At 36.5% G+C, this 123,126-nt stretch overlaps 1 protein-coding gene across 2 annotated transcripts; it reads left to right on the top strand.

The window, feature by feature from the left end:
* Window positions 1-31,774: 31,774 nt before the first annotated feature.
* On the top strand, window positions 31,775-121,593 carry FILIP1 (filamin A interacting protein 1). 2 transcript variants are annotated; one of them, XM_079146511.1, is made up of 6 exons: window positions 31,775-32,056; window positions 69,727-69,900; window positions 75,748-75,926; window positions 103,096-105,904; window positions 108,732-108,955; window positions 120,485-121,593. In XM_079146511.1, the coding sequence occupies exons 1-5, from the start codon at window positions 31,781-31,783 to the stop codon at window positions 108,936-108,938; spliced, it is 3,645 nt and encodes a 1,214-aa protein (XP_079002637.1). In that variant the 5' UTR covers window positions 31,775-31,780; the 3' UTR covers window positions 108,939-108,955; window positions 120,485-121,593. The 2 variants fall into 2 exon arrangements, with proteins under 2 accessions (XP_079002637.1, XP_079002638.1); XM_079146512.1 differs by having other exon boundaries at window positions 108,732-108,789.
* The last annotated feature ends 1,533 nt before the right edge of the window (window positions 121,594-123,126 follow it).

Below are 123,126 nucleotides of genomic sequence, written 5' to 3' on the forward strand. Positions count from 1 at the left end.
CACAAGTTGATTACTTTTTTTTTTTAATTGTCCTGCAACATGTCTTTTCCTGTCACCCAACTTGTTTTCACTATCCGAACATGGAATGAGAAGTACACTGGCATTTGGACTTCTATTACTTCTAAAGTGGCAAAAAATGATTACATTACTTTTATCATCTAACTCTTGACTTCATGAAGAATTCTATGATGATTTTGTGACAGTTTAGTAAGCCCATTGATGAATAATAGATATATCAACTCAGTATACAGAAATATGTGCACTTTAACCTAGAGTAAGGGTTTATAACAGCTTATCATGTTTCTTTGAAATTTCAGATTCCAGTTGACTACCTTGAGTGAATCATGAACACTCATGGCTTTAGGGTTTAAGTTAGCTATATTGTAAGAGTAAATGTCTCAAATTTTTTGCATTGACGGTGGGCATGGTGGTGCATGCCTGTAATCCTGGTCACTTGGGAGGCTGAGGTAGGAGGATAGCAAGTTCTAGGTCAGCCTCAATAACTTGGTTAGACCTGTATCAAAATAAAAAATAAAAAAGTCTGGGGATGTAGCACAGGGGTAAAGTTCAATTCCCAATACCAAACAAACAAACAAAAAATAATAAAGAATTTTTGCCACAGCTGTTAAAGAAGCATCATTATTTTTCAAATTAAATAACTTCACTTTGTGTCCAGCCATGTTACTGAAGCATTTATTTTTATTTATTTAATTTTTGGTGCTGGGGATTGAACCCAGGGCCTCTCACATGCTAAGCACACACTCTACTGCTGAGCTACACTCCCTGTCCCCTGCATTTATTTTAGAGGAATTTATTTGCTCTCTCAATTATATAATAGAAGCACATATATGTTTTATTTTAAAAGAATTGAGAACAGAAAGGACAAACATTTATCTTTGTGAATAGGAGTTCTGCTCTATCAGTAGAGACAGTTTGAGTGATATGTTGAGAATTCTTTGAACGTACTCAGTACTTGGACTCAGCAGCAAGAGGATGCCACAACTAATTAGTGATCTAGGAACAGAGTGTGACAAAACTCATACTGTGTGCTACAATCCAGGTTAGTGTCGATTTAATTAATTTGAAAGTTCAGATATAAACAGAGATTTTGAAGTTATTTACTATGTGACATGTTGTCTTTACAGAAAAATTACAAAGACTTTTTCTCTTCTGTATATGGAAGGTGTCACACTATTTGGAGAGAATGGCTCCCTGTAAAAATAGTTCAATAAAACAATTATTTTAATCTTTTCATTTGACAAATGCTCTTGAAGTATTCTGAGGAAACTCCCTTTGTTCCATATTGATACCTGGTTTGATTTCTTAAGAACTCAAGTCTTTAAATAATAGGAAAAGAAGCCTGATCTGCATTTGTGACTTTTTGGTATATTTAGGTTTTAAAATACAGTTTGTCTTTAAGATAAGATTTAGTATACCTAACCTCATCTGTGTAATTAGCTGAGGGCATACTATAAAAATTTGGATAGACAACTAGCCACCATATTTCATAATGTCCTATAAATATTTAAAAGCATCTCAGCTTGGAAAGAAATCTTATGTCTATAAACACAGTAATGGAGAGTGCTGAACCCCTTTCCTCTTTAAATGGCAATTGGAATCTCAGGGTTCTCCCCACTACCCACCTCCTAGTTTCCTTAGGTGAATTTGACCTCATTCAAAGTTCTTCTGAGATTTGATAAACGATTCCTGGCTCAAGTTAGCAAATATGGATAGCTACAGTTTTCACTGAAAATGCTTTCTACCAATTAAAAACAAAAGAAAAAGAAAATAAATGTATTTTATAACTGACTTTGAGGAATTAATCTTTATTGCTAGTGTTTATTGAGAGAACAAAATTTTTTTTGTTTTTTTAAAAATGTTTTTAGTCATTTTTTCTCTTTCCTTTCAGCTACAATAGCTAAATTTGTGTATAAGCTCTTAATTGCCTCTATTTTTATTGGTATATTATAATTATATAAAAGTTGGTATGTTAAAATTATAAATAATAGTTGGTATATTATAATTATAAATAATAGTGAAATTTGTTGTTATTTATTCATTCATGCACATGATCTAAACAACATAATTTGCTGAATATTGTTCCCCAGTATTTTCCTTCCCCCTCCCGTCCTCTCTCCTTCTGATTCCTTTCCTCTGCTACACACCCCCCACCCCCAACCCCTGCCACATTTTCTTTTTTTCTCCCATTTGCAGCTTCCACATAGGAAAGAAAACATATGACCCTTTACTTTTTGAGTTTGGCTTATTTTGCTTAACATAATGCTCTCAAGTTCCATCTGTTTTCCTGCAAATGACATAATTTAATTCTTCTTTATGGCTGAATGAAAGTTCATTGCATATATATATATATATCATTCATTGCATATATATATATCTTTCTATCTTCTTGTGTCTTCAATTTCTTTCTTCAGTGTTATACAATTTTCATTGTAGAGATCTTTCACTTCCCTGGTTAGATTTATTCCTATGCATTTTATTTTACTTTGAGGCTATTGTGAATGAGATTGTTTTACTGATTCCTTTTTCAGTAAATTCATTAATGGTGCACAGGAAAGCTATTGACTTTTCTGTTATTTTGCTGAAATTGTTTACTAGCTCTGGCAGTCTTCTGGTGGGGTTTTTCAGACCTTCTAGATTTTGGATTTTCTCATCTAAAAACAGTAATAATTTGACTTTTTTTCTTTCCTTATTTTTATACCCTTTATTTCCTTCTCTTTTCTAATTGTTTTGGCTAGAATATTAAATAAAACAGTGAGAGTGGACATCTCTGTCTTGTTCTGGATTTTGGAGGAAATGCTTTCAGTTTTTGCCCATTTACTATGATGTTGGCTTTGAGTTTGTCCATATATAGCCTTTATGATGTTAATGTAAATTCCTTCTATTCCTGATTTCTTCAGCGTTTTTATCATGAAGGTGTGCTAGACTTTGTCAAAGACTTCTCTGCATCTATTTAGATTATTGTGTGATTTTTGTCCTTAATTGTATTTACATGGTAAATTTATTGATTTGTGTTTAGTAAACTGTATAAATTCTTCATAGCACTCAAATTTATAGATTTGTTCATACCAACTTTGTGCTTTAATGATTTCTATTTTTGGTTTTGACTAATACCTCCTCTAAATAATATGATACTTTTTTGGAGGCAAGTTGTCTCCTCCCTGAGGTTTAGTGACTTCATTGAACATGACACCAATCTTAACCATGGAAATGAACATTGAATATTAAAAAACCAAAAGGGAAGGTCTTTTAAATGACTGGGAAGACTCTTGGCATCATATTTTTGGAAGCAACTGGCTCAATTAGCCTAACCAGGAAATGTGTCACATAGGGCATGAAGAATCTGACTCCCCCAATTACTGAACTGATAGAACATTGTGTGCTGGTTTACATTGCTGGGGAACATCATCCTTGGCTCAAATGCAATGAAAGATTCATCATCTTCCCGGGTGACACTGGGGCAAAGCAAAGCAAGGTTTAGTCTCCTCTTATTGCCAGAGAGAGATTGATGGTTATGGGAAGAAACTATGCAAAAGTTGGCAGTTCTACTTCCTTTGAGCTTTCAGGTTTGTCCAAGTGAAAGTCAAGGGGTGTGAACCCAGGTAAACTAAATGTTGACCACTAAAGGAGCCACCATGAATTTGAAACCACCTAGGTGCATAACACATTCACAGGGAGCATGCCATTGTATATAGCCACAGTCTCTGTGAATGATTGTGAAATATAAGTTAGCTCATTTTTTTGAATTAAACATGCAAGAGGGAGATTTTACTAAGATCTGTACTGGTTACATTCACAGAATTTAATTAATAAGAAGCACAGTTATGACACTGTAGAGAATTTGGACTTTGCCTCATTTATTATAAAATTTTATCATATTTTATAATGATTGTGGCTTCAGATACTACCTCTCCATGGTGGTTAGCAGAATACATGCCTTTGACTGTGAAAACAATTTGAATAGTGAAGAGAAGAAAAGGATTTATTCTCATAGGAATCTATGAGAATTTAATAGTTTTAGAAAGTGAAAATTTTGTGATTTTTGAAAATTAGGGGGCTGGGGATATAGCCAGTTGGTAGAGTGCTTGCCTTGCAAGCACAAGGCCCTGAGTTCAACCCCCAGCACCACAAAAAAAAAAAAAAAAAAGAAAATTAGGTAATTGTAAATAAAAAATCTCATTTTTATCTATATAATCTCATGTCTGCATAACTAGAAATTATATCTCAAGGTAGTTCATTGCCTGTTCACCCTCTCCATTTTACAATAAATATTCTATGAACATTAGGAAAGTTTCAAATTTGGAGTATTTGGCAAAATAATGATCTCATGAAATTGTTAAGATCCGATAGTTTGTTGTTGTTAGTAAATATCAGATATAAATAGATAAACCATCCCAAAGGAATAAACGAAGAAAACATAATGTATTGAAAAGATATGTAAAAAATACATGTTGACTAGTTGTAGTGGTAATGAGAACAGTCATCACTTTGCAGAATGAAATCTGCAAATATATATGGCATAGGAACTAAGCAGGACCATTTATTCAATATGTAACAGATACTTGTTGCCTGCCATGTGCTAGCCACTGTATTGGGTGCTGGGAGTAAAAAACATGATTCCTGCTTTCAGGAAGCTCACACATAGGCAAATACACATGGTAGTCACCATAGTTATATTTGAGCAGTGTCCAGTGAGAATAAAGAAGGAAGCAGCTAAATTTTCCTAAGGAAACTAGAATAGAGAAAAAAATGCTTCAGACTTAAAGGAAGAGTGGGATGAATAGTAAGGGGAGGAGAGGGAGGCAGAGGTCTAGAAGAAAGTGTGGTGTGTCCAGGGAACAGAGATTAGTTGGACAGGGTTGGAATGCAGGGCTTTTTAAGGGGAAGGGTGGAAAGAGAGTGTGAGACATGACAAGGACAGTAGAGTTATTTCAGTATCAGCAAATGACTTAAGAACCTTGAGCAGAAGATGAACACAAAAACGTGTGTTAAAAAATATTGTTCTGAGAGCCTGAATAATAACAGTTGGAAGGTCTACATTTGGGGTGATTACTGCAGAGTTGGGAGAAGTGGGGGCACAGGTAGGGATTTATGATGGAATCAAAATCAGAGGAACATGCGTTAGGCTAGCCAGATTCTGCTTAATCAGTTGCAAGTTCTGAAGTGATAGAAGTGATATTTACACCTTTACAGGTGAAAAAAAAAAAAAAAACAACTCAATAAAACAAATTCTAAGAAGATGGTAAATTATTTAAATTTTCTGAAATGTCGTTGCTAAAAGTATTGTTGGGTTATAACTTACAAACTTTTTTCTCTAACAAATACACAAAGTAACAGTATGTGCAAGTCAAATTTAACTTAAAAACACATCTCTTAAAGTGTGGCAAATCTATGCCAGTTGTATGTTGGAGCAAGTCCATTTAAGCTCCTTTATTAATAAAGCAATCTAATATATGAAGTGTGGCTGAGGAAATGAGCCTAGTAAGTAACAAGCAATAGTTTCTAGAGCAGCTCAAAATGGTTGGGACGGATGACAAAAACTCTCATAGCATTTTGTGTGGTCTCATTTGTTCACATATGAATGAGCTCTCTATTAAATTGGTTATTTACAGTAAATAAGAATAAACCTATGTGTTATGGTTTGGATATGATGTGTCCCCCAAAAGTTTGTGTAGATACAGGAATATTCAGAGGTAAAATGGTTAGATTATGAGACTAACCTAATCAGTCCATCCTAGTTTCAATGGATCGACTGGGTACTAACTGTAGGTGGATGGGGTGTGGTGTGCTCTGAAAGGGTTGTTTTTCCGTGTGGCTCCTTCCTCCCTCTCTGCCATGAACTGAACAGTTTTCTTCCTCTGGCCCTTTCTCCCATGATGTGCTGCCTCAACTTGGGCCCAGACCAATGAAACCAGCATTTCTGGACTGAGACCTCTTAAACTGGGAAACCCAAATAAACTTTTTCTCCTCTAAGTTGTTCTTGTTGGGTATTTTGGTCACAGCAATGAAAAGCCTAACTAAAACACTGTGGTAGACTATGTACCTAGCAAGTGCAATAAGTAAGATCAAAGTTTTCACAAATCAAGTGTTGATAGCCAGTTCAGCCAGAAGTGGAGAATACGAGAACCAGGGTCACTCAAAGAACACCATTTTTAATTGACTGTATATCAGTTAGAAATCCTAGCCTGTTTGGTTTCAACGGAGCAAAATGTATTGAAAATTAGTGGTAAATAGCTGATTTTTAAATAGGACCAGTGTTGCCTTTGGCAGAGAAGAATCTATATGCTAACTTTGACTTCGATTGAATTGAGTCATTATGTTGACCATTATTTGCCTTTACTTTTACCTCTACTATTAAGCATTTTCTACATGCTAGGCACTGTGCTAAGCAGTACCATTCATTATTTCATCCAGCCTCATAAAGCTCAAGTGTTAATGAGATGCCTAAGCAGTCAGGCAAAGAGTACACCACCAGGAGTCCATGCCTTCCCCAGAGGATGGAGATGCAATTCAGTTTCTGCCTTTTGTTGCCACATGGGAATGTAGGCCCAGTATTTTAATCCTATAATTTTTCAAGAGAAATAAAAAATCAGGATTTGAATGTAGAATTTCCCAATTTTCAAAACACACTGGACAAGAAAGATAAGATCACAGGCTGAAGGTAGTCAATGGGTAACCAGTTTGTAAACGCTAATCAAGTGCAAACCCATTATTTTACAAGTGAGAGGTGGGGTGAGCTGTTCAAGGGCATATATACGGTCAGTAGTATAGTCAGGAATCAAGACGCTTTTCTTTCTTCTGAGTGTTTTGGCTTAATAATTTTGTAAAGCATTTTAAGCAAGTAATATATTAGGAGAATAAAATTTCTAAATCTATAGGTTAACTTTTCATTTTTCTTCAACAGGCATTTCAAAAGCAGAATAAAATCTAACTAAGATTTTTCATATTCTTTATGTTTCATTTGATTTAGAAATTAGATAAATAATTTAAGAAATAATTTCTGCCCCAAATGAAGAAAATTTCCAATTTCATTCCAAGATTTTTCAATGTGGCCCATAGTTACAGTTTTTCTGATTGATTTCTAACTTTTTTTTCTTCTTTGTTTCCTCTCTAATGATAAAAAGAATTCTGAGGTCCATTATTCATTAACAGGAATAGTAGGGAGCCGAGGAGGGGATGTGCCACTGTTATCACTGGCTAGGGACTCTGTATGTGTGCAGACATAAATCTATGAGGGAGTGTTTTGAGAAGGAAAGAAAGGGAAATGAATTTGGATAAAGGAGGAAGGTTTACTCATCACACCAGCTTCTCAAAGAAGTCAATAGAAAGGCTAGAGTGACAAATCGATGGAGGGTTTTCCAAATGGGTCTCACACACACACACACACACACACACACACACACACACACACACACAGACTCATGGAGTCATGTGATTTTTCACCACTTGGAAACATTCTTACGTTCCTTTTCTTTTATAAGTGGTCTCAGAATTTCCTGTTGCCGATTTTAATAGTACAAACATGGTTACTTGTCTTCAGGAAACCCATCCAGAGTGAAAATTCTCTTCACTTAGAACTTCTTGTTCATTTCCGGCTCTATCATAGGCCTGGCAGTAAACCTAGATGATTTGTTTTGCTATGAAGGCTGGGGAAACATGGAATCCTGAATGGGGTCAAGCATTTTAAAAGATGAGTTCATATCTTGGTGCACATTTGCTTTTCATTTTCATATTTGTCACAATGTATTTTAAAAACTTTTATAATTGTAAAATAATTTTAGATTTACAAAAAGTGACCAGAAGTATCCACATTGTATTCAAAGTGAATTTCTTTAAAAATGCCAGAAATTATTTCCCTATATTTTTATATCATCTAATCAATTCAGTTGTTAAGTTTTTACAAAGTCCTAACTCAAAAGATAATGACTTTTATGTTGGCAGGAAAAGCAGACCATGATAGAAATAACATATAGTCACATAAATGCATATATTTTTCTATCAATTCAGTTGAAGTAGGATATGAATAGTACATTGAATTTATTAGGTTCTCAAGAAATATTTTTAACTGGTTTATTAACTATAATAGCAAAGATTTGCTGATACAACATCCTTTTTATTTTTATTTTTTTAAGTTTAAAACAAAGAATGCAATTTATTGTATTTTTGTGTATTAACAAAATGGTACAATCATTGCAACTATGAAATTTTAGAATGTTTTTATCACTGCTCTAAACTGCTTCCTTTTTTAAAAAAATTATTTATTTTGATTCATTGTAAACAAATGGGGTAAAACTTATTTCTCTGGTTGTACATGAAGTAGAGTCATACAATTTGTGTAATCATACATGTACACAGGATAATGATGTTTGTCTCAATCTGTTATTTTTCCCTTCCCCCCACCTCTCCCATCCCTCTTTCCTCTATACAGCCCATCCTTCCTCCATTCTTGCCTCCCTCCCACCCCTCATTATGTATCATCATCTGCTTATCAGAGATATCATTTGGCCTTTGATTTTTTGAGATTGGCATATCTCACTTAGCATGATATTCTCCAACTTCATCCATTTGCCTGTGCATGCCATAATTTTATTCTTCTTTATGACTAATACTCCATTGTGTATATATACCACAGTTTCTTTATGCATTCATCAATTGAAAGGTATCTAGGTTGGTTCCACAATCTAGATATTGTGAATTGAGCAGCTATGAACATTGATGTGGCTGCATCACTGTGGTATGCTAATTTTAAGTCCTTTGAGTATAGGCCAAGGAGTGGGATAGCTGGGTCAAATGGTGGTTCCATTCCAAGTTTTCTAAGGAATCTGCACATTGCTTTCTAGAGTGGCTGCACTAATTTGCATCCTGTACAACCTCCTTTTTAAAATTGAGAGTTATTTCTTATTAACGGCCTAATTTGAATTTCAGCATTAGGAAGAACTTACCTTGAGCTAAGTTCAAAAGGTCAGCCCCTATAATGAAGGATTTTACTTTGATACAAGTCCCCAATGATCTTTTCTGTGTAAAAGTCCTTCAATGTCAATGGACTTTTACAGTTGTTCTCTAGGACATCATACTTGAAGGCTAGTGCTGTGCCTAAATATTTTCAACATCTTCTTAGTATCCTATTATAAATTGATCAGCCATTTATTTACTTAAATCCTTTCAAACCTGAACTGCTTAATTCATGCCAGCAGGGTGAATATATTCCACAGATCTACAGTGTTAATACCAGTGTATTTTTTGTTGTCCTGTATCTGCCCTCATTCATACTGCCCTCATTCATTGTAACTATTGTTCTGTTTAAGGGACAGAGTACATGGTTCACACATTCTGTGACCACATTTGCTTACTACTGATTTATCTCTTTCTAGAGCTTTTCATGGCTCAGATTTCCTCCTCTCAGCAGTCTGGGTGAGGGGCACTGTCATCAGGCAGGACCTCTGTGTTAACATGCTGAGGGTGAGAAGTCAGAGATCTGGAGACATTCATTAGAGGTTATTTAGGGAGAATGTAATTTTGGCCTCTTGTGTTGGTCAATAGACTGTTTATAACCCCTGACTCCAGCAGAGTTTATTCTTTCCCACTGAAGTAATTCAAAATATATCTAGTTTCCTGTTAACCTTTTAGTCATCTTTTGTCTTCCTAATTTCTCTGTGATTTCTGGGAAACCTTATAAATTCTTCATCCTCTCAATGAATTGCCCAGAACTTCTACTAGTTGCATTCTATTAGGGGCCTTATGATTCTGAGGACTTTTGAGAGATGAGACATTTTTTGTATTCTTCATTTTATTTGAGTCAGAAAGGAACACCTTTTCCAGGAGATCAAGTACAATATGATGATGTCCATTGCATTTTCCCATACCCTGTCTTTAAATTTTTTTTTAGCCTAATTTGAGTACGAAAGATAAAATGCTCATGCATTATGTATAAGTCCTGTGCTACTTGCTGCCAGGGTTACAAAAGTGAAATAGGTAGTTTTTTCCCTACAACAGTTTAAGATCTTGTGGGATGAAAGAGTTGGTAAGAATAGCAAAGCTGTAATACAGACAAAAATGAGTATAATTTCTGTTTCCATTTTAATGCTTTACTTGGGCTAAATTTATCTTAAGCTTTCTAATCAAAGCCCTGTAGAAAAAAGGAGGGTAAAAGAGAAAAGCAAAATCCCCAAGCTGAATATGCTCATCAGTTACTGTTGAAGAGACTATTTTCAAAGGATGAAGTCCAGATGTTGAATTTATACCATAGCTCAGTGAATAACAAAAACATGGTACTGAATCATTTATAGATTCACTATATATAAGCTATGATGAAACACTGACCCTCTTTGACTAATATTTCCTGCCCCAGAGGATCCACTAGAAGGGATACAACTAGTGGAAAGAAGCATATTCTGGAATTCATGACCCAAAACCGGTTGTCTTTCAACTGTTACTGTGCAACACTAATAGAATGTAGCACAGATAATGCAGGAATGGTTATGATACAAAATGGTGAAGACAGCCATGATACACAGGGGTTCTTCTCTAAAATCTTGAATTTAAAAAATTTAATTCACAGAACCTTATAGCTTACCCCTATGGAAAAGACAACAACTGGTGGTTTTCCACCTTAGATATAAAAAATTGAAGCAAAAATATCAAGCATTTAATTTCTTTGAAATGCCCATTTGGCAGTTAAACTCTTTGGAATGCCCAGTTAGTCTCTTGGCCAACATTACTGATGACTAATTCTTGGTCTTGACAACAGTTCTTCCCAAGTCCAAATACGTTCTCCACCAATCAAGTAGAACCCTGACCAATGAGACAGCTCTGCTTGTTCCATTAGAGATGCATTAAAAGTCTTCAAGGTCAGCGTTTGTTTGTATATATCTTTGACATCATCTCTTTGGACTGTACTCGAAACAGTTACCTCATAGCGAGCAGGGAGAGATCCCTGACTGTATCAACACATCAGTAACTGTTACCAAAATACCGCAGACCCAGGCTCTCCCATGAGATGTCTCTGGCCAAGAGGATTGCTGAAATGAGGAGTGTGAGGAAGATGAGAAAGCCAACATCCTTATGAACTAAGCTTTATTTCTAATAAAAGAAAAGAAAACAAGAACAAAACACTGACCTCAGTTCAAAATCTAACTTGTTTTTATTACAGAGGCCATTTGTTTTAATTTTGTCCATACACATGTATTTTCTCCCTAGCTTATTGTCACGTACTTTAAAAAGACAAATTATTTCCTTAATTTTTTTTTCTCATTCTCCATGCTTTTTCTGTGCTTTGAACCAAGATAATGCTTAGAAACAACCAGAGGACTGTGGACTGAGACTTGTCTGACCGAAGTGTCCTTTATCCTTATCCAGGGACAGATGGAGGGTTAAATGAAAGAAGCAGCCAGCAAAGCCAGGTTTATCTGGTATCTGTCTTTCCAAGTACTGGCTTCATAATATTTCACTTAGGAATGTAGGGAAGTTTCTTTGATCTGATTTTGTCTTCATAGAAAAGTAAAGGGAGTTGAGGCTGCAGGAGCCACTTGGACCTCTCTCAGTGATGTGCTGCCGCCAACTGGGAACTATCACAGAAGCTGATTGTGTTCATCTTAACTATCTCTGTGTTTTGTGGTGTTTGGGAACTTGAAACCGGCTGGTATTTATACCATGGAAATCTGCAAATGCTACCAATCATGGCTTTTCTTTTCTTTTCTTTTTCTGGAGAGCTGGCTTACTAGCACATCATTGCCCCCTTTGTCTTTTCAAACCTATATCCAAAGGATTTCTGCCAGTGTCCATTAAAATATCTTCAACTTCTGACATTGTCAGCACAAGGTGAAAACCCAAAATGAGTTAGGAGGACTAATTTCCTCCATCTGTGTCAGCATCAAAAGATAGCTTGGGCGCAGGGCTTACCTGTTCTATAATAACCATGAACAACTGTTAAAGCTCCACCAAATAAAAATTCATATTTGACAAAAGTGTGCTTTCTAAACAGTGCAGCTTCAAGATAAACTATGGTCTTTTGTTACTACTGCCTATTCCTACTAGCTCACCTCTTCCTAGAAGAACTTCAGGGCCCACCCTTGCTTCCAACTGTGAGACATCCAAAGTGGGAGCTTTTGGCAGCAGTGAATGCTGCAACTCTTGTGTCTTCTGTGAGCTTCAAAGCTCTGGCTCCACATTGCCTTGAGTATATGGGAAGTTGGGGAGCGCCAAGGGTTAAATCCTAGAGGCTTCTGAACCTTCCTGAGATTCTCCTCTTTGGTGCCTTTGATAACATCTCAGCAGTTTCAGTTAAAGAACAAAAGACAAGGAAATGTAAGAATGTTTCTTGGTAGATGTCAGGTCAGCACTTAGGAGCATAGTTACTCATTTTTCCTCCTTTAAGATTTCTAAAAATAGCTGAGTGAGGGTCTTGAGAAGAGCCTGCAGGGCCCCAGTAATGGGTAGAAGCAGAGTTTGAGAAGCATTTTACTTCCAGTTCACTATGTTCTAGGGATCTTGATTTTAAGTTCTCATGCCATGAAACAGAGGCACAAAAATGTGGGATCTGGTTTCAATCAGACCGACTTTATTCACGACACCCCAACAATAATTTATCCATTCATTCATATTACACGATTTAAAAGAAATAAAGAATCTCCAATGACTTAAATCTTCCTAAATCTTCCTTTGAATAAAAGCAAACAAAATTTTAGGGTTCCCTAAATTGCTGATATATGTCTGATATCATTTTGTTCTTTGAAAAAGTGAATAGAACACAGAGCACTTTTTCAAGTTTTAATAGATCACATTAAAAAATTGCTCTCTTTGGGTTTAGGTTGTTGCTCAGTGATAAGAGTGCTTGTCTAGTATGCATAAGACAATAGGTTTGATCCCTAGCATTATAAAAGCAATCAATAATTTAAAAAAAATTCTCCCTCTTTGAGCCACGGTCGAGAAAACCCATACTTCCTTACACAGGGAAGGTGTTCCATAGCATTTTTGTGGAGTTGGATTTGTGATAAGAATACAAACTTGTTTTTAATAATGAATTAAAGTGAAAGTTGACCTGGAAATAACTCATTCAGTCAATCAGCTAGCATAAGCAAAAGATCTTACGAGGTTTTGCAGTTCCCTCCATAATTCACCTCCTCAGATGGAACTATTTTGCTGGACTGGGAAGACCATGATGAAACAAATCACCTGTACTTTTTTTCTTTACTGAATACCTAGTACTTTGAAATCACTCAATAAGCATAGGTTGCATGAAAATAATAAAGCAGATCTTGGACATAATTACATCAATTCTGTCTTTAAACTTACTTTTGAGCAAATAATTAATTAAGTTTTGGTAGTGAGGATCTAACCCAGGGACACATTACTGCTGAGCTACCTTCCAGTCCTTTTTATTTATTTGTTTATTTTGGTATCAGGAATTAGACCAAGGGGCACTCAACCACTGAGCCACATCCCTAGCCCCCCTTATTTTCTGTTTTGAGGCAGGGTCTTGGTAAGTTGCTTAGGGTCTCAGTAAGTTACTAAAGCTGACCTCGAACCTGCGTTCTTCTTTCCTCAGCCTCCCAAGTTGTTGAGGATACAGGTCTGTTCCACTGTGCCAGGCTTGAGTAATAAATTTTAAAATGACAAAGAAAGGTTTATTCTAAAATTTCCTTTTCAGTGATACGTGGAGTATCATCATATGTGGAGTATGACATTTATAAATATACAGGTAACAAAACTAACAGAAACAGGGGGACTGTTTTAGTAAAACCTAAACTGTCAAACACAATGTATAATTCGTTTATCTTCCATGTGAAATCTGTAAAGAAACAGAAAACCCCTAACTGTAGTTTTGACTAGGACTTTGGCTCAAGCAAAATCTTGCTATTTATAATACTTAGAAGGAAAACTCTATTTTCACACAATTCACCTGTATCAATATCTCTATCACAAGACAACGTGATGTAAAAAGTATTCCACTTGTGTCCTGAGGTTTTGATTTGTTTTGGTGTTTATGTTTCTTCTTACACTCCTATCAGACATGGGGGTACATCTCCTGAATACACAGATGTAGAGAAGATGGGTGTTTAAGCCGGCTACCTTAGTTGGCCTAGGATTCCCAAACTGCAGGCTAATTCTCTGCCTAGGACAGCTGGCTCTGTTCATGTGGGGAAAGCCCTTTGTTTGCAGGCTGAGCCACACCCCACTGGTTTGTCAGCTGCCTTGTAAATCTTTGTCCTTGGCCACAAGTGTCATCAGATGAGAGAATATGGATAACTGAAGGCAAACACTTCAGAACTCCGAGAAAAGCAATTCTCAATTTATGTCCTGTGGCTGGTGAGTCATGCTAGTACACTAAGGACAGAGGTGGACAGAAACCAAGGGGAAGATGGGAAAGGGACACCCTCCCTGGTGACAAATTTGGAAAATGCTCACTTTGGGCATTTTTGTTGGCTTGAATGGCAGCTGATAAAAATAAAATGTCAACAAAATAAGAAGGTAGTATTGAATTACTGGGAAAGTATTTTTTCTCATGGCTACATGAGAAACAGACTTTACTATTTATGTACATCTTAAGTTTTAGACATTAAAAAATTATAGGAATGTAGCCAAAATTAAAAATAACCTGTGTTTTGTACTTTCTTGATGTGTAACTATAGAACATTCCTTGACCTTCCTTTGCCCTCACTCCCAGTATTTAGTTACCCTGGCTACCACTAAAACTCACTTTTTTTTTCTGATATGAAAGGATAACAGTGCCACATGAAGGACAAACCGAAGACTGAGAATGTAGACTCAGAATGTAGTCTTCCATGGTGCAAGTTGTCTAAGTTAACCCACTGCGTTTTTGATACACGTACTTAATAATTTGCTGCACTGGTCCTCCATTTTGAACTTTTCCATAGGTCTTCCTGAGGTCACCAGACAGCTGTGTGACTTTGTTTATGCTCTTTCCTGGAAGAAACTTACTCCTCTAGGGGTCAGCTGGAGTACCACCTCTGGCACCTTTGTTCTAATCTACAGTAGTTTATTTTCACATATTTCTAATTTTTTTATCATCTGAGGAGTTATTGAGAATCAAGTCTAGTTAATTCTCAGATATGAGACTGCTATTAAAGCATACCCCAAGCTTATTTTATTCTAAAAATGATTTTAAATGCCTCTTTGGTAGATAAATTATTACATGAGAAGTCATTGAGGTGTGAGAGTTTCTACTGTATTTATTTATAAAAAATTTACTTGTAATATTTTAATTATGATTTTATTATGTATTTTCCCTTCTTTTTGGATATAATTTCTAGTATTCCCAAAATATTGTGAGATTAGCATAACACTTATCATTTGTAAACAAATATATACATATATTGGGATAAATGATTACATATTTTATTGATGGATTGAACTAGCAAAAATATTAACAACCACTGACTTGGACCATTCCAGAGGGAAACAATTTTTTTTAAATTCTATTATGTGTTTTGTGCCCACTGCTGTGCTTATTATAGTGGTAACACATAAATAATTTGTGGAATGAAACATAACCCATAATTTTCAGAGAAAGCCTGGGGTTTAATAGTAAAAGAGCAGTGTAATAAATACTGCCTTCTCTTTATTTCTATTTAAACTATTCTAGAATGGCCTTTCACTTTTCTCCCTTGGCCCCACGGAGTGTCCACTTGGCCCTCCATACACTGTCGTGCTCCTGAACTGGTTTGAAGATCTACTGAGGCCTCTGCCATTTCTGGTTCCAACACTGTAAAGAAGTCCCCCAAACCCTCTCCCTTGTCTCCTGAGTTGACAGTTCTCAAAGCAAGGCCCCTGCTCCTTACCCAGCCTTTCCTCGTTCCCTTTGCATTTACACCCATATTATTTATTGTTCTGTTTATGCCCTCTGCAGGCCTCACCTTGGAGGCATGCCTTTGGAGGCATTCTGAGGGACATATTCCCTTCTATGTGCGATATTCCTTCTTCTCCTCTTGGTAAGTGACAATGTCCTTAGTTGGATCTTGTGGACAGACTATCGCTTCTTCTTTTTGGACAATTCCTTTCCAGGAAATTTCTTTGACCAACCTGCTCACAGTCAGCCTTCTGCCTCTCCCACTTGTTGGGAGATGTGCCACGTGGGCTGCGCTGGGATGGCGCCTGGTGGCCAGCCGGAGGTTGTTTTGATCACATCCGCAGAGTGGAGGTTGATTAACATAAGCACACCCAGGTGATTTATCATTGGCCGTATTCAATTAAGTCCACGCACCCAACGCACACAGGTGTTCCCTAGCGCTCCTGCTCCTGCCTGCTCATTTTGACCTTTGCTGTGATAGGGCAGCTGGCTCCTCGCCTGATCTCAACTGGCTTGGCCCCACCCTCCGCCTCCTGGAGGGAATATAAGCGGGCAGTAGGCGGAGGGCAATTAGCAGCAGGAAGAAGCAGCAGCAGCTAGCAGAGAGAAGAAGCAGCACTAAGCAGAAGCAGCAGAGAGAAGCAGCAGCTAGCCCTCAGATAGATAGGACCTAGTTCACAGGATGCAGGACGCAACTCTAAGAAGAAATAGATCTCTGCTAAGTGTATAAGCCTCTCTTTCTCTAAAACTTTCTCTTTAAGCAAAGCATCTCTTCTCAAAGTCTCTCTTCCTCTAAGCAAAGTCAATCTTTCTCTCAAAGTCCCTTTTCCTCTATAAATTAGTGAATATAGGAAAAGTAGTTTATTTCCAGTCCACCTGCGATAAATACCTGTGCAATTGTTGCCGTGGGCGGCGACACCCACTTCCTGTGCATTTCTGTTTGCCATCCAGGCTTGTCCAGACTGTATCCAAACTCAGATGGTTACAGAGGAAGGGTGGGTAATGAACAGGCGAGGCTGGAAGAGCAGTTGCATATTAAATCCTTAGGAACTAAACATCTCTCCTTTTTTTCTTGGAACACAAAACTCTCTTGGGTGCAGTTTTTGCTTTTTCTCTTAGGTACAGAGAAGAACATCTTTACTATAAGAAAAACAGCACAAATATAGTAACAAATACATGGAAGTTCAGTTGTGGTCTCAGTGCTCAAGAGGCTGTGGAGTGGTAAGGACTGTGCTGCACCAGCTGGTAAGCTGCATCTTAACGTGTGAGTCACTAGTCCACTCCTGCTAAATGATACTGCCCAGGAGTATAGGCCCAGTGGTACCAGATCTTCTGATTTTCTCAATAAGATCTGAAAATTTAGATTGTGAAATCTGATTTTTAAAAGTCTCATTGAACACACGTGTACACATACACACTCGTGCACACACACACACACACACACACCATCTGCCAAGAGATTTTGGCTTGTAGGGCATCATTTGGAGCTCATAAATCTAAGCCTTCAAACAGGGACCCTGCTGGAAAGTGAATTAATAATGTAGCACGTAATCAGTTTATGTAAATAGTTAGAGTTAATATTATTTTTATCTAGCCCAAATGTTTCTAGTTCAGTTGTGGGAAGGACAGAGAGTTGCTGGTTAAAATAGGTAGATATTCTAGGGCCTCTAGGGCTCTAGGGCAATTTTCTAGACCTAACTTAGTCCTACCTTGTCCTAGAATGTTGTTCTTGTGATCCCAGGACAACAGCATCAGAATCACCTGGGAACTTGCTAGGAGTGCAGTTTCTCAGGCCCAACTCCAGCTCCACATCCTCTGGGGGCGCTGGGGAGATTCCGTGTTAGCAAGCTCACTGGGTGATTCTGGTGCACAGTGAAGTTGCAGCAGCTCTGCCCTAGGCTTTTCAGAAGGGGCTTTTCTTCCCACAATGTGCTTCTGGAGCCCTGGGAGGTGGGTGTTTTAACCTTGGTCCTCATACTCCCCTACTCTCAACTCCAGGTTTTAGGACCAAGATGTGTCTTAATATGTGGACCCAGTGTGGTTCTCCAAGAAAGGAATAGTGGAGTAAGACTCAAAAGTGGAAGTTGGCACCTAACAGAGAAAAGTGCATCAGGCAACTAAGCACCTCGAAAGAGGAAGAAAAAAACATGTTTCTGTATTTCTTCTTGTCCTCCCTCCCCCAGAGCTTGTTTTATGTTGGAGAAAAGGCCGGCAGTACCACCTTTGTCTTAGTCTCAACCCTGCCTATTAAACATGGCTACTTCTGCTATAATTTCAAAAATTCTCTAGATTTAATAAACGCTTCAAGGAATATAGTTAGGGTAGTGACACTGCTATGTGATTTAAATTTAACCAACTTGATTTCTTAACTCCATCCTGAGGTTCTGGAAGGGAGGCATGTTCAAAGGGTAGGTTGGGGTCCTTTTGGGGGTTTGGTGCACACTTCAGGGAAGCAGTGGCTGGGAAGACCCTTTTTATTTATATAATTTTAGTGAAAGGCATAAAAGATGAGCATGGATGGGAAAACAGAGGTGCCTGAAAGAGGAAGGTGAGGAGGACAGAGAAAGCATTGAAGAGCTTTGGGGCAGAGGATCCCTGCACCGTGCCCTCTTTTTAAAAGCCCTTCCTCCACCTCTGCTGGGAGACACTGTACAGCAGCTTCATTGCTGGAAAATCCCTGAGCTCTGGTTGCCTCCAGCCCCATATAAGTCTTATTTCTTGCTTTTCTTTTTCAAAGCCAGAGCAGGAAGAATAGTGATGAGATTTAAAGGAAAACTTTACATACATGACCTGAATGTCCTCTGGCACTTTCTGGTTAATGCAACTGTGGCCAGTATTGTATTTCAAAGTCAAGACACCTCATAAAACTCATGGGCACAGTTCTAGTACTTGATTTCTTTATGGCTGAATTCAACTGTGCTCTAAATTTTACTTAGTCTTCTCTACTCTGCCCTTCTATCCCTGACTGAGGTAGAGAACTTAACCTGAATATTTCTTGATAAATTCAGTATTATCTGGTATCATTCAATATGCATTATTTAGTCCTAGACCAAATCAGAATTCCATTTTAATATTTCCCTCCCTAAGCTCTCCTCCTCCACAATTTGGGGTATCACACAAACACTGCATGGGTGGTGAAGGGTGGAAGAGAAGCTTGTTCACGTGATTAGCCTGGTAGAAGGTGAAGAGTATGCCCATTATCTGGTTTGGTTTAACTTCTATGCTGCTGTCAGAACTGACTACATAATTAAGAGGACCCTGTGCAAAATGAAAATGTGGTGCTCCTTGTTCAAAAATAATGACAAAGTGCAAGACAGCAATAGCAGAGCTCTAAACCAAGCATTGGGCCCTGTGTCCCTGCTTGTGTCACAAACCTATGAAGCCCATTCTGGCAGTGTTCGGTGTTGCCTGGATCCTGGTGACAGTCATGCCCACATCCCTTTTTGGTGAATTGCTCCTGCCTCTCCTACTCTTTCAGAATCCCACCATAACTCAAGCTGATACCACAGATTCCCTCGAGGGAAGCTGCATCTTTCATTTCAACCCTAATTTGGGTGGTCCACCGTGAAGCCCCTGCCTTGATGACTCACGGACTAGCATGCTGGCTGCCTCTCTGAGCTACCTCCCACCCTTGCTGGACATTTGGCCAGATCTGTATCTTCTCCATACACTTAGTGCACCTTAGTCTCCATCACTTCCTATCTAGAGGCATATGCTTCTAGATCTCTCTGGTCTGTCTACATACTCCAAGGCACTAACTAAAGTCTGAGAATCTTACCCTTGGGTTTTAGCTATAAAATAATGTCAGGTTTAAAATCTTTCAAACTTTGTGGAAATTCTTTTCCCTTTGTGTTTGTTCCTCCCTCAACTTGATCTAAAAGAAGAGAATGAATGGATAGACAGCACACTACACTCTTTTCCCTTGCCCTTTTCTTCTATTTTCAAATTACTGTAAACTGGGAGACACTATGGGGAGGGACAGAAGCCATTTTCATTTCTCCTCATTTAAATGTGTGTATCAATTATATTTATCACACAGCCTAGATCAGGGTTGACAGACTAAAGGCTATAGGAAAAAAATCTGGCCATACCTATTTGCTTATGTATCATCTGTGGATGCTTTTGTGCTGTGGTAGCAGAGTTGAGTAGATGCAACAGAAACTGTGTCCTGCAAAACCTAAAGTATTTAATATCTGCCCCTTCACAGAAAATGTTTGCTAACCCCTGTGCTAGAGCTCACAGTTGAAAGCAAAGGGGTTTTGTCTCTGGTACTAACTATCTGGGGGTATTGAGAGATAAAGATGACCTCATTATCTTTCTCTCTTAATATTAGTATTTTCATATACATATGGAAAGTAGAACAAGCTTTATGTTTTCACCTACACACAGTGCACAGTGTATCTTTGCGTCTCTGTCCCTATTTTATAGATGAGGAAATTTTGGGTTGGAGAGGTGACTTATACAGGATCACATAGGTGTGGGGTTAAGGATGCTGCCCTCTAGATTCTGCAGGGTTAACGGCAAACATCTCCAGAAGGATTCAGAAATAGAACACAAATGCTATGGATGTTGATGTATGAGGTGGTGGGACTCCCTAAGGTCTACAGTGGGGTGGATGGAATGCTGAGGAAGGGTGGAGAAGAGTGGTGGTAAGTAGCCATTATGTCTTTGAAAAAATCATTCCAAAAGGTGGTGATTATTTTCTTACATACTTCCTGCCCACACACGGAGTCTGAAAGTTTTGCACTGGGGTACAGCATTTTAGATTTAAATTCTTAGTGCACCTTAATTAATTTATCATAAAGTTCTCCAACTTAATTACGCCTGCCAGTTTTTGCATTCACAGTCTCCACAATCTCTAAATCTGTGGAGATTGGTTGATTGACACAGAAACCACAGACTTAAAAAAAAAAAAATTAGTACATATTAATCATACAGAGTAGTGGTATCATTGTGGCATAATCGTACATTCACATAACATAATTTGATCAATTTCACTTCGAAATGCCTCCCTTTACCCTCATTTCTTCTCTCCCTCTGATTCCCTTCTTCTATCCTCATGGTCTTCCTTCTCCTTTTGTGATGTCCATTTTTTCTTTGTAACATCCACATATGAGAGAAAACATTTCATATTTGTCTCTGAGTCTTATTTTGCTTAACATTACGGTCTCTGGTTCCATATATTTTCTTGCCAAATGACATAACTTCATTCTTCGTTATGGCTGAATAAAACTTCATTTTGTATATGTACCACTTTTTCTTTATTCGTTTATCTGTTGACAGACATCTGGACTGGTTCCATAACTTGACTATTGCAAATTGTGCTGTGATAAACATGGGTATGTATATATCTCTAAAGTATACTGACTTAAATTCCTTCAGATAAATACTGAGGAGTGGTAAAGCTGGATCACATGATAGTGTTTTTAGTTTTTTAGTTTTTTGAGAAACCTCTATACTGATTTCCACAATGTCTAAATCAATTTACATTCCCACCAACAGTGGATAAGAGTTCCTTTCCCCCCACATCCTCACCAGCATTTATTGCTGTTTGTATTTTTGAGGATAACTGTTCTGACTGGGGTGAGATGAAATCTCAATGTGATCTTGATTTACATTTCCCTGATAGCTACAGATGTTGAACATTTTTTTTCATATAGTTGTTAGCCACTTGTACTTCTTTTGAGAAGTGCCTGTTTAGTTCATCTGCCCATTTATTGAATGAAAAAACCAGTCTCTCCATATAGTATTAGAGTGATAAACATCTTTAAACCTCAGATATCTTCGACAATCAAGTGGTTTCAGGTGCATCCACAGTATGTATTTTAATAGGTTTATACTCCCCTTTCCTTGGTTTATAAAGTAATTCTGTTTTCAGTTGAGGTTCCCTATTCTTTGCTCTAATCTAAACCAAGAGCTACTCAGAGACAATTAGAAAGAGACAAGAGTCAGGAAGAGTTCAAAACACACACTCTGACGCTACACATTACAACTGACTTATTCTTTTATGTAAGAAATGACCTAGGGATTTGACAGGAAAGGCATTTACAGGTCACCTGAGCACAGTTGACATGTGGCAAGCACTTAGAATACATGAAATCATCGTCAGCACACAGATGGGGTGAGCTGTGCAGGATTTCATTTTTCTCCCTTGTCAGCATGAACTAGTGTTATCACCCATATCCTGGCAGGTCTTTCTCTTGTGGAAGCTAACATTGACCACTAATTGGGATTTGCTACATGTTTCTTAAAAATGCAATAAAAGTATTTTAGAATATTTTCTATATAAAAACAAACTTTTTTTCTAATAGGAAATTTTCACAGTTGGCTTAATAGAATAATTAGCTAATCCCCAAACTGGAAATTTTTTTTAATTGGACTAATTTTAAAACAGTTCCAATCATATTCAGTTGTCATTACAATTGTTCTGTTTCTGGAGTCTCAGTCACTTTTTCAATTCCAAAAGTCAAAAGTCAAGGCTGCGAGGTGAAAGTTATCTCTCATTCCTTTGCAAATCTCATGTACTGCATAGTATCAAGGCAGTCTGAGGAGATTGGAGGGAGAAGAGGATGTGACCTTAAAAGAATAAGGTATCGCACAAGTAAAAATTAGAGGGAAAAAAAAGTTTACTGGGATAGTAGGATTTTCTACTGGTTCTTGTTGTTGGAGGGTGTATGGGTATATATGTCCTGTAACCACACTTGCTTCAGCCCCATGAAAGGGTAGCTGTGAATTCATTTGTATTGCAGTACTCCTGATCTGGTGATAAAAACTTCCATTCATACTTTGCCTTGCACGTGGAGAATCAGGCAGCCCTGTTCTAGTTCATGATTTCTCAGGTACTGACCCTATTATTTGTGCACATGACTCCATCTCTGTAAGCTTCACTTTCCTTATCTTTATATGAAGAATAATGATAGTATCTGCTTTACTGTGTAGACATCAGTATTTCATGAGATGATAATATATGTCAGGTACTTAACCCATTGCTCAGTGTACAGTAAGCTTTTTAGTAAATGTCAGCTATTATTATTGCTTAATTTGAAAACAAAGGTAATTTTTAAGAATAATTCAACAAATGAGATTACCGAGATAAAGCCTAATGTGCTTGCCCTCTGGCCACAGATAGGCTTGTTTTGTTAGTGACAGGGAAATGACTGATCCTTATCCAATTCTGATTCTGGGACTTTTTAGGAGTAATGAATACAGGAAGACATTCTATTTCTGGCTCCACAGGGGACTGGCAATTTTCTAGATGTTTGGCAACTTTAATTAAATTAAATAGTAACATTCCCTTTGCTTCAGAGTTAAGTAGTAATGTGCTGTAGTATTAAAAATTATAGTCATCAAGTAGGTAAAATTTACCAGAAAGCTAAAGAGTTATCAGAATCAGTTAAATCTGAGGGTCTTACTCTTTTTACATAGTCTATGATTATTGATTATATACTGTGTATAATGGAACAGTGACATCAGAATTACAATAATAAAATATAATAAACATATTTAGAAATGTATTTGATTAGTGAGTTCCTAAGCAAGACCCTGTCTCAAAATAAAAACTAAAATATATAGCTGGGGATATAGTGGTAAAGTGCAACTGGATTCAATCTCTAGTACCAAAAATAAGAACAAAAAAAAAAGTATTTGAGGTTCAAGAATGAATTATCAATGTAGAAAATGCAAGATAAATGTCATTATTACCACATACAGCACTGTGTTACAAAATAGTAAATGCCCTTCTTTTTTATATAATCAACAGTAGCATTGTTTCTGTGAAGGAAGCAACAAACAAGTAAACAGAAAAACAAAACCCAGTGTAATAGATATTGGTAATGAACATTAAGAGATAAAATGTGATACAGAGGCTGCAGGGGCACAACTCCCTACTGCAGGTATGTGCACAGGAAATAAGAAGTCTCATAAAGAGACTCAGGTCGTAGTCCCAACTGTTCCATTGACTGCTATGGGACTCGGAACCTCAGTTTCCTCAGAGGTGAAGGTGTTTATACACTAAATGCTTTAGGGTTCCTATGAAAAGTAACTTATATTCTAGATGGATCCATTCAAGAACCATCCCAGAGAGTATATAATTAAGTGCCAAATGGGTGGTACAAATTAATTGTGCTACAGGAATTTAGCTGAGGAAGAATTTGGCAAGAGTTGTGGTGGGGGAGGATACTGACGATGGTTCTATAGGGACCACATGTCAGGTGCAGTGACAACGATGTGGTATAAGAAGCTCCATCTTCAAGTTGGAAGAACCTGGTTTGAATCCTGCTGCAAACTTTCAGGCTCTGTGATCTGGGGCACCTTGGTTACCCCATTGCCCAGTGGAGCTGAGACCTCCTTAGCTTGAGGGTGGTTAGGAAAATTAGAACTATTTGCATCATTTTGATTTCATGCACTGCCAGCACTTAGGTGTCCAAGTTAGTATTCACACATCTATCCACTTCCTCTTCTCTAAAACTGTGTCAACATCTCTCATCTGTTGTCATTTACATTCCTATTTTCTCTGTCTTCTTTTGTTTCTTTATTGTTATTTTAGTGTTTCAGGAGAGAGTGGAAATAAATGCAAGTATTTAATATACAATATTTATGCCAAGCTGCATTTGTTACTTTAATAGAACTTTTATTTTTTTTTAGCATGAGGAATTTCTCCAAATATTACTAATTGCTTTAGACATTTATTAACAAGCAATGTACCTAAATCTTTCCTGATTCTAGCTATATTTTCATTTATATTTTATTGGAAGCCATAAATTCTATAAGCCTATATTCCAATATGCAAACTATTATAAATCCAAATAATCAAATATTTTCTATTATTGGTATTTTGATGATACGAAAAGTCTTATACTTCCTTTGAAGATTATGTTTGGGGCAGTAACGATCATATAAGGAAGTGTGAAAGTGCAAACTAATAAGTACGAGGAATAAATGAGTGCATTAAATTGCTGAGGAAGGAGAACTGGCACCTGCTGGAAGAGTCAGAGGAGACATAGGGAGTACAGGGACGAAATGGGTTATTTTATAAAAGAAATTTATGAGCATAGATATAAAAATAAAATACAGTAGACATAATTTGTAGTTAGTGACTAGACAAGAATGGCAAGTGTATGGGAAGTACTGGGAGAGAAGACTGGGAATACAATTTTTCTCAAAATGGAGGATATTAGGGTATGGCTAGTGCAATGGAAAGCAAAGGGCTAATCAGTCTGGTGACTTTTATCAAAATGGCTGAGTGGTCTCCCTACTTCTCGTTCAACATTTAAGGCAAAAATTTTCTTTTCTCGCGGTACTGGGGATCAGACCCAGGGCCTTGGGCTTTCAAGGCAAGCACTCTACCAACTGAGCTATATCCCCAACCCCTTGTTCAATATTTAAAACTCAAATTTGACTCTTTTTCAGACTCATGTATACTCATTATTTCAACATACTTTTATTTCAGGTGTGATTTTTTTTTTTTTTTTAATTTCAGGGCAGTTCTGTTTTAGTCAGCTTTTTCACTGTTGTGATCAAATAACCTGACAAGAACAATTAGAGGAGGTAAAGTTTATTTGGAGCTCATGTTTTCAGAGGTCTCAATCCATAAACAACTGGCTCCATTCTTTGGGTCCCAAGGTGAGATAGAACACCATGAAGGAAGAGTGTGGCAGAGGAAAGCAGCTCACATGATGATCAGAGAGCAGAGGGAGATGTCACTCACCATATACAAAATATGTACCCCAAAGGCACACCACGCAATGACCCACCTTCTCCAGTCATACCCTACCTGCCTTCAGTTACCACTCAGTTAATCCCATTGATTGGATTAAGGCTCTCATAACCCAATTGTTTCAACTCTAATCCTTCCTGCATTGTCTCACACATGAGCTTTTGGGGGACACCTCACATCCAAATCATAACAATTTCCCTATCATATTTTCTTGTTACTTTTTTTGTCTTTTTTTATGGAACTTTTCTTGGTCTGCTGATATCATCCTTGAAGGATATTAAACAGAACTTCATAAAATATTTTCACCAGAGTTTTAGGCTGGGGTAGAATAATATTTTTCTTTTTTTGCCACAGTTATAATATTTTCTTTGGCTTTTTAAAATTACAACATGACTGCAGTGACTCCAAGAGAATTCTCTTTCCTGAATTCTAAAATTTTGTAAGATTATTTAAATGAATTTTCAATTTGTTTTGGATACATCTGCCTTAGTATAATAAAAGTATTTTAAACAAAAACCTGGTTATTTTGAGGATTTAATGAATGTAGATAATGAAAAGTGAAAAATCATTTAATATGACTTGTTACATAATTAGAATGAAGAGAACTAAAGAAAATTATAAAAATTTCCAAGATTTAAAAGGCAAACCTGGGAATGTTTTTGAACAGTACATGCTGTTAGAATGAATGATAATCTAAAGAGAAGCATTTGAACATTTCATGAGTTCGGATATCTATGATCAGATTTAACAAGGAAATAAGATACACACAAGAAGTAATCTGGCATTGATGAAGAATAAACTAGTTGATTTGATTTGTCTTTTGCATGTTAAAATTCATGGATGACATAAAACTAGAACAGATGTTTTCTTTTGCCTTTAGTTTTGGATGCTTTGGGTATTGTCATTTGTACTTAAAAGAAAGAATGCAGACAATTCAGTGGTAATGTCCTGGAAACCCCACTTGACACAGGCCTTTTGCCAGGTCACACTGTAAAATATAGTAAAATATAGGGATTTTTTGTAATTGTGTGCTTTCTTCTTTACTACACATTATACTTTTTCCTTATAATTCTATAAAGTAATTTTTTAAATAGAAGAAGTTAAATGTGTGTGGGGGGGTATGATCTTATTCTATGTATCAGGTGGGTTCTTGAAACTATGTACAAGAATATAAAACCAGGAAGAGGGAGGGGTTTGTTACTTGGGAAAGCATAGGAAATATGTCAAAACCTAATTTATGCAGAAAAAGGTATTTGTGGTGGCGGAGAGGAGAATATTTTGACCAATGTTGAGTCATAACAAGACAAACCAGATACGGGCAAGGGCAGGAGTGAGTGTTCAAGGGGGAAGTTCAAGGTTAAGATTTGTAGGAACAAAGGAAGCGTGGAAACTAGAGTGGACATGAAATTGCTGTAAACTTTTTCCTTTGCTTTTTACTTATTCAAATGCTCTAGTATTACTTGTTAATTCAACATAAATTAATAAATTAATCCAAGACTTTATATTTTTTGATTCTTGTCACATTACTTACCTGACAGTATGCTCACAGTGTCCAGTGTGTGGGAGGAAAGGGGAATGAAAAGGAGAGATGGCCATAGATGAAAAGAGGAATTTCAGAATAACATTTGATCTTCCCTTTCTTCCCAATCCAGTCAGCAAATCCCATGCAGAGCATTGCTGACTGATTACTAAGAAAGAGAGAGTCAATATATTTCATGAACTATGCTAACATAATTTGCTTATGTAAGAAGAGTCTGTGTCCCAAAAAACATCCATTTAAAAAAGTTACAAAACCTGATACTTGTTATACCTTTTTCTTGAGGAGAACTTTCTTCAAAGGATATAACCTGGGATGAAGCAAAGGTATTCTTGGTTTCTTCTAGAAAGTTTGTTATCTTCATGTCTGAAACTTGAAATCATGCATTTCACTATTAGGAAGCCTATGGACTTCAGATGCCTGTCCCGCACCTGCCTGCTAACCCTGTAAGCACAATAGACAGGATTTTGCCAATTCTAATTAAATGTTTATTGCTCATCTTTGGGGTTTTTAACACAATAAGTTTGTAATGGTCCCTGTTCAGACCTTGCATCCTGTTTTCATAACCTGTACCCTTAATAATTGGCCAGGTTGATTGTGAGGAAGTTTTTTGAATGACTCATCATTTTACAATTCTGTAGTAGGTTAATGTTTTTAGGAAATGTTCTTTTTGCTTAGTGACCTAATTGCAATTGCTATAGGAATTGTGCTGGCATGTCTATGGATATATGCAAAGATTTCTCAAATTCTTTAGTGTGGGAGCGAGAAAACATTATCTCCATGAGTATTTGTACATTTTTCTTGAGCCTCTTATTTACTGGGTTTCCTCCCCACTTCCAGTTTGCATGTATTGGAGAATTTAGAGGAAAGCCATACAGTGAGTACATTTTTTTGAGTCAGGTGTGAGTTCAAATCCTAGCTTTTCTCTTACTGGGAGTAGCTTGGTGATCCAGGAAAAGATACATAATCTCTCTAAACCTCAATGGCCTCACCTGTAAACCTGAGAATAATAGCCACTTCCTGGAGTTATATCAAAAGATATGCTTCAGACATTGTATAACACTTAAGAAACAGTGAGAACTATTAAAAGTAAGAGTCTGAATCTCACTAAATGTGATACATGGAAGTCCATTATTATCTGGATATTTTGCTCCTGCAAAATAGAATAAAGTGGTGTAAAGTGGATATAATTGATAGCAGACATAAGTAGGCTATTGAGAAATTGTGTTTTTTTTCTCTCGGAGATGCTAATTTTCTCCTAAAACATTCTCGACTAGTGTGTTATCAATAAGTGCTCTTGCAAGTCAGATATAGGACAGGGGCTGGTTACTGACTTTGTCATGGAAATAAAAACAGAAGACCCTGTTTGGTTTACTAAGAAAGGACTAAAATCGATGTGCCCATATCAAAGGAAAAGTAATTAATATGAAATTTCAGTGGCAAAGAAGAAAAATATTTGCTAAGACAGACTTAACATCATGGGTCTACCACATGAGGTTTTCCATCAGCCAAAGTAAATTAATCTGGAAGGGAACAGGGAACTCAAGCTTTTAACTTGATTAGTGATATGTAATAATTAGATAATTCTAAAATGTGTGGGTTTTTTTCTGTAAAAGCCATTAATATTATACTATAATAAAATTTATTTTACAACATTAACTTCAGACTGAAATTTTTAGAAGAAAACTAAATACAAAAAAATTGATACTAAGTAGATTTCATTTTCTGAATGTTTGCAAATATAATTGTGATTAGTAAATACCTGTAACAGACAATTATGCATTTGTTCTTTCTTAGGCATGTCTTAATATTATGAGGCCTATAAAAGAGGATTCAGGAGGATGAGGCTCAAATACACAATATAGTCACATACAAATACTGAGTATGACTAAGGCTGTAATTAAGTTAAAAACATTATCACCTCACTTCCTGTGCTTTGGAAACTCTTGTCTGGGATTTCTATTAACTCTTGACCTAAATTGAAGTTGTCAAATTAATGTTTGATTCATCATCTCAAAGAGCCTGAAGATCTTATAGAGAAAATTACTTTGGATAAAAAGAATTCACGTGTGTTGTAGGGAATCATAATTTAGTTTGGAAAGCCCATGTGTCTGAATTGTGATGTGGAACAGGTCATGAGTTAATTTTGAAACTCTGTTCATCACCTCATTTTTTCTTATCTTACCCTCCCCCTCCTCCCCCTTCTCCCCTCCTCTCCCACTTCCTCCTTCTTCTTCTGGCTTAAGTTAGCCCACTCTGCCCAGAAACAAGTTGTGATGAAATACAGTAGGTCTGCTCCACAGTGCTTTGGCTCCCATTATGTTCTTTGTTCACCAGGAAAGCACAAAAGTGACTCTAAAATTGAGAACCAATTCTGAGTGAACCAGAAAACTAGATGCCAGTGTTAAGGACCATTTCTTCAGATTATATTATTTAAAGTTAGGGTGCTGTAGAAAGGTCACACACGCATAGAGGGTCCTTTTATTATTAGAGTTCAATTAAAAAAAAAGGAACATGAATATAGATTTCAAGATTCATTGAATGAACTGAAAATTCTCTATCTGAAAGGAAACATGGCTATGTTATAAACCTAATTTTTTTTTTAATTCCTTAAGTATGACAGAGTTCATAAGGGAATTTACTTTCAGATAACAAAGTCCTGCATTTTATCTGGAATGAATAATAAAAATCTTGTTTAGCTGTTCATGGAAAAGTCTAGTTATACTGTGAGTCTTAAATAAGCGCATGTGTTAAATTACTGTATGTAAGCGCTTAGGGAAATTTTGTAGCACGGCCCCAGGATGTTAGAACACTCTTCAGGGCACTTGGAGTTCTAGACTTTGAGCTCAGTGTATTTGTTTGTAACACATCTGTTGGTTAGGTTCTTTTGCCCAGAGACTGACAGAGAATCTGTAAAGCAAATGTGTTCCCCAAAGAACTAGTTAGAATCTAAGTGGTGGCTTTATCTTTTATTTTACCACATACAAAAAATTGCCTAAAATTTTTATTTTAATTGAGATTGATCAGTTTTCTCCCAATTCTTCATTCTTTTTTTTTTTAATTTTTTTTATTTTTTTATTGTAAACAAATAGGATACATGTTGTTTCTCTGTTTGTACATGGCATAAAGGCATACCATTTGTGTAATCATAAATTTACATAGAGCAATGTTGTTTGATTCATTCTGTTATTTTTTTCCCTTCCCCCCACCCCTCCCACCCCTCTTTACCCTCTATACAGTAGTTCCTTCCTCCATACTTGCCCCCCTCCCTAACCCTAACTCTAACCCTTCCCTCCCCCCCATTATGTGTCAACCTCCACTTATTAGCGATATCATTCGTCCTTTGGCTTTTTGAGATTGGCTTATCTCACTTAGCATGATATTCTCCAATTTCATCCATTTGCCTGCAAATGTCATAATTTTATCATTCTTTATGGCTGAGTAATATTCCATAGTATATATATACCACAGTTTCTTTATCCACTCATCAATTGAAGGGCATCTAGGTTGGTTCCACAGTCTGGCTATTGTGAATTGAGCAGCTATGAACATTGATGTGGCTGTATTTCTGTAGTATGCTGATTTTAAGTCCTTTGGGTATAGGCCAAGGAGTGGGATAGCTGGGTCAAATGGTGGTTCCATTCCAAGTTTTCTAAGGAATCTCCACACTGCTTTCCATAGTGGCTGCACTAATTTGCAGCAATTCTTCATTCTTTTATTGCTGTAAATGCCTGACATAAAGAAACAATTTTGAAAAAGAAACTATGGAAATACAGAATTCCGTAATCACTAAATACGACCCCACCCTCCTCCTCCTCCTCCTCCTCACTTTGCCCTTCCCTTTTCTCTCTGTTTCAAGCTCCCTTCACCCTGTGGAGGTTTTTCTGCACTTTGTGATGTTCAACTGGTTTCTGGCAAGGTTTGAGGTTTGAATTTTCTGATCAGCTTTTTGTTTTAGATTCACAGAATTATGCAAAGATGACAGGGGCTTCCCCATGTAGCCCACACCCTGTCTCTTCTGTAGTTACCGTCTTACATTAGGCTGGTACATTTGCTACAGTTAGTGAGCCAATAATGATACATGACTTTTGACTAAAATTCATGCTTTATTTATTTTTCCTCAGTTTTTCTTAATGTCTTTTTTCTGTTCCAGGAGTCTATCCAAGATCCTCTGCTACATTTATTTGTCATGTCTCCTTAGGCCCTTTTTGGCTGTAACAGTTTTTTCAGATTTTCCTTGTTTTTGATAACCTCCATAGTTTTAGGGATTACTGATTAGGAATTTATAGAACTGGAATCTGTCTGATATTTTTCTCCTTAATAGACTAGAGCCTGATGTTTCATGTAGGAAAAATCACAAAGGTAAATTGCCATTCTCATCACTTTGTATCAAGGACATATATCATATATGCGATATATATACATATGCTTTGGCTCAGTTGAAGTTGATCATGATCATGATCATTTGGTTCAAGGTGTTTGTCAGGTTAGAGTCACGTTTTCACTTTTTCCTGAAGACCAAGCATTTTTCTGAAGGTTGTAATAACATATTCATTGAAGTGATAAGGAAGCTGTGACTGATCTGTTTGTTTTTCGTCATTGGTGAGGTTGTAAAGCTGCCATAAGTTTCTAAAAGTATTTTGACAAAAATATTTTTGGTGGTGATAAAAAACAGCTTATCTTTTTTTATGTGTTGTAGGTGGGGATGAGATCCCGAAACCAAGGTGGTGAAAGTTCATCTAACGGGCACATCTCCTGCCCTAAGTCTTCCATCATCAGTAATGCTGATGATAAGAGTCTCTCAGAAGATGCAAAAAAGAAGAACAAATCAAATAGGAAGGAGGATGATGTCATGGCTTCAGGAACTGTCAAACGACACCTAAAACCATCTGGAGAAAGTGAACGAAAGCCTAAGAAGTCTCTGGAGTTATCCAAAGAAGATCTCATCCAGCTACTCAGCATAATGGAAGGGGAGTTGCAGGTAGAGCCAAACTTAGATAACTATTGTTTTTAGTTTCTAAGATATAAGAGAGTATCAGTCTATCCTCCTCACTGGACTCTGAGCTTCCTGGGAAAGGAGATATATCTTCTTTCATTTCTAAATCTCAGTGCTTGGCACAAGTTTCTACTGAATAACCATTTGTTCAGTGAATGATAAATGCAAAGGTTCTGATTCCAACTTCAAACTTCTCTAGAAGCAAAACATTTGATGATTTTGATAAACAATTAATACAGATTTTGTCTCTTAGTAGGTGATTGATTAGATTATCTAATTTAGGCATTGTGGTTGAAAATGTAGAAAAGTCATGATTATTAGAAGGGAGTGTTAAGATCAATGATTACTTTTGCTTTTTTCTAGGAGGTTAGGTAAAAGAGAGATAGAAGAAGGACTGGGGGAGAGAAGGAAGGTTTTGTTGAAACCAGCATTGCTGCCTAGTCTTTTCTCGTGTTTTTTTTTTTTTTTTTTTTTTTTTTTTTTTTTGTAACTTTTAGCCTCATTTTTCTACAATGTCATTGGGATCAAAATGTATGACAACAAGCAGGGCATTGCATTATGAAGAACCTAATAGTTTCCCAAGCATTTTCAAGTTTGTTATCTGATTTGATTGCAGTAAAATGTGGGTATCATTATCTAGATCTTATAATTAAAGAAACTGAGGTCTGGAGCTGAGATCTGGTTTGTCCAGACCTCATCTCAGGCCTCCGAATTCTTGGCCTAGTGATCTTTCCACTGCCCACACCCACCAACCTTAATCTAGTTGTCATGAGCCAGGGCCCTCCTATTAAGTCTTCTGTTTTTAGGAATTCAGTCAGCAGTTCAGATTCTTTTGTTTCTGAAGTCTAGACAATTGCATTCTGGCAGTAAGGGAACAATTTTTTTTTTTTTTTAAGAACAGGATGACTGTCCTTTTTGTTTTTGTTAGGTTTTAGCTTACATGAGCCTCTAAGGGAATACTAACAATTGCATGAAATGAAACCCTTGACTTTAAGGGTATTGTTAGCATCAGAGAAGTAATTCACGACCTACCTTAAAGAGTGGGCCACTGTTCCTGTTCTCATCTGTGTGCACATACAGATAAGGGAACCCCTAGGGTAAAGAGAAATCTAAAACATACAAAACTCAAGCTTGCAAAAACAAACACGATTGAGTTTACCATTTATAGGCTGAGGAAATCACATTTGCATTTCACAGCAAAAGATGAAAATTTCCAGAGTGCCACCATTTCTAAAAATAACTCTGCCATTCCCAGAAATGTGGTTAGTGTTTTGCTTATTAACATTTATTGTGTAAAGAGGCAGAATTACTCCCTTCTTTTCACCGGCCCCCAAATGACAGCTATTGACTTGAGTACAAGAGAAAGGTATAACTGTTGCCTTAGAAACCTTCACAAAGCAACACTGGCTGCTGTTTTCAGTCATGCTGGCTCTTGTGCCAATGGCTCTGGCAGACTGTTTCCTGGAGAACTACTATGTCATGGTGGACTCCATAAGGTATTTAAAATTCATGTGGTTTTTAGATGGTGCTAGGTATACAAAATATAAACCAATACAGCAAGGAAATTAGCCAGAAGGCTCCAAAGAAATGTATTTTGCTTTTCATTCATCTTTATAATTATTCATGATCCCTCCCTCACATTAGTGATGTATTCTTGAATGGCTAGAAATAAGTTAAAAGTGTACAATATCATTTGTGGTGGAGGTGGTGAAGGGAAAGAAAAATAAAGGACATGTAATTCTAAGGAATTCCATGATGGATTCATTTGCAAAGCAAATAATCTGTCACACAGAGACATATGCATTTGTAAATGCAGATTTTGCAAATTCTTGATTTGTTTAAATATTTGTTATATTAAGAACTGTAGATATAGGTTTTTTAGTAGATGCTTTTCCTCTGTTAGCATTGTCACTGGCGAGGGTGTTGTAGCTAAGAGTGGGAGGCAGTTCACATCAGCAGATGTGAGTGGGCAGGTGAAAATGTGGCTGCTATGTGCTAGATTTGCCAGACAAGAGATTAAAAAAAAAAAAAAAATCTATCCGAAGGGCAGTTGCTGAAAAGTTAAGCAGGAATATGCTTTGTGAGTTAAGTTCCCTCTAGCACAGGCCTGTGGCTTGACGTGTGGAATATTTAGTGAGTCATCTCACAAATCTCCAATGGCCATCTACTGTTCTTTATTGAGTGACTGTAGGTGACTCAAATGCCCTTATTCTGCCAGTGATGTTCCAACATTCTATAAAATACTGGGACATTTAGGCACCTTCAAGGGGATTTATCTATTCCATCTCCTTTATTTTACAAATAGGTTGTGTGATTGACCCAAGGTGGCATAGCAATCTTGTTACGGTTGCTCTGGATCCAAATTCCCTGTCTCACTGTGTAATGTCTTTCTCATTTTACCACTTTCACACTGGGGATGTTCAAGTGTGGTTGGATTTCAGGACCTTTATATTTATTCTTGGTTTCCAGAGTTTCCTTCATGTGGACTCATAAACTCATAAACCAAAGCCATTTCATGAAAAGACAAAACTTTGTAGGTAAGAGAAATTGAAGAAGATTTCTTATGTATCAGGGAAATGTGATGGGATCAGAGTCTTATAGTTGGTGTGACCCAGATAGTAAGAAAAATGGGGGAATGCAGGGATGTCATATGGTCATGCATGCTGGGCGCTACTCTATGGGTAATGTTAGCTGAAATTGTATAACAATGCAGCATTAGAGAGACCACAGCTACAGGTCAGTGGAGGAAAGGTGATGCAAAGAAGAAAGGACTTATAGTATTGAGAAGATAATACCAATATCAAGTCTGCCTGTAGGAGTTTTGCCTTGGAAATAACTTGGGGGAAAAGGTAGAGGATCCTTCAGGCTTTTTGTGCCATTTTTCTTCTTCTTAGACTCCCTTTTGATCTCTCTCATTCTCTCCAAATTCATATCCACCATTTTGGACACTGTAGACAATTTTGTGTTTGAGGGAACACTAGTGTCCTGAGACTGTTGAAACATGTTGAGGGATCTACAGCCTTTTGCTGAATCAATGTTATATGCACCATAATTTTTGTTGTAGGCACTGGCTCTTTGCAAAATTTTCTAGTTTGATATTTTGTTTGCCAACCCAAATATCCCATGAATGCTTAAAAAGTGCACTTTTAATGGACATATATTAGAAGCAGAACTGCCCTTATCAGGGATTTTTTTGCATTTTAAAGAGTCTTGTCTAGAACTAGTGCCATTATGAATCTTGTTTTGGAGAGGGACACCTTCTAAACTTTTCTTGCCACACCTTAGCAGATGTAGACTTTATTCCTACACAAGGACTAGCCAGTGTTGCCCTACATTGAAGTAGCTGGGATGGTTCTGATTATTATACTTCTGTCATTGGCTGCTTCCAATAACAAATACTTTCTAATAAATTGGGACATTTTTACTTTCTGGGTGAAAAACTGGTTACATATTTCCCAGGCTAAACTGAAAGTAATGAAATCATACACCCAGACCATCACTTGGGCACCATGATTAATTTCTACTTGTATGTGTCCAAAAATAGCACTTTAAAAGCTCCAGTCAACTTGGCTGTACTAAAAACAACAAAACTTCAAAAGAAATGGTACTCACATCAAAAAACCATAACACAGAAATGTTGGCAAAAGTATATTCCTGTAAAGTGATCCAAGAGCAATTCACAAATTAATTCTTTTTCTTGATACAAAAAAATGAGCAGTCACTTTATATGGCAAATTCTCTTGATGTATTCTTGAACCCATCTTAGGAAAAAAAAATCCTCAAATTAGGTTCTATCATTTCTCCCTTTGTTGTTATAGTTAGTTCATTTCCACCTGCACGTAAGAAGACACAGAAAACTAGACAACACAACTAGATAAAGCACCACCATTCCATTTGACTTGAGTGTTCTCCAGGCTAAATCAGAGACAGAGTGACTGACAGGTCAAGGAATCTGTCTTCATCTTGGATGACTGGGAGAATACATTGATTTCACAGATAACTTATGAAATAGATTATATGCCTAAGGATTGTTAGAAATGTCCTCTATTCTATCCTTTTGGGATTCCTTGTCATTTTCTTTAATACCATTCATTAGTTTCTCTCTACTTCTCTACCACCTACTATAGGTAAGCCTTCTATCTATACTTCTTTCTGAAAGAATTCATCCATTTTTAGAGCTTTATTTAATTGCTGATTAATTAATTCAAAAATTTTCTCATAATATTTTTAAAACATGATCATTTTGCAAGAGGTCTGAGGAATGTAAATACAAACAATAATAATACTTGTAGCTAAAATTCCTATTATGTGTCAAGTGTTTTTAGGCATTAGGTATTATAGTATTCATGAAAAGGAGCTCATGACCTGGTGGGATTGATAAGAATGTGCAGAAATGAGTATTCTTCAGGGTAATTTTAACACAAATTATGGGAATACAAAAGCAGGATGGATTATGGAAGTGATGAGTTTCACTAAAGAATTGAACCTTGAAGAATGGGTAGATTTTGGATGGGATCTAGATAAGCCTAGGGATCAACATGAATAGAATCACAGAGTGATTGGGAAAGCGCAGGCATGTTCATGAGTACCAAGTTGGGCTTCAGTGGAGAGGGACTTGGTGCAGGCAATACTACTCCCCCAACGTGGAGACTCAATGTAAGAGGTCCAGCAGAAAACCTGCCAGAAGGTGTCCACATGACATGGGAGTAGAGTGATGTAGAAATCAGGGAAGTCAAGATTACCAAAAAAAGAAAGTTTCTGTCAGTCAAATCAGCAGAAAGGTGCAGATGGATAAGACCTAGGGTTGTCTTTGAGTTTGTGAACCTGAAGTCAGTAAATTTGAGTACATTTTTAGTGGGTTGAGAAGGAAAGTTAAAGAATCAGAGTAACATGTCCTGTTGAAATCTAGTTTAGAAAAAAATTTGGCAGGTAAATTTAAGTTTTCTTTTTTCCTTTTTTAAATGCAGTCAGAGAAACCTAATTTCCTCTTTAGTCGAGCAGTAAGTTATTGTCTTGCACAAAGCAGGCCCTTAGTATACATTTGCAGACCATTTGATTCGAAATCACATGTTGCTTTCTTCTACTTTGGGGCTTTATTCAAAAGGCTAAAGTGTGATTTGAATGCCAAGGCCCCCCAGACTATGTGGTAAAATTCAAAAGATTTGATGTTGACCTTTTAGTGCTGACTTTGGGCCTTCACTTATTCCCTGTGTGTGATGGCGGTGTTTCCTGCCTTGTGAGGTTGTAGTGAGTGCCGAACTTAGTTAGTACATATGAAGTTATATTTTGAGAGGATTGTGTGAGAAAGTCAGAGAAAGATAGGTAGTAGCTAGAGGGAAATTCCAGTTGAAGGAGGGTTTTCAATGAGGGAAAAGAATTCCCTGTATTTATGGGTTAAGAGGGTACAGGATCAGAGAGCAGCAATGTCAAGGATGTAAGTCAGACAAAGGATTTTTTTATGATGGAATCTTGGAAGAGACAGGAAAGGAATATATATAAGGGCTGACAAGGCCCTTCACCTTCTGTGAGAGGGAAAAAGAAAAGATGGATAGAGAGCAAGCTAACACTTGTATCTGAGGGGTGAGCAGTTGAGGGATCACCCCTAAAGACTCAGCTTTCATCAAGCAAAAGACAAAGCTGTGTATTCCTAGAAGTAAGGAGACGTGGACCAGTCAGGGATTGTGAGAATGACCACACGTGCTGAATCGTTACTGAGGAGAATGTTAGGGGAAGATTATTATGGACAAATATGAGCCCTACATGGAGTTCAGAATTCTGCAGGGAGTGTGACTGCATTTGCAGTGGTATCAGCCTGTTTAGAAGCCTAAGAGTAAAGAGAAGACATATTTTATGGCACTGGATCTGGGGTTGCTATTGTCCAAGTGTCTGCAGTAAAATAACAGAGGTACAGGAAAGCTGAATGTGTGGGTGAGACATTGCCCAGCAAGGAGGACATTGGGAGGATGACAGGCCAATGGGAGGGCGAGCAAAAGAGGGCTGGAAAGACTAGAAGTTGGGCAATTTTTTTTTATTGTAAACAAATGGGATATATGTTGTTTCTCTGTACATGGAGTAAAGGCATACCATTTGTGTAATCATAAATTTACATAGGGTAATGTTGTTTGATTCATTCTGTTATTTTTTCCCTTCCCCCCACCCCTCCCATCCCTCTTTTCTCTCTATACAGTCCTTCCTTCCTCCATTCTTGGCCCCCTCCCTAACCCTAACCCTAACTCTAACCCTAACACTAACCCCTCCCTCCCCCCATTATGTGTCATCATCCGCTTATCAGAGAGATCATTCGGCCTTTGGTTTTTTGAGATTGGCTTATCTCACTTAGCATGATATTCTCCAATTTCATCCATTTGCCTGCAAATGCCATAATTTTATTATTCTTTATGGCTGAGTAATATTCCATTGCATATATATGCTGCAATTTCATTATCCACTCATCAATTGAAGGACATCTAGGTTGGTTCCACAATCTGGCTATGGTGAATTGAGCAGCAATGAACATTGATGTGGCTGTATCTCTGTAGTATGCTGATTTTAAGTCCTTTGGGTATAGGCTGAGGAGTGGGATAGCTGGGTCAAATGGTGGTTCCATTCCAAGCTTTCTGAGGAATCTCCACACTGCTTTCCAGAGTGGCTGCACTAATTTGCAGCCCCACCAGCAATGTATGACTGTACCTTTCTCCCCACATCCTCGCCAATACCTGTTGTTGCTTGTATTCTTGATAATCGCCATTCTAATTGGGGTGAGATGGAATCTTAGGGTAGTTTTGATTTGCATTTTTCTTATTACTAGAGATGTGGAACATTTTTTCATATGTTTTTTGATTGCTTGTAGGTCTTCTTCTGTGAAGTGTCTGTTCATTTCCTTAGCCCATTTGTTGACTGGGTTATTTGTATTCTTGGTGTAGAGTTTTTTGAGTTCTTTATAGATTCTGGAGATTAGTGTTCTATCTGAAGTATGATTGGCAAAGATTTTCTCCTACTCTGTAGGCTCTTTCTTCGCATTGCTGATAGTTTCCTTTGCTGAGAGAAAGCTTTTTAGTTTGAATCTATCCCAGTTGTTGATTCTTACTTTTATTTCTTGTGCTATGGGAGTCCTGTTGAGGAAGTCTGGTCCTAAGCCGACATGTTGAAGATCTGGCCCTACTTTTTCTTTTATAATCTGCAGGGTCTCTGGTCTGATTCTGAGAAACTTAATCCATTTTGAGTTGAGTTTCATGCACGGTGAGAGATATGGGTTTAGTTTCATTCTGAAAATGGATTTCCAATTCTCCCAGCACCATTTGTTGAAGAGGCTATCTTTTCTCCATTGCATATTTTTGGCACCTTTGTCTAGTATGAGAAAATTGTATTTATTTGGGTTTCTGTCCGTGTCCCCTATTCTGTACCATTGATCTACCTGTCTATTTTGGTACCAATACCATGCCATTTTTGTTACTATTGCTTTGTAGTATAGTTGAAGTTCTGGTATTGCGATACCCCCAGCTTCATTTTTCCTGTGAAGGATTGCTTTAGCTATTCTGGGTTTCTTATTCTTCCAGATGAATTTCATGATTGCTTGCTCTATTTCTGTAAGGTACATCATTGGGATTTTAATTGGAATTGCATTGAATCTGTATAGCACTTTTGGTAGTATGGCCATTTTGACAATATTAATTCTGCCTATCCAAGAATATGGGAGATCTTTCCATCTTCTAAGGTTTTCTTTAATTTCTTTCTTTAGTGTTCTGTAGTTCTCATTGTAGAGGTCTTTCACCTCTTTTGTGAGATTGATTCCCAAGTATTTTATTTTTTTCGAGGCTATTGTGAATGGGGTAGTTTTCCTAATCTTTCTTTCCAAAGATTCATCACTTATATATAAAAATGCATTAGATTTATGAGCATTGATCTTATATCCTGCTACTTTATTTAATTCACTTATGAGTTCTAAAAGTTTTTAGTTTTTAATTTAATGTAATTCGATTGAATTGAATTGAATTTTTTTCAGTACTGAGGATTGAACCTAAGTGTACTTAACCACTGAACTACACCCCCAGCCCTTTTTATTTTTTATTTTGAGACAGGGTCTCACTAAATTACTGAGGCTGGTCTCAAACTTGCAATCTTCCTGCCTTAGCCTCCTGAGTCACGGGTTTATAGGTCTGTACCACTGCACCCAACTCTAGTGTCCCTTTAAATGATCATTCCTATCCAATTAGGCAGTCTATGCTCTTTGCCAACCCTGACACACGCACTCACACATGCAAACCCAAACACTACCACCATTCCAGTGGCAATTTTGATTATATTTCTTTCACCTTAAGACTATTTACAAGAAAGAAATCAGGGTTCTCTGGGGGAATTTAGGACATCTATTTATGCTTATCTTATCCCATGCTTTTTTTCTAGTACCAGTCAGTACTCAGACAACAGGGGCTTACTTCCTCTGTGAAATCTTTTCTAAGTGTTGCTTCCCAATACTTACCATTCTTCTGTCCTGAAATTCTACATTATTTTATTTTAAGTGTGAACCATAGCATCCCATACATACATATTCCCTAAGTGTCTTATATATTGTTGCCCAAAACAATTTCTTGAGAAAAGGGGCTTCATCCTCTGCTTCTTTCATACCTTCTTTGCTCTTAAAAGAAGGATAGTCTATTGGTAACCAATGATTAATCTCAGAATGTTCCAGTATTTTTATGCCCTATGAAACATTCACAAACTTAATTTTTTAACATGCATGTCAGCTTTTGCACTGTTGTCACCCAAGTACCCAACAAGAACAACCAAGAGGAGCACTTAGGGGTTCATGATTTCAGAGGTCTCAGTCCATAGATGGCTAATTGTATTGCTCTGAGCCCAACGTGGGGGAAGGGTCCAAAGAGGAAAGCTGCTCAGTGGGGTCAGAAAACAGAGAGAAGGCAGGGAGGAAGGGTTCACAGGGAAGACGTACCCTTCCAGGGCATGCTCCAGAGACTCGCCTCATCCAGCCACATCCCCTCTACCTATAGTTACCACCCAGTGAGTCCATTCAAGCTAGGATGGACTCTTTAGGTTACAGCTCTCATAATCTAATTATTTTACCTCTGAATATTCCTGCATAAACAGAAGCTTTGGGGGGATCTCTCATATCCAAGCCAAAGCATATGCAAAAATACTTTGAATTATAGAAAGTATAAGCATCATACTATATATAATGTTATTACTGAATTAATAATCATGGTCACAAATATTCACAATGATATTCCTACTAAAATAATATGATTCTACTTTTTTGTCATCTTTAAAAAAGAGGCATTATAATTCCACTGAAAAGAATGATAACCAGTTCAGATGGAATTACCCAGTGCAACCAAGCACTATGGGCTTATCCTCCTGGGTTACCATTTACCATTTTGTCTTTGGAGATGGCTTTTCTTTTCCTAAATGAATTCCCTTTGTCACATTGTAATGCCTTCCCTGGAATCCCTGTGCTTCTGAAAAGTAGGCTTTCAGTTAACCCTCTCTGACTTTTTAAATTGATGGCTCACCTGCACTTAATAAACTTCATCTTTAGAATTGCAGGCTGAGGTCACCCTGAGCAAGCCTGCCCAGTGAAACCTCACACCATTAAAATTGTCAGCGTGCTGAGAATGGTAAGTCTTTGCTAAGTTTAGGAGGCAGCAAAGAGAGAGGTTGCTTTCTGATTAAAATCAGTACCAGATCTGATTCTTTGTTGAATACAATGTTTCAGAATCTAATGTGTCTAGTAGCATTGACTGTATTTGGACAAAGATCTTTGGTGCCTGATTATCATTGTTTCAAGCAGAATACTTTTAGTGCTCCTAAAAGAATCATAAAGTCTGCTTCTCTGCAGTGAGGATAATGTATTCATTGACTGTATAGGATAGAACTTTGGTTTTTATTGAAAAATGTTAAAAAATACATAATCATAAAGAAAATCTCCCATAAAATAAATGTTTTTATTATTTTATGGGACTCTGGATTGGGGAAACGCTATATAGGGGTAATATGTGGAAGATGAAGATTCCTCCCTTCATGACTATAATAGCCTACAGTTTTTCTCAGTGAAAATGACCTTAGTTACTTCAGTAAACAAAACCATATCTAAATATTCCAAATTATAGATGTAAATATTTCCCATTTATTGGTGTATATGCGTTTGTTACATGGAAACTTTTTCAAGTAAAATTAAAGTTTATACAAATTAGTGCTATAAGAAATCTGTGTTAAATGGAGTAGGATTTAGAGAAAAAAAATATCTGTGATTCCAGAATGACTTCCAGGGGAGATGTCAGATAGGACATCTACATTGCCAGATTTGAAGTTCTGGGGTAAGCTCTGGATCCATACTGTTCAATGGAACTTTCTCTGAAGAAAAAAAGTGTTCTATATTTGCTCTGATCTATAGCATAGTCACTAGCCACAAATGGTTTGTGAACACTTGAAATGTGGCTAATTAGATTGAGGAATTGAATTTTGAATTTTATGGAATGCTAATTAATTTAAATCTAAATAGCTACATAAACCTGGTGGCTACCTTATTGAGCAGTGAGAACACAGAGAAGAAAACATAGCAACACCTTAAGAGACCCAGATTGAAGCCAAGGGATAGATCCTTAGAGAATATCTGTGGTTAAGGATGTGGAGAGAGAACGGAAGGAACTGGCTAGAGAGGAAAAGAAGATGTGCTTGAAGATAAAGGAAGAAGATCAGGGACATGATATGTCAATGATGCAAGAGAGCAGAGAATTTCAGGAAGGAGAACTTTATAGTTCTCAATGGTGTGCCAGGGATAGGGGAGCAAATGGGAAACAGGCTATTTTCTGAGCTGGCATTTAGGGGTGGTTTCAAAGGAGTTGTGAGGTTAATACCAGACTGTTGGGGTCTAGATGTGCTTAGGCAAACTTCACTGTGGAGAAGATAATGGATGGAAAACAGGGCAGGGTTGTAACTGAGGGATATTAGGGGCAGGGAGAGGCTTTGTTTTGTTTTTAAAGAGAGCACTGAAAGATTTATAGATGTTAAATACAATACAAACTTCTCTCATAATCCCTAGTCCTACCCTTGCTCTCTTTGTCCCCCAGAGACACTCTAATCTTCTAATTTACTTAGGAGATTGAATCTTACCAACTTCTTTCCATTCCCCAAACCTCCATTCATTGCCTTCCCTCCCCCTTCCCTAAGAGTGAAGCATCCTACCACCTTCTTAGGTTAATTTCAGGTCTCTTTCCCCCTCTCTCCCATCCCTGACTCTCTCTCCTGTGCCTGCGAGCTCTTTCATGGTCTTTATCACTTGCATGTTTAGCCTGGACATTTTCCATATAAAGGAAGCTAGATTAACCAAAGCTCCTGTGGTTCTGTAGACATTGAATTATTGTAAGCAGGTCTCTGTCTTCTAGGGGATCTGGACATGGACTATTTAGGTTCCCTTTATCTAATCTTCTGACTAGAGGCTTACTATTCTTTTCTCCCTCCACCCTATTCAGGTCTCCTTATCCTCACTTAGAAACATTCTTCTCCCTCTTTTTCTATACTGCTTGACTATTCTAACAAGACTTCTACTTCTTCATTTCTACTGTAAATTGAAAACTCCTTAAGGATATACTATCTATACAGCACTCAATAGGTGCTTTTTGAAAACTACTTTGACGTTCCAAGTGATTAATATACTGTTTTTTTTAAAGTGGATTGCTATTTTATTTTCTTCTAAAAGTATTGCATATTAAATCTAGAAATTTGACTTTGGCAGAACTTCCAGCTTCGGTTTTTCTGTTTTCTTGGATGGTCAATAATAATGGCAGAGCTGTTTTCTCAATCAGACACCATATAGGATCCTGCCCTGAAAACATTGTTATCAGAGTCTCCTGATTACTGAATGGAAATAATAGAATGTTTGGAATTTCCTTTAAAATGGTCCAACTATTCCTCTCTCCAAAAGTATATAAGGGGTATATATCATACTATTCTGTATACTTTGTGGTATATTTTAAACATTCCATAATACAAGGTTCAAAAACAAATAAATGATGCATAAAATAGCAAAGAAAAATAATAATGCCTTATAAAAATCTTCACTTTGTTAGGTACATTTTTGTGGTTTATACTGTTATTTAATACTAAAACTTTTTGTAGTTGTTTTTAAGAATAACATAGAGGTTAAGGATGTAGCTCAGTGGTAGAGTATGTGTTTAGCATGCACAGGTCCTAAGTTTGACCCCCAGCACCACCACAATAATAGTGATAGTGATAATCATAATAAATAAGATGCAGACCAAGATATCTAGACCATGGTGAACTTAAATTGGTGGTACCAAAATTATTGCGATGTTACTGTAGTGGCACTACTTATAACATTTAGTACCTTGACATCGTGTACAAATATCTGGGTCAGTCTTTGACCCATTTTATATTCTCTTCTCTCTTACTAAAAGTCCCAGAAACACACTTGAAAATCAGTGGGTAAAGGTGGTAGATACAAGATGATCCTTTCTTCAGGACTTCCTGTCTCTTAACCTTCCTTTTTTCCACCCCCTTGATCCTCAAGAGACATCTGCTGGTGCAGTGGTGATGGAGGTTTTGTTCTAAACCTCACATGACCTGTGGCAGGTTTGCAAGGTATAGTTGCAAGTGCAGACAATATTTTTCTTGGCAAAGCTTACTGACCCAACTGAGATTTAAAATTTGATTTCAGGAGCATCAACCAAATATCAGCCTGAAAACAATGAAAGGCTCAGAGACCCATCATATGACTTTCAAGAGAGAAATATTTTTCATCCAAACTGTCTTGCTGGTGGGATTGCAAATTAGTGCAGCCACTCTGGAAAGCAGTGTGGAGATTCCTTCGAAAACTTGGAATGGAACCATCATTTGACCCAGCTATCCCACTCCCTGGCCTATACCCAAGGACTTAAAATCAGCATACTACAGCAACGCAGCCACATCAATGTTCATAGCTGCTCAATTCACAATAACTAGATTGTGAAACCAACCTAGATGCCTTTCAATTGATGAATGCATAAAGAAACTGTGGTATATATATACACAATGGAGTATTACTCAGCCATAAAGAAGAATAAAATTATGGTATGTGCAGGCAAATGGATGAAGTTAGAGAATATCATGCCAAGTGAGATAAGCCAATCTCAAAAAACCAAAGGCCGAGTGACCTCTCTGATAAGCAGATGATGATACATAATGGGGGGTGGGAGGGAGGCAAGAATGGAGGAAGGATGGATTGTATAGAGGAAAAAGAGGGGTGGGAGGGGTGGGGGGAAGGAAAAGTAACAGAATGAGACAAGCATCATTACCCTATGTACATGTATGATTACACAAATGGTATGACTCTACTTTATGTACAACCGGAGAAACAAGTTGTACTCCATTTGTTTACAATGAATCAAAATAAATAAATTATTAAAAATAAATAAATAAAAGGGAAGAAAGTCATTGATGAAAATTGTTGAGGTCATTTCACTGTGATGTTAGCACATAGTCAAAAGGAAGGACATAAACTCTGATTAAAGAAGACTACTGTAGTTCTGCAGATGTTGCTCAGTGTTACAGTGCTTGCCCAGCGTGTGTGGAGCCCTGGATGCAAATGCAGTACAGAAAAAAGAATAATAATATTTCTATCTGTGAATCCAGTCTGGTGCATCAACAATGTATGTTTGTGTTGGCAGAAAAAGACTTCTCTCAACCTTTCCAAGCAACAGCCATTAATCTGTAGGAATAATACTTGATGTTAAACACTTCCTGATCCAGGGCCTAAAAGGAAACATGAAACAATGTGCAAAAATTTTAGCAGCCGCTCTGCTTTTCCCCTGCCTTTAACAAATAGAAATACTGAAAGCATATTTGTAAGTCCTGGGGTTTGTGGGGATTAGTTAATTTATGAGGGAATTCAGTGATAAACCAGGGTTTGTGTGCTCCTTCCTGAGTGAATGTAGGAAACAGTCTCATGTACTCCAAGCCATACCTGCATCAATTAAAGTGAGTAACCCTTGAACAGTGGTGTCTACTCTTTTTGAACCTTGAATGGTCTGCCCTTAGATGGCATGGCATAGTCCATGCCATCATGGATTAGTGGGGAAAAAAAAAATCTATATAGGTGTTTCGTGTGTGTGTGATACCTGTGTTTGTCTACATAGAGAATCAATGAACTGCTCTCATCTGAAAGCACATACACATATTTAACTGGCAAGCCCTTAAACTGGAAAATATGTAAGACGGACTGTATTTTTAAATAATCAAGATGTGCATTTTTTCTTTCATGGAAGATATGTTCTTGTCCTTTAGTTTACAGAGGACAAGCATTTGAATGCAGATGAAATTGACTTTGGATACAAAGTGTGAGCACTGAGTATTTATTTAAAGATGATTGTGATGCAATATGACAGCCCAAAGTGCCAGCTGTGCTGACCACAGGGTGCCTGGTTAAAGACTTCTCTTGAAAAGAAATTTACATATCCCAACAAGGACACAATTTGGGAGACCACCAAAAACCAAACCCAGGAAGTTCTGTGCATGGTACTTCCTTTCTTTTTCTCCAGGGTTGTAATTGCCTGAGTGGGGAGGGACATAGGCTTCCCTTTCATTACTTGTGAGATAAGGCACAGGTGGTTGTAAGATCTCATCCCTCCTGAGTGTCATCATCTCCTCATTGCAGTGGTCTTCACAGACATCACAGCAAAGAGGGGATCAACAACCTGATCATGCAGATTGATGATCTATCATCATGTGACGTTGATTCAACTGACGAGAGGATGATTGTTAGGCAGTTACAGAATGCAGGGGAAGAATAAGCCACAGAGTCCCTGACCTCAGATAGCTGCAGGAACCTGATCTCCACCACCACAGGCATCCTTGCCTCCCTTCACAGTTTATTTCAATCGCCTCTTAACTGGCCTGCTCTTCCTGCAGTCTTGTTACCCTTCAGTTAACTTTCCACATCACAGCAAGGCAGACTTTTAAAATACAAAATCAATTGAGTCTTTCTGCTGCCTAAAACACTCAGAGACTCCCTAAAGCCTGAAAGGCTTTTATGAACTCACCTCACCCCACTCCAGCCTCATCTTTCATTGCAGCCCCCTAATCTGTGGTCCTGCTATGCTGACGGGCCTGCAGTTCCTGTCTTAAATAATATTTGGAGAATTTTTCTTTTTGGAAATTATTCTCTTCCATTATGTACTATGCAAATGATTTTGAGGACGGGAGGAGGCACCAAAGTTCCACATGTTCAAGGTTGGCTGATGAGAGCAGTACATTGATTCTCTTCATTGATTTTTGTCTTGCTTTATTTTTAATGTAGTCTCCACAGAGTGAAGGTCATTAGGCAAAGAACGCAGTTCTCCATGCAAACATCTACAGTTAGGCTAGCGCTTAAGAGCTTATTCCATTATTTATGGTAACTTGCTCACATGTTTTTTCAAGAACTCATGAGAGAGGACTTTTGTTCTGTCCAGGTATTCAGAGATTTTATCTTTTGGTAAAGTTCCATTCCTGTATCTCTTCCAAGGTGGAGTCTTATTGTAATCACATGCTCAGGAATGATGTGATTATAAAACAAGCATCTGGATGGAACCATATTCTGACACAGTAGAAAACCTGAGTCCAAAATCAAGTAAAACATGAAAATATAATTCTGGGAGTAAAGTTTATTTAATATTTTTAACATTAAAAATTAATTAAATGAAAAATTTAATGTTAAAAATATTACATATGGGGACTGGGTTTGTATCTCAGTGGTAGGGTGCTAGCCTAGCATGTGTGAGGCACTGGGTTCAATTCTCAGTACCACATATATGTGAATAAATAAAGATTCATTGACAACTAAAAAAATTAAAAAAAATATTACATGTGGTTGAAAAGTCAGAAGAGGGTGAATGGATTTAAGAAGGTACATATTCCTTTTGGTTTTTACACAAATGGGAGCATATTATATATACTGTTCTGGAATGACCTTTTTCAGTTATCAAGTATGCCTTAGGAATCTTTCCCTATTAACACATATGGAAATTTTACGTATATTTAAAATCGTATTTATTAGTGCAATATAGTTACACATAATCGTGGGGTTTATTTTAACATAGTCACACATGCATGGAATATATTTGCTTCATTTCAGCACACATCCCCTCTTCTCTCCCCCTGTTCCCATTCCTCTACTCTACTGGTCTTCCTTCTATTTATTTATTTATTTATTTTTTATTTGGTGTTTTGTAGATATATATACAGGTGGAATTCACTGCAGTATATCCTTATATATACATTCTTTTGTCAATTTCAGTCTGCAGTTCCTCCCTTTTCCTGTCCCTCCTCCTTCCCCATTAATTCCCCTTCTTCTACTCCACTGCTCTCTCTTTCTTCACGGGATCACCTCCCCACATCCCACCTCTATTTTTTTTTTTTTTTTCTTACTTTGTTCTGGCTTCTGCATATGAAAGAAAACATTCAACCCTTGCCTTTCTGAGTATGGCTTGTGGAAAATTTATATTCTTTTTAGCAGTAGAGTATATAATAGGTGTGCAATGCAATTTCCTGCTAAAAGACATTTAACTTTTACCCAGATTTTTGCTATCATTTTTAATGCTGAATGAATATATTATACATGTATCTTATAAAACATGTAAGAGGGTTTCTCTTGGTTAAATCCTCAGAATTAGAATTGATGATTTAAAGGTATGTAAATTTACAACAGAGTTGGCTAAGTTGCAAATAATAAGTCTATTATCTCACACTCTTGCAGACATACTACATAATCAATTGTTTTACTAGTTTGATGATCTAATTCCATTGTCAGTCTGGTAGATAAAATGGGTATCTCCTTGTAGTTTTTTTATTTTTAATTTTTTTTTTAGTTGTTGATGGACCTTTATTTATATGCGGTGCTGAGAATCGAACCCAGTACCTCACACATGCTAGAAACATGCTCCATCACTGAACCACAACTCCAGCCCACTCCCCTTGTAGTTTTAATTTTGACTTCTATTATGACTGAGTTTGAGCATCTTTTCAAACAGTTTTAGAGATTTTGTATTTCACATTTTTTGACTAGTCTGTTCTTATCTTTTGTTCTTTTTTTCTATTGGATTGAAGGTCTTTTTTCAAGTAATAAGTATTTTTTTGCATAGTAATTGGTTCTTTGTGATATGAGCTGTAAGTCAAATATGTTTTTCTGAGTATTTTTATTCTGGCTTTGCTTTCAAAATTGTTTGTTATGCAGAATTTATAAATTGCTATTGTTAGTCAGATGTTGGTCTTTTCTTTATGGCTTCTGATGTGTGTCAAAATTAAGAAGAAAGCCCTTCCCCCACTCTATTATAAAAGATTTCTTTCAAATTTTCTTCCAGTACTTCTCCCCACATCCATTTAATCCATCTGGTTTTCATCTTGTTTTTTTACTTTTTTGTAGATGGCTAGCTCAGTCTGGTTAAATAACTTCTGTAGCTAAGACCCAGGTATCATTTATTGTTTGTGTGAATGTGTGTGTGTTGTGTACTATTATTATTAAAGTTTCAGGTGATTCCAAAGTGCTGCCAAATTTGAATCACAGCTTTAGATCAAGGAAGTGAAGGGAACATTCTCAGAAGAGTTTGTGAACTTAGGAGAGTTTGCCTATAGTTGGATATGAGTTTTAGAGAGCACAGTGGGAAAGTTTCATGAGATGGGTGAGGTATAGGAATAGAAAAGATGATGGCAGAGTTAAGTACAGATTTGAGTTTGGAGATGGTGGTAGGGAGGAGTTTTCTTTGGTTTTTACTGGTAGTGCCAAAAGTACAGTTGCAATATCAGAAGCACATGATCATTTCCTTCATTTGTGGTTTTAGTGAATCCTTGGGAGGTATAGGTCAGAAAAGTCATGCCAGATACCCCAGAAAGAGATGTTTCAAATGGTTTTCTATGATTAAGTAATTTTTGGACCTTCATAATTGATACCCATGAATATGACACCTTGCATGAGACAGCCACCAGCATATGAGCTAGAACACATGTGCCCATATTGTTGCAGCCCCATGGTGTCTGCAACACTAGCTCTAGGGGATCCAGCATGTGTGGAGAGTGGCATTCACACTACATTCTTGTCAGCCTTGAAGATCACGGAGAATTTAGAAAGAAATCTAGGGATATTCCCATAATATTTTTTAACAAGGGTGGCCACTGTTGAGTGTGAAATGATGAGTTCAGTGCTGAGAAATCTGACAACACTGGTTGACTGACCTCATCCACCTGCCTCTTCCATTTAGTCATCTCCACCACACTCTCATCTGACCATTCATTTGCGCATGACAAAGCACCACGATGACAGCTCAGATAAGGTTCCTGACCACAAATGCTCAGCAGAGGTCATTGCCTATCAATTGTCTGAAACAATGAAGTTTGGCAGCTTAGAAACTATAAATAAGCAGCAGGAGTTTGAAATAAATTAGGGGGACCTGAATCACTTCATCAACTTTATCAGAATCAAGAATGTTCCATCCCTAAAAGTTTCCAGCTATTAATATAAATGTTGGCCAGTGGTTCTTGGTTATTAATAAAGAAAGAAAGAAAGAAAGATGCATTTTAAGTATTATATAAGCTAGTACAGCAGAGAATATTTCAACACCAGACTTAATGTCATACTGCCAAATAAAGCTTAAATTTAGCCTATTATGAAAAACACATATCCTAAGGGTCTACAGTAATGAGACAACTGATACTTATCATGCTTAAGCAGAGCACTCCCCACTTTGATGATTGATTATTGGACGTAATTGACAAGCTTATAACAAAATCAAGTTTTTCCAACATCTTCCCTTAGGAAGACTATCAAACCTATCAATCAAGTCTTAGTCAACTGTAGGAACTACATTTAGGAAGAGAGCAGGCTGTAAGTAATAGTTTACATATGTGAGCATCTGAGAATTAAGATAAATATCGAATCAAATCTTTTGAGTTCATCAAGCACATTCCTATTACTAATGAATGAATAATGTATTTAAATACAGTCAAATTTTAGTGACATGTCTATTACTATGTTTAGGATATCAATTTTTATAGTCATAAACTGCCATTGACATGCATGCCAGCATTTCTTCAAGTGTACTTGGTAGCATTCAAATAACTAGTAAAATGTCGACTTTGAAAAAAAATGCTCATTTCACATTTAAAAAATTAGTTAATTAGCATATGACTTAATTTCTATTCGAGATCACTGCAGTGTATTTAGTAGTGATTTAGTGTAACGGAGTCAGATTGTCTACGTTTGTATTCTGACATCACCACTCATCCACTTATCAGTTTTGGGGCTTTGGGAAAATTTATGAAATTCTTAGTACCAGCCTCAGATACCTCATTTATGAGTGATAATAGTAATAGTATATCTGATAAGGTTACTATAAGGTTTAAATGAGATAACATTTGCAAAGCACTTTGTACATTTCCTGGCATATAGTAAATGCTCAATAATATTAGGGAGAGACATATACAGATGCTAGAATAAAATAAAGGCAAGGGGGAGGGAAAGAATAAGATAATAAAAAGAACCAATCAAATATAAAATGAGAGTTGAGTGAAAGGAAGTCAAGTAGAATAGAGGAAGGAGAATGGAGAGGGGAGGGAGAACGGGAGGGAAAAGGGAGGGATCTTGAACTGAAATCGATTTCCATGCATGTATAGTTTGTTGGGATGAACCCAACTATGGTGTATATAGAGCTCTACTAAAAAAAAATATTAGGGAGAGAGAACATGTGCGTTGCTACATATTTATATATCTACAGAAAAAAACCATCCACTTCAAATTATGAATAGAATTAGTCCTGGAGAGTAAACTTGGGAGGATATGGCATACACCTCTCACTTTTTCTCTAACCACTTCTATAATATTGACTTTTAAAATAACAAACACTTACTGTATCATAATTTTATATCTTTTTAAAACTTTTGATGGTGTATCTAAAGAGATAATTTATCACACTAAATTAATCCAGAGAAAGCATAATTCAAATTCATTTGTACAGAATTAAGACTATAGAGGAGACCATAAATAACAACTTATTTTGTGGGGGCAATATTAAATGCATAATCAAACCTATGGTCTCAGTTACTCATTTGAGTTGAATAGGACTTTGTTATTTCCACCAGAATTGAGAAAGCAAAGAGACTCGCTGGTTCTCACCTATTACGAACCTGGTGATAGCAGAGCCCGAAATCCAACTCAAGAGCCCTGATTCCATCAGACCCCTTCCACTAATCTATTTCATCTACAGTTTTGATCATTCCCCAGGAGCCCCAGTTTTAAAGAGACAAGTAAGGGCTCATTTACATAATCTTGAAACCAAGCAGAGTGAAGGGTAGCAAGTCTTCCAGTGAACTGGCTAATTGGTTTTAGATCTATATAAAAAGCATATGTGAAAACTCAAAATATCATTATTCTGATAATTTCTTATTTCTTGTAAGGATTAAATACGTTGATGTTTTAGGGTTTCGTGACTGATAATCTAAGTCTTTCACCTTGTGGATAATTTAACATGTTAGCTTTGGTTGAGATCTCATTCTTCTGGCTGCAGATTCACAAGATCCCCCAAAGAGGCTATTCAGTAATTGTGATGCATTCCTGTAGCATTTAAGACTAAGCCCTAAAAGCTTTGCTTTGTATACTTGATCTGTAGCGACCTTTAGAGTTTGCTGCCCATTCAACCGAAGGTCTTCCTTGTGAAATCATATAATAGTGTCCCAGTTCACTTTCTGTTACTTGATATCACTGAACAAAAATACCATTATCAGTGTCTGAGAAAAAAAAAGATATGGTACCCTGTCTCTTTAAAAGTTTAAGAATAGCATGCACAGTAGAGTTAATTCTATCGGGGGCTCTGCCTTGAGAATTTTCTGGCCCAGAATCAAGTTACAGATAATTAATTATGTCAGTGAAAAGCTCTGATGGCCTGTTCTCTTCAGAGAAAAGTGACATCATCCATAGAATTCTCTGGCAATAAAGAAGAACAAAGCTGTGAGTGCAGGAAATAACAGACAGATGTCCATGAGTGCATATTTTATCTACTTCAAAGTACATCGCAAGAAGTCATGCTCTAGGGCGGTCTCCCAGCAGCAGTGGCTTGGCAAGGGGTCTCAGCGAGTGGGAGAAGAAAGTTTACAGGACTGGGTTCATTGCCTCACATGCTCTGGCCTAAACACTGAAGTGTGGTGTTCTTAGGGAAATTACTAAAAAGATGACAGTGCTCAAAAAATGTTGGCACGATCCTAGCAAGCCAATCAAGTTATGCAGTGTGGGGAAATTGGACCAGATGGTGGAGGCCATGTTTTCGGATGAATGTTAGTGCAGGAAACACGACCCAGTGAGTATTGTTCCCAGGCCTTCCCTTGCTTTGGGCTCACATTAATTTTCACAGAAAACTGTGACTGAGCCCCACAGCAGAATGTAAGGAAAAGAACAAATATTTTATTAATGATATGACCTTGAGCAATCAATTTCCTTTCTTTGAGCTTTATTTTCTTCATCTGTAAAATGGAATTAAGAGAAATTAAATAATTCTCCTAAAAGAATTTTGTCCACACTAGGCTGCAATGTAATATTGGTTATTATTAAATTCAACTCTGTCCTTCCCAGCAAAATATATTAGTTCCATATTTTATATCTAGAGTCAGACTTAAATTAACTGAAACAATGTTTACTTACACAAACAATTTTAGGTGTAATAGAAAGATCATTGTTTCAAAATTTCCAATACTGGAGGATAAAATATTCTGCTAATGGACACATAATCCTTTGATCAAAACTACCTGTTCCAATACTTTCTTTTAAGAACTATTTTATCTAATTATCTAAGTAAAACCAGTTCTACAGAGTTCACTTAAAGCATACATTCTCAATGAGACCACTGAGGTTTACAAGAGGGTGAAAATTGGCTCTTAGGTGGGGAGGTGTGAGGAAATTTCGGATTTGACAATGGTCTATGGCCCTCAGAAGTACAGATATATAAATATAGATATATAGAGATATATAGATATACATAAAATACATCTTCAGTATTAAATTTCTTAAGGGGAAGGGAATAAGGTAAAAATATCCAAAAAAATTCCAGAAGACAAAACTGAAAAAAAGTTTAAAACACTGATTTAAAAAAATTTCAAAAGTTATAAAGAAAAATATAAATTATCCATAGTTCTGAAAGAACATTTCAAATGTTTTGGTATTTTTCTTCACAAGTATTATTTTCCATAATAGCAAGCACATTTTGTATACAACTTTGAATATTGATTGAAGGCACTTTCCTCATCATTCAAATTTATTGAAATACAGGGTTTTGTTTTGTGTTTGTGGTGCTGGTATTGAATCCAGGGTCTTGTGCATGCTAGACTATAAAAGGTAATTATTAAATCTTGCACAATATTTTATCTTATACTCAAATGTTTCTGAAATTTGGAGTTTCTTTGATTTTTTTTCTGTTAGAAATAATATATTTGTGCAACAATCTATCTTTCTTGTTAAAGTACTTAATTAAAAGATATGAATAGTTTAAGGTATGTATAAATATATATATATTTTTTGGGGGGGTACTAGGGATTGAACCCAGGAGTAGTTAACCACCCCATCCTTTTTTTATTTTGTATATTGAGACAGGGTTTTGCTAAGTTGCTTAGGGCCTCACTAAGTTGCCAGGCTGGCTTTGAACTTGCGATCCTCCTGCATCAGCCTCTGGAGCTGCCGGAATTACAGGCTTACACCACTGCATCCAGCTAATATTTTTAAATTAATATTTGTAAAGACCTGTATGTATCTATTAACAGATTATTTTCAGAACTTCCTCCAATCTACACGGAGGTTGGAAATGGGAGTGCCCATTGACATTTAGTGAGCAGTAGTCTTCTTTGCTACTCCTTATCCAATGATCTTCTTCATGGCTTTAAAATACAAGTGATCCTCATCATTTTCAGATTCTGTAACTCTGAATTTGCCTACTCAATAACATTTATTGTAATCCTCAAGTCAATAATTGCAGTGCTTTCAGGTCCATACTCAGTCATGCACAGAAAGGCAAAAAAACTTAATTGCCTGGTAGGCACATTCCCAAGCAGGATTGAACACATGCTCTGCCTTCCTATTTCAGCCCTTATATTGCTGTCAAGTGTCTTTCATGGTATATTTAGTGTCATATTTTCCACATTCTTGCATGTGTGCATGTGTATACACATATGTATACACATGTATATATATACACACATATATTATGTGTATATAATGTATATATGTATATAAATATATATGTATATATGTATTATAATATATGTATATGTATATAATGTATATTATGTGTGTATGTAATATGTGTGTGTGTGTGTGTGTGTGTGTGTGTGTGGTTTTATTGCTTACAATGGTCCCAGCATAATTCTGAAGTCCAAAGTTTTCAAGCGCAAAAAGCATGTGACATACTTTCAGGAAAAAAAAAATTATGTGTTAGATAAATTTCCTTCCTCCAGATATGAGTTGTAGTGCTACTGATAGTGAATTCAGTGTTCATTAGTGTAAGATTAGTAAAAAGTACATTGGTTGATGGATGGATGGAACCATTTTGAAGAGAGCTCACAGGTTCAGTATTTCTAGCAGTTTTATAGAACATAACTACTGTGAATGATGAGAATTAACTGTAGTTAATTTCTACTTCCTCACATACGTTGAGGAACCTGAATCATGGGGAAGTTTTCACAGGGATTTTGTGATCATAAATGAAAGTAATAAACTAATATCTTTTGGAATCTGAACTTCCTCTATTGAAAGGTAGATGTTTGTAAAAAGTAGTTCTGTACTCAAAGAAGAAGATGTACGTGCTTTGAAAAGAAACACAAATTTGATATATAAGTAGGATACTCAAGCATGTGTGCAGACACACAATTCATTCATTTAACAAATGTTATCGAGCACCCCCTTGAGTCAGTCATTGTGGGACAACACAAAGAGAACAAGAGGCTCCTGCCCTCAGTGAGCTCTCTTTCTTGCAAGGAGGGAGGAAATGAACAATTGCTAAACATGAAGCGCTAACTACCGTGACTAAGGAAGTATCGGACATCAGAAATGACAATTCTGCAAATTTTGTTTTTAAGAATTCATTCTCAAATTGCAGAACATCATATAACTCCTAAATAATAGCACTTAGGTAATGGCACAATAAGATATTCTTGCTTAAAATTTTTTGAATGTGTCTCAACTCTGGTCCAATATACTGAAAAGGCAAGATAATTTTATGAATAGATGAAATGAGCTATACTTTCTCTTTGAAATGTAAGTTTGGCATTTTAGATGGATACATGGTTTCTAAGGCCAAATATTGCCTGTGAAAATCAGTCTGCAAATCACAAATTATATAGAAGTTTTGTGACTCTTTCAGGGATCTCTTTTCTTTAAAAAGGAATGCCAAGTAGGAACACTATGGGATTATTGTTAAGTATTTAAAAAACAATTTTTAAAAAATTAACATTTTGGGGGGTGCTTATTTATTTTTAAAATTGTCTTTTCTTAAATCAGAGGGCTTGACTTTGGTTGCATCCTTCATTTGTAGGCAATGCCTACTTTTAGCAAAAGTACTAGTACAAGATGTGCTATTTCACAGTTTCTTATTAATAATGGGTTTTTAAATAGAATACTTAGAAGCATTTAGAAAAAAAAATGTTATTTCTGCTGTAATATAATCTTTTGACAGTGGTGAAGGAACTGCAGACCTAAGTAAATACGGTAGTCCAAACTGTTGAATTAGAGAGGGAGCTGCTTCTTCAAATCACATCAACAAATAGCACAAGAAGCTCCAAAGTGCAGATGTGAGCTGACATGGGTTTGCCACTGGTCTGTTATCGTCATGGAATCAGAATCACAGATATTGTTATGAGTGGTTTGAGAAGTCACAGGATATTGAAACCAACAAAGATGAGAAAAGGTATCTTAGCCTTTGACTTATTGATTCAGGATGTGGAAAGACTTTTGGTAGTGTTGCCCAGTAGATCCAGCTGTCCCAAATCAGCCACCTCACTGTTATGAGAGGAGAACAAAAAGAGGAAATTTTTTTTTTATTGAACATCTGCTGTATACAATATTAGATGTTTCACATGTATTTCATTTTCATACTAGGTTGGGAACTGAAGTTCAGAGTCAACTGACACAAGTTACATAGCTGTAGTCAACAGTAGAGCCACAGTCTGACTGACTCCTAAGGGGTGAGGTAACTGAAATCTACCAGGTACCTTGTATATATTAGCTCATGTAAAATCTATGAAGTAGCTACTGCTATACCCATTTTACAGTTTGGAGAGGCAAATTCACTCACTCAAGGTCACACTGCAGTAGTAGTTTATGTCTCTAACACAAGATTCCTAAATGCCTGTTTTTCCTACCACACTGTACCTCTTGAGTCGGGATAAAAGTCAGCCAAAAAACTAGCTCTAAGTTTACATCAGGAACATGTTTTCTAAAAAAGACAAAAAGCAAGTGAACTCAGCATCCACTAATAATATATATCTTTAGAACATCAGAAAATTTTTATTGATAATGATGTTTTAAAAAAGACATTAACTTACATATGTCATATTCTTTAAGTAGAAAGGGATTTTATAATACATTTGAGGATGCACCTACTCTCAAACCTTAAAATGATTTCAAGTGCTAACTCTTGATTTCTTTTTTATTAAGACAAATACCTAGTGTGAAATTCTTCCTGATTTCAGAATGGCTGAGATTCTCTTGTATTCTTGTTCAAAAAATTAAACTATAATATTCCTATGTATGTTACAAGCAGAATTCACTTAGAGGTCAGAAGCTGAACTCAACGTTATGTGGAACAAATAAACCTCATGTATAAATTCTATCTAGACAATGTAGTTTTATCTCATTTGGCTGAAATTATTACTCTTTTGAAAAAGTATTCCTCACATTTCTCAACTCTCACCAGTCTGAGGATAAAAATAAGATCAAAGGCTACTATCTTTCTCTCTCTTACTTCTGCAGTCCTCCTGCTCAGTGAGAGTGCCAAGCTCCTTTACATTCCTCTCTTAAGTCCTAAAAGGCCCCAGAAAATGACCTATACATGTTCTACACGCCCCTCTGGGCAACCATTGGCATTTGCTCTTTTGCCTTTCTTCCTGTCTATTCCACTGTGGTCACTTGGCTAACCCTGTAAGTGCCTGCTGGAAGCATGGTCAACACTACTGTGTGCCCCAAAGGCACTCTCCTCTGTTGATGGCAGTGGGTGTCCACTTGGAAGCTGCTCAGGCTGATATCTACACTGAGAACATAACGTAAGATACAGAGAGAGCCGCTTCTCCTCAACCTCCCCCATTCCTGGGGAAGCTGCAATGCCTTGAATTCTAATTTACCAATTCCTCTGGTTTTTATTTGGGTCTTTTATTGCAATCCCTCACCCCAGGATTCGGGCATGGTTGGAGGGGGGTGGGCTGGATGGGATTCTGAGTGACAGGCACTGTGCTGCACTCAGACTCACCCTTCCCCTCTGACCCTGCTTCATTGTTCTTCAACCAAAATGGTGCCCTTCCTCCCTTGGGATGAGTTCTTTCCCAGGAAGAGCCTCAGTCCCTCATGCAAATAGCTCTGCAGCAAGGCCATCATGCCAGTCATGATTTTGCTCAAGCTAGACTAATATCATCTAGAGACCTACTGAAAAGGAGACAATCAGGAAAAAGGAAGAAGGTAAAGAAAATCTAACCAAATAAGCAGAGTCGTGCAGGAGATGCTTCATCTGTCCTGGGTCTGGTCTTGCTGGTTTATGTTCAAAGGATCATATTTACTGAGCTGGATAAACAACCACAAATATCTATGCTTTAGCAATGACTTCTCCATGTTCCAAGGAATTCAGCTTCTCACCTGTTTCACAGAAAGTGGGCAGCTTAAGGGCTCTCCCAAGGTCTTTATTTGCACAAAACAGAAAGCTTAGTCTTTGGGAATTTAAGAAATTTTATACTGTAGGATCACAGTTCCACATGAGGGAACCTATGACCTTATCTAATTTCTAATCCAGGACATAGCAGCTGTCTTACTATTAATATCCCAATGTGCACAAAAAAGAAAAAAGAAGAAAACCAGATAATAGAAATGCTTTTAAATCCATGAATGACAATGAAATTTAGATGACTAATTATGAGGAAAATATGACTATCTTTTAAAAATTTATTACATGGCATTTTAGTTGATTTTTAAATGGGTAATTTCTACATAAAGGATTGGAAATGATTTTTATTTTCTTTATTTGATGTTTTGGGGTGAACAAGGAAATTTTAACTTTAAAAAAAATTGTGGTAAAATATACATAATATAAATCTCACCATTTTAACTACTGTTAATTATACAGTTCAGTGCCATTAAGCATACTGGTCTTGTGCAACTATCACCACCATCCATCTCCAGAGTTTTTTAATCTCCTAAACCAGAAACTCTATACCTATTAAACAATAATTTCCTTTTCCCCATCTTCCCTTGCCCATGGCAACCACCATTATACTTTCTGTCTCTATAAATTTGACTACTCTGAGTACCTCATGTGAGTAGAATCCTATTTGTCCTTTTGTAACTGACTTATTTGAAGTAGTGTAACACCTTCAAGGCTCATTCATATGGTGGCATGTGTCAGAATTTCCTTCCTTTGTAAGGTTGAATGATATTCCATTGTGTGTGTATACCATATTTAGTTTATCCATTCTTGTGTCAAGGACACTTGGGTTGCTTCCACTTTTTGACTATTGGGAATAATGCTGCTGTGAACAAGGTATACAAATAGCTAGTCAAGTCCCTGATTTCAATTCTTTGGAGGTATATACCTGAAGTGGAATTGGTAATTATACAATCTACTTTTAACTTGTTGAGGTATTTTCCGTGTTGTTTTCTATAGTGGCTGCACTGTTTTACATGTCCAGCGGTACCACACAAATGTTCCAATTTTTCCACATCCTCACTAACACTTATTTTCTGTTTTGTTTCGTAATAGCCATCCTAATAGTAGGTGTAAAGTGCTATAATCTAACCATGGTTTTGATTTGCATTTCTCTAATAGTTCATGATATTAAACATCTTTTAATGTGTTTATTGAAAGTTTCTTTGGAGAAATATCCATTCAAAACCTTTGCCCATTAAATGTGTTTTAATTGTAGAAGTTCTTTAATATTCTGGGTATTAACCCCTAGAAACCATATGATTTGCAGACATTTTCTTCCATTCCGTGAATTACTTTTCACTCTGAAGATTGTGTTCTTTGATCCTCAAAATTTTTTAAGTGTGACGTGGTCTAATTAATCTATTTTTCTCTTTTGTTGCCTGTGCTTTTGGTATCCTATCCAAGAAATAATTGCCAAATTCATGAGGCATTTCTCCCATACTTTTTCTAAGAATTTTATAGTTTTAGCCTTATGCTTTGATTAATTTTGAGTTAATTTTTGTATAAGCTATAAGATAAGGGCCTAACTTCATTCTTTTACATGTGGATACCCAGTTTTCCCAGCACCATTTGTTGAAAAGATTCTCCTTTTCCCTTTTAATGTCTTGGCACCTCTATGGGAAATCATATGACTATATATTCAAGAGTTTTTTTTATGGACTCTCTTCTATTGATCTGTATGTCTGTCTTCATGACAGTGCCATACTATTTTAATTAGTGTATTTTTGTAGCAAGTTTTGAAATCAGGAAGCATGAGACACCTTCAACTTTGTTCTTTTGCATAATCATTTTGGTTATTCAGGGTCTCTTGAAATCCATATAAATTTTAGGATGAATTTTGAAAAATCATTTCTGACGAAAACATCATTGGCTTTTTTTACTTGTAAAATTCAGGCTTTTATGGTGATGATAAGAGCAAGTTTTAACCTGAAAAAAATAGCATTTACTTCTGATATTTTAATACAAGAGTTCTTTTGGATGATATTCAGTCTGAAGTGCTAGTCTTTAATGAAGAAACTCTGTAGGAAGTTTTAGTCTACATTGACTACATAGTTGCAGAGGAAATTTTTTTTTCCCAGAGAAACCAGAAGTCACATTTTAGCTCCAGTGGCCTTTTAAATTAACCATGTCTAAATGTTCTCCTCATATGTTGTATACTAGTAATCATGGTAATTTTACTTTTCAAAGTTCAGGGGAAAATGGGTTGAATTTCTATAATAATAGCTAATACATTATAAATTACATAGTTTCTCTTTTAATCCATTTATAATATTATTATTTACCTAACTAGGGTAAACAGCATAATTTAGTTTGCATGAGATTTAAAGAGAGTCCATTTCCTGTTGCAGCATTCCGGTGGAATGTACTGTTTTTCCTTACTCAGTTTACATATTTTCTTTTTGGAATAAACTTGAGAAGAACAAAGTGACTCCTACGTTGTAGACAAAGATGTCAGATGAAAGGGCAGAGAGACTGACAAAATGCAATTGTTTAGATCTTTTGAACAAGGATAAGTAGTCACAGTTGTTCTGAGATTTTCAGGACTTCATGCCTTTCTGACTTCACATCACTTAATTTTACTTTTCTTTATTTCAACAAATATTTACTGAGTGCCTATCATGTGGCAGGCACTCTTAGAGACACTGTAGATCCAGTGTCCTCACCGCAGCTCACCGCCAAAGAAGGAAATAGACAAGTAAACTAATAAATCACCTTATGTAAATAGATACAGAACAGTTGAGTTCCTAGGATGGGGTAGAAGTCACACAATGGGCAAGTACTGATCCTCCAAGACCATCTCTTCTAGGGCTCCTTGGCTCAGCAATGGGGCCTTGTTTGCGTAGTTAAGTAAACAATACAAAGGAGTGACTGTGTTTGAGAACTGTGTCATTCTGGTTCTTCCATAAGCAGAGAACTAGATTTAGTCTTTCCTCAAAATGGATCTCTCATTGAACGTCAGCAGCTCGTGGCAGGAGTGCCTTGTTTAATGTGCCCAGTGTCATTAGGTGGGGCGTGCCTCTTGAACTTCCCACTGGGTATCCTTCACAAGCAACTGAGTGGAGATAACATCTAAGAATCTTTCCCAAACTGTCTGCCTCAAGCAAAAAAAAAAAAAAAAAAAAAAAATTCAATCTGTGTTTTGTCTTAAACACTCAGATAAATATTAAATTGTATTAAAAGCCTGGGTTGGAAAAAGGCTGATTAGTAGTTATTAAGCTATAGTTAGGGGCAAGAAGTTCTGGTGTTCTGTTACTCAGCAGGGTGACTATGAATAATGACAATATACTGTATATATCAAAAAAGCCTGAAGGATTTTGAATGTTTTCATCACAAGCAAATTATTAATGTTTTAGTAGATATGTTTATCTTGACTTAAACATTACAGAGCATATACACGTGCTGAAATATCACACAGTACTTCATAGATGTATACAATTCTATGTGTCAACTAAACACAAATAAATAACCAGGCATGGTTGTGCAGGCTTGTAATCCCAGTGACTTGGGAAGCTGAGGATTCCAGAAGGATTGCAGGTTCAAAGTCAGCCTAGAAACTTAGTGAGGCCTTAAGCAATTTAGCAAGATCCTGCCTCAAAATAAAAACTAAAAAGGTTGGGGATGTGACTCAGTGGTTAAGCACCCCGGGGCTTAATCCCTGGTATCCCAAGTAAATAAATAAAATTTAAGTTGTATTAACATTGTGAAAAAAATGAACTACTTATCGCTCCTCTCGAGTCTTTCAGTAAGCTTAGTGCTTCAGGAAATGCATTGTTTATCTTCAGGGTCCAAGGCTCATTGTTCCATCCTGTGCTCCCAAGGTTACATATGTTCCAGCAAATGAGTGATCCTTCCACCACACAAATCTATGTCATTTATTGTCCTTCTGCGTAAAGAAGTCTGCCATGAGAACACAAAATCTAAGCACTTTCTTACTTATTTTGGTTTTGTTTTTTTCAAAGATTGAAAACTCCAGCAAGTTTTAAAATAGTCCAGATGATCACCAGGCATAATAATAATGGTGGCATTTTGCGTTTAAAGAAAGCTAACATTTCAAATTTAGGTTTTTGAGTGCCCTACTACACATAGAGATATTATGGAATATGCAGTCTCCTTTTCATTTGGGATTCCCATAAGATAACCAACTTGTCCCAGTTTGCCTAGGACTGTCCTGGTTTTCAGAAGTCCAACTCCCTAGGACTCTGCTCTCCTTAGTCCCAGAAACACTAGGACAGTTGGTGATCCTGGTTTGTCCAGGACTGATAAACACTTTTGACAGTTTCCAATGACCTGGTGTGGGCTGCTGCTCTGAAGTGACCATGATTCTTGGGTAAAGAAAGGTCAGTGGAACTGATAACTCAGGGAGAACATTAAGAAATCTCTGGGGCAAGCAAGTCCCTAGGAACCAGATGACCCTGCTGAGAACCTAGATCTAACACCACCAAAGTTTTAAATGTTTGGGTGCTGAATTGACCTAACTGTCCTAGAGCAGTGGCTTCTAAATGTAGACGTGCTTTAGTATCACCTGCAGAGATATTTTAAAACACAATTCCTGGAATCCACCAATAGATCTGCTGACTCAGAATTTTAACACAGCAATAGAGTGATCCTTCTACCACACAAATCTGACCATGTCATTTATTGTCCTTCTGCTTAAAAATTTTAAAACTTCCTGCTGCTCCCTGAAAAAATGCAAACTCATTGCATGGTTTACAAGGCACCCATGAGTCTATCACTCATCTTGTGCCAACCTACGCATCTAAATATGTTTGGCCTTTGCAGAGTTTTCCCTCGGTCTCCACCACTCAACCGTCTCTCCTCCTTTCTTTCTCTGGCCCAAGTGCTCACTGTGATTTCAACTCACTTCCTCCACGAAGACTCCTCTGTTAGCTCATATTCAAGTCAATTGTTCTTCTAGATCAGGTTCTTAGCTCCCGGCATTTCCTTCATCATAAGTGCATTATGTCATTTTGTAAATGCTTTTCAGTTGTCTACATCCCTTCACATTTGAATTCCTAGAGTCGCAATTATATTTTTAATACTAAGTATAGTGCACTGCACAAAGTAAATGTGTACAAATATTTACTGAATGAATGATTGGATCAAGCCCCCTTTTGAACCTGTGTTTTATTCTGCCCCTGTGCCCTCCCTTGACTTGAAATGAATCACATGCTCACCTGTGGACCTGGGCTTCACAGAGTAGCTCTTTGCTGCCCCCACATGTTTTGAATCAGCTCCTCACGTAGCCCACTCACAACCCCTTGGTCCACCATGTCTGCACTGGCACAAAGAGGACCTAGGTCTGATGCAAGAGAAAGATGTGAATCCTTTCTGTCTTTTTCTGTAGCCTAATTTCATTTTTACTCTCCTCTATCATTAGCAGTAAGTAAGTTGAACAATTTTATTGTCTCTTATTCTTCCAATTCCCTTCTTCCTCTCTGGTAGAAGAACAGCTCTTTTGGGGAATCTTTTCAGAGCATTTTTCTCTCTGGGTCATTTTACCTATATTCCAATGAAGTGGTCTATTTAAGAGTGCCCCAGAATCCTAGGACCTTAACCACTTGCTTCTGACTAAACTTACATGTGAAAATGGTGTTCAGAGACAGAAGCTTTCTGACATTTGGAATTTTATTCTGTTATGGAAAAATTAACAAGTTTCTCAATTTTGAGGTATAACAGTAATTTTATCCCCAAAATATAGAATAATTTTTACTTAGATTGAACTTTATATTTAAAATAGTGAACAAATTTATTGTGGTCACATCATCACCTTTAATAATCCACTGATTAAAAAGATGTCACAATATTGATTTATTATATTTCACTATTCTAAATACCAGTATATTGAAGACAATATTATTATTCTTCCTATGATTAACACAGAAGTTAAAAAGCTCTAAATAAGTTCATGGTGACTAGTGTAGTTTTAAAAATATGATACACAGTATAACATCACCTTAGCCTATTTGCTTTGGTAATTAGTTTCTAGGATAATTAAAGTAAGTTGAAATGTGCAATATATGTAGCATATCACCATTAATAAAGTTCAAGCATAAAGGAATTTTTAGGAAGAGAAATAATAGATAGTTCACATCGGTAGGAATAATAGAAGTTATCTTCTAAAAGAATCAGAGAGATTTGGTTGAGATGATAAATAACAAATAATATTTGCATATTTTAAATTGAGTAGCTTAAACTATTAAACTGAAATCACCTATTTACAGATTTGCTTTATCTGTATTCTCTTGTTAGAACCTGACAAAGTCCCTATGACATAGAAGAATTAGTGTCCCTACTTTACAACGAAACTGAGTCAGAGAGATGAAATAACTTTTAGAAAGAGGTTGTTTAGATTTAAAAATTCCTTTGAAAAACTGTTCTTAAGAGAAAATTGTGAAATGTATAGATGGTTAAACTTCATCAGTTTTAAATTTTACATTTGACTGGGGAAAAAATATCTTACAAAATTCCTTTTCTCCCCATGTACAAAAAGTCTTCTAATGATAGGGACCTAACAGAACTATAATAAATCATTACCATTGACTTAGCACCTACTGTGTGCCATGTTCTATATTTACATTTAATATATATGTCTGATGCCATCCTAACACCAATCATATAAGAAAGTTATTTGGCTCCTATTTCATAAATTAGGTCAAAGAAATGTTAGCAATTTGCACAAATCACACAAAACAATTAGGACTGGAAATTAGTGCTAAGTCTCTTTAAGCTGGAATCATTGTACTATACCATGATGTGAATTTTATTTCTGTTTTAGTTTTTGTTTAGTTGCTTAATAGTTTTAACATTTAACTAACTTGCTGGGTAGGGTGGCTCATACCTGTAGTTCCAGTAACTCAGGAAGCTAAGGCAGGAAGATGCAAGTTCAAGGCCAGCCTCAGCAACTTAGCAAGATCCTGTCTCAAAATAAAAAGCTCAGTGCTAAAGCGCCCTGGGTTCAATCCCCAGTATCTAAATAAAGAAATAAAAACAAATTTACCAAAAAAAAAAAAGGATTTAATTAACTTCCTTTATGCTCAGGTCATGCTTTGTGTTAACTTGAGGTGCAATCTAACCTCTCAAGTTTATCCCAAATACAATTTGCATTTGAAAGCCACTTTCTGACTACATTTATCTAGAATTAGGGACACTTTTTCAGAATGTCATATGTGGAAAGGCAATATGTAAATAACTCCTCTGTATTTCCTTCAGTGGTCTAGTTGGAATATGAGTAAATCAGAATAAATGTTAGTGGGGCAACTGTAGTCCTCGCACCACCCCATCGTTAGGATCCCCACCCACTTTAGTGGCCGTTCTATCTTGAATTTGCTGCTGTGTTTAAATAATCCTAAAAGGAATCAAGGCAATGCCAAAACAAGGTATAGTACAATCTTTCTGCAATTTGGTTTTATGTTTTGCTTGTGTTAAATCCCAGGGACACTTATGTATAGTCAGAATGAAGGTGGCTTTCTCAGCATTGGGCATGTGAAAAACAGAACTTTCTACTACGTGATTTGCCTTTGTCCTTTTATGTGAAATAGAAATAATGAAGATTTTCTTTATAAAGGTGAAACTTTCTTTTTATAAAATTAATTACACATTCATTGTGGAAAGTTGAGAACATACATTTAAGCAAAAGGTAGGGGAATAAAAGCAACCTTATCCCACTACCCGATATTTTAGTGTCTGTTTTCTAAGCCATTTTCTTTCAGTCTTTAAAAAGTTTAATTACTCAAGTACTATATAATTGAATCTATGCCTTCAGTGGTGATTTCTTTTCTGAAGAATTTGAATTCTGCTTTTATCCTACTCTTTTCTTTTCTTACATATCTGCTATAATATATTTTAGAGAAGAGGAAGCAGACCATTTGAAATATTTGCATTTTATTTTGAATCAGCCTCTAAAATTACAATATGCAAATGAAGATTCATTTTCCTTTATTGTTTAAAAATTTTAAATTTTATTTATTTTTTATTTTTTAAATTTGAGTCAGGGTCTTGCTAAGTTGCCTTGAACTTGCAATCCTTCTGCCTCAGTTTCCCAAGTTGCTGGGATTAAAGGTGTGCACCATCGTACCTGGTTTATTTTTTCCTCCCAAAGACAGTAAATTCTATGTCTTCCATATAAGTCTTTACACTTCATATGTTAAAATGTGAACTTTAGAAAACAGCCTTTACTTCATTTGATTTAAAGATGAAAAAAAAAGGACTGTAGTTTGTTATGGTGACTTTCACCTTGACCACCTTATCATCAACACTTTTTCACTTTGAAATATGATTCTAAATTTTCCTTCCTTGTCACTCCATTAGTCACTAAATTCACAGTTTCTTTTTTCAGATGCAATTTTCAGCACCGGCTAAAGTTTAAGGCTGACCTCAGGTGTGAGGCGATAGAAAGGAGTAAGGTGACATTATCTTTTCAAAGACAGAAAAAGAAAAAGCACACACACCAAGGTAACAAATTTTAGATTGAATAATACCAAGGATTATTTATCAGCTTAGTTGCTCTGTTTCCTAACTGATTAGTGTGACTATTTATTTAATTTCTGTTGCTATAACAGAATCCCAGAGGTTGAGTCCTTTATAGAGAAAAGAGGCTTATATAGCTCACAGTTTGGAGACTGAAAGTCTGAGATTGGGTAATTCCATCAGTTTGTCCTATTGTGAGGTCTGCCCTGGCTGCATCACAACATGGCAGATGGCATTATGGCAGAAGCATGTGTGAGAGGGAAAGAGCAGTCACATCTTGAGATAGAAAGCCAGAGAAATTCACTGACCAGGCTTGTTCTTTTGCACAACTTGCTCTCTCAGAGAATTATATCAACCCCGAGAGTGTTCCCAATGACCTAATGTTTACCTTCCACTAGGCTCCACCTCTTAAAAGTTCCAGTACTTCTCATGTCATCATACTGGGGAACAAGCTTCCAGCACACAACCCTTAGACACACTCAAACCATATCCAAACCATAGCAGTGTGAGACAGTACTCTCAACCCTGGCATCACCTAGAAGCTTTAAAGTGAACTGATGCACAAGTCCTTCTACCAGAGATTGGAATGTAATTGGTCTGGGATGGCCTGGGCATTGATATTTTTTTAAAGTTCCCAGGTGATTCCCATACAGTCAGCTTGGAGAACTATTACTTTAGAAGATACTTTGTGTTCACCTGTGAGATGAATGTAGGAGCACTTCCTTCCTGAAGACTAGTAACAAGTTATGCACCTGGAGGCTCCTTCAGAACAGGGCCACCTCATACAGATATAGAATTATGCCTTGCATAAGAGTACCTGGCGAAGGAGATGAGTAGCTGAAATTCAGCCCACTCTTCTCTCACTCACTAGGTGAGTTGCATAAGATTCACTCTGATTCAGAGCCATACCTTCTTTGAAGCAGCCACCTTTGTTCTAATTTAATTTGCATAAAGACACTGCACAGGCTAGCCTGACTTTGTTTAATGTTCCCCAATCACTAGGTTCTTCAAAAGTAATTTTTTTTTTTTTTGGTCTTAAAATGAACACACATATGTGGTAGAGACACTGAAAAATTGCAAATCCTGTTTTACTGATGTCTCAACAATAAGTCTTTAACCATCATAATTAGATTAATTTGGAGACTGACAATGCAATAAAGTGGGGAACCTCAAGAAAGATCAACTTTGTGATAGTCATATTGTAAACACAGTATTCGTGGTTGACTAGTCAGTTCTTTTGTTTAGACAACCATTATAATGATCCAGGTTTAAAGTTTCAAATCCATAGTTAGCATCAACACAGGGAACTTTAATCCATTGTCACAGACTGAAACTCTCTTCCCAACCAGTTTGTTCTTTAGTAAAAGTTGGAATGAAGTCAGATACTTACCCATCACCATTACTGGAAAAACAGTTCCAAGGATATGCCCGGATGGGAGTACCTTCAGCAAATGTCAGCTACATTACCATTAGCAATATCATCCCAGCTAACCAGTACAAAATATATCCAGATGCATTTGCATTACAGGATGGGGACCAAAGATAATATCATATAAAACCTACAATTACATGGTTTTCTCGAAAGCTTCAGTTAAAGTTGTGCTAAGAAACCAAAAGAACAACCATGACCCTACCAACCTGATCCATCTGCAGGCAGTTTGGATGTTCAAAGAGTAAAATTTCACTTTCAGCATGAATGCATTAGATGGAAAAACCCAGCCCAGTGTGGTGTGAATACTCAACCATGTGTTTCTGTGCAAAAGGTATTCTTGTTGAGGAACAGGAAGACACTAATAAAGTTTGTTTGTTAATTACACATGGAGTTATAGCTAGCTATAATTAACATGAGGAGAGCAGGGGTTTACCTTAAACTGGATTTGAATACTGCGTCGAGAGCATAAATAGAAACCTAGAAAATTTTAGCTTGTCTTTGACCTCATATGCACTGAAACTAGTTAGGTATACCAAGATCAGCCTTCCCCTGCCCCTTCTCTCAAATAATTGCTACTTAAATCAAGCAATTTTTATGTAGTTAATATTAGCACAAACCCTCTCTCTGCTTGCCTGCTTCCTAGCAACCTGAAGCAGAGTATCTGCTTTGCCAATCTGCTCTTGGTAAAAAAAAAAAAAAAAAAACAGAATACCAGCAAATTTGCCAATAACCCTGAAGAGGTGGGAATGTATTCAATAAGCTCCATGTTAATTTTGTGAGCCCATTATATGATTTACATTGTCAACCATCTGACCTTGCTGTACTTTCTGCCACAGGCCAGAGAAGATGTGATCCATATGTTGAAGACAGAGAAAACCAAGCCTGAGGTTCTGGAGGCTCACTATGGATCTGCAGAACCAGAGAAAGTGCTTCGGATTCTGCACCGAGATGCCATCCTTGCTCAGGAGAAGTCCATAGGAGAAGATGTCTATGAGAAACCCATCTCAGAGGTAAAAATATGATACTAAGTCCCCTAGAAGGAAACCTCAAAGACATATCTTCCCATTCTTCTATTTATATACTTGAACATTTTCTTTCAAAGGGAAAATTTTTATAGTACACTGATGTAGAATTAAAGTATAATTAATTCAAGGTTGTAGTTGGTGAGCTTCAGTGATAAGAATTTCAGAAGCTTTTACTTAAATATGCTTAAAAGTTTGAAATACACTTTCCATGTGATTTTAATAGTTACATGCTTTTATTATTGTTTTAATTCTCTAAGAAATTTGTGTATAAAAATTTGAAATGGTTGTCAGTTTTAACGTTGAGTTGTCAGGATTATTATCAAATTGGTAATATAAAATTAAATTGATTTTATTATTAATATTTATGGTTATAAAATCAGTGGGTTTTTTTGTATCTTAAAGACTGTCATAATTGAGAAGGTCTTATGTGAGTAGATAAAATACAATGATTGAGGCAAATTTCCAATAAAATACTTAGAAAAATTCTTTAAGATTAAATAAATCTGTAGGGCTATATTAATCATTTTTATATAAGATTGTGTTAGGAACTATGAACTGCCCATTACTAATTATCTGTGATACAATATTTTTTAAAAAATACTTTCACATTGTCGTAGAAGTTTGATGCCAATTTAGGGTAGCAGTTTATGGATCTAGTCACACTGACTCCTGAAAATTCATGTGAAAAATTAATAGCTATGCAATTAGTATAATGAATGGAAAAAAACACAGAAATTGAAAGTCTAAAGCAACTTATTATAAAGTTAACTTTGACTTTTATCAAGTCTTCAGAGCAGCTCAGTTTGACAGATCTAAAAGACAACATATTCTTTAGACAGTATTCAAAACAGATTGACGCTTCATAATTTTCTAATTTATTCAATAAGGGTAAATTGAAGCTCTATTCTCAACTTTTCCTGAAATGTTAAGAGATGATTATGTGATGAAATACAGTGAACAAGTTGGATCCACTTCCATGTTCTAGATGCACCTTTACTAACTGTGTATGGCCTTACCTACAGGTCATATGCTCTTTAAATCTCAGGGTCTTTATCTGTGAAGTGGGAGAAACCACAGTGCACACCTCATAGAGATGTGAAGATTAAACAAAGCAACACATATGAAGCTCTTAGCACAGCATCTGACAAAGTACTAGGTACTCAGAAAAACATTAGCCATTAGTATTTGCCAGGATTTGAGGAAAATAATTGCTCCCTTGATTCCAAACATAGAGGGATTTGGGGAGGAAAAGACACATAGAGGTCAAAAACATACACTGATTTTATATTAATAGTAACTTGGATAGGATAATTCAGCTTGGATAAATGGTCTCATTTGAGCTTCCTAATTTTTTTCTACCAAGAGCTTAGGATGCCCACACAAGGGAGAGATAGGTCTCCAGGGCAGACACCTGCAGAATCACTGCCTCCAATCCACTGAGTTCTTTGGACAGTACACAAAGGGAGGAGTTTCAGATCTACCTTCAGAAAGTAGGCCTGACCTCAACATTCCTTCCTCTGGACAGAGCAGCAGAGCAAAAGCAACCAGCCTGTGATTTGTCCTGGAGCTGGCTATGCTGGGCATGCTTCTTTGTTCTTTTCTCCTCTCAGCAATCTGAGAGTCATTCCTCTTTTGGGGAGAAGTGAGTAAGGAGGTAGAGAGAAAGGAAGATGAAATTACTCTTCCTAGTACTAACAAATGAAGTCTTGCTTTGTGAGAGAAATAGAATGCCAGAAGGAAAAGTGTTTTGTTTTGTTTTTCTTTTTCACTACGTATAGACTTTTGATCTCTTAATCCTTTAGTATTAACAATCAAGTTCTTATTATCCAGGAACGGGAGGAATCTTTCTTCCAAACACGAGCTCCAATGTAAGACTGTTCCATTTAGTTTCCTGGGACCACAATCGGGTAGTCTAGCTTTTGTTCGTGGACGCTTTGTTGCATCTCAAGCCAAAAAAATTTAAAATAATACTAATAATAAATAAGATAAAATCACTTCTCACTATAATTTCCATACCAAATTAGACCCAGCTAGATTATCCAATTGAATTCATTGGAGGCTAAGTGTGAACACAATGCAGTGGATCTCTTTTGCCTGCCAAATATCTGGGGAGAAATTAAATAGAAATATTAAATCTCCCTGAACTTCCTTATAAATCAAAGTCTGGAACATTAAAATTCATAATTCTCTTGAGCCAAAATTCCAAGAAAAATTAAGGTTTTGGTTTCTTTCTTTTTAATTTCTTGTTCTGCTCAATTGCAGCCAGAAAGATATAAATTAATTGTTTTTACTTTCCTTTTCAGTAAAATGACTTGGTCTTGGTATTTTCAAAGCTACATAAATATATCCTGAAGTCCCTATATTCTATTTTTTCCAAGGAATGCAAGAGTTTATTAGGACTCATGCAATTATTATCATACCAATTTCACACTCACAAACTTTTATAAGAAAGTTCCCAGCTCCAGGATCTTTTTTTATGGCTCTATCTTTGAGAGACTTAGATACATTTCCCCTTTGTATAAATCTGATTTGATCTTTAAGATCTTGTATTTCCTTTTAAGTTGATTTCTCTCTTCCTGAATTCCTTATAATATCTCCAGTTAGCCCTCTTCAGGTAACAGTCCAAAACATTTCCTGAACAAAGACCCTTTTATCTAAAACATACTGAAATTTTTCCCCATCTCAAGACTTTGCATTAATCTGCCAATTTGATTCATTAGAAAAAGACTTCCAGGTACACTCTTTTCTTAGTAAATTTTGGCCTTTGGTTGTGTGATGATCTCATTCAATTTTCCTTCCACCTCTGTCCAAGTGGAAGCTGTATTTCCAAAGTAATAGGTGCCCATTCCACTTTTGCTATTCAATTAATCAAAACCATTCCTCTAGACTGAGCTATAGCTTGGATCCTGAAAAACAAAATCCAGGTACATGGTACATATGACTCATGAATCTATAGGGTCTATAGTTATGGGAGTTTGTCTTCATAGACTGCCAAGAGAATAGGCCACCTCAGTTCTCTCTTAGGAGTTTGATGTATTTTCAGACAAAATAAAAAGAAATAGCATCTGGCACAGATGCTGTATTGCTACCTATGTTAAGTTCTTACTTGTGGAGTTTAAAATTAAAAGCTAGATCCTCACACTAATGCTATGAAGAAGAAGCATTTGCGGTTTTGAAGTCTAAAGTCTGGGTCCACAGTTCTGCCTAAAAAACCCACTGTGCAACCCAATTCCCCAGAAACTATGCATTACAAGACGAAAAGACTGTTTTCCTGATGGTATACTAAAGGTGGGGTCAAGCTGTGCTAATGTGGGCCAAGTGAGCATTATTCACAGAGATCCCAGCAACTTATTCCAGTGGTCTAGCCTTGGACTAAAGCTACTGTGAACAGCCAGTCTCAAAGGCCCACATGGACAGAAAGTGTTGAAACTAAGTAAGGCTGCTCCTGAACACTTGATATTTCCATGTGCTATTTTTTCTTCCAGACGTCCATGTAATCACTGTCTCTTTGGATTTCTCTGTCAACCATCCAATTAATAATGCCACCATCTTCCTCTCCATGTTTTCTTGAATGGATTGAGAGATCCTAGGGGAAAGTTGGAGCCTTCAGAGCATGTCATATCATCCTATGGCAGGCTGAATGAAAAATAGATGAAAGACTGAGCTGCACATGCCCAGTTCCCTATTCCAGATATAATCTTCAAATAAGTCACTCCTCCTTCCCTGGGAAGTAGTGGCAGAGGGTATAAAAAAATTGGTAGAAGCTGTTCTTCATATTCAAAGATGGAGAGTCCTATTTTATGATAAAAAGGATCAAAAAGAAGAACAAGTCATTCCCTCCACATTGTGTGTACATGTTGCTGAGGGTCATGCCTGGGGTCTTGCACATGCAGGGAAAACACTCTATCACTGAGCCACATCCCAGTCCTTCTTCCAGATTTCTGATGATGATGATATTTCAGCAGTGCTTGAAAAATTCTATGAAATATGATGAGAAACACATTTGTAGAAAGTTGGGAGAGTTCTTAGAATAGTTTGTCAATAAGAGCTATTCCAATTGTATAAACCATCCATTTAAGGCTACAAAAATTTGTCAGAAGATATAAAAGTGTAATTTGCCAAATGCTACTGATCTTATATTTATCAGCTACCAGTTAACGTGACTTCTCCACCAGTCTCCATTGGGTCATTTGCTCCTAAGCTAAAGTTGTGGAGATCTGGAAAAAAGTTACTAAGGATGATGGGGGAAGCCTCTTTTTTTATTTTGGGCCCAAGAAAGGATCCATTTACAATAGATACATCATGAAACTGCAAAAAGAATCACAAATACTTCTTATAACTTAAGGGCAAACATAGAAAACTACCAAAGAACAACTCTGACATTGATATCCTGTGGAGATACTGGGTTTTAGGGAGTTGATTTTAAGACTGAGAATGGATTTTAACTAGATCACTTGTTTTAACTGGGGTGTAGTAAGCTAATGGATTTCTCCTTCCAGGAGACAGTTGACAATGTAGTTTGGTCATTACAACTGGAGATGGTGATACAAGCAACTAGTGGGAAGGCCAAAGATGCTGCTAAACATCTTCTAATGCACAGGACATCGCATAGTGGAGATGCTATTAAACACCCTCAGTGCACAGCAGCCCCACAATAAATGATCTAGCCTCAGCAGTGCCAACCTTCAGAAATCCTGATCTATATAGAGTTTAAGAGAGAGCAAGCTGGGCATAGTAACACATGCCTGTAATCCCAGACTCAGGAGGATGAGGGAGGAGGATCACTAGTTTGAGGCCAGCCTCAGCAACTCAGCAATGCTTTGTCTCTAAATAAAAAATAAAAAAGACTGGGGATGTAGCTTAGTGGTAAAGTGCCCCTGGGTTTAATTCCTAGTACCAAACAAAAACAGAGGGGGGAATAGTAAGTATGATAGGAAAATATCAATATTATAAGATTTAAGCATTTACTGAACACCTAATTTGTTCTAGACATTGTTCTAGGCACTAGAGACTAAAAAGATGATCAAGACATGATTCTTTAAAGATCTTATACTCTGTCCAGAGAAAAAGTAAAAAAAAAAAAAAAAAAAAAGACACTATAATAATATTTAAGACTGCTTTTATTTTGAGCTAATCTTAAAATGATGATTACATACGAATAAGAAGAATCATTATTAATACTTTCTCTGTAATGTGATATATATCTTAAATGATTAAATGATACATAATGAAAACTATATATTCAAATAATTAATCATATTTGTTCTTTCCAGTAAATAAGTGTTAAATTGCAAAAAAAAAAAATTGGTTTTAGAGCTATGTACTCTCTACAAGTTCTAAAATCCTCCTTTTATTTAGCATCTCTTAAAATAGACGACTTTGGATCCTTAATATATTTTTCCTAGAATACATATAGCTGCAAGCCTTAAAATAAGATTGTGACAATGATAATTACTTCTCAGAGGAGAAGTTTTGTACCTGTACATGCTGAGATGTTAATTTTTCTGAGATCAGGAAGGATGTTACCCATCTTTTTTTTCAAGTACAGGATTTGGGCCATCTCATCAAAATTGGAAGAGTTCATTCTCCTGCAAGTTTAGGGACCAAACATGTATTTACAGAAAAAGGATCGGAAGGACAGAAGTTAAAATGCAGCTTATCATGGCTACTTGATGAAGCCAGTTGACAGAGAGAAAATGATGGGATTGGGGAAATGGCAGAGAATATCACATTTGATGTTTTCCCCTTTAGGTAATAAGTCACTAGACCAATGTATGAGTCAAATGCAAGTGAAATAAAATATTAAGCTCTTTCCCACCTTTGCCTACTCAGCTGGACAGACTTGAGGAAAAGCAGAAAGAAACCTACCGGCGCATGCTAGAGCAGCTGCTGCTGGCAGAGAAGTGTCACAGGCGTACTGTGTACGAGTTAGAGAACGAGAAGCACAAACACACTGACTACATGAACAAAAGCGACGATTTCACCAACTTGCTGGAGCAGGAGCGGGAGAGGTAATGTGCACGTGTGCCGCCAGTCACATCTGGAGGCCGGCCGCCCTTGCATTCTGCCCCTCCCTTCAGAGGTCAGGCTTCCAAATAGTGGCACTATGGTTGGGTGCCTTGGTACCCAACCTCAGTCATAGCAAACGAGTTTCTAAATTCCAATTTCTGAATGGTTTATAACCATGAAGAGTGAGACAGTTTTCATGAACATGTTTGGGGGTGCATGAAAATAGGGTGCCACCTTCTCACAAGGATGCTAAAACCCTTAAAAACCATGAAGCTGGAAAGAAACCCAGCGAACTTATATTTGAGCTTGATCAATGAAGTAGCTCTATTTGAAAAGCCTTCCTATAAATTGCCTCCTCTTGAAAAAAAATACTCTTTTTCTCTTTGGTGTTAATTCATTTTTCAGAAAGGCAAATTCTTGAACCTAACCATCTTGAATTCTGTTCTTAATACTAGTGTAGAAAATCTTAATATTTGGATGTATATAAATTACTTAATGATTAGAACTCTGCTTAACTTTCTAATGGTTTCATACTTTTAAAGACTTTATGTTAAATAACAAAACCAAACAAAAAATTAGTGTGTGGAGTTTCCATGGCTGTTCTTGTAAGGCATTTAGTTTTCATAAACCAGAAATTGACACATATGAAGCAGAGATTCCAAACTGAAAACCTTTGTAATCAAGTCTTCTCTACCATCTTTTATCCTCTCCCTTTCCTCAGCTGACTTGTTATGTCTGTGACTTCCACCATCTTTGAAATCAACAACATGGAATCCCAAAGTATTAGTTATCAAGCATGCTTGCATCTGTGTTGAGAGCTTGCAAATTGAGAGCCATTAGAGAACAGCTTCTTCTATTCCAGCTTTATTATTTAGGTATAAGGAAAGATTTGGTTTTTGCAGAATATTTTACATACCAGAAAAAGCTATCACAGAGTAAATAAAGAATAAAGCAGAGCATGTTGTGTTTAAGTTTTTTAAAAAAATTATTGGTAACATTTAATATTGGATTGGGCACATCCCTTGGGGAAGGTGAAATGGAAAAGAGAACAATGACTGAAGTGTTACATTTTATATCCCTTATTTAAGATATTCTTGGGCTTGCCTTAAGCTCCTGTAAGATTTACTAATGTTTGAACAAATTGATGATTTGATTTGACATTTTTGTGTAACCAGTGAGAATAAACCCCACCACCTCAATATCTGAGAAGTTTCCAACCCTATGGCAAACAACACAATATTAATTACAACATTAATTACAAAAAAGATAATATTAATTACATATGCAATAATCTGGTTAGATATCCTGTGTGGTCAGGTAAAAATGTAGGAACTTGTTTGATATTGGCTTTTAAAAAATATTTTAAGTTAAATACTGTTAAAGAGCACCTGTGTGAATTATTTTTGATCACTTTGTAAACTAGATGTCTGTCTTTTCCATAGTTGCCCACCTAAAATAAAGTCTGAGGTGGCACCAGTTCACTTACAGAGTTGGTTAAATTGAGGTGTGTGGATGGAGTGATTATTTATCCCAGCTGTTTCTTTTTCTTTTTTTGTTTTCCTTTTTGTATTTGTGTGCACAGTAAGAGCAACTGAAATAATGACACATAACAATTCACCTTTTTTTCATATTCATTATGGGATGAGTCTATGTCAGAAGTATTTATTTACTAACTTAAATGTTGGTCAACTTTAGATGAAAAATTCTTTGCCTTTTATGGAGTTAATTTCATCAAAACAACCACCTCCTCTTCTGAACAAAGTGCTATGTAGAAAGTCATATAAGTCCAAGTAAGTTTTTCTTAAAAAGTTATTTTAACAAGCTTTTGATACTTTGATCAGCATCACTGGAATACAGCCCCAAACTTCCACGTTTTAGGCAAATATTCACTAAGAGATCTTTGACTCTTGTTTAGCTTCCTAAACACGTTCACGTTTAATTTAGTACTTTTTATTGGGGATGGGGTGTCAGTTTTTTCTCAGCTCAATACCGACTCAGCTCCAGTGCACACGCCACGGACACACTCTAACAGACACTTTGTTCTAAATTAAAGGCCCCCACTAGAGCCCTGATATCAGGTTGGCGTCTCTGAAATTCTCTGCCATCTGAGGCGTTTATGTTGACTGGCTTGCAGTTTCCGGGCAGCGAAGCCTTTAGGATTTTCTCAAAGGTCATGCCTGGGGTTCCTGCTGTCCTTTGGAAACTGCCCTGCTAAATCTGCTTTGGGTTAAATCCTCTTTTTGAAGTAAGCGGTCATAATTAGATCTACTTATAGGAGCTGGCAGGATGCTGACCTCGAGGCTTGCTTTCCCGTGGGCCAAGTCTCAGGGGAGCGGACAGCGGGGGCACCGCAGCGCACCAGCCCGGGGCGCTCCCAGACGCTACCCGGCCATGGCACCTGCAGAGAAAGTTGGGCTGCAGTTAGTTAAGAAGCAGGGTTTCTGTGCGCAAGTGGGAGTCCTTGTGTAGTGGGTCCCAAGTCCTTTGTTTGCATCTTTGCTTTGCGCTCCCTTCCTCTTCTCTGAAGAACCCTTTGTGAGGGGAAACAGACAAACAAAAACAGAGCCAAGGACTTCCCTTCGGAATCATTACCCTTTATTTCTACTGTGAGCATGAGTAAAGGAAGGAAGAAAGTGAAGCTTGAGATAAGCCTAAGTGGTTTTCTCCTAATCACTCATCAGCTTTTCCCCCTCTGGGTGTGCGACTCTGCACTGTCTCCACTCCACACTGCTTTTTGATGTGTCAATAGAAGGGTAAGGTGAGGGACACCCATAGAACAGGGAACTTCTCCCAAACTCAGGAGCGTCTAAGTTTCTTTGCGCTTGTCCTGTTCTGTCAGGGTTTCTCACTTTGTCCAGAATAAATGGTTAAACATGACAAAAAGGGACCCAGGCACAGCATCAGAGAGAGGTGTGGATTAACAATCCGGTTTCAGATACTTGATGAAACCAGGAATCCTAGGCTCCAAGGCTGCAAAAGTTTCTGAGACCAGCCCTTTCAAGTACCTTAGTCTCCAGGTTGGGAACACTGAGGCCCAGACAATTACATAGCTCAACCAAGATCACATAGTGCAGGACACTGGTCTAGCCCTTTTGTGCAAATACGTATATTGTACAAAAATGACTTATGTTCCTTTTCTGAGTGTGTAGGCTCCCCATCCGTGTTGCATCTGAACTATGATACCTAATCTTAAAAGGCAGAGTGATGTTTTTTGTGAAGATATAGGCATGGAAGTAATCAAATGATTCTAGACTGTCCAGGGAGAAGCTTCAGGTTAGCAGTCTGTTAGAAGGAGCAGCCTGGGAACTTGTTTTGAAGCTGCTTTTGTGTGGTACATACATACAGTGTCTTAGTTACATTGCATTTTATTTTTGATAGTTATGCTGTGAGGCTGATGGATGTTTATGGGGGAGATAAATGAAGCCCCCCTAAAGTACTTGTTAATGCCCCTGACCTTACCCTTTTACAGTCTAAAAAATAATAAATGCAGAAATTATTTTTCACTTTTCAAGAGTCATTAAACTCATCTTTTGCTACAGATTACATACCTAAAATGTGTACTATATTGTTCTTGGCTTCCTTTATTCTAAGTGAACAAGACTGTGATCATAAGTCATTACCATTAGATATTTATTTTTACAAACAGTCACAGCCCAAATTAAAAAGAGAAAACAACATAAAAATAGATTGGTTTGGGCTGGGGTTGTGGCTCAATGGTAGAGCGCTCGCCTAGTATGTGTGAGGCACTGGGATCAATCCTCAGGACCACATAAAAATAAATAAAATAAAGGTATTGTGTCTGTCTACAACTAAAATAAAAAAATTAAAAATGTATTGTTTAATTAGCATTGTTAATAATAAAAATGAAAATGTCTTTCATTGTATTAATTAAGATTGGGTAAAGAAATCTTGTCTAAATGCTATATTCTTTTTGGTTCATATTTCAAGTGAATTTGATCTTTGAAGTATAATTCTGAGTACATGAGATCACCTTAAGGGGTTATACTTTTTACCCTGACTGAGTTGCAAGACTTGTGATTTTAATCTTAAGCTTCACTAGGGCTACTCCAAGAATGTCAAAATAGAGAAAACAGTTAAATCAAAAAGCAGTCTGAGATGTAAAGAAATGTGTGTATGTGTAAATGATGTGCGGGAATGCTGTCTAAATCTATCACTGTAAATATAGATTGTAAAACTTTTGGATTTTATAGGCTCAGCTGGAACTACATAATGACATCATCATATAATCTTGCAGCAAGGCTTCCAAGTATAAGTTAATTCTTTAAAAGCACAAATCAGCATCTCAAGAGAAATCCTTTAACCTGTGAAGTCCAGACTGTAGGATCAGAGGCTTGAGTGCAGAGGAAGCCTTTGAGTCCTGTTTTGGTATTTTTCTTTATGTCAATGTGAAGGGGTATTTGGCATTTGCCTGGTGATCCATAGGACAGTGTGTTCTAGTTCGCCTACGTGTTGAAACAACCAGTCAGACCTACTATTTCTGAAAACTTGATTTAGAAGACTGAAATGCTCAGAAATAGTCTTTATTTCTATTAGTGCATATTAATTATACAGAATAATGGGTTTCATTGTGGCATATTCTTATATGCATATAATATGCTTTGATCACATCTACTCCCACATTACTCTTCATTATCTTTCCCTCTTCCCTGCCTCTGGTTCCCTTCTTCTCTGATAGTCTCCCTTTCAGAAATAGTCCTTTTTTGCGGGGGATACCGGGGATTGAACTCAGGGGCACTCGACCACTGAGCCACATGCTCAGCCCTATTCTGTATTTTATTTAGAGACAGGGTCTCACTGAGTTGCTTAGTGCCTTGCTTTTGCTGAGAATGGCTTTGAACTTGCAATCCTCCTGCCTCAGTCTCCCGAGCCATTGGAATTACAGGTGTGCACCACTTGCATGACCAGAAATATTCTTAATCTACTTTGTAGAAAAAAATTCACATCTCCTTTCCTGGTATAATATTTTCAAGTTTCTTAGATTTAGTTGCCTTATCTCTAAAACATGGTGACAAAATTGACTTTTCTCATTGGTAGCTTAGATCACAAGGAAGCAATCTATTGAAAAAGATTACTGATGCTGTAAAATGTCCAAGTGTTATCAAGAAGAAAGTAATCAATGGGTGGAACATATCAGCAAAAAATCTGAGCCTCTTCTCTGTGCTTAGCACTCTGCTAAAGGCTGTTCAATAGCAGAGTTAATTTTATTGACCTCCCTGATAAACTACACATATTTCCCATTTTGTTTAATTCTTGCAAAACTATGTGATGTGTAATTATTATCCCTAGTAGCAGAGAGGGGAATAGAGAGGTTAAGATCTTTCCACTAAGGTCACTTGCCAATAGTTAATTGGCAGAGTCAAGGCTTGAAAAGTAACTTTTTCTGCTTCCAAGTTCTTACCTTCTTAATAAAATGAACCGCATTTCCTCAATGCATGATGAAAGAAAGGTGACTTAGAAAGCTGACCAGTGACTTAGACTGCATATTGAATTCACAGACCTTAACTTGGTCATGAGATATGACCTACTGGAATGCATGATTTTTTTAATGACATTTTTAAAAAACAGCTTTGTTAATATATGCTTCATATAACATAAAATCATCATTTAAATGTACCATCATTCAATGGTTTTTAGCATATTCACAAGGTTCTGCAGCCTTCATACAATCTAACTTTCCAACATTTTTCTCCCTCCTAAAAGAAGCCCCATATCCATTAGCAGCTAATTCCCTTTCCTCCTAAACTCTTCCCTCACCCTCATCAGTCCCTGGATTCCAATAATCGACTTTTTATTTCTGTGGATTTGCTGATTCTGCACATTTCACACTAGTGGAATTAACACAATGATCCTTTGGATCTTTTGGAATGGATGATTTTTAAGGAAGGATAGGAATTAGAATTTAGAGGTCCAAGAAACTAGCCTTAATTTATTTTACAGTTGATTTTGATTATACAAGATCAAACTCCACCTTCCAATTCCTCTTATTCTTGTGATATGAAAATTCTGCTTACTATTGGAAAATGTGATGAAAATAAAGGACTCAGAGGTGATGAGCTATTACCTTTAGTGCATAGCTCAGGTATATGTTTGTGGGGATGAGTTGGTTGGAAGATAGTGTAAGAGATGTTACATATTATTTGAAGGGACCAGGCAATCAGAGTGACTCAAAAAAACAGCATCCCAGTGTTGGGACATTTGAGGTTAGAGTTGTTGATCCTCTTAAAAATCCAAAATATTATCAGCAGGGTGGAAGTAGGAGCATGTTGCCACTCATTCTTAACTAGGTGCCCTCTGGATTGAATATGAAAGAGACCATTAAAAATGCCCTTTGAGGTCTGTTTCATTAGATTCCACCTGAACAAAAATGCTGTAGATGAGATCTTTCTCCCAAGCTTCATAGCACCCTCATTCTCAAAGTCATTGAACCAGCAGCCTTAGATCTAAGACTAACATAACTTTTAAAAGGATACTTAGTGAAATGGGCTGTCCAATTAATGAAATTTTTTGATTAATCGAGGGTTATACAATGAATTAACTTATTTTAATGTTATAGAAATAGTTCTCAAATGCATTTTCCTTTCTTTTTAAAATTTTTTAATCCAAAAAAATGCAGTTAAATCATATTTGATAATTCAGGGTCTTGTGTTGCAACCTGAGTGAAAACTATACCTTCAACTTCAGAGCCTATTAGGCTATGTTTAAATATAAATGTCAGCTCTGATTGCATTTTACTATAGATAAAAGATGTTGACAATGTTTTCCTGATCTTAGGGCTTAACCTGGCTGAGAATTTTGCTTAATTATATTCAACGTATCTGGACTTCCATAACATCACCATCACCACCAAATGCAAAGGACTTGGACCAGGAAGAACCCTAATGATATCATACAAAGAGGTGGCAGGGAGGGAGAAAACTGGCCACAATAAAGTTGATTTGAAAGAAGAATGGGCAAGAAACGCAATTTGCTATTTGAGATTTTAACAAATCATGTAAGAATATCTCAGTCTTAGTATTTGATCCCCCATTGTGCAAAAGTCCAAGAAGAAGCAAGAATGGCAGTTGATATTTGAATTTAAACATGAACCATAATGCATGAGAACCCAGTAGTGGTAGGTGGCATATCTCTCTAGATCTGAACCAATCACTGAGAGAATTATTCTGTTCCAGAAAGTATTCAGGATATTATCAGGTAGTCCCTGAAATTCTAAGTTCCTGATTCACTGATGAGATCTCTTCTGGGAAATTTAAAGAACACTCTTATTCTTCTTGTCATGTGATCATGTAAATTGTGGTTACAGCCAGTTAGATGGATAAGTTGTGGTCTCCAACTCAAGCGCCTTTAGAACTGGGCAGTAAGAGGATGAAGCAGATCGAGCTCTTGAGCACACTTGGCATGAGTGACAGGGACTGCTTGATTAGAGAGAGCATGCTTTAACCACCAGCGAAAATATTAAGTCACCTGATGATGACTGACCCCATTTTACATTGTGGACCCATTGTTACTACTCTGAAATTTTTGGGCAAAGGATGGACCCATTTTATTAAAATATTTCAGCGTTTCAACATTTCTCAAATGTATAAAACAGGGGAGACTAGGGGTTATGGGTGCCCACCATGAAAAATTTGCCAAATAATGTGTTCTGTTTTATAGTGACCAACTAAAACATTGTAGCACACTCTTGAGACATATGAGACAGAAAGAATGAAAAACAACAGAATCTAAGGGGGGGCGGGAATCCTCCAAAACACAAAACTCAAAGAGTCAATAATAGCTACTGCAGGACTAGGATGACAGTGGACATCCAATTTCTGAGAAGTTGACAAGCATCGGATCACTAGTACTGTTGTTGAGTTACTGGTATTTTAGGTTTATGGTAACAATAATGAACAGTATTAATGGTTCTCCCTGGGCCTATTTGGCTGTAGAGACAATTTTCCATATTAATTCACTTTTTGGGATATTCTTTCTAAGAACTCTCATCATCTTAGGCAACTTGGGTGACTCTATCTCTTACAGCCTCAGAATCTAAGTGATACAATTATAATTACTATAGCTTCAACATTATTATTTGCCTTATCTCAGTTATAAAAATTTACTGGAGAGTGATAATAATTGGGTCTTTTAACCTAATAGTTTCTGTTACCTGTCCTCTTTTGAGCAGTCAATCAGGAGTAACTACTTCCTCAGAGGAAAGATGTTACATAGAGAAGAGAGAAGTCAAGATCTTGTCTTTTGGATTTCAGAAGCAAGAATCTAGGTATAACATTAGAAGGAATATGCAATCAAGGGCATCCAATTTTATTCCCATTTAGAGAAGATTCTTTCTTGAGAGAAAAAAAGCAAGGAAACAAGTGATAACTATGTTATGGGAGTGGTAGTGCAAAAGAGAAAGCTTTGGGCTGGGCCTATATTTCAGTGATAGAGCATGTACTTAGCATCCTTAAGGACCTGATTTCAATCCCTAGCACCAAGAAAACAAACAAACAAAAACAAAAGGTTTTATTCTAAGCTTTTGGGGGTGAAAAGGGGCAAAATGAAGAGTAATCTCAGAGAGATTTGGTGTGGGAAATTTGAGACAAAAGGGATTACTAGGTGGAGCCCAGGAGTGTCTTAGTGTGCTGAACTGCCATAACAAATTCTATACTATAGGTTGGGTGACGAAAACAACAGGTATTCATTTCTCATAGTTCCGAAAGCTAGAAATATGAAATCGGGGTACCAGGATGGTCTGGGTCTCCTGAAGCCAGCTTGGATCTATAACCTGAACAGATTGACAGTTGAGATCAGAGACCACAGTAAGCATCTCAGAGGATGTCAATGGGGAAATATTACCAGATCATCTCCCACCCACCTTCCAAATGGTCCCAGAAAATATTGAAGCCCTAGAATTACTCAGAAGACCCTGACTTGCCAGAAGAGTCTATGAATTTACTAAAGGGTAACCTGACTTCCGTGAGCTTACCCAGAATTGACTAAGATAAAGTTTCTATCACCTGGTGGAATGGGACCCCATAATAGAAATTATACATAAGAAATACAGAAAATTTAAGATAATTGTACTTCACAAATGAGTTTGAGGCCTGCAATGAGTATTCCCTTCATTAGTAAAAGAATCCATCTATGAGCTGAGGAGAAGTCATGTGGCATTGTGGCTAGTTTTAGAGTATTGATGAAACTGTTTACAAATATCTCGTGAACTTCAGTCACCTCCTTCCCTGTGATGTGCTAGTTATGTGATGCCAGACTCCTCAAAATCTATAATCTAGAGACAGTCATTTCCTTAGTGTCCTACTTTTCATTTGGAACCAAATAACTGTGAATTCAAATCCTGACCTGTTACTGATCTGTGACCTCAAATAGGTTATCTGACCTCACTGATTCTTGTTTTTTTTTGTTTTTTCTGTTGAATGGGACTAACTGAGCACCTGTATCATAGAGTTACCGCCATAATATAATAGAAAAAGTCCCTTTCACAAGGCATAGCATATAATGCCCAATAGTGATTCCCTCCTGCCCACTCATATACTAAACAGTTGGAGAACAGCTATGTTAAATTTCACTAAATCACAACTCAGACATTTTGAAAACAATGCAAAATATTGGAAAAGTAAACTCTGGTTGTTTGGGGGCAATTATTTTTTTATTTAATTGTAGTTAGACTTAATAAAACTGAAAATCTACTACAAACATTTAGTGAGGTAGCAAAGTAAAAATCTACATAAAATCAATATTCAAAAATCAAGTTTTCATATTTCCAAATAAAATAATACATACGATTTTAGAAATGAACTATCTAGTAATAAACTTTAGAATGTGAAAGACCTTCATAAAGAAACATCTCGAATTCTACCTAGAGACATGAAAAAGACTGAGAGCAATGGAAACTTACTATATGCTAGGACTCAACATTATAAAGATGTCAAGTCTCCCCCATAGTCGTCTGTAAATTTAATGTGATCCTATTAAAGATAACAAATTTAATGTGATCCTAAAAATTCTTTTTTAATTAAGGGAAATAAATCCAGTGGTTCTAAAGTTCATATAAAAACCACACAAGTCAGAATAGTTAAAATTTTAAATAAATAAACCACACAAGTAAGAATAGTTAAAATTCTTAAAAAATAAAACAGTAGAAAATTTCCTGCCAGAAAGAAAAACTTATTTTAAAGCTAATGTGGGGCTGGGGTTGTGGTTCAGTGGTAGGGCACTTGCCTAGCATGTGTGAGGACCTGGGTTCAATTCTCAGCACAGCATATAAATGAATAAAATAAAGGTCCATCAACAACTAAAAATATATATAAAAATAAATTTTAAAAAAGCTAATATTTTGAAATATTATGTTACTGGTATATGAATAGACAGATCAATGGAGCTGATAGAATTCCTGGAGATAGATTATAGTAGATATAGAAATTAAATATATTTTAAAAATAGAATTCTGAATCAATCAGAAAAAGTTGGATCCCTTAGTAACGGTCATTATCATAGTCATTTTTATGTGTATTAGAGAGAATTTATTTATAAACATGGGGAATAACTGACCATATATTAGTTTCATTTTTCTCTGGCCTGAGCTGGTTTTGACCATTTCAGAAGAACCATTCTCTAATAGTTTTGGTTTATGCCAGGGCAAAATAAAGCATTTACTTTTTAAGTTTCCAAAGGATAGATAAATCCTATGTAATAAAAAATTTTATTTGTGAAGTAAAACATAATTTTAAAACATGTAGCTGGACAATAATGACTTACTTTCTACAAAAAAGCAATACTGAGATTTTTAGCCACATAAAATTTTATGAGAAGTAAAATATGTAGTAACTATAAGCGTCCTTTGGAAGAAAAACTGCTACAGTAACTTTGTTGAGGTCATAAATTTACTGATTTATTTCTATAACTTCCTATATTAAAAAAATGTAATAAAATTAAAAAGAAGTGACAGAAAACATTTTGTATCTTGAAAATAATAATATATTAATCACAGTTTGGACTGGCTTATTAGAATAATACGGAGAATAACTTTCTCTTCCCAAGAACTGTAGAAAACAGACTGCTTTAAAAGCGGAAGAAAAAGGAAAAAACAAAAAAACAAAAAACAGCTTCATCTGAAGATCTCCCCCTAATAGTTTACAAACTGAGGGATTTAACTGTATGTATTTTTCATAGAAGTTCTGTATACATTTAGTGAAATCCAGATACAAACTTACTCATTTAGAAAGTCTATGGATTTACTTCATGTTTTGATAAAGAAGTTGGTTGTGAGTGATACAGTAAACATATGCAAATTTAAGTTCAGACCTATTTTTCACTGTTTCAGCCCTAATGAACTTAAGCAAATGTTTTTAAAAACACACAATGAAAATTATGAGAAAACAGCAAACAATCTAGCTAGAATGGTACTTTAACAGACAAATTTTCAGTTAGTAATTATAGCTTCAGAGTCTACCCAAGTGACAAACACACAGGCAGTGAGTAAACAGTACTTTGTAGTGACAGATTTTTTTTTTTTTTAATGTTTTCTGATCTAGCTGTACATTGATAGGATCACCGCACTTCAGACGACTATAATGCCAGGCAATTGAACAATTCTGAACAGATATTCTTTATGTCAGAAAATGCAAAACCAAAGTTTCCAATTGATTTTTTTAAATGAACTGAAGCATTATCAAGGTATATAAATTCCAGAGAGAACAAATGAATCCAGGTTGCAAAAGCAACTGCTTTAAAGGTGAAAATTTCCCACAACTGAGTGGGAGTTTTTGTTCCCCAAATTCCAGTCTAATTAAATTGAGTTTTTTAATTGAATTAATAGCTTGTTTCTGTACTGTGGACAAAATCAAATATTAAAAAGTGATAAGTGAGATTATTCTCTGAAATGAAAAACTCTGGGAATGCTATTCTAAATTGGCATCTATTTATCACCACTATAAATACCAGATAAAATGTTTTTGCACTAATTCATACTTTGAGAAAGAGTTAAGAAAGAACAGTGCTGGGAAAATGTGTGCCTCTTAGCACTGGAGTGAATAACTACATTACTTTTATATTTTTACTTTTTTCCAGAGTAGAAGAAGGCACTCAGATTAGCATTACAAATCCTGGACTCCAGAGAGGGAGCTGGAACTTGGGAAAGTGGTGTTTTCAATGTTTGGAGGTTGCTCCTCTCTGGCTTCTTGACTGTGTGTGCACTCTTTTTCCAAGAATGCTTGTGTTTGGAAAGTACTTCATGTGGTGAAAAGTTTGAACAGAAAAGATTAATCAAAGGTTGGGTCTTTCATGCTCAATGCATAACATATTCAGCTCTTGGATGTGAACTCTTAGCCAGGAAACTATTCAAATAATATTCAGGGGCTGAAGTGAGCTTCAGCTGCAACTAAACTAGAGTTCAACTTTATTTAATCTTCCTTCATTCTTCTTGAGTTTCAGAATGCTGTGCCTAAAGGATTTTCTTTTTATTTTCTATATAGCTCCTAATATCCTATAAGAACTCACTGAGAGTTATTTTTATGTATTTATTCTCAAATACTTAAGGAAGCACATGTATCTGGTCTGAAGAATAAAGGAAATTGGAAATGCTGGACTATGGCTGCTGCACATCCAAAGTGCTATTTAGAAGGGAGGAATACTCTAGTTTGCTTAGTCTTTGTCATTCATCACAATGTCACCAAATCCTATATTCTAATCCGGAAAGTGTTTTAACTTAATCCTGGTATCTCATTCATCATTCCCTCCTTCAAGTCTTTCTGATTTGCTTAGCTTTCTAATGCTCTCAGATTTATTTGACTCCTCCTAGAATCTGTAACATACTAGAAGATTTTGATGCTATTTCTCCCAAGGAAGGAGGCACAATTGTGTCCAGAACTACTGCCCAGATTTATTACACTATCTCTAGGCCTCCAGGGAGAGATCCTGAACACACCCCTGCCCCAACTAAAGAACTCCAGTGCAGGGCTTCTCGTCTGTCCTTTGATGATCTTCCTGCCTGCTCACTCTATTCCCTCCACCCGCAACCGTCCTGTGCATCCACTCCTCAGACTTCTGGAGAATAACTTCCTCTGCTGCACAAAGTGTCTCCTGAGATGAAAGCACAATGAATTGGCAAGCCTAGTACACCCACACATGGAGAAACTTCCCGTTTGCCGTATGCTAAGCTAGGTCTTTCTCATAAATGCAGAAGAATCTCCTCCACCTTCTTCTCCTTCCTCTCTCCTTCCAAGATCTGTTTGAATAAGGAGCAATTCTAAGAAGACTAGGTTTTAAGTCGTTTGGTCAGGTCATGATGCTCAATGGCAACCAGATGGATACTCTGTGTCTAAGATCCCGTGCTCCAAAGTATGATTACTTTTAGAAGATCTCGGCCCACAGTGATCATAGGATTTAGCTGGGGACTCCTTAATCACAATAGTACCAACCACATGCATTATATAGCATTAATACACATTTTAATTAATATTTACTAAAAAGTTTAAGAAGGGGACCCTCTATTGGTTGTATATGAGTCATAGAAAAAATTTACTAATTCTCACAATCACAAGAAAAGTTTTATTTAACTCATGAAGTAAATTATAATTGAATAAATGTCCATATTAGACCATACCCTTTCGATTTTTTAATAGGCTTCTCAAACTTAATGTGTCCAAAATGGAACTCTTGGTTACTTCCTACAAATCTGTTTCTCCCAATGTGGCTATTTTAGTTAAAAGTACTTCCACTTAATTACCCAAATTAAAATCCTAGTAATCCTTATTTCTTATTTCACTCTTAACCTTGCATATATAACCACCAATGAGTTGTATTGATTCTGTTTCCAAATTAAAATTTGTACTTTATCCACTTTTCACTGCCCTAGTCCAAGGTAAAGTCTTATTAAGTTCCTATCACATTGCTTGGCTGAGCACTACAATAGCTTCTTTTAGACAGCTTGTTTCCACTCTTGTCCTCCTTACTCCCAAGTACATTCTCTACATATTACTCATAAATCAGAGCTGTCAGGATAAAATCCAACTCCTTACCATCGTGTGGAAAATCAGGCCAAGTCAACGTTCCTGTTTCCAATTGTCAGATCTTATTGAAAATATTGGTAACTCATAACAAATATTATGTCCCAATGAAAACAAATCTCTAACTGAATTTTGCCACCCATACAATTAGCAAGCAGTACTTGTAAGCTTGTCATTGTCTCATAGAAACAACCACAAATTCCTTGCATGAAAGTTCAGTGATGCAGCAATATATAGCTTTTATCCATAGGGAATTGGTTCCAAAAATCCCCTGCGGATGAATAAAGCCACAGATAGCACTGAACCCTATATATATATACACTATGTTTTTCCAATACACACGTACCTTTGATGAAGTTTTTATAAATTAGGCATAGTAAAGATATTAACAACAATAACTAAAAATAAATAGAACAATCATAATGATACACAATAATAAATAAATAACAATAATAAATGTTATTTAAAATGTATGGATTTTTCTAATTTTCGATTTAATATTTTTGGACTGCAGCTGACCACTGGTAACTGAAACCATAGAAAGTGAACTTGCAGATAAGAGGACTACTGTATTGGCTATGTTTCTGGTTAGATTAGGTGATGGAATCTTCTCCTAAGTTTGGGGCTTAAATAAATGAAGGCCTGGACCTGGAGCAAAGCTCCTAGAGCACCCTGTCAGGAGTCCCTGGCTTCTGCTCTTGGCTTGACTGGTTCCTTCAGCCTCATTTGTCACCCCTTAGAGGAAGATCTCTACAGAGTAAGCCCCCTGCCCATAGTTACCTCCTTCGAACAAGATTGCCCCCCTTTCCTCAGGGTGCTTATCACTCCTGTGAGCTCCATCAGGATAGGGACCTTGTCTATCTTGTTCACTTCACATCCCCAGGGCCCAATACAGTCTCTGGACCTCAGTGAGCAACCAGTTAAGAGTTTGTTGAATGAGTGAATAAAAGGTACTTTCTGAATACAGAAAGACACAGACAATGTGGTTCCTTCCCCTCAGGATCTAATAGCAGGGCATTTCTAGCTGCTGTGACTCTAAGGAGGGCTATTTCACCACTTTAACATTTCTTCTAGTTTCCAATAGACTCCTACTAAGTAATAATGTCAGTTAGCCAGAGAATGTTCATTATGATAAATACAACCATTTTAAGTGAATCTTAATAATGGAGTTTAAAATTAATTTCAAATATAGCTGTTTAGTGGCATTAAGGAGGAGAAACAAGTCTGATTAACATTCATGGTAGTTTTAAAAAAGATTTTTCAAAGGTAATAAAACATTTCTTCTTGCTATTATCATTTGTCTCTAAGTATTGATTTCATATGGTTTTGGACATAATCAATGCTTCCCTGGGCCATAACTCAAGTCTGAATCACCAAAGCAGACTGAATGCAAGATTTCATTTGCATTGCAATTAATCCTAACCCCTTGGTTCCCCTTTATCACAAGGATTTATATTGTCTGTGTCAAAATTAGAACATTAATTTGTATTTTTGCAAAGTACCTATCATCAAAATGAACAAAACTGTGAATAAAAATATTATTATTTATTGTGGACCCACTATATGTCTGACTCTGTGGACTTAAATTATCTTATTTTATTCTCATAACAATTCTGCAATTTAAAATCCATATCCTTTTTATGCAGTTGAGTAAACTGAAGCCAGAGGAGTTGTAAAACATACCCCCAGTTATCTACTAAGTAGTTACTGCACAGGGTTTCAGCCTCTCAATGACTGAGACCCTACCCCACGCTAGCACCAGCGCAGCCTTGCGTGCATCAGGCCAAGGTGGAATTTCTGTTCTGTTTCAGTTTCTGTCTTCCTGTCCATGTTAATATAACTAAAGATACAAAACAATGAACTGACTCATATCAGTAATTTTACCTTATTCATGAATATTGCTGCATGTATCTTTTATCAAAAAAACTAAAATCAAAATACATTTATTCAGTACTGCAACCTTAAAATACTCAATTCTGCTATTAAGAAGTCAGAAACCAGGTTGTTGTACATGCCTGTAATCCCAGCCTCTCAGGGAGTCTAAGGCAGGAGAATCTGAAGTTGGAGGCCAGCCTGGGCAATTTAGTGTGTCCCTATGTCAAGAAGTAAAAAAAAAAAAAAAAAAAAAAAAAATGGGGGGAATGTAAGCTTAGAGGCTTCAAAAAAAAAAAAAAAAAAAAGGCATGATTGAACAAAAGGGAAAAGGAAAAAGGAATGAAGGAATGTAGGAAAGCAATGATTTTGATCTCAAACTTATGTTTTTCTTCATGTTCTTTTCTATGCTGTAACACATTTTGTATGTAATACAAAAGATATTTGAGGGCTTAAAAATGCATTATAGACAATTTTATTAGCTTTAAAATTATCTAGACTCATTTATCTGATATTATATTTTAACTTTGTAATTAAAGTGGAATTTCATAATGTATTATACATATTCTGACTATATGGGCTAGAAATAATTATGCTGGAAATTTTAAGTTACCTAATGCATTTGTGAATTGAATTTATCACTCAGGAATTAAGGAAGGAAAGAAGGAAGAAAACAATGGGGGTGGGGAGGAAGAAAAAGAAGAGAGAAAACTAAAAATACTAAAAGATTTTGAAAACATCCTGAATGAATGATGACATGGATACTTACTGAAATTTGGCTGAATGTATTCACCCAGTTTGTGCAGAGGGTAGTTTGTTTTGCCATTGAAAATCATTTTTAGGGGAAAAAATTCGGGCAAAACCATTTGTAAATGATCTTTAAACTAAGGGGTACTTGACATTCTGTAGTCCACACTGCAGTGTTTTCATTTAGATATACACAAATGCACAGGCACGTTAGTGGAAACATGAATTCTGCCCTGTGGCTGAATCCAATGAGGCTCTAGTGGGATTCCTATTTAAATTGCAGTATGTGCTGAATAGAACTGGACAGAGTTTAGCTAGTTTGAAAAATCAGGAGTGAGGCCCATTTGACGTTTTATGCATATCTTTTCTTTATCTCATTCCTCCTCCCCAACTTCACCCCTCTCCCCATTGCATTTTCCTTAGTGCGGAGCATAATTCCCGTTCACTTGCCGGCTTCTTAATCGCTGCCTTTCCCTTCCAGTCCAGGGCAGCTCCACCCCTTCTCACAGACCAAAGTAAATCTGCACAATAATGAACCATATAAGGGAGGAATGACATCATCAGTTAGTGGTCCCAAGCTGTTTTGCACAACATTCACCTTTCATTGTTCTGATGACAGGACTGGAATGTGACGGTTAATTCCCCTTGGAGTAGGGGGCTGAGCAGGGCCTGCTGCTGTTGAACAAACTTCAGTACCCCCTTATAAAAAAACAAAAACAAAAACAAAGCTACTATGCTTCCTAGTATTAAGGTAAGGAAGTCAAGATCTGTTCTGATTTAAGCAATGTTTAGTTGCTCTCCTCCATGAGCATTTCATTTGTTAATAGGCTTAGTTGGCATTTCTAAGTGTTATCGCAAAGACCATCTTGGAAGGAGGGTTTGGACATTTGTAGTGTCCTGACTTCTGACAAGGGCTGTAAGAATTCCACAACCTTTCAGCTCGCGGCTACAGGTTTTACCGAGTGTGGATGGTGACAACCATTGAAAATTACCAGCTTATTGTGACTTTCACTGATGCCTTGGAATCCTTGACTGCAACTGGCCAAGATGCACCTTGTGGGTATGAGGAGTGCTCCTGTTTTTCTGTGGAGGGGAGGAGTAATCTCATTCCGCAAAAACCTTGGGGAGTTTGTATCAGAACTAAAAAAAAAAAAAAAAAAAAAGATCTCTTATCTTACTACCATCAGTCCAACTCTTTGTGTTCTGTAGACTTTTAGTAGCCTTTCTATGTACTATAAATATATCCTCTAATTTATGATTTCTTGATAAGCAAAAACTTATTTGAGGTAAAATATTGTTTTCAAAGTTTTTTTTTAATGTTGTTATGTGAATTTTCTGCAGATCTCTTGCATATGTGGAAAAGTCCTGTAAAAGTTGGCAGTGAATTAGAATGCATAGTGATCCAAAGAAAGCCCTGTTGTTCTGAAACACTCAGTGTGGCAGTGATAACAAGAATACTAAAGCAAATAGGAAATTTGATTTCAAAGTGGGAATTAAAACTTAGACTATGTTAAACAATTGGGTAAAAAGTTCAACTTTAGTCATTTTTCAAAATGCCAGAAAACATTGTCTGAGTTTAGCAGAGTGTATCAAAATAAACAGTTTGTCTTAAGTGCTCTGTTGGGTTACAGGGGGCTGTGAATGTTTCACAGAAAGAACTTAATGTGGTTGAAAACAAAATTTTATAGTGTGATTTCAGATTCATATAACTCATTTTAAAGAAATCTGAATATAAAGGCGGATAGCATGGTTGGTTTTCATTGGTGTAGATTTAATTTGTGTAACGCTGATTGCTAACAATATTTTGTCTCAGTGCTTAAAGTGATGAAAATCTTGAGTTCAACTAAGATGAAAATCTTGAGCTCACTACATTGATCTACTTGGATTATTAATTCTATGTGACTGGATGAACTTCTGTTTACTTGTAAAACCTAATATCTTTTCTACAACAGAAGGGTGTTCACATTTCTTCTTCCTTCCTCCTCCTCTTTCTTTTTCTTTCTAGATTAACAGTAGTGAAGATCAAAACAAAATGAAGTCTGGGGTTTTGGAGCTTTGCTGTGACTTTTTTTTTTGGCATAACTTTAAAGTTGTCCCCAAATTGGGTTAAATATTATTAGATTATTAGGCAAATGTTAACATAATGATTATAAAATATTTAGTAAAATTTCACATAAGCTTATAGTTAAAACTTTCTTAAAAGACTTTTAGATGCAATGGCAATAAATTCTACTGCCATTTTAAAGAGGGAGAGGGTTGCTTTTCTGAGTAAATAAATGGAAAAATTCACTACTGTAAGCAATTTATGTACTTGAGTAAATCTGCTATTTAATTTCATGTCTGTTATTTTAAACAAATCTTACTTATGAAAATAATTTATCCAACAGACAAATGAGCTTAATAATATCTTAATGAAAAGTTTCACAATAAGCTATATTTTAGTACTGGGAACTCCCATAATGTATATTTTACACAACACTCTATAAATGCATGTACAGAGTTAAAGGAGGCATCTGATATCTTCCTGGACTGTCTTCAACTTGTTTGAATAGCCTTAGGAACTTTCACTCCTACTTCAGGCTCCTCCCCTCATCACCTGTGGGACCCTAAGTACATCCCACAGAGGAGGCCCCTCTACTTAAGCATGCGGGAGAACATCCTCAGATTGTGATGTCAAGAAACCTACAAACCAACCTCCGCCTAGGTGTCATCCCTACTCCCTGGCTTCCCTAAGGACATCCTTTCATTCAACTTGTTTTGTGAGGGAGAGTTTTCCTGTGGTCACACACGTGCCTCCTAGATGGAGCATTCCAAATATGCGATGAACCTTGGCAACCCATCCTTTGGGAACAGGATAGGGAAGTCCTCTCTGGGGCAGGCAGGGAGATGAAGGGGCCACCTGGAGGGAGAGCTCCAGGTCATATGCTTGAATGACGAACTTATACAGTTCATGCTTTTGCTTTTTCTGTTACTCATGAAACATCATCAGAAAGAAAGAATAATACCTGCTTTCTTTAGTTTTAAAACTATTTCATCAAACCAATTTGAGAGTGTGTTTGAAAAGGACTTCAAACAATTTAGGAAATACGAAAAAACAATAAAAGGTGTTTATTTGGTTATCCTTTGTGGGGAGAACATATACAAACAGAAAATGGAAGGATGAGCGAGGAGCCCACAGGACTACTGTGTACTGTTGTCCAGTCAGTTCAGACTGCTTTAACATAGAACCAGTGACTTATAAACAGAAATGTTTTTCCCTCAGCTCTGGAGGCTGGAAGTCCAATATGATGGCGCCAGGATGGTCAGATTCTGATGTGGGCCCTCTTCCTGGCTAGACTACCTTCTTTTCTGCGTATTCGCTCAGGATCCCGTTTTCAAGGGCACTAATCCCATTCATAAGGACTCCACCCTCATGACCTAGTCATCTAGGTTTCTAAAACCATTCCATTGAGGATAAGGATTTTTGAATTTGGGGAGGTATGATATAAATATTAAGTCCACTGCAGTTTTGTGGGTGGGAGCTTGTCAGAGTTCCTGCTGTGAAAGATGGGAGTTGAAATTCAGTTTTAATTCAGTGTATCACCCAGGATACCTAAGCCTGGAACTAGTTCCAGAGAAAGGGGACCTTTATCTAGTTCTCACAAAAGTGCCTTATGGGCTGTACCTTGATAGCATAAGAGTATTGGGAACAATTTCAAAAACCCCTAGCAATGACTTCCTCCATCCACATCCTCACACTTGGTGTCCCTCATTAGTCTATACTTAAAGCACTGTATTTAAATGGCACTTTTTTACATTACCTTATAATGCATCTTTTTTATTACTAGCACCTAATATACTGTCCAACAGTAAGGAGGAGGGATTTAATCTATCTCTGTTGAGTTATGGAATGAGCTGGTAAATCATGGCAATATTTCTATATGTGTTAGGGAGCTTCATAATAAAGTGTGTGATCAGAGATTTCCCTCTCAGTGATTCCCAAATGTGTGATTCCTGATTGACAGAAAACTATCAGAATATGCCAACAATTTCTGTGGTTCTTATGAGCAAATAGCTACCTACTCCCTACACTTTAATTTTTACTATGACAAAGAGCTATTTACTAGCAAAATATAAGTGATTTAGTTTTAAATATGGCATTTATAAATTTAAATCAGCATGTTACTAGACCTTCTTGAGACTAAAATGGTATTTTACAAGAGTCTGGCTGCCACCCACTGTTCACAAGCATTTACGGAACACGTGCTCAACTGGTAGTAGTAAATACCATAATCTTTCTTATGGAGAATTTGTTATTAGCCATGAGCTTTTTGTGGTTTTCATTTGTTGTCATCTGTGCATTTTAAAGATAAATTGATATGGGTTTAACTTCATAATCAGTTCAGTTTAGTGTGAATTATTGGGGTAACCCACAGAAGGTTCATAATGCATATCCTTGTTTATAATTTTCAATGAGACCCATGTCATTAATATGCCTATTTTAGAGCAGAATTATACACAAGTCCCTTAAAATCTGATGAAGAGGAAAACTTCATTTGTGATAATCTGCCTGAGATTTTTTTTTTTTTTTTTTTTTTTTTTTTTGGGTGCTGGGGATCGAAGCCAGGGCCTTGTGCTTACAAAGCAAGCACTCTACTGACTGAGCTATCTCCCCAGCCCCTGCGTGAGATTCTGATGTGTGTGCTGTTTGCATTACTTGTATTATGCTACAGAAGCAAATGTAATAACATCACTGGATTATTTTTAAATTTACAGGAAATTATTCTGTAATATAAAATCATGAATATAATTACAAGGTCGTCTCTGATGAAGTGAAAGCAGTTCACAAAAGCTGTGGGCAACAATTTGACTATTATTGTCTTGTCTTTCAATTTTGTATCACCAAGTTCTCTTTCAAAGTGGGAATGGGTGAGAGAAGCCTTCTGCCCCTCTCAGTGGGGCTAGGGTCAAAAAATTTCAGGTCAGATACTCTAAAATACCGCTGGTGTTCACAAGAGGGGAAGATAAAAAAGTGCATAATGACTTTTGCAAACTCATCCTTACTACTGAGAAATATAAAACAAAAACAAGGTTCAAAAGTTTGTGTCCTGTTATAAAGGATACACCACTTTAAATAATAAAAAAAAAAATGAAATGATTCTTTGGCACTCAGTAAGCAGAGATGCAACTAGGATGATACAGTGAGACTCTCACCTGGGATACCAAACTTAAGGGGATGTCAAAAATGTCATAAGGTATACTACATTTTAATATACTATTTTAAAAAGTTAGAATTAAAGGAAAATACCAAAATTTGAAATGAAAATAGGATCTAACTCTGTAGCTATACTACTCACACTCATCTACTTCTCTCCAATTCTAGCCCTGCACAGTATATTGGGGATATTAGACTGTTGCTGGATAATTATTATAAGAGTGACCAGCTTGAGGAACTGAGATGATTTATTAAAAAGTAACACTATTCCTGAGTAATTTGGTAAAACCATGCCTTATCATGTCAACAGCTGCTTAGTTCTGCCCTGTGCTCTAGCAGGGAGAAAATGTGATTGAAGACTTCAAATTGCATGCAAGTTTGATTCTTTCGATGTTCATTCATCTTTACTTTCATGCCCTTTCTAGTTTTAATCTCTCCTCTCTCTCAAAAGACAGAGAAACACATATACCAAGATTGAAGAAAATAAAAAATAGTGTGCTGAGAAGAGAAACTGGCATGATCTGGCTGAGAAATAAGCCTAGGATGACTTTTCAGTGACATCAGTATATCCAAAATGGGGTCTGATGGATTAGGATGGTGACAAAGTGACAACATCTTAAGGAAGCAAAGACAGAATTGCTATTTTGGGACTAATGCTGACAAATTTGGAGAACTGATTAAAAAGTGGAAGTGTTAAGAATGTTGGAAAAGAAGATTCATAAAATCTTCCACCATTTGCTTTCTTTCTTTTTTTTTTTTTTTTTTTTTTTTTGCTGTGCTGATGATCAAACCCAGGGCCTTGTGCTTGCAAGGAAAGCACTCTACCAACTGAGCTATCTCCCCAGCCCCCACCATTTGCTTTCTAAGGAAGAGTAGCAAGTATGACTACAGGAAGGTGTGCATTCCAAAGCTTAAGGAACACAGATGGACAACTGTTCCAAGTATAGTGGTCATCAGAAAAATGTACCATCCAGATAAAGTTAAAAAACTCTCACTTGTTCTTTCTTCCACTCAAAAGTTTGACCTTAGACTTTAAAAGGAAAGAGACATTAACAAGTATCTGCGAACAGAGCAGAATAAGGATATTTTCTCTAACATAAATTTAACTATGCGTCAAATGAATTCCATTAAGGAAGAAAAATTAAGAGTCTCTACAAAGTTAATTTTGTAAACATGGCAAGGAATGAAAAAATCACCAACAATCATAGACAAACATGAGTTACATGACACCGTAAAAAAAAAAGTAGTAATATGGCCAGAAACCATATTACTGAGACTTGTGGGGAGAGAAGAAAGTTAAAGATTCCAATAAGGGATTTAAAAAATCTTCATTGAGGAAAATTTCAAACATTTACAAAGATAGAATAGTGTAAGGAACTCCTATGTACCCACAATTAGCTTCAGTAATGAACTCATGACCAGTCTGATTTAATCTATTCCCATTCCCTTGGATTATTGTGATATAATCCCAGATAAATCACTGTATTCACAAACATTTCAATATGTATTTCTCAGAGATAGACATTACATATTGTTCCAATTAATTATCCAACCTAAACTTTAATGATAATTCCTCAACATAATTTTTCTAATTATATTATTTTAAAGAGTGTGCATAAGAATCCAAAAGATAATTGGTTGATATGTCTTTTAGATTTCTAATTTATAAATCCCCTTCCTGCTCTTTTTTCATCCTGCAATGTATTTATTGAAGAAACTGGGTTGTTCATCCTATATAGTTGCCCACATTTTGGATTTTTCTGGTTCATAATGGTGATGTCATTTAGCAATTTCTTGACCCTCTTTCCTGTAATCTAGAAATTAGTACAGAATTTGAGATGATTCAGTCCAATTTTTTTGGTAAGAATATTTCATGGGTGGAGGTGGTACATATGAACATAATGTCTGGCAATCTCTTTTTCAAAGACATTGATGAGCACTACCTACATCCATTATTTTGTTGGTGATTGAAGATATGTAGTATTATATAATTACTTCTTCATTTTTTTAATACTGGCATACTACCAGTTATTTCTTTATTAACTGGGCTATGGTTAAAAGAAAAACCAAAGAGCTTAAGGTATGTTAATAGCTCTCATGTGTGTGTGTGTGTGTGTGTGTGTGTGTGTGTGTGTGTGTATGTAATATTAAAATATTGAACCTGTTCTACCTGTTTTCTATATCTACTTGCCTGTTTCTCCTTCCATTTCTAAACAGAGTGATATGATCTGATTTTTTTTCTTTAGGATTGCCCAGGCTTTTGAGAAGATAAAACACTGAAGGGCAGGAGTAGAAGCTGGGAGTCAGATTAGGGGACTTTAGGAATGGTGGCTTGAACCAGGGTGATAGGAATAGAGGAGGTGAGAAGTAATTGAATTGAGGATATATTTTGAAGATAGAGCAGACATGATTTGCTGAGAATCTGAATGTAGGGATGTGAGAGAAATAAAGGACTCAACAATGACTTTAAAGTCAGAACCTATGCATCAGGAAGAACTGGTTGTATTTGACTATCATGAGGAAGATGTGGTTGGAACAGGTTCACAGGGGAAGACTGGGAGCTCTGAAGAGATACAAAGAATGAACAGTCCAGTGAGCTCAACAGCTAATTGGATGACTACATCCATGCTACTGAATGGATTGATGTCAGCAGGAGGGAGATCTTGAGAGTGTTTTGAGTGTTCTGTGCATTGACCTGTCTTGTTATTAATGATTGGGGCCATTTGACCAGTGACACAATGGTAGCAATAAGCTGAAATGTTGTATGAAAAGAGTCCAAAGGGGACCTTGACAAATTTAGGATAGATTGAACCATACAAAATGAAGTTAACATAGGTATTGTAAATTTGAACTGTCTAGCCAATATATCTGAGGAATAACATTGTTATGAACAAATAACATTTGTTCAAATATATGGGTCAAAATTCCAACCTGCTTTTCATAGCTATGTTCCTTTAATTAAGTCCAATGAGATCCCTTCTTACAAAATGTTATAGTAATGCCTTGCTCAAAGGATTATTATGAAAATTAAGTGAAATTATAAGGTACTTAACATAGTACATAGGGGACCTTCCCTTTTATTATTTATTTACTTATTTATTTATTTAGAATTAACTATTAGCCAAAATTAGAGTTTGGAGTGAGATTTTTAAGAGCCTCTTGAAATAATCGTAAGACTAGAGATTCTCTAGGATCTCAAACATTACTTACCCAGGAACAGATTTTCTTGTTAGCAGCCCCTAATACCACCTAAAAACGTCAGTTCCCTTTTTCTCATGGATTCCCTACTTTGCTTTCACCTCTTTCAGTCTTATTAATAATCAATTTTATGGTTTCTATCATATTTAAGTTACTGTTATTCCATGTAATAAAAGAAGATGATTAATAAAGTGCCCTTTTACACATGTAAGGGCCACATTTTGTTAAGCTGTTACAGTATTGCTCATGTGAGTTTATAGGATTTGAAAACTATCTTTTCCTTTCATTTTAGAGATGAAGTCATAATGATTTTTTGAAACTATGTATTTAATTTGAGATGTTTAGCTATAGGCTATGCTCTATCAAATAAATTCTACAAAAAATCTTAATGATATCAAAACTATTTCTATGGTAATTATCTGAAAATGGCTCTAATTATAAATATCTTTTATAACTATATCCAGTCATTTCTTGCCAAATTATTAAAATGTGAGATAAATTCTGTTTACTTGGGTAATAGCTAATCTAGTAATAAATGTAGAATAAATCAATCCAAATAATAAAGATGCAAAATACATGGAAAGAATAAAATATACAAAAAACAGACACATGTTAGTGTTTGTTTATAACTTATAAATATTAATTACTAAGATGCATTCTTACACTAATATAGGATATATATTTATATATATATTGTACCAGGGACTGAACCCATGGCACTTAACCAGTGAGCCAAATCCCCAGCCCTTTTAAAAAAAATTTAAAATTTTGAGTCAGAGTCTTGCTAAGTTGCTTATGGCTTCACTAAATTGCTGAGGCTAGCTTTGAACTTAATTTTCCTGCCTCAGCCTCCAGAGCTGCTGGGATTACAGGTCCACCACTGCAACAACTGGTAGATATGCTTCTTTGTGGGTATATAAAGATAACTATTAAAAACTGACACAAGCCAGGTGCAGTGGTGCACACCTGCAATCCCAGCATCTTGGAAGGTTGAGGCAGAGGATCGTGAATTCAAAGCAGCCTTAGCAATTTAGTGAGGTCCTACACAACTGAGAGCCTGTCTCAAAATAAAATATAATAGTAGCTGGGGATCTGGCTCAGTGGTTAATCCCTGGTATGAAAAACAAAAAACCTGATACAAGTTAAAATGACCAACACAAGAATGGTAAATAGCTTCTCTGGCATACATATATTCCTCATTTTTAAAGCTATACATATACACCGTAGAGAAAATGCATTTTATACATATGAAACATAATAGTTCCTACAACTACCACATTTTTGTACTGATAGTGATTCAGATTTCCTTTTGACTTAATTCTCTATTAAGAAAAATTATTTAAATCAGAAAACAGACTAAATCCTGTGCCAGTTCTGATGTCAATTAAAATCAATTTATGACACCCTGTCTCATAATAAACAAAAAAATTTAAAGGGTTGAGGATATGGCTGATCAGTTTTGTGTCAGACAGTCTATCGTGCCTTGTCCCTATCAGGTAGACAGCAGCATAATTTATTTTAAGCGTTCGAACAAGAAAAACTAAACATTCTTCTTTTATGGATCTTCCCTTTCACTTAAGTAAATTTTTCTCTTGGAGTTGTGTGATGCAGAGATGGTAAGTAAGGATTCTGGAGCCCTACTGGCTGAGTTGGAATACCAGCACTGCCGCTGACTAACTGTGTGATATATGGAAGGTTACATTATTCCCATGGCTCATTTTCCTCCTGAAGATGATAGTAGCAATACACATCTCATAGAGTTGTGAGACTAAAGTAGATAGTAGTGCCTAGAATACAAAAGGCATCTATTGCACAACTTTCATTTTACTTAATAGTTATTAAGGAATACATGTGGAAAGGTATTTAAGTGTTCAGCTTATGGAATTTCATAAACTGAACAATCCTTTATAACCAGCATGTAAATAATGCAACAGAAACTCAGACCCCTTTTGAGTCACAACCCTCTCTAAGGGTAACCAGCCTCCTGATTTCTGATCAGTTTCATTAATGGCAATTGGTAATTGATATTACAGCTGTTGATAAGGTATTTATTGTGGTAATTTTTTTTTAAATTTTATAGCTAAGATAAATCTATTTGCTGACTAACCTTTTAACATATAGCTGTATTTTGTTTTCTAGGTTGAAAAAGCTCCTTGAACAAGAAAAGGCTTACCAAGCCCGCAAAGAAAAGGAAAATGCTAAGCGGCTGAATAAACTAAGAGATGAGCTTGTCAAACTCAAGTCTTTTGCACTCATGCTGGTGGATGAAAGACAAATGCACATTGAGCAACTTGGCTTGCAAAGCCAGAAAGTACAGGATCTTACTCAGAAACTGAGGGAAGAAGAAGAAAAGCTCAAAGCCATTACTTCCAAATCCAAAGAAGACAGACAGAAACTGCTCAAGTTAGAAGTGGACTTTGAACACAAGGCTTCTAGGTTTTCTCAAGAGCATGAAGAGATGAATGCTAAATTGGCTAACCAAGAGTCTCACAACAGGCAACTTAGACTCAAGTTGGTTGGCTTATCTCAAAGAATTGAGGAGCTAGAAGAGACCAATAAAAATCTTCAAAAGGCAGAGGAAGAACTTCAGGAATTAAGAGATAAAATTGCCAAAGGTGAATGTGGAAACTCCAGCCTCATGGCAGAAGTGGAAAATCTCCGAAAGCGTGTGTTGGAAATGGAGGGTAAAGATGAAGAGATCACGAAAACTGAATCCCAATGCAGGGAACTGAGGAAGAAGCTGCAAGAGGAAGAACACCATAGTAAGGAGCTCAAACTTGAAGTTGAGAAGTTACAGAAGAGAATGTCTGAACTGGAGAAACTGGAAGAAGCATTTAGCAAGAGTAAATCTGAATGCTCCCAGCTACACTTAAATCTGGAGAAAGAAAAGAATTTAACCAAAGACCTGCTAAATGAATTGGAGGTAGTCAAGAGTAGAGTTAAAGAACTTGAGTGTTCTGAAAGTAGACTGGAAAAGGCAGAATTAAGCCTCAAAGATGATCTCACAAAGCTGAAGTCATTTACAGTGATGCTGGTTGATGAAAGGAAAAATATGATGGAAAAAATAAAGCAAGAAGAGAGAAAAGTGGATGGACTCAATAAAAATTTTAAGGTGGAACAAGGCAAAGTTATGGATGTAACTGAAAAACTAATCGAAGAAAGTAAGAAGCTTTTAAAACTGAAATCTGAAATGGAGGAAAAGGTGTACACTTTGACAAAGGAGAGAGATGAGTTGATAGGTAAACTGAAAAGTGAAGAAGAAAAATCCTCTGAATTAAGTTGCAGCGTTGACTTATTAAAGAAGAGACTTGATGGTATGGAGGAAGTGGAAAGAGAAATAACAAGAGGAGGAAGGTCTCGAAAAGGACCTGAGCTCACCTGCCCAGAAGATAATAAGATTAAGGAACTAACGCTTGAAATTGAGAGACTGAAGAAGCGTCTCCAACAGTTGGAGGTGGTGGAAGGGGATTTGATGAAGACAGAGGACGAGTATGATCAGCTGGAGCAGAAATTCAGAACCGAGCAGGATAAAGCTAACTTCCTCTCTCAGCAGTTAGAGGAGATCAAGCACCAAATTGCAAAGAACAAAGCAATAGAGAAAGGGGAGGCTGTGAGCCAGGAAGCTGAGCTAAGACATCGATTTCGATTGGAAGAGGCTAAAAGTCGAGATTTAAAAGCCGAGGTACAAGCTCTCAAAGAGAAAATTCACGAGTTAATGAACAAAGAAGATCAGCTTTCTCAGCTCCAAGTAGATTATTCAGTCCTTCAACAAAGATTTATGGAAGAAGAAAATAAGAACAAAAACATGGGACAGGAGGTCCTCAATCTGACCAAAGAGTTGGAGCTTTCTAAGCGGTACAGCCGCGCTCTCAGACCCAGCGTGAACGGAAGAAGAATGGTGGATGTGCCGGTGACGTCCACCGGGGTGCAGACGGAGGCGGTGGGCAGCGAGGCAGCTGAGGAGGAAACGCCTGCTGTATTCATACGGAAATCCTTCCAAGAAGAAAATCACATCATGAGCAATCTTCGCCAGGTGGGACTGAAAAAGCCCATGGAACGATCCTCTGTCCTAGACAGGTATCCTCCAGCAGCAAATGAGCTCACTATGAGAAAGTCTTGGATTCCGTGGATGAGAAAAAGGGAAAACGGCCCCTCAATCACGCAGGAGAAAGGGCCTCGAACAAATTCCAGTCCCGGGCACCCAGGCGAGCTAGTTCTTTCGCCAAAGCAGGGTCAGCCCTTGCATATCCGAGTGACACCAGACCACGAGAACAGTACTGCGACTTTGGAGATAACAAGCCCCACATCCGAAGAATTTTTTTCTAGTACCACCGTCATTCCTACCTTAGGGAACCAGAAACCGAGGATAACCATTATTCCATCACCAAATGTTATGTCTCAAAAAACAAAAAGTGCAGAATCTACTCTTGGCCCAGAACGAGCCATGTCCCCTGTCACAATTACTACGTTCTCCAGAGAGAAAACCCCAGAAAGTGGAAGAGGCACGTTTGCAGACAGGCCCACGTCCCCCATTCAGATAATGACGGTGTCTACTTCGGCAGCGCCAGCCGAAATCGCAGTTTCTCCAGAATCCCAAGAAATGCCGGTGGGAAGGACTATCCTCAAAGTCACCCCCGAAAAACAGACTGTTCCAACACCAGTACGAAAATACAATTCCAATGCCAATATCATAACTACAGAAGACAATAAAATTCATATTCATTTAGGTTCCCAGTTTAAACGATCCCCTGGGACTTCAGCTGAAGGAGCTAGTCCAGTTATTACTGTACGACCCGTCAACGTGACAGCCGAAAAGGAGGTTTCTACGGGCACTGTCCTTCGCTCTCCCAGGAACCATCTCTCTTCACGACCTGGTTCCAGCAAAGTGACGAGCACTATCACCATAACACCGGTCACAACCTCATCCACTCGAGGAACCCAGTCAGTGGTGAGTATAAGAGGTTCCACAGCTCGGGCCAGAGGAGGATGGAAAAGCAAGGGGTGAGACTAACTCAGTGCCCATAATAAATCAAAGCCCTGTACCTACCCCTCCACTGGAACCCACTCATTGATGTTTCCTACAGCACTGTACAGTGCTGATAGATGAATATTAAGCAATCTAATATTTTGATAAATATGGCCAATTTTGAGGGGAATTTTCATTTGTTCATGTAAATTATGGAGACACTTCAAAATACTTGTAAAGATGGGCTCTTTGAAAAGGCAATATAGGGTAATCCTAAGGTTTAAAATTTGATTTTTGTATTTAAAATACTTTTTTAGGCAATGACAGAAGGAAAGAAACAACATTCAGGAAAAGTAAAAACTGTTCCTAGATTATATTTCTAAAACCTAAAATATACTAAATGGGATGATATATGGTCATAGTCATGCTTTATTCCCCAAATAAGATTAAAATATTTTGATATGAAAAACTTTCTTAAAAGGAAAAAAAGAACTGAGTTTATATGATTAAGAACTATCTTTTATTTAATTGTATCTTGCAAAGAGCAGGAACTTCATAAATAATTATTCAATAACTAGCAGGAATGATTATAAAAATGTGCAAAGTGCGAAAACTAGGACTTAAAAAGAAGCTATATTTTTCAAACTATATCCAGTAATTGTCTTCATTTTTTGGGGACAAAGTTCTTAAATAAAAGCATGTTCTATACATATATATATATTAAGCTAATAGATTAGATATTATGGTCTCTAAGTTCTGAAGTTTGAACAAATTCTATAGCATATATTGAAATCTCTTAAAGACAGTAAAGTCATGATTTAAATATAGAAACTGTGGCTTATTTCCCTACATGCGCAATATAATTTACATTAATTCTCCGTGCCAAAATTCAGACTCAAGACAGACTTCAAAGTGTGAATTACTAATTGCTTTTGCCAGTAAAGCTTTTAGTTACTGACTCTACAGGGGCCAAATAACATTGAAAATTGTTCACCTTTCTCAAATGATTCAGGACTGCTTTCTAGGCAACATAGAGCATAGCTTTGTTATATAGGGTCTTGCTTCTTTCTGCTGCATTTTCTAAAAACATTGTGGAGATGTAAATTATTGTATTTTAGAGTAGATTTTCTGTTGTAACATCTTATTCCTATTTTGAGGATCCTATCAGGATAGCCTTACCCTCTGTAGCAACATTTTAGACCACCTATTAAACTCCATACACAAATAGGATTTCAAAACAACTGTCCAAGATTTCTAAAGGCCTGAATGGTGGCCCATTTATTTTAGGTAAACCAGATCCCATTAAATCTTAGGATGTGATCAGGCTAGTTTATGTGTGCACTTGTTCATTCCCCATTTGTTGAGTGTCAGCTATACTTTGTTCATGGTGTTAGGTGCTGGCATTCGAAGAGGACTTTAGAAGTTCTTGACTGAGTGGGAGAGGCAGGACTGGAACCTACTTAGTGGTTCTGATACAGGTATACCCAAAGGACCCACCAAAGAAGTCTTCATAGATGAGGTGGGATTTTCAAGAAGGAAAAGAGAAGGAGTATGAAGACAGAATAGTATGTGTAAAGGCATGATGATGCGAAGCAGCCTGGCATTTTAGGGAAATAGTGAGCATCCCACTATGCTATGGCAACTGGGAGCACGGAGAAAAATGCAAATTCAGAAAATGGAAAAGTAAACTTGGGTCAGATATTGAAGGCAGGAACATGTTTTATGAAATTGATATTTAATCTCATAGAGTGGCAAAGGGGAGCCATTGAAAGGGTAATGATCATGAAAAACATTACATTATTTTTGTTTGAGAAAGACTTGTCCAGAAAACTATTTAAAGGATAAATTGGAGGGGATGACTGCTAAATACAATGCTACTGCAATTCTATAGGCAAGAGATGACTTGAACTATGGTAGTGAAAATGAGGACAGAGATATACTGAAGATAGAATTGAAAAGATTTCATGATAATTTGAGTATAGAGGGTGGCTCTGAGGTTTCTGGTTTGGTTGTCTGGATGTCTTGGTAGAGAAGCATAGGAAGACTAACTCATTGAAGAAGAGGATAAGCAATGTTTGAGACATGTTATTTTTAGATGACTGGGGCATGCTGTAAATTTCCAGTAAGTAGCTGGAAATACAGATCTGCATTTCAAGAGAGAATTGAAGGCTTGAGGTTCTAGTGCTTGGACACACACCGGGTCAAACCAAGGGGATTCTCGGGATGAATGTAAAACACATAGAAAGGGCTGAGAATAGGACACTCACATTTAGAAGGCAGATAAGGTAGAACAAGAAGGTAGCAAGAGATTCAAAAGTCATCATCAGAGACAGGAGGTGAACTGGTGAGACTCATATAACAAATTCAAACAAGAGTGTGTTAGGATTTTAAGGTCAGCCGTGACAAAGAAAAATGAGAGTTACCTGAGGATCATCAGGAGTGAGAGGAGAGCTGCTTCATCTGAAATGGAGGGAAGAAGGGAGAGTGGAGAAAATTTGTGGGAAAGTAGGAATAAAGTTGCCTGAATTTATACCTGGGGGTCCATATGTTTTCCATGAAATGGACATTAAGGTCATCTTCAATAAGGGTAGAGGAGATAGGGTAGTGCTTGAGAATAGAATAATGTTCAACATAGATGATTCAAGAGAAGAAAAACAGAGGTAATCAGAGCAAATTAAGATACCAACTCCAAGTTTCTTAAGCTCCTTTTTTCTGTGGGTGTTCCTGTGTGTCAATAGTCCTGTGATGTTCAAATTAATGGCATGTTCAGGGGAAACTCACGCACTTCTCCCTTCTGTTTCTCTTACAGTCAGGACAAGATGGGTCATCCCAGCGGCCTACACCCACCCGCATTCCTATGTCAAAAGGTATGAAAGCAGGAAAGCCAGTAGTGGCAGCCCCAGGAGCAGGAAATCTGACCAAATTCGAGCCTCGAGCTGAGACTCAGTCTATGAAAATAGAGCTGAAGAAATCTGCAGCCAGCAGCACTACCTCTCTTGGAGGGGGGAAGGGCTGAGGGCAGTGGCTAAGGGGGTATGTTGTGCAGATGCTACTGCTGCAGTGAAAACAAGCCTTCATCTGTTTGTGCCAATTCTTTACATGTACTAATTTAAGTTTTAAATATCTTGTTTATAAAATAACCAAACTAATAGCCATGTTTTTTTTCCTATTTTGTGCATTTGTTTTGATGCTTGGGGAACAGAACTAATTACCCAAACTGCTGTTTGCTGTGTGGTTTGTTGAGGATGTTGTGCTTGAGGGCAGAGCCGGGCTTCTAGTCTCAATTTTGCTTCTAGCAAGTGGACCTATCAATTAGCCCATCAGTTAAGAAACCCTCCGCTTATTCATCAGTAAGATTTGGGGGTTGTACATGTTCTTGAAGGCTGACTCCCATAATTTCTAATTGTAAGCCAAATTTAATAGACCTTGTTCTATGGTAATTTTTTATTTTTTAAAATCTTTACTATAAAATAGGACATAGCTTAATAATTGTCACTTGCCTTTATCAAATACTGAATTTGTGTGCTAGAAAAAGAATCTCATCTCTATCACAGGGCTTGAACCTCTAAAATTTTGCAAAAACAAAGTTTCAAGATGATTTCAGGAAAGAATTGAAAGTGAAATAAAATGGAAATGAACTATGGAATCCAAAAAACAGAGTTTGACTTATTTGTGTGTGTTTGTATATATTGCAGAAGTTTCGGCCATCTCCAAAAGATTCCCAGAATGTCATAGACAGTAATTTTAGAGATATTAACATCAGACTTGTGCTCCATTCAAGTGTGTAATTGATTTAAATTGTGGAGCAGTTTGAATAGAGCTGCCAAATGGTACTTTATAGCTGGACAGAAATTGTGATGGATAGAAAATAGCAGAAACTAAATTCGGATACATTAATGCCAAGAATAAAGTGACATCATCCATAGCTTAATTGAGTCCAAATATTTTCCTTGGGTTAAATGTGGACTTTACTTGCAAATGTAGAAACAGTTCATGATTTGTGCACGTGTGTGTATGTGTGTGTGTGTGTGTGTGTGTGTGTGCTTGTGTGGTGTGGAGAAATACATTATTATTCCTTTCAGTTTTTATCATGTTTGAATCATTTTATTTAATTTTAAGCATGTTTTAATAAGCATGAAACAGACTGCGAATGCAAATTCCAACAGTATTTGTGAGATTAACCATGTTAAAGTGGATATTGTGCTTTGTAGTCACATAACCACAAATGAGCTCAAGGCTAGTAACCCACAGCTTAGCACACTAAGGTCTCATGTAGGCTGTACTTTTGCCAAAGTTTGGAATCAAATAGAACAACTTTACAGAAAAACAATAACTACAAAGTTACAAATTTTTGTTTTTCCATTTCTGAATTGTTTCAGAATATAATATAATTTCAAAATTATATGACTAGCACCTGCTCTTGATATTTGGGGAAAAGCAGATTAAAAAAAAAAAAGACGTACAATTAGTTTTTGGTCCATGAACAAATGTATTTCATGATTAAGAAACCTCTCTGCATTCTTCTCTTCACCGGATTTCCTATGCTTTGCAGAAATGGGACTTGAATTGTTTGTAGTGGTGGTAGATGTAGATGCCTCATAGTATTCACAGGCTCTTTAATCAGATTTGTTGCCTACTGTTCATCAGTTCTCAGAATATGTATTAAAAACACTGAGCAACCATGTTGAAGACATGCCACAATAATGGGATTGAAAAGTCAAAGGGGTTGGGGAGAGAGAGAGAGAGAGGCTAAGAAAATAAACACTTTAAGAAATATGATTTTGGTTTGGGATGTAGCTCAATGGTAGAGTGTATGTTGAGTATGCATGAGGCCCTCATTCAACACCTGGCACAGAAAGGAAAAGAAAAATAAATAAATAAACAAACAAATATGAGTTTGGACAAGTTTAAATAAGAGAACTTGCCATTTAGAATACTGATTTGCATTTTTTAAGGGAATTTTTCCCCTTTCATAAAGTAGACAACCAACCCTTTCAAAAACAAGGACATTTGCTGCTTTTATTAATGCCTACCTGGAATTTGTTAAGTGTTTAGTATTATTGTACCATGACACACTGTGTTTGAGCAAATGGGGGTGTCAAAAGAGCTAAATAGTGCATTCCTTTAGACTCTAGCAGTTATTCTTCAGTGATTTACTATAATCTTAATGTCACTTGCTGATGTCTTTGTTTTTACCTGCTCATACCATGCTTATGTCATTTCCTCCTGCAGTTCATACCATCAGCTGGGAAAGTGCTCCAAAGGGCTTAATAGTGTTTATATATCTAGTATTTATACATCTAGATCTTGGCATAGAGCCACCTACGAAGTACAACTGCTAAGAAAACTTGGCAGAACAATACAGAGTCACTTTCAGAAATGATAAAGAGCAATGGCCATGGCAGTTTTTCTTTGTAATTTTAGAACAACTCTACATTGGATAGCTTTTTAAAAAACCATGTGTTAGAAGTGAAATCCACTGGGAATAGGAGGTGCACAATTAAATGCACTCCAAATCCAGCTTCCATTTGTGAATATGCTTTTAAAATGCAGTTTAATGGGCTTTTGTAGGAGTGAATGTGATACAAATTTAAAATCTTTTCTGTTCTAAAACATATTGTATAGTAAAATAAAAGGGGTCTCATCATGGCTGATGTGTATAGCTGCAGCTCAGATCCCACCTTGAAAAAACTCCTGGGTTTGAGAGGCTGGGTGGGAGCTATGTGCCATTTCCATAGACTTCAAGGTGATTGTGTCTTCTAGAGACATGTAGAGCACAATCAACATAGCTACAGAGAAGACCCTGGTCTTCCCTGCATCAGATAATTTAAGTGTATTAACTATTTCAGCACATGACAATGGTTACCTCACATGTATGGTCCAAACAATGTTTTCATATGATCCACAACCATAAAAGTGTTTATTGTGTTTTGACAAGTGCACTTCATATTCAGGTCATTTTGCTTCAATGGGTTATTTGGTTTCTATTGGCATGCCCATTAATTTGCAGGGAGGACTGGTTGATGAGTGGCAACTGGGCTTTTCCTCGGGATTTTAGTGTATGCATCAAGATCTCTTATTCAAATGTATTCAAGTAAATGAATAGATGGCTTTGATTTATAATGTGAGGAAAGTATAAGTTCAATGAAATGCAAACATGTCCAAGAATATAAAATGACTTGAATTTCATAGTCCTTCATAGATTCGGAATACTGGGGAAAGAATGAGACTTTTTGGATTGAATTATAGATAAGAGAACAGGTGGGCTGGGATGCAGCTCAGTAGTAGAGCACTTGCATAACACTCACAAGGCCATGGAATTTCATCCCCAGAACTAGGGAAAAGAAGGAGAAGGAGAGAAACAGGAAGAGGAAAAAGAAGAGAAAGAAGAAGGGGGGGGGAGGAGAAGAAAGAAGGGGAGGTGGTGGTGGAGGAGGAGGAGGAGGAAGGAGAAAAAGAAATGCATGTCACAGGCTACAGGTAGTTGAGGGGGCAGAGAGAGAGAATAAGGTAAGGAGGAGAGAGGTATAGAGAGGATTTCCCAGTGAATAGGAATGAATGAGTCCAGAATTTTCCCAGCAAAAACAGTTTAGCGTTTCTCTTTGACCTCCTCTTCCAGGGTCTTATCACTGGTTATCTCTTTGCTCTCTGCTGTTGCAGCTTCTTCTTTTCACCTGCTATTTCACAGGATATAAATATTCTCTGGCACCTTCCATTTTAGCAAAATTCTGCCTTCAACTGGTGCAGTCCTATATATAGCCACAGCACTGTCTCCTTCTACAGCCAGTTAAGCTATTGACAGTTAGCATTTTCTGCCTCCTTTCACACTTCCCATTTATTCTCTAATGACTTTCTTTTCTTTAAAGCACTGAGCCACAATCGCAGCCCAACTTTATTTTGCTTAAAGTGATTCATGTACGTAGTTAAAATATCAGCCAGTGGAAAAAGACAATGAAAATAGACATGTCTTACCTCTTCTCCCTGACATTCTAAGTTTTTTTCCCTAGAGGAAATCATTGCCAACTCTTGGCTGTTTCTTCTGGCATTTATGTTCATATTCCTAAATAATGTGCTTGTGCTCTTTTTATTTCTAGGTTTTAGATATTTCTTGTGTTCCTATTATCATGTTGAAGGAGCAAGATTTAGACCTCTCACTCATCCCCTTTCTTAGCTCTTACCCATTCTCTCCAACATGATTACTTAACTATTTTTGATACATCAGCAGCCAGCATTTATATGTTTACATATTTGTGTGTGTATAGTGTAAAATTAAATATTCTTCCTTGCTGAACAAAGTAGTACACTGTGGGTGTGCTATCTTCTTCCTATCTCTTTTCCCTCTTCAAAAGAATTGCCTCTTCATCTTTGTTTTCTATACATCTGTCCTTGTTTTTTTCCATATGCTCCATTAGATCTGCTAAACACCTATCGGTTAATTTTTCCAAACACTTAGACACATCAGCTTCACATTTTCCCCTGGAGACCTTCCTAGAGCAACCCTTGGCTACTGCCTCAGTCTGGGCTGGTTGTCCTCTAAGTCTGCTGCACAGCTGCTGTTCTGTTGCATAGGTTGATTCAAGATTTCCCTGATTCCTCACCTTCTACTTCTTTCATCTATGTACTTGTCTACCAGTCTGTGTTTTGAAGTGCACCTTCCAGTAGTTTCTACAGGGAAAAAAAAAAAAAAATTCTTCAGTGAACTCTCTGGAGCAGGCTCCATGCATTCTGGGAACAGGTCAGGGGAGGTGAGATGAGAATCTCAGCATGTGTAAGCTTTGCACTCCCCTGCATTTGTTCTATGCTACCCATTCCTGTGCTGAGGTCTAGAACTTCTTAGATTAATTTTACCACAAAATAATCCTCTGGTCTTGGTAACAATGATTTAGACTGTGTTCTTCTCTTTTCATGATTGAGCCATCTAATCTCCTTTACGTTTCTTTTTACCTAGGGCTCTTCCTCAGTCTCTCTTGCTCATTCTTCATTTTCTACACACGTTAAGTATAGATGTTCTCCATATCTCTATCAAGAGCTGTTTTCCTACTCTATGTGCTTGCTCTTGTTATTTTATATGTTCCCATGGCTTCAGTGTTCATAACTCCCAAACTATCTCCATCCAACTCTATATTCAACTTTGTATTGTCTATCACCAATTCTACTTGTTTAATAGCCATTCTCAACACCTCTTCTTCCCCTCTCCAGGACTTTTTCTTCTCTTATTCTCCAATTCAGCAGCAGTAAACTGACCTACCCTGTCACCAGAGCTAGAAACCCATTAGTTACCTAGACTTCTCCCTCAGCTCTCAGATAGACTCAATTCAAGAAGTCCTATTTACCTGAACCCCCTAACTTCTCTAGCAGCCAAACCCACCTCTCCACTTCTACCAACATGGTCTAAATTGAGATTTTAATGACTTCTCATCAGTTTTACTCTGATACTCATAAATGGTCTCATAATATCTATTCTCAAACTTTTGGATTCATTTTTCATTCCAATTTTCAAATTGCAAGTTGGTCATATTCCTCCTCTAATGTACCCTCCAAAGGTTTCTCATTATATACAGAATACAATGCCAACTTCTTGGTCAGCACTCTAAGTTTCCTGTGGCAGGACCGTCTAGCTCCCTACTCTTCTAAGCACTTTTCCCTTTCCCTTGGCTGGACCCCTGCACTCAAGGGAAACAGAATTGCTCAATTTGTTCCCCTCCTTGCTTTGCCTTTCTTCTATTTTACTTTCTGGTGAATGGGTCATTCTATGTTCACATTCTTTGTACAGGAGTTTATCTTCTCTAGGAAGATAAACAATTATTTCAGAATCTTTCCTAGGATTTAAAGATTTGTCCATTGCTGTGAAAACTTGGCATTGATGGTCGAGAAACCAAACTAGCAGTTGAAGGATGGCCAAAGTAGTACAAGTAAGGTGTTCCTGATTCCTGTCTTTGTCTGCAATGCAGATCTGTGAGAATGTCATGGGAGGAACTAACAAATCAAGCATGAGAACATGGGGGCAAAGGGAAGGTGGAATTAGAGGAAATTCTGGTACTTCTGTTCTGGAAGGTGTGAGTTTCATCTGTTTTCCTCCAAAAGCACAATGGCAGGTCAACAATGCAAAACAGGAGTCCTGAGCTGGGAAGTTCTTGCCTCTGAAGCCACTGCACTATGAAGAACAAAGGGAGCCCAACTACTTTTAGTGAAGTGTAAATATACTTGCATGAATTATGAATGGCCCTTCCTTACCTTCACTGACTTTCCTAGATGAGCCTGAAGGGCACTTTCTGAAAACAGAGAGTTTCAGAGGTTGGTCATGCTTTTCTTGAAGGGTTCCCCAAAATAGGACAGAGTGGGTCCATATTTTAAAGGACCAAACAATACCACCAACAAGCAGGATTTAGATTTAGGATGGATATCAAGGTGAACACTGAGAGAGGGATGGTTGCTCAACAACAGACTAGATATCTGAGAGGGCTGAAAAGTTAGAAGTGAAAACAAGGAGACTAGAGCAATACTCTCTACTGCCTCCAAAAGGCAAATCACCTTACCTTGGCTTATGGTTTAGCATTGAGCTGTAATCTTTTATGATTCTGGCATTCTTCCTTAGTCATAACATGATATGCTTCTCCATTGTTTAGCAAGCAGCTTACAAGGTCCTGCTGCAACACTTTTCCTAAGAATTAAGGATTAATTGCTTCTCTGGTAAAAGTACTTTAGTCTCTATACTTGTGCTAATGTTATGTGTATGTCATGGGTAGAACTGCACAGTCAGAGCTCTTTGGAGCTGAACCAGACCAGCGATCAAGAGGATAATTACCAATTATTCAAGAACAACAGAAAACGTCCCCCCAAAAAATAAAAATTAAAAAAAGAGGAAGAAAAATCTTGAGGCTTAGAGATGTCTAACCATCTTATTAATGATGAGTCCAGGATAAAAAACCAGTTCTAAGTTTAAAGATAGATTTAAAATATTTAGCATCTGTGTCCAAAAGAAGTAGAACCCGAGCATGCCTGATGCAAATATTTATTTATCTGTTCACCATTTACCACCCCCGCTTTTTAAATTGAATCCAGTGGTGCTTAACTACTGAGCCTCATCCCCAGCCCCTTTAACTTTTTAAAACTTTGAGACGGTCTTGCTAAGTTGCTCAGGGTCTTGCTAAGTTGCCGAAACTGACTTCAAACTTGCTATCCTCCTGCCTAAGCCTCCCAAGCTGCTGGGATTACAGGTATATGCCACCACAGCTGGCTCCCCACCTCCTTTTTTTCTAGTACTGGTGATTGAACCCTGGGGGCTCTTTACCACGATACATCCCCAGCCCTTTTTATTTTTTACTTTCATTTTGAGACAAGGTTTTGATAACTTGCGGTCCTCCTGAGTAGCTAGGATTACAGGCACATGTCACTGCACCTGATTCTACTAGTTTTTATTTATAGTGAATGTTTTATATGAGAGAACCAATTCAAAGTTCCTTGTATCTGGGAAATAGCATTCTACACTGAAGATAAGAATTAGCTTGCTTGAAAAAGAAGTTATTAGTCATAACTGTGATTATTGATAACTCCTGCAACTTGGGGAGGTAATGGGATGATTTGGACTGAGGATAGAGTGGGAAATGTTGTGGAAGGAAGCAAATAAAACTAAGAGGTGGTATAGAGGTTCCCAAGAGAGTTTATATCATCTGGTTCAAAAGTTTTCTGAAGCAAATGACAGAACTGATTGTAGGAAGTATTTTTAATTAGCTGAACTGAATCCAAAAGGAGTACAAGTCCAAGTCAACAGAGGAAGTTCATTGAACTTCCTATTTAAAACAGATGTTTTATCAGAACTCTGATTAATTTCTGAATGTGATAATAACAGAACTGAATCCTGAAGCAGTTTATGAAAACGAGACACTTAAAAACAAACAACAGCTAGGTATTCCTGCTTCTAAATGGTATATAGAATGTAGGACATTTTACAGGTGGATAAATTGCCTGTAAGCAAGTTCAAATCTGAGGTTTGGTAGATAGTGAAGAGGAAGAAGAACACATGCCTAAGCTGGTTCAGTATTCCCCAGGCAGAGCCCTGTAGGTAAGGAGCCATGGAACATGGGAAGCAGGTGATAAGCCAGCAAAATTGATGTAATGTACCAGAGGAAATGCTTTCTATAACTTGATGTGAATTTTCCTATGGATGAAGCATCCTGTCCGTACTGATGAAAGTCCTGCTATAAGCTGAGCTTCTGCTATATTTTGTCTTTGGTGTGTGATTTTAGAGCTTTGCTATTAAAATGATGGCATATAATGAACAGACCTTTAAAATTCAGAGCTCAAGTGTTTCCTTGCAGAGAATTTGGCAGAGTAAAAACATATGCACTGCTTGAAAAGGAGTTATTGACTTTCCAGGCAGTACATCTTTCCCACTCCATAGCCAAGTAGCTCTCCTGGGAAGAAAGAGAATTTCAATTTCTGGTTGCCCTATTCTAGCACTCAGAGACATTCTCCCCAAATTCTGCTTCAAGTATACAGCTCAAGTCATGTGGTTTGATTGCAGTTTTGAGATACCACCCACAGATGGCAAATAGTAAGGTCAGAAATCAAGTGCAATTATGAATTGACAATAAGTTGAATTTCCTTTGCATGAAACTTACCTAATAGCTAGTGTAATACAGAATGAATTAATAAGCCACATCACTTCATAACAATGTCATAATAACAAAAAATGTACTTAAATGTGTTACCTGCAGTTTTTTAAGGAAAAAAAACATAAAGATAACACTGAAGAGAAACATACAGGGGAAAATGTCTAATAAGTGCATTTTAGTATATTGCTAATGTTAATAGTAATATACAAATCCAATGTCCTTCATATACATATACTGATTAAGATTTAGGGATTTTTTTTCCCCCTTCCAATTAGAAAAAAAGGAAGTTATGTTAATAAAAGTCTGTACAGGGCCCAAATTCATGTGTTCATTATTTTGAGTTTGCTGATAGAGGTGGTAATTTGATCTTCAGTCTCAATCTGATGATTACATACTCTACAAATTACTAGTGTCAGAAAAATATATCTATAAAAAGAGAAAATTATTACAGAATTATACTTGATTGTACTGAGGTCACTTTAGAGGCCCCATATAACCTATACTTGATTCTTATTCTGGGATAAAATGAGGACAGAGTAGATGGAATTAAATTTGCTGAGTTTGTAACTTCAGTAAAATGTAAACATTATTTTATTGTACTAAGTTATAAAAAAAAAAGAACAGAGAGAGATGTTGGAATTCTGCTCCTCCTTCTTTTTTACAGAAATACAATGGCGTTAATCTCCAAACCATTACATTTTTTTCTTGGCAACTGTAAACTCCATATGTATCAGAGAGTTTTGCTCTGTAATAAGTTACTTCAAAATTTAATGGTGTAAAACATTTATTTCTTAGTTTTGCATACTGGGTGACTGATTTTTATATAATTCACCCAAGATTTGGAAAAGCATAGATAATAAGCAACTACAGATTTAATAAAATCTCTTTAGTAAGTTTTAATAAAGACTATCATATAGATCTTGTCTCACTGTCTCTATAAATAATAAAACATGTCTTATGTATATAAAACAAGGAAATTTGGACATAATTATATTTTTTAAAATAAAGTTTATTTACATAAATATTGAATGATTTTATCATTAAAGTAGAATTTATATGTAATCATGTTATTTGGCATTATCAAGTGTTTCTGAGACATTTGTCTATGTATATATTTATAGATATAGATAAATGCATGCATTTCCAGTTTGTTAATTTGAATATAAAAATGAAATGTAATGGTAGAGCTAAACTAATATTTCTTCTACATATGAACCCTTTGTCATATGTATTTTCACCGAATGTTAATTCTAAGTAGCTATCGTTATTATGAAGATTTGAAAATGCTAGGATGAAGAGAAAGCAACTCCAGGAATTAAGAGGCTTGCATAGTCAACAAGAAAGAATAATAGCACAGACTGTTAACTCTGCAAGAGACATTAAAGATGATATATAGTATCCTCATTATGTATCAAGAAAACAAAGGCACAAGCATTGCGAATTACATCTATGATAAGAACAATTCTGGATTTCACTCTTTGAAATTTGTTCCTATGCTTTCTTGAGGGAAAAGGAGAAAATAATTCTATTATGAGGATTTGAGATCTAGATCTTTTAATTCTTTGAAACCTACTACAGAAATTGTTAAAACATAAGGCTTTAGTAAGAAACAGCATTTGAATCTTAGACTCTTATTTTTAATTACATAATATTTTAATTCATGCTTTATTTTGTTATTGTTTTGTCTGAAGATTTTGACACATTTTTAGGCATTTAAATAAGTTTCATTCAGAAAAGTTTTCCAATGTAAAAAATGAGACAAATTTCAAGGGTTTCTCGTATGGTGAAAAATAGTTTTATGTGTCTTAAAATATTTACAAAACCTTCACAGCTTCATTTGGTTTTGCTTTTGTTTGTTCTATCTTAAATTCAAGCCGAAAGGCTGAGGAAAGGAATGGAAATATCTCCATCTAGCGGCTTCCCAGAGGCAAAGTTAATGAAACCAAACAAAACATTCTTTTCCATGGAAGATCATCCACTGTGCATGATTAGTACAAGATTTAATTATTGCTTACTCAGATATTAACTACAGAAGAATAAAATATAAATAGTAGATATTTGAAGTCAAAGTGAAAATAATAGGTGTAAATTTCTTCATGCTTTCGAATAAAATAAGAAGTTTTTGCACTTACAATGTTGCTGTATGTTGGCATGGAGGTAATAAAATTTTCAAGTGGAGAAATTATCTGAGGCTTATTTTCTTTCTGCTGCTCTATATAATCTCAATGATGGTAAGACTGTTTATATTTTTTACCAATTAGTTCCAGGCCTAGCATAGTGGAACTATGGTTGAATAAAAGTGATGATGATACATGTTCATGAAGGCATAGAGGTTAGTAGTATAAAAGCAAAACCAATCAAATAAATATAAATATTAAATATACATAATGTGGCTGGACTGTTCTAATTACTATCTCAATATCTTACTTTTGAAGAATGAGTTTATGTTTAAAAGCATATAGTTATGCAAAAAGAAGCAGAGACAGAAGTGAGCCATCTGTGACTTCTTAGGGATAGATAATGGTTATCACTTTATTAAAACTCCAGCAGTCCACATACATAGAAAAAGAACGTCACAGGGGTATGACTATTGTTCAGGACAGACAGTTTGGCCAGGAAAAAACAGTCTATTTTCCTATTATGAGGCTTGTATATGGTAACTACTATCTTTGTGTTCAGTCTATTCCATGGTTAATATTGACCTAATAGTGTTAAAGTTTTAGTCATTATTTCTAAAGGGTTTTTGGAGGTACAGCACATACACCAATATAAAGAAGTTACCCAACAACAGCTGGGGATGCTATTGGGCTTATGTATCTGTTTTTGTTTGTTTTGTTGTTTAACATTTATGGTCCTTTAGTGAAATGATGTGGTATTGATCCTTTCATAAGCTGCTAATTTGAGTTTCAGTTTAATTGAAAATCCTGTATTTTTCTTCTCTTTATAGAAAGCGTCATCATTCACCAGTTGCGTATGAACTCCAGATGAGATGGTAAACCAAGCACATACTGGGTGTGTGTACTTCCTCTGAATCCCTGTTGAATGGATAATATTTCTGCAGCCCTCTGTCATACTAAGGTCCTCCATGCTACTGATCACAACTGGAAATATCTTACCACTTCCAGTGATTTTTTTATTTGAGGACATAAAGGAAAAGCTAAAAACAGCCTTGCTGAAAATATATAGTAAGAGCAAATGAATCTTTGTGCCAAAAGAAATTTCCTTTTAGGAAGCTTTCAGGTCCATGGGCACATACTATGTAATTTATTTTTATAATACATTTTGTAACACCATTTTTTCCCTAAAGTGTTTCTTTTTTCATAGTCTATGGCACATATATCTGTAGAATACACTGTTAGTTCTTTAAGGTATTGGTATTGTTACATTCAAAATGGTAACCTATAACTATTTTCTTTTTATCAATTTGGTATTTCTGAAGAAAAAAAGTACACCACTGTATTTCCCAGGGTAAAACCTAGAAACAGGATATTCTGGAAGAAGTTTGACTATTCTTATGCAATGCTATAGTTCCAGTCATGGTTCACTACAAATAATGCTCTGACTTAGAAAGTTTACTTTTAATACAGTTGCTCTTTCTGATATTCTGTGCCAAAAACCCAAGATGAACTGATTTTCATGTAAAATAAATTAATATAAAGAGATATCAGTTTAACTATAAAGGGAAACAGGAACAGATCTGAGTGACCATTAAATTATATTTCTATTTGCATTATTTACTTACATGTGTAAGACATAAGGACTGTGATATCAAGATATTTCTCACATTCTACTTCTACAAAAGCTTGCAAATAAAAACTGACCTATATAATGTCAGCATCTTTTTAAAATACGAGAAATCCACTAACATTTTAGACAATTTTGATAGATTTTCACAACCACATGTATGTAAGGGAAAATATTCCTTAAAGATAAAAAGCACAATATGTATTAATCTCAACGTCAAAGCTGCTGTTGAATTTAGATTTATGTGAAAATGTGCATCCAAAGTCTACTTGAAACTCTAGTAATTCAGTTTTTTTTAAACCTGTGGTTTTTAAAAAAATTTTGCTAATGTTGATGTTTTCAATAAGGTCTTTAAAGATAACTTTAAATATAAATTAAGTGTTGGTGCATCAATTTCTGAATGCAGAAATCATTTATCAAATAACTTTAACTGAGATTAAAGAGAGAAGCCACACAAATAACACTGTTGGCTAATCTCTGCAGCCCACACCTTGTACCAGGGTTTATAAACCCACAGAGGGTATACATTGAGTCTCTGGAATGAAAAAATTAATACTAAATTTCCTCCCCTATGTACTTTGGAAGATTTTAAGGTCTACTTGTGGAATTGGCACATATATTCAATATGTATTATAAATTAAATAATTATATTTTGTTAAAATTCTTTTTTTTTCTTTTTTTTTAAATAAAAGAAATGCTACAGTAGGCTTACCCTAGCTTGAATGATTGTGGAAGTAACACAAAACCTGTGGTTTTGATTACTGACTCAGAAAACTAGAGTGTGTATGTGTGAAGATTTTAAAAATTGTTACTATGTTTTATTTTCTGAAAATGTTGAACTGTAATGACATTTTCAATTAGGAAACGGTTCTAATATTGCTATACTTTTCAATTCACAGTTAAGTGCCCTATTTGCCAGTGTTTAGAGCTATGATGGCAAAAACATTTGGATATGTCACAGATTAGCATTTGAAGTGAATAGCTTTTTCTCAACTTGTGGGAATTTTATTATGCTAACAGTAAAAATGTTAGAGGATAAGAATTTAAATATTTGTTGATTCTAAATTAAAATATTACTAGCAATTTATGTATATTTGGATCTAAAGTGCTTTTTCCTCCTGAACTTATAATGAAAATTGGTACTTGCAAGAACAGTGAGGATGGTGGTACAGTCAAAAATTTAGATAGACACCAAGCTTTTTTTGATCTATGCTATGATTAATTTCTCTGTTTAGACTTGAATGGAATCAAATGACAGATAAATAAAATTAATCACATTAATTTTGAAATAAGATAGGATCAACAAAATAGATCATAAAAACTCACACTTCGAGGTTCATATCCAATTGAAAATATTGCCTTTACATGAAATCTTGGCACTATACTAGTATTGCATTATATAATTACCCTATCTTTTTTGTAAATGAATCTCCAATAATCACTCTGAATGAGAATCATTTTTGAATGGAATAATTGTAAATGCTTTCTGAAGTAAAATCATGATCTGTGTTTCCAGGTCAAGGTACAATGAATTAACCCATTATTTTAGGCTTTTCTTTTTGACAACACTGTTTTTGGAGGGTGTCTTCTACAGGTTTTTTTTTTTCTTTTCTTCTTCAAGTATCTCATGAAGTATGGGTTTGAAGAAGATAAGGAGAGGATAAATAAACCAGATGTCTGGTTCCTGAAATGTTCATAAAATGTGAAGAATCCACTGTATCTTCAGACAACCTTAAAAAAATTCAGTGTGGATTACCTAGTTTAAGCATTAATGAAGACTCTGACACTACTGAAATAATTCACAGCTTCTAAGAACCATTGGCAAACCAAGAGTAAATGATGTAT

This window comes from Sciurus vulgaris (genome assembly GCF_902686455.1).
Source record: "Sciurus vulgaris genome assembly, chromosome: 7".
NCBI lineage: Eukaryota > Metazoa > Chordata > Mammalia > Rodentia > Sciuridae > Sciurus > Sciurus vulgaris.

What these genes read in the sequence shown, in the direction of transcription:
- FILIP1 (XM_079146511.1), top strand. Translation starts at nt 31,781, where the DNA reads ATGAGATCCCGAAACCAAGGTGGTGAAAGTTCATCTAACGGGCACATC. An exon ending in ATGAGAAACCCATCTCAGAG is followed by an intron (nt 69,901 to 75,747) that starts GTAAAAATATGA and finishes TTGCCTACTCAG; the next exon opens with CTGGACAGACTTGAGGAAAA. An exon ending in CTCGAGGAACCCAGTCAGTG is followed by an intron (nt 105,905 to 108,731) that starts GTGAGTATAAGA and finishes TTTCTCTTACAG; the next exon opens with TCAGGACAAGATGGGTCATC.